Source organism: Mobula birostris, chromosome 29 (genome assembly GCF_030028105.1).
Source record: "Mobula birostris isolate sMobBir1 chromosome 29, sMobBir1.hap1, whole genome shotgun sequence".
Lineage (NCBI taxonomy): Eukaryota > Metazoa > Chordata > Chondrichthyes > Myliobatiformes > Myliobatidae > Mobula > Mobula birostris.
The window spans coordinates 1,330,268-1,455,217 of record NC_092398.1 but is presented as its reverse complement, the minus strand read 5'-3'; the positions used below and the strand labels follow the sequence as shown (position 1 = coordinate 1,455,217).

General features: G+C 44.9%; 1 protein-coding gene across 2 annotated transcripts; it reads left to right on the top strand.

Moving 5' to 3' along the window:
* The first annotated feature begins 7,887 nt into the window (after window positions 1-7,887).
* Window positions 7,888-111,061, top strand: LOC140190250 (proto-oncogene tyrosine-protein kinase LCK-like). Of its 2 annotated transcripts, none has more exons than XM_072246817.1 (13): window positions 7,888-8,001; window positions 47,340-47,452; window positions 52,809-52,878; window positions 55,091-55,184; window positions 56,046-56,144; window positions 58,574-58,677; window positions 61,316-61,465; window positions 62,608-62,760; window positions 69,967-70,146; window positions 88,503-88,579; window positions 93,771-93,924; window positions 104,909-105,040; window positions 109,977-111,061. In XM_072246817.1, exons 2-13 carry the CDS (start codon window positions 47,345-47,347, stop codon window positions 110,177-110,179), a joined length of 1,524 nt encoding a protein of 507 aa, XP_072102918.1. In that variant the 5' UTR covers window positions 7,888-8,001; window positions 47,340-47,344; the 3' UTR covers window positions 110,180-111,061. The 2 variants fall into 2 exon arrangements, with proteins under 2 accessions (XP_072102918.1, XP_072102917.1); XM_072246816.1 differs by lacking the exon at window positions 7,888-8,001 and adding an exon at window positions 8,237-8,443.
* Window positions 111,062-124,950: the final 13,889 nt, after the last annotated feature.

Here is a 124,950-nt window from a genome sequence, read left to right as displayed (position 1 = left end):
CCGCATTCAAATGGACGGTATTCAAGGACGTTGTTGAAAATTTTCTTGCCAACTACAGAGCCCCAAACTACGTACAGCTGGTTGACAACATGCTTCAAGCATACAAAAGCATGAAGTGCAACATGTCACTAAAGATTCATTTTCTGCATTCCCATTTAGACTTCTTCCCTGCAAATCTTGGTGTTCTCAGTGATGAGCACGGTGAAAGGTTTCACCAGGACATTGCGGTCATGGAGAAACAGTATCAGGGCAACTGGAATCCATCAATGCTGGCTGATTATTGTTGGACACTTAAGCGAGAAGCCTCAGACACTGAGTACAAATGAAAATCATCAACAAAATGTTTTTAGTTTAGTTGAACTATTGCAAAGCATCAGCACAGTTACATCATCATGCAACTGAACACGTTATATTCTCCAAGTTCCTAATGATACAAGTGGTCTGAATTATATTTGTGTTCAGTTTCAAGCAGTCCATCATAAACAAAAAAAATCAGAAGTGTAACTTTTGAAAAAATGCGTTGCCCAGTGTAATAAATTCTGTCTTTTGCTGCTCAGCCCATTAGAGTGAGTACCTTTCAGTCTACATGACTATGTGAACTGAAAGCTGATGGTGCAGGGGGTGATTCTTCCTCCAAAGAGAGTTTGATGTGGGAAGTTGGCTCTTTACAATTTTATAAATTAAAGCAGCTCAGGTTTGGTGGCTAATGAGAGGTGTGGTTTGGCGGCACATAGAGGGACAGGAAGGCACCATGGTGAAGAAAACACAACAAGGTGAAGCCGAACATGGAGATGAAGAAAGAAGATGAGGTTCTGAAAGGGTATTTCTGAATCTTCCCGTTTTGGGGTGGGGTTGGGGGGGCGGGGGGAAGAGTCCTGCAGAAACTAGCTGTCTGAACAGTGAAAGATTGACGAGCACCGAGTCACAGGAGGATCTGGGTGACCTTAGATTCCCGATTGTTTCATGTCATTTTCTGTACAGAAGTGCAAAGGAGAATGAAATAATTGTTTCTCCAGATGTGATGCAAGTACAAACAAAACCACAATTAGATAAAGAACACAATAACAATAAAAAACAATAAATATAAAGCCTTTATATTCATAGATTGATTGTATGTCTGTAAACTGACTCAAGGCTACACATAAAGTGACTGACAGGAAATAATAAAGTAGTGGTGGAGTTAGTGGGTGGAGATGTTGATCTGCCTCGCTGATTGGGGATAACAACCGCCTTTGTGTTCGGTGGTCCTGGTGTGGATGCTATGGAGCCTCTTCCCTGATGGGAGTGGGACAAACAGTCCGGGAGCAAGGGGGGGGGGGGGTGGGATTTACAATGTTACTGACCCTTTTCCGGCACCTTTCTGTGTATATGCCCTTGATGTTGGGAGACTGGTGCCAGTGATGCATTGGGCAGTTGTGACCTCCCATTGTAGGGCCTTCCTAGCCGCCCCAGTGCAGTTTCCGTACTAAGCAGCAACGCAGCCTGTAGGGACGCTCTCTACCACACATCTGTAGAATGACGTGAGTATGGATGTGCCGAGTTCAGCTCTCTTCACCCCCTCAGAAAGTAGAGGTGTTGGTGAGCTTTCCTGACTGTGTAGGATGTGTTTTGGCACCGTGAGAGGTTGAGTGTGACGTGCACTCCCAGGAGTTTGAAACTGCTGGCAGTTTCCACTGCTACACGGTGATGTGAGCTCTCCTGAAGTCGATAACCATCTCTCCTGTCTTGTTGACATTGAGAAAGAGGTTACGTATGCACCCACCGTGAGTAATCAGGAAAACTGACAGAATGTTGTTGCTTATTGTGAAAGGTTGAATAACATCGCTGCCTCCTCTGCGGAAGAGAGTTTGAAGGTTTGCAGCATGTTGAGAGAAAACATTTTCATTCCTCTCTGTTTTAAGTGGTTTTTAAACAGCTGCTGTCTTATTTTTAAGGAATAAAAATCTATAGCCTGTCTCATGAGGAACCATCCTCATTCCATCCCTCCGCAGGACCTGATGTTCCAGTCATCTGAATTCCAACAGATACATCCTAGCCTGAAGAGTCAACCCTCACGACAGCCTGCCTGTTCTGGGCAGCACACAAAGAGCGTCGGAGAACCGCAATGGGTCAGGCAGCACCGGCGGAGAGGAGTGGAGGGTCATCACTTTGGTCAAGACTTTTCATCGGGGCCTGAAAGATGGAATGGAGATGGAAGCTATTAACACATGAGGGAACGGCGTGGAGCGAGACTGTGGGGGGGGAAGGGGCAATCGGTGGATCCATCTGAAGGGGTGGGGAGGAGGGTAGTGTGAGGACAGAGTCAAAAGCTGGGAAGTGATTGATGAAAGAGGCAAAGGATTGAAGATGATGGAATCTGATAGAAGAGGAGGTAGGACCATGGGATCGAGGGAGGAATCTGAGTAAGAGGAGAGAGTGAGGGTGATAGGCAGGGTGATGGAATGGGGCTTCAAAATGGTTGAAAAAAGGAGACCTGTTCTGTACCATGCTGGTTGGTCTTTATATTCAACGTTGATCCCAACAGCAGCTGTAATCTGTGAAAGTACCTGCCCTCCAAAACATTTCAGAACTGCCGAAATGGCAATCTATAAACAGGGAGAAAATATCCTCCTCCTCACATCCTGCACGAGCTAAACCTCAAACATGCAAGTGCACAGTTGTCTAACTGCAACAGAACTCAGAGAGAAACCACAAGAATAGAAGTCTGGTGGAGCGCACTCTGTCTAGCTAGAAGGGGAACAATTAGAACAGGCGATGAAGTGGGGGCATATGTTTCAGTGCAGAACAGAATCTCGTGGTGGCATGTAAGGAATGTCTGAACTTCTTGTGTGCAGTTTTTGTCACCTACACACAGGAAAGATGTCATTAACTTTGAAAAGGTACAGAGAAAATTAACAAGGATGTTGCCAGGTCTGGAGGACCTGAGTTATAAGGAAAGATTGAATAGGTTAGGACTTTATTCCTTAGAAAGTAGAACATTGAGGGGAGATTTGATAGATGTATACAAAATTATGAGGGTTATAGATAGGGTAAATGCAAGCAGGCTTTTTCCACTGAGGTTGGGTGGGACTACATCAGGAGGTCATGGGCTAAGGGTGAAAGGTGAAAAGTTTGAGGGGAATATCAGGGGAAACCTTTTCACTCAGAGGGTGGCGAGAGTGTGGAACAAGCTGCCAGCACAAATGGTGCATACAAGCTCAATTTCAATGTTTAAGAGGGGTTTGGATAGGGACATGGATGGTAGGGGTATGGAGGGCTCTGGTCTTGGTGCGGGTTGATGTGAATAGGCAGTTTGCATGGTTCAGTATGGACTAGATGGGCCAAATGGCTTGTTTCTGTGCTGTACCTTTCTATGACTCTCTGATGCTAAATGTTTATTCTGAATTCTGTGCAGGTTATTGTCAGGGATCAGTCCGGGCTCTGAACACAAATGTCTTGTAGATAAATAATCCAGATATATGCGACACAAAATAATTAATACTGTACTGAATAATCATAGGCTCAAGTAGCACTGCACACCCTGGAAATCTAGAGCGATACATACAGTGTGGCTGGTGGAGATCAGAAGGCCAGGCAGCATCTGTGGGAAAGAGTAAACAGTCGACGTTTCAGGCTGAGACCTTTCACCGTGACTGGAGAGGAAGGGGAGGAAGAAATACGAAGGTGGGGGGGAGGAAGTATAAGGTAGTAGGTGATCGGTGGAATTGGGAGGGGGAGAGGGTCAAGTAAAGAACTGGGAACTTGATTGGTGACAGAGATAAAGGGCTGGAGAAGGGGGAATCCGATGGGAGAGGACAGAAAGCCATGGAAGAAAGGAAAGGAGGGGAGCACCAGAGGGAGGTGATAAGAAGGTAAGAGAGGGAAACAAGAATGGGTGATGGGGGGTGGGGCGGTCGACAATTACCGAAAGTTTGAAAAATTTATCTTCATGCCATCAGGTTGAGGGCTACCCAGAATGTAAGGTGTTGCTCTTCCATCCTAGTAGTAGAGGAGACCATGGATTGATATGTTGGAATGGGAATGGGTGGAAGTAGAATTGAAATGGGTGACCAGTGGAAATTCCTCCTTATTCTGGCAGACGGAGCATAGGTGCTCGGCAAAACGGTCTCCCACTCTGCATCAGGTCTCACCGATATACAGGAGGCCACACCAGGAGCTCCGGATACATTAGATGATCCCAACAGGCTTACAGGTGAAGTGTCATCTCACCTGGAAGGAGTGCTTGGGGCCCTGAGTGGTAGTGAGGGAAGAGGTGTAGGGGCAGGTGTAGCACCTGTTCCGCTTTCAAGGATAAGTGCCAGGAGGGAGATCAGTGGGGAGGTGCAAGTGGACAAGGGGGTCGGGTAGGGAGCAATCCCTGCGGAAAGCAGAAAGTGAGGTTAGGGAAAGACGTGCATGGTGATGGGATCCCGTTGGAGATTACGCATGTTAGGAAGAATTACGTGTTGGACGTGGAGGCTGGCGGTGTGGTAGGCAAGGACAAGAAGAACCCTATCCCTGGTGTGGCAGTGGGAAGAATGATCAGGAAAAGCTACGTCTCGTCAGCTCCTTAGTTCTTGAAACAACCTGCACAACCCTAATCACTATCTCAGAGTAGCATGTTCCTCACCGCCCTTGGTAGTATCTACAGAAGGCACTGCCTCAGGAGGGCACATCGATCCCCAAACACCCCAACCCTCTGGGCCTGCCTTCTTCTTGACGCTACCACTGGGCAGGAGGTACAGGCGCTCACACACCACCAGCTTCAAGAACGGCTCCCTTTCTTCAACCATTCAGTGACTGATTGTGACGTAATGCAGGAAAGGCTCTTCAGGCCACAGTGCCCAGCAATCACCCAATTTAACCCCTGCCTAATCACGGGACAGTTTACAATGACCAATTAACCTGCCCACCTGAATGTGGGAGAAAACCAGAGCACCCAGAGGAAACCACATGGTCATAGTCTGCTCACAGGCAGTGGTGGGAAATGAACCAGGGTCGCTGGTACCGTAAAGTGTTGTGCAGCTCCTGGACCAACTGGCAGATCCCCAATCACTACTGTTTAGCACGACGATGACCAGCTTAATACTTCTGCATTGAAATGGAGTTTGTTTATTTTCATATTAATTGTGTTCTTTCCTGTTCAAATTATTTTTGATTTATTTTTGTCATGTGATATTTGATGCTACTGAAAGTAGCGATTTCCATTGCACCTGTGCACACAAACACTTGTGCATATAATAAACTCCTCTTTGACTTTGATTTAATATTTTACAGAGTGACATATCGTCAACTTGCCCATTTTTATCCAAATACTTCTGGATAACGGAGTTAATTTAGGAAAGGAAGTAGGTTTCTGTATCAACGCAAAGCATTTGTTAACCCGTTGAAGACTGGAATCTTTATTTTCCAAGAACCAAAAGCATATTAGGATTGCTGTTTTTCTGGTAAAACACACGTAGGAGTCATTGTCATTATTCATCTGTAGATGTTCCCACTCTGTACTTTCGGCAACTTTGAAAGACTTGCCTCTCTGTACTTGAGAAAATTATCAGAATCAGGTCTATTATCAATGACGGATGTCATGAAATTTCTTGTCTTATAGCAGCAAAGTTCAAAATAAATTTAATATCAAAGTACATCTATGTCACCATATCAACCTGAGATTCATTTTCTTGCAGGCATACTCAATGGTTCCATAATAGAATCAATGAAAGAACCCAACAGCTTGGGAATTCACCCAGACTATGAAAGACAACAAACTGCACAAATACAAAAAGAAAGGAATAATAATTAATTAATTAATTAATTAATTAATTAATTAATTAATTAATTAATTAATTAATTAATTAATAGATAAATAAATAAATAAATAAATAAATAAATAACTACGCAATAAGTATTGAGAGCATGAGATGAAGAGTCCTTGAAAGTGAGTCCATAGGTTGTAGGAACATTTCATCGATGGGACAAGTGAAGTTGAGTGAAGTTATCCCCTTTGGTTCAAGAGCCTGATGCTTGAGGGGTAGTAACTATTTCTGAAACAGTGAGAAGAAAGCATCTGCTGGTGATGGATGCTGCTTTCCTGCAACTGCATTCCATGTAGATGTGCTCAGCGGTGGGGGGGTCTTTACCGTGATGAACTGGGCTGTATTCACTACTCTTTGCTGGAATTTCCAATCTAGGGCATTGGTGTTTCCACACCAGGACACGATGCAGCCAGTCCATACACTCCACACTACACATCTATAGGAGCTCATATCATGCAAAGTGTCTACTACCACTTTCCTTGGTAAAATTAATCATTCCAGCAGCAATATTAGATGTGAGTTTCTGCAATTTCCTTCACTCACCACACTTAAAATGGAATTGCAAGATGCTGATTTGATTGTATATGTTGATCATTTGAAGCAACTGCACACTGATATGGAATTTCTGTTCAGAGACCTACTGGAGAAGCATATTCCAGATTGGGTGGTGGATCCATTTGGGGTGAACTTGAAGGATGTTAACACCACATTGCAAGAATGTCTTATTGAGCTGCAGAGTTGACATAACAGCTCAAGCAAAATTCAAACACAGCAAGCAACATTTCAGGATAACTAGTGATATTTGCAGTAAGTTTCCACGGCTCTGGGAGAACGCAAAGTTGTTCCTAATTGGATTTCCCAACTAACTTATCCAGTTGAATGTGGTTTTACTCAAGCTCGTCACCTGTTATCAAAAACTCACAACTGTCTTGAGGCTGTGAAAAGAGGTGACTTTTGATTATCTTTAACCACGTGGCGACCAGATGTTTCCATCCAGGGGGTCAGTGTGGACATGGTGGAGGATTACAAATACCTGGGGATACGAATTGACAATAAACTGGACTGGTCTAAGAACACTGAGGCTGTCTACAAGAAGGGCCAGAGCTGTCTCTATTTCTTGAGGAGGCTGAGGTCCTTTATCATCTGCCGGACGATGCTGAGGATGTTCTACGAGTCTGTGGTGGCCAGTGCTATCATGTTTGCTGTTGTGTGCTGGGGCAGCAGGCTGAGCTTAGCAAACACCAACAGAATCAACAAACTCATTTGTAAGGCCAATGATGTTGTGGGGATGGAACTGGGCTCTCTGACGGTGGTGTCTGAAAAGAGGATGCTGTCTAAGTTGCATGCCATCTTGGTCAATGTCTCCCATCCACTACATAATGTACTGGGCCAATAGGCTGGTCCTGGACTTATTTCATAATTTACTGGCATAATTTACATATTACTATTTAACTATTTATGGTTTTATTACTATTTATTATTTATGGTGCAACTGTAATGAAAACCAATTCCCCCGGGATCAATAAAGTATGACTATGACTATGACTATGACTATTCAAAATCATTTGCTAGTTTGCATCAGTCGCAAGGATTTTACTGAATACCCAAAGTAACAGTACTAAGCACTTTGTCATTGCTGTTTGGATGAATATCATATGTTTTATAAATAAAGTTCCTTATTCAGAGCATTGAAATCATTTTATATTTCACATACATCTCTAACATTACATTTAAAATATAATAAAGTTCAAAGCTCAAAATACATTTATTATCAAAGCATGCATAGGTTATGCAACCTTAAGATTCATCTTCTTACAGGGAGCCACAAAACAAAGAAACACAAAATAACCCATCAAAAAAAGAACATCAAACACCCAATGCACAGAAAAAAGGAACAAATCATGCAATCAGTAAAAGCAAGCAAATAGCGTTCAGAACTGAGGCCCTCGAGAGTGTCCACCAAGAGTGACATGAGGCCACAGCTCCGGCTCAGTGCAGAGGCGTGTAGACGTCACAAGGCAGAGAGCCTATAGCCTGGTAAAGCGTAGATATTGACTGTATATTAGAATGATTAGTACAGTTCAGCAGCTAGCGGAGACGATGGAGAAGTGGGGGGCCGCAGAGGTACAGTAAATGAAGGTCACAAGTGGGTCAAGAGCAGAAAAAGATTGAGAAGCATTGTTCTACCAGGAACCCACTGGTGCTCCTGAACGTAAGTGAAGCTTTTTTTTTGGCACATTGCTACCTTTTAGATGGATCTCCTGTAGTTTTCTGGGGCCCTTTGTTGCGGGGTTGAGAAACACATGCACCTGCAAGAGAGAGAGAGAGAGAGACCCCGAATATCAGGCTTCACACAGCCTTCTCTAGCTGTCTGGTATTGTTCACTTCAACAGGATGTGGTTGGTCGCCACATGCTACTTGTACAGATCGGTTGATCTGTACCAGAAGACAAAGCATCTGAGGTAAATGTGATGCTCGGTGAGATCGTGGCGTGAGGTGAGGTGGCAGCAACTTGTGGGGAATTCAATGGAGTTCCTGCACTGAGACCGTAGTTGCTTAATTCAGAGCCCTTAAGGGAAAAGACAACCCAGCGTTTCACCACCTTGTGTGAACAATACCATGTAGAGGAGATATCGTTCACAAGAAAATAAAAGGTATGTTGAACGTTCTTGTGGAAACTGGGTTGTATCTTACACTGGGCTTAGTGAACACTGCTGTATGTTACAACCAAAGTCAGCTTACTTAGCTGGTAATCCACACAAAATGCTGGAGGAACTCGGCAGCTCGAGCAACTTCTATGGAAATGAGTAAGCAGCCGACACTTTGGGCCGAGACCCTTCTCTTTAACTTCCAGCATCAGCTGATTTTCTCGTTTGACATTTAGGTAATGTTCTTCGTGTTTCTGAACGAAGTGCAGTTGATACTATCATTGCAGTTACCTGATTCTCCCTGGGCTTTAGAATAATGATACTATTCGTATCAATTCATTGAAGGTGTCACAACCATTAGACATTTTTTTTAAAAATTGAGTTTTTTGATGTCAGCCAGTATGTGAACTGCATTTTCTCTTTTTCTTGGTGTCACCTCCTGGGTCTGCGTTGTCCTCGGATTAATTACCTTTTCCGTCTAATTGTTTGACTTTGCACCAGCTCTGGTTCTCCATTTAGTTTTGCAAGGATCACAGGGATTCTTAAACTCTTTGTATTTATCACTTTTATTTGATTTGGGATAATTTAATCAGCACGGGATTGTCAATGTCCAGAATTCTTATGCGCCCCGGGGTGTATTTCAGGGGGGGAATGCCAACCCCTGTTTGTTGGGTTGTCGTGGTTTCTTCTTGGGTGAAACTCGGACTTAGTTGGTGATTTCAGTCCGTCAAGATCCAGTCTTGTTTGCCTGAGCTCTTGATGATTTCTGTAATAAACCTTCAGTTTTATTTGAATTGCAAAAGTCTCTGTGGTTCCTGCTTGAGTTCGTTACTGATCCTCACAGAAGGGATCTACTGTCATTTATCATGGTGTTAACTCCGTGTGTGTCTCAGTGAAACTGGCAAATGTAGCCTCAAGCTGCTCACTGTCAGTGCGTTCAATTTGAACTCCTTTAACTCTGTCCTGTCTCGCCACTGTGTTACCGAAAGCACCCCCATCAATGGCGATGACACTCATATGTATTCTGAAAGCCAAATTGTTGCCTTTTATTTCACTTAATCTCATCCTGTTTTTATCTAACATTCCCCTCCTGCTGGAATCCAGAGGTTTAGACTCACTGAATTGGCCTTCACACTAACAGGGATCAGGGCAATTGTTACACATTTTGAAGAAAGTGGTGATCAGGGAGAATGATAATATATTCACTGATAATGTTATAACCACAGATGAAATTATACTACGATTTTTAATATTTCTTCCTTTAATACAAGTTTGTAAAATGATAAAAACGTTGACATTTGAAAGACTGCCGATAACTTCTAAACATTAAAATCGAAAAGTTACTCCTGTCATGCAAACAATCACCAAACAAAATGGTTCCCCAGAGAGACGGACATGGCGATTAATCTGAAGAGTAAAGGAAATGAAAATGGTATCGACTTTTAATCCACACTGATAATATTGAAGTTGCAATGTGGAGGACCATAAAAATATATAATCAATATTCTAATGCTGGTGTCCAACTCTTACTATAATCAAGCAGTTACATGTAACACAGTCCACAGATGTACTGTAAAATATAATGCATAGTTCTGATCTATGAAAACAAGAGGAAGCTATTCTCGTAGAGCAATAGGTGTTATTGACAAAATTCTTTTTGTTTGCCAAGACTTCAAATCTGATATCTGTTTGAGATTCCACTTTGCACAGCAGATCCAGACGTCTCTTGTCTTTGCTGGTTGAAAGGTGAAATGTTTAAGGGGAATGTGAGGGGAACCTTCTTCACTCAGAGGGTGGTGAGAGTGTGGAACGAGCTACCAGCATAAGTGGTGCATGCGAGCTCGATTTCAAAGTTTAGGAGAAGTTTGGATAGGTACATGGATGGTAGGAGTATGGAGAGCTATGGTCCTGGTGCAGGTCAATGGGAGTAGGCAGTTTAAATGGTTCGCTGTGGGCTAGATAGGCTGAAAGGCCTGTTTCTGAGCTGTACCTTTCAATTACTCTAAACTGTCTAGAGGGTTTCTGCTGCAATCTTAAACTGCCTTAGTGACCTTGACCTCTTAGACACTTCTCCATTCCATTTATTCACAGAGTTCATGGAAGACTATACTTTGTATTAAAAATTGACAAATACCTTTCATTATAGACTCTACAAGCGTACTTGATTTTAGAAACTCTATCAGAGTTCCCACCTGGGGTAAAAAAACTGAGAGATTTTAAATTCCCAGACTGGAGAGTTTTTTTAGGAATGGATTTTACCGTGAACTATTTTAACAATATTTCTTTACATAATGGCAGTCATGTTGATTGGTATTTCGTGGCCCTTCACAAAATCAATAAAAGAATTGATCCAGGACAAATCTAAAGACAGGAGGGAATACAAGAGATTCTGCAAATGCTGGAAATCTAGAGTTACACACACATAACATGCTGGAGAAACTCGGCAGGTCAGGCAGTACTTATTGTGCGTTATGTGCCATGTCGTATGACATGGGCGATCATGGTCTTTACATGAACATGATTGTTCTTGGCAAATTTTTCTACAGAAGTGGTTTGCCATTGCCTTCTTCTGGGCAGTGTCTTTACAAGACTGGTGACCCCAGCCATTATCAATACTCTTCAGAGATTGTCTGCCTGCTGTCAGTGGTTGCATAACCAAGACTTGTGATGTGCACCGGCTGCTCGTACGACCATCCACCACCTGCTCCCGTGGGTTCATGTGACGCCGATGGGACAGGGGATAGGATGCTAAGCAGGTGCTACATCTTGCCCAAGGGTGACATGCAGGCTAGCAGAGGGAAGGAGCACCTTACACCTCCTTTGGTAGAGACATACCTCCACCCCACCACCCAGCATCTATGGAGAGGAATAAACATAAGACACAGTAGCAGAACCAGGCCACTCAGTCCATCAAGTTGGTGCTGGACACCATCTATTCCAGCAGAGTCAGGAGGAAAGCAATCAGCATAACCAGAGACACCACACACCCCGGCCACTCCCTGTTTGACCCGCTGCCTTCCAGCAAAAGGTTCAGGACACTAAAAGCCAGAACAAATAGACTGAGGAACAGCTTCTATCCCAGAGCTGTGGCATCCATCACACCACTCCACAGAACAATGACTGAAATTGTCAGCACACACAAGGACTCAGATACTTGCACTAACGGCACTTTGTGCATTACTGTGATATTCTGGTGCTGCTACAAATTATTGTCTGCTACTTATCTATTTAATACTGTTTTTCTATTACTGTCTTGTTTTTATCTACTGCTTTATTTCATTGCCTGAGAGGAAGCCAAACAAAGTTTCATTGTACCTATGTATAATGACAATAAAGATCATTCAAATTCGAATCCAAAATTCAAATTCAAAGTTCATCCTGCCATTCAACAACAGCTGATCTATTATCCCTCTCAATCCCATTTTCCTGCCTTCTCACTGCATCCTTTGACATCCTGACTAATCAAAAACCCATCAACCTCTGCTTTAAAAGACCCAATGACTTGGCCTCCACAGCTGCCTGTGGCAGTGAATGCCAAAGATTCACCACCCTCTGGCTAAAGAAATTCCTCCTCATCTTTGTTCTAAAGGGTTGTCCTTCTTTTCAGAGCTGTTCCCTCTGGTCCTAGACTTCCTCACTATAGAAAAATCCTCTCCATGTCCACAGTATCTAGACCTCTTGAATATTTGGTAGGATTCAATGAGATCCCCCTCCCGTCATTCTTTTAAACTCCAGTGAGTACAGGCCCAGAGCCATCAAATGCTCTTCAGAAGTTAACCCTTCCATTCCTGGATTTGTTTCTCCTCTGGAGCCTCTCCAATGTCAGTGCTTCATTTCTTAGACTCACAAAGTTTTCAGGATTCAGTCTGGATGAAGGGTCTCGGCTAGAAATGCTGACTGCTTAATCCTCTTCATAGATGCTACCTGACCTGCTGAGCTTCTCCAGCACTTTGTGTGTAAAGTAGGAGGAAAATTGACTTGAAAGTTGGACAAGGCATTGGTTTGGGGAAGAGAGGAGAAGATGGAGAAATGGACAGAGGGAATTAGAATTAGGTCTAATATCACTGGCATATGCCATGAAATTTGTTAACTTTGTGACAGCAGTACAATGCAGTACATAATGATAGAGAAAAAACTGTGAATTAGAGTAAATATATACTGTATATTACAATAGTTAAATTAAATAAGTGCAAAAATAAAAAATATAAAAATGTAGTGAGGTGGTGTTCATGGGTTCAATGTCCATTCAGAAATCTGATGGCAGAGTGAAGAAGCTGTTCCTGAATTGTTGAGTGTGTGTCTTCAGGGTCCTGTACCTCCTCCCTGATGGTAGTAATGAGAAGAGGGGTCTTCGGACTCCTGTACCTCCTTCCTGATGGTAGCAATGAGAACAGGGCATGAGTGACAGGACTCCTTAATGATGGATGCTGCCTTTTTGAGGCATCGCTCCTTGACGATGTCCTGGATACTATGGAGGCCAGTGCCCATGATGGTGCTGACTGAGTTCACAACTCTCTGCAGCTTATTTCGATCCTGTGCAATGCCTCCCCCCAACCCATACCAGACAGTGATGCAGCCAGTCAGAATTCTCTCCATGGTACTTATGTAGAAACTTACAAGCGTGTTTGGTGACATAACAAACTTCCTCAAACTCCAAATGAAATATCGCCACTGTTGTGCCTTCTTTGTAGCTGCATCAATATGTTGGGCCCAGGTTAGATCCTCAGAGATGCTGACACCCAGGAAGTTGAAATTGCTCACTCTCTCCACTTCTGATCCCTCTATGAGGACTGGTGTGTCTTTCCTCGTCTTACCCTTTCTGAAGTCCACAGTCATTTCTTTGTTCTTGCTGACGTTAAGTGCGAGGCTGCTGCTGCGACATACCACTCAGCCAGCTGGTATATCTCGCTCCTGTACGCCCTCTTGTCACCATCAGAAATCACTGGGTTTGGAACCCAGCCAACGGACAGTATGCTTACCAAATGTTGGCTGATGGAATAGTGTGAGGAGGAAGTACTCAGACTTGAAAGAAAATGGTGTTACTGGTTAGAAAGGGAATGGACGGTTCCCTAGATGGATTACAACAGGTGAGTGAGATGTTAGTGGACCAGGGCGAAACATAGGTGAAGGAACACAGTGGTGATTTGTGAGAGGGACTCAGTGCTGTGAGAAAGTAGATGGCTATAAACTTAGGAAATTAACACAGTAGTTTGGAATATGACAAGGAAACCCGTGGGACTGTTGGATCTGGAGGTAGTCGAGCCTGGATGAGGATTAAATGTGACTGGTGTAGAGAAAGCAAAGTTCTGATAAGTTGTGTACGGTGAGGTCTGTGAGGAGGGACATGATGAGCAGGTAGACCCAGGTGTGGTGTGTTGGGGAGGGGGGAGGTAGGGGCAGAGGGTGAAAGGTGATGTTAAGACAACGCGAGGGCTGTGTTTTATATCTGAATATTTAGAAATTTAGGGTGGGCGGGGTGGAGATACCCACTCCTTCCCTCCACAAGCCTGCAGGTCGCCCTTGGGCAAGGTGTAGCACCTGCTTCGCCCCTCTATCAGTGTCACATAAAACCATGGGAGCAGATGGTGGACGGTTGTACGAGCAGCTGGTGCACATCACAAGTCCTGGTTATGCGACCACTGACACCAGGCAGACAGTCTCTGAAGAGTATTGATAATGGCTGGGGTCACCCGTCTTGTAAAGACACTGCCCAGGAGAAGGCAATGACAAACCACTTCTGTAGAAACATTTGCCAAGAAGGATCATGGCCAAGGAGAACACGATCGCCCACATCATACGAAACGGCACAAAATGAATGAATGAGTGACATCTAACAGTAGCACTGAACCCTTGAGTGCATTGCCCAGGTCTTTTTAAATAATCATGACATTTTTTTATTTGTGTAATGTCAAGATTACTTAACCCAAGTTATATAAAATGATGCAATTGAAATGATTGCTCAACTTGACATTTTCAGAAGACAGGAAGATAGTTCCCCTCAGTTACGCATATAGTAAAGTGCAATGATAATTTGGTGTAAATATTTGTGGGGCTTTTCTGAGAGCTTGATTTTCAGGGCCAGAGAGGGGACCATGTAACCAGGGGTCACTGTCACAAGGGAAGGGGCCGGGGGCTGCGACAATGCGTGAAGGCATTTCTGTACGCAGAGGATAAGTCTCTAGAGTTCCAGGACACAGAAGGGTACATCACAGGTACAGGCCTTTTGGCCTACAGTGTTGTGCTGAGCCAATTAAATTAGTAATCAAATGGTCAACTAAACTAATCCAATATTCTTCTGCCTTAGGGGTGGTGGAGGCTCAGTGCTGAGCATGTTTAAATCAGGAGCTGATTTTTAAACAATAAGGAGGTTGACGCATATGCAGGTTCTCTCTGAAGGACAGAACAAGCTCGGTGGGCCGATTGCCTTACACCTACTCCAGACTTTCTAAGCTGTTATTTAAATAGTCAACATTATTTTCACTTATAAAAGCAAAGTTGTTTAACGAGGAATTTACCCATCTGTGCAGTAAATTCAGGCAACTAATTATACATTCCTTAAGCTGTGCAACAACAGGCTGCGTTAACCACATAATTTCAACAACATGCGATTGATGTGACTTTGAGAATACATACCAGACCATGTTATTCACCTTTATTTAAATTCCTTCCTAAACTACTTTAGAAAGTGTAACCACCAATTATTCTGTGCAATCTCACATATCGTGCTGTACTTAAAAAGCATAAGACGTTGGAGCAGAATTAGGCCACTGGCCCATCAAGTGTGCTCCACCATTCTATTCCAGCTGATTTATTTTCCATCTCAACCTCATTCTCCTACCATCTTCCTACGACCCTTGACGCCTTGATTAATCACCCTTAACCTATGGCCTCTAGTTCTAGTCTTCCTCAACCTCAGTGGAAAAAACCTGCTTGCATTTACCTTATCTAATTTTGTACACCTTTACCAAGATCTACCTTAAATACATGGAATGACTAAGCCTCCGTCCATCGCAATGATTTACCACCCTCTGGCTAAAGAAATTCCTCCTCATCTCTGTTCTAAAAGGACGCCCCCTCTATTCTGAGGCTGTCCTAGTCTCTCCTGCTTTAAGAAATATCCTCTACACATCCATTTTATTTAGGCATTTAAGTATTCATTAGGTTTCAATGAGATCCCCCCTCATTCCTCTAAACTCCAATGAGTACAGGCCCAGAGCCGTCAGTGCTCCTCACGCATTAACCCTTTCACTCCCAGAATCGGTCTTGTGAATCTCCTTTGGACCCAAGTGGCCACTGGTGCGGCCATTCATTTGGAGCGTGCTGGTGTCTAGGGTGGCTTTGGCTCACCAGGCTCGGTATGGGTGAGGTACATTGTCTTGTAAGTTACCTTCTCTCTATGTTCATTTGTCCAGTCCTCACCTATTAGTGAAAATGGCTCCAGGGGCAGAGTCTGTACCGTGTGTGGGACGTCCCACCTCCCAGATAAACAACTCTGAACCAGGTGCACCGAGTCGCAGCTCCTGAGAGAACGTATCAAGGAGCTGTAGCTACAGCTCCATGACCTTTGACACATCCGGGAGAATGAGGAGGTGATGGACAGGTGCTGTAGGGAGGTAGTCATCCCTAGGATGCAGGAGACAGGTCGGGAGAAGGAGGCCAAATACGCAACCTGTGGCTGTTCCCCTCAATAATAAGTATTCAACCTTAGACACTATTGAGGGGGATGACCTACCGGGGGTGAGCCACCGTGCCCAGTCAGAAGAGCAGAGAGGGGAACAGTGTTGATAGAAGATACCTTTGTCAGAGGGACAGAGGTGAAGCTCTGTGGGCCTGTTAGAGACATCCGGATGGTATGTTGCCTCCCTGGTGCCAGGATCAGGGATTGGGTCCAAGGCACTCTAAAGAGCAAGGGTGAGCGGTCAGACATCCTGGTGCATGTTGGCACCAAAGACATAGGTAGACAGGGTGAGGAGGTTCTGAAGAGAGATTTTAGGGCACTAGGTAGAAAGATGAGAAACAGGACCTCCAGGGAAGTAACCTCTGGGTTGCTGCCTGTGCCTCATGCCAGTGAGGTCAAGGATAGAATGATTTGGCAGGTGAATGAGTGGCTGAGGATCTGATGCAGGGGACAGAGGTTCAGATTTCTGGATATTGGGATCTCTTCTGGGGAAGGTATGACCTGTACAAAAGGGATGGGTTACACCTGAACCAGAGGGGTCCAATATCCTTGTGGGCAGGTTGGCTAGAATTGTTTGGGTGGGTTTAAACCAATTTGACAAGGGTGTGGGAACTGGAGTGATACTGCAGAAGCTGAGGCAGTTGGTTTACAAGCAGAAGCAATGTGCAGTGAGACTCCAAACAAAGAGATTCTGAAAACAGGGCAAAATTGCAGTCAACAGGATGAGTTGCAATGTAAGACATAGAGACATAGAAAACCTACAGCACAATACAAACCCTTCAGCCCACAAAGCTGTGCTGAACATGTCCTTACCTTAGAAATTACCTAGGGTTACCCATAGCCCTTTATTTTTCTGAGCTCCATGTGCCTGTCCAGGAGTCTCTTAAAAGACCCAATCGTATCCACCTCCACCACCGTCGCCGGCAGCCCATTCCACACACTCACCACTCTCTGCGTAAAAAACTTACCCAGAAAAAAGGCCAACAAGATCAAAAAGGGTGAATACTGGACTGAAGGTGTTGTATTTGAATCTGCACAGTATACGGAATAAGGTAGATGAAGTTGTAGCACAGTTACAGATTGGCAGGTATGATGTTGTAGGTATCACAGAGTTGTGGCTGAAAGAAGATTATAGCTGGGAGCTGAATGTCCAAGGATACACATTGTATCAAAAGGACGGACAGGAAGGCAGAGGGGGTGGTGTTGCTCTGTTGGTAAAAAATGAAATTAAATCATTAGGAGGAGGTGACATAGGGTTAGAAGATGTTGAATCATTGTGGATGGAGCTAAGGAACTACAAGGATGAAAAGACCCTGACTGAAATTATATACAGATCCCCAAACAGTAGTAAGGATGTGGTCTGCAAATTACAACAGGAGATAGAAATTGCATGCCAAAAGAGCAATATTACAACAGTTGTGGAGGATTTCTACATGCAGATAGATTAGGAAAATCAGGTTAGTGCTGGATTCCAACAGGGGGATTTTTGAGAATACGTACAAGATGGCTTTTTAGACCAGCTCATGGTTAAGCCCTCTAGAGGATCAGCTATTCCGGACTGGGTGTTATGCATGAACCAGAATTGATTAGAGTGTTTAAGGCAAAAGAAGCCTTCAGGGCAACTGATCACAATATGACCGAATTCACCCTGACATTTGAGGAGAAGCTAAAGTCAGATGTATCAGTATTACAGTAGAGTAAAAGGAATTACAGAGGTAGGACTGAGGAGTTGGCCTGAAATAATTGGAAAAGAACACTGGCAGGGATGACGGCAGAGCAGCAATAGCTGGAATTTCTGGAAACAATTTGGAAGGCACAGGATTTATACATCCCAAAGAGGAAGACATATTCTAAAAGCAAGATGACACAACCATGGCTAACAAGAGAAGTCAAAGCCAACATAAAAGCCAAAGAGAGGGCATATAATAGAGCAAAAATTAGTGGGAATTTAGAGGATTAGGAAACTTTGAAACATTAACAAAAGACAACTAAAAAAGTCATTAACAAGGTAAAGATGGAATATGAAAGTAAGCTAGCTAATAATATTAAAGAGGATACCAAAAGTTTCTTCAGATGCACAAAGTGTAAAAGAGAGGTGAGAGTAGAAAACAATGCTGAGGAAGTAGTAATGGTGGACAAACTGAATAAGTATTTTGCATCAATCTTCTCTGTGGGAGACACTAGTAGTATGGTGGAAGTTCCAGGTGTCAGGGGGCATGAAGTGGGTGAAGATCCCATAACTAGAGAGAAGGTGCTTGGGAAACTGAAGTTAGATAAATCACGTGGATCAGATAGTCGACACCCCAAGGTTCTAAAAGAGGTGGCTGAAGAGATTGTGGAGACTTTAGTAATGATCCTTCAAGAATCACTAGATTCTGGAATGGTTCCGGAAGAATGGAAAATTGCGAATGTCACTCTACTCATCAAGAAGGGAGGGAGGCGGAAGAAGGAAAATTATAGGCCAGTTAGTCTGACCTCACTGGTTGGGAAGATGTTGGAGCTGATTGCTAAGGATGTGATTTTGGGGTACTTGGAGGCCCATGATAAAATAGGCTCTAGTCAGCACCGTCCCCTGACAAATCTGTTGGAATTCTTTGAAGAAATAACAAGCAGGAGAATTGGTTGATGTTGTATATTTGGATTTTCAGAAGGCCTTTGACAAGGTGCCACACCTGAGGCTGCTTAACAAGCTATGAGCCCCTGGTATTACAGGGAAGATTCTAGCATGGATATAACAGTGCACGCAACGAGTGGGAATAAAGGGAGGCTTTTCTGTATGGCCGCTGGTGACAAGTGTTCCACAAGGGTCTGTGTTGGGACTGATTCTTTTTATGTTATATATTAATGATTTGGATGATGGAATTGATGGCTTTATTGCAAAGTTTGCAGATGATACAAAGATAGGTGGAGGGGCAGATAGTTTTGAGGAAGTAGAAAGGCTAAATGGAGAGAAAACACAAAAAAACTGAGGCATAGAGGGACTTGAATCCTTGTGCAGGATACCCTAAAGGTTAATTTGCAGGTTGAATCTGTGGTGAGGAAGGCAAATGCAATGTTTGCATGTTTGCAAATACGATGTGCGTGGAATGAGCTGCCGGCGGCGGTGGTGGAGGCGGGAACGATAGGGTCTTTTAAAAGACTCCTGGATGGCTACATGGAGCTTAGAAAAATGGAGGGCTATGTGTAAAGGCTAGGTAGTTCTGAGGTAGGGACATCTTTGGCACAGCTTTGTGGGCCGAAGGGCCTGGATTGTGCTGCAGGTTTTTTTTATGTTTCTATGATGTTAGAAGGCTCCCAACATATCGATGTAGTTATAAAGAAGGCAAGGCAGCGGCTATACTTCATTAGGAGTTTGAAGAGATTTGGCATTTCAACAAATAAACTCAAAAACTTCTATAGATGTACTGTGGAGAACATTCTGACAGGCTGCGCCACTGTCTAGTGTTGGGGTTGGGTGGCTACTGCACAGGACCAAAGAAGTTGCAGAGGGTTGTAAATTCAGTTGGTTCCTTCTTGGGTACTAGCCTTCAAAGTACCCAGGACATCTTCAAGGAGCGGTGTCTCAGGAAGGCAGTGTCCATTATTAAAGACCTCCAGCACCCAGGGCATGCCCTTTTCTCACTGTTACCATCAGGGAGGAGGTACAGGAGCCTGAAGACACACACTCAGCGATTCAGGAGCAGCTTCTTCCCCTCTGCCATCCGATTCCTAAATGGACATTGAACCCTTGGACACTACCTCACTTTTTTAATATACAGTATTTCTGTTTTTGCATGATTTTTAGTCTATTCAATATATGTGCACTATAATTGATTTATTTATTTATTATTATTTTTATTTTATTTTCTATATTATGTATTGCAGTGAACTGCTGCTGCTAAGTTGACAAATTTCATGTCATATGCCAGTGATAATAAACCTGATTCTGATTCTGATAGAATATAAAAGCAAGGATCTTTTTACCAGCCACCAGCTGTATATTCATTAAATATTTGTCTCTTTTCAACCATTCTTGAGGTGTATACCCAAAAAATATGGTCTTACTCTCTAAGGGTATTTCACATTTAAAGATGTCTTGTAGGACATTATGTATCCCACTCCAATAGTCTTTGATAACGGGGCATTCCCAGAAAATATGATAATGGTTTGCATTTTGATTTCCACAATTTCTCCAGCAAACAGGGGGGTTACTATCATAATGGGATTTCTGAGAGGGTGTAATAAAATGTCTTATCAAGTTTTTCCACCCAAACTCCCTCCATTTCTGTGACCCTTACCAGGAAATGGTTATCACAGGAGACTTTAAATGTATGGATGGAAATTACAATGGACATTTACAAAATGGAGAAGATAACAGCATCTGTTAATCATAAGTTGGAACGATTTGATTCATACTGGGAGAAAAGGTTTAACTACATAACACCTTATAGGCCTGATTTTATTCTCACAAGTCAATGAATATGTTGTAAAAAAAATCACTCCCTACTTTGTACATAATTTTCTTCTTTCGATTGTTCTTTCTTTCCTCTCCTTTCTATAAGTGTATACCTCAGATAAATATTACATGGGGATTTGTGACAAATATGATTATATGATATATATGTACAGTATCTGAAATACATCTCATGGAAATGTTTGTTTGATGATGAACTTCAATAAAAATAAATTACAAAAAAAAAGGATATAAAAGCAAGGATGTAATGTTAGGACTTTATACAGCCCTGGTGAGGTCTGACTTGGAGTATTGTGAGCAGTTTTGGGCCCCTTTTCATAGAAAGGATGTGCTGACACTGGAGAGGGTTTAAAGGTGGTTCACAAAAATGATTTCAGGTTTGAACAGCTTATCATATGAAGAGTGTTCGAGGATCTGGGCCTTTATTCACTGGAATTCAGAAGAATGAGTGGTGATCTCATAGAGATCTATCGAGTAGTGAAAGGCCTTGACAAGATGGATGTGGAGAGGATTTTTCCTGTGGTGGGAGAGTCTAAGACCAGAGGACACAGCCTCAGAGTAGAGGGGTGTCCTTTTAGAAGGGAAATGAGGAGGAATTTCTTTAGCTAGAGATTGGTGAATCTGTGGAATTTGTTGCCACAGGCAGCTGTGGAAGCCAAGTCTTTATATATATTTAAGGCAGAAGTTGATAGGTAGTTGATTGATCAGGGCATGAAGGGATACGGGGAGAAGGCAGGAGATTGGGGGCTGAGAGGAAAAATGGATCAGCCATGATGAAGTAGCAGAGTAGACACGATGGGCCGAATGGCCTCATTCCGCTCCTATATCTTATGGTGTTATGCACCCTTTCCAATGCCAGCAGGTTTTTAGACCATAACACCAGAAGACATGAGAGCAGAATTAGGCAACAGTCAACGTTCAGGCCAAGACCCCTCAGCAAAAGGAAACCGCTGGGGTTGTGTGTCAGGAGGTAGCCATGCCCGGACACGGCACATAATGAATGAATGAGTGCAAAGAATGTCCAGCTGATAGAAATCAAAGCATTTATAGGCACCAAGATGTGGACACAGATCGTTTTTCAAATCCAAACGGAGCAGGGGTGGAATTCTTTAGTTATGAAAGAGATTGGAATTGTTCTAGTGTCATCTCCTGTATCAAGGCTCCAGGAAAAGTGTGTCTTGAGTACTATTCATACAGATCAGATCCTTATACAGTGTGTTGTGGTAGTACAATGCAGGACACAGAGCATAAATAAATACTTCACACTACAGGCCCTTCAGCCCACACTGACTGCCAGCGTTATTTATTTATTGAGATACAGCACAGAATAGGCCCTCCCGGCCCTGCGAGTGCGTTGCCTAGCAACTCCCCAATTTAACCCTAGCCTAATCACAGGACTATTTACAATAACCAATTAACCTACCATCTTTGGACTGTGCGAGGAAACCGGAGCACCCGGAAGAAAGCCACGTGGTCACGGGGAGAACGTACAAACTCCCTATGGGCAATGTCGGCAATTGAACTCTGGTCACTGGAACTGTAAAGCGTTATGTTAACCACTACGCTACTTTGCTGCCAATATCAATCTAACCCTTCCTTTCCACATAGCCCTCCATTTTTCTTTCATCCATCTGCCTGAGTTTCTTAATGTCCCTAGTGTATCTGCCACTACCACCTCTGGCAGGCTGTTCCACACACCCACCACTCTCTGTGTGAAACACCTGTCTCTGACATGCCCCCTATACTTTCCTCCATGGCCTAATTCTGCTCCCTATGTTTTATGATCTTAAAATTGTGACCTGTCATATTGGCCATTTCTGCTCTACTCTGCTCTGTCTGTCCACTCTGTCTCTGCCTTCATCATCTTGTACACCTCTGTCAAGTCACCTCTCATCCTCCTCCACGCCAAAGAGAAAAGCCCTAGCTCGTTCAACCTATCCTCATAAGACAGTCTCTCCAATCGAGGTAGAATCCTGGTAAATCTCTGCACCCTCTCTAAAGCTTCACGTCCTTCCTATAATGAAGTGACCAGAACTGAACACAGTACTCCAAGTGTGATCTGACCAGGGTTTCATAGAGCTGCAACATCACTCTGTGGCTCTTGAACTCAATCCCCGAACTAATGAAGGCCAACACACCCTACACTTTAAGGTCAACACACCCTATACCTTAAGAGGAAGTGAAGTTCAGGTCGACAATAAGCTGCAAGGTCATTATTAATCTTTATGTTAATTGGAAAATGTTCCACATCATTTGAAACATTCTAAAGATAGAACTTTTGCTTAATCACTGAAAACTGTAGACTGCATCTATGGTATCTCAGCTCGTAGTTTTTATTTAGACTGAGCAAGGTTGTCCACATTATGGAAATTAAATTAGACCTTAAGATAGGAGCAATATTAGCCCATTCAAACCATCAAGTCTGCTCCACCATTCCATCATGGCAGATTTATTATCTCTCTCAAACCCTTTCTCCCCATAACCTTTGACACCCTTACTAATCAAGATCCTAGCAACCTTCACGTTAAATATTTGAACAAAATGATAGTGTCGTGGTTAGCACAAGCCTTCACAGTACCAGTAACCAGGGTTCAATTCCCAGCGCTGCCTGTAAGGAGTTTGTACGTTCTCCCCTTGACTGTGTGAGTTTCCTCCGGGTGCTCTGGTTTCCTCCCACAGCCCAAAGATGTACCGGTTGTTCATTATAAATTGTCCCATGATTAGGCGAGTGTTAAATCGGGGGATTGCTGAGTGGCACGGCTCAGACAGCTGTGCTGTATCTAGATAGTTTGGAAAGAAAAGGTTAGTTTGATTTAGAAAGAAGTTGGGCAGTTTTGAAACATATCTTTGCACATTCTATAGATTCCGGACATTTGTTAACCACACTGAATGCCAGGGGCAATTTTATTGCACGGCAGTGGTGATCGGAATATCAGAAATTGATTTAGCATTGGTTCTAGATCATGTCGTGTCCAATCATTCTGATACTGAAACCAAAGGATTTCCTCAGTGGATAGTGAGATCAGAAGCTCTCCTGGCTTTGCTTAAAGTGAGTAATGATTTCTCAAAATGTCCTCTGACGAGTTTTAAACGCTCAATCCTTCTCAGCCCGCAGTGTTTCCAAATGTAGACTTGCTGAATTTATCTCGTTTTGAGTTAAAGATCGAAGCAGGAAGTGGTTTGAGATCATCCATACTTACTTCTACATTAGACATTATCTTGGAATGTTATACCTTTATTAACATTTGATTTAATCACATTGGCTTCTTTTTCTCAATTTCTTACCAAAGTGCCATATTTAACCAACAGCAAAAATTCAGCCGTCAGCTTTTGTTTTGACTCACTCATTTCAAGTCGGCAGCAAAGAATTTCTCTCATGAGAGCCAGAAGGATCCCAGGTAACACACTCAAAATGCTGGAGGAACTCAGCAGGCCAGGCAGCATCTATGGAAATAAACAGTCAACGTTTCAGGCCAGATCCTCGAATGAAGCCTAACACACACCCAGACAATGTTCAGAAACATAACACATTTAAAGTTCTAATGAATGGACTAAACACAAAATGTCAAGATTCAGGATTCAAGTTTATCTGTCATGTGTACAGAGTTTGCATTCACAAGCACCACATCTGTCGACTGTTTATTCCGCTCTCAGACGCTGCCTCACCTGCTGAGTCCTCCGGCAACCTGGATGTTACACATTTAAAGCCTGTTCCATTCAACCGGGGTTAGGTACAAGTAACATCGACACGAATGGTGTCCTTGTGCCTCAGTGCTTCACAAACACAACTATCGTATCTGCGTCCACTGCTACCCCTGGTGACCTGTTCCAAGCACCACAACCATGTATGAGAAAACTTCTTAGTGAATCTCCTTTAAATGTTCCTCTAGTATTTAACATATCCACGCTAGAAAAAAGACACTGACTATCAGCTTTATCTAGGCCTCTCAATATCTTATAAGCCACAAACAGATCTCTGCTCAGCCTCTCACGCTCCAGAGAAAACAATCCAGGCTTCTCCATCCTCTCCTTAAAGCTAATACTCTCTAATCCAGGCAACATCCTGATAGTTCTCTTCTGCACCCTCTCCTAAGCCTCCATGTCCTTCTTGTAATGAAATGACGACAGCTGCACACAATACTCCACGTGTGGCCTAAACAAAGTTTTCACTAACTCTTCTATTCAATGCCCTGATCAACAAAGGCAAGCAATCTGTACATCTTCTTTACCACCACATCTACTCATATCTTCTCTTCCAGAGAACTAACGCATTAGACCCCAAGGTCCTCCTAGCTGCTGGAGCAGATGTGAAGGACCGAGGACACTAGACACTAGACACTAGAATACTACAGCATAGTACAGGTCCTTCGGCCCTCAATGTTGTGCCGACCCATATATTCCTTTAAAAAAAAGTACTAAACCCACACTAACCCGTAACCCTTTATTTTTCATCTGATGCTAGCTTTTATGTTGATATTTTCTCCGTATTGTTGACAAATGGGACTGTTCCCATCTCTGCAATTTGAAGAGCCTAGATTGCTCCTCAAAATGCAGCCTGGTATTTTTTAAGATTGAGATATTTTACTGACTGGAGTTGGACCATATTAACATTGGCATTCTCTAGAACTGGTCACATTAGCTTGGTTCAACCTCTTTATGTGAGCTACAGGGGTATCAACAATACAAAACACAAGAGGTTGCTACGTGTACAAATGGTAGACCTCTCCCCTCCTCACCCCACCCCGTTCCAAAACTGTAATTATAATGATATGACTGAGCCAGTCTAACAAGATGGGCACTGGGCGGAGATTGGTCTCTATCATAGGAGATGTAAGGCACACCTTCCCTCCACTAGCCTGCAGGTCACCCTTGGGCAAGGTGTAGCACCTGCTTAGCACCCCCCCACCCCCCCCAAATCAGGGTCACGTGAAGCCATGGGAGCAGGTGATGGATGGTGGTACGAGCAGCTGGTGCACATCACAAGTCCTGGTTATGCAACCACTGACTCCAGGCAGACAATCTCTGAAGAGTATTGATAATGGCTGGGGTCACCCATCTTGTAAAGACACTGCCCAGAAGAAGGCAATGGCAAACCACTTCTGCAGAAAAATTTGTCGAGAACAATCATGGTCATGGAAAGGCCACAATCATCAACACCTTTTGATAAAGCGCCTAACAAATGAGTCGAACAAGATTTTAAAAACTCGATCGCCTTAGTCAATGGACACAACATCTTACAAGTTGAAAGAATGAGAGTCGACTTGTTAGAGGTGTAGATGATGATAGGAGTCGATAAAGTGGTCAGCCAGAGACTTTTTTCCAGGGTTGCAATGGACAAAACATGTGGACTTTTTAAGGTGATGGGGGAACGTTGGAGTAGGTTTTTTGCATAAAGAATGGTGGGTGCATGCAACGCACTGCTAGGGGTGACAGTTCAGGCAGATGCATTCGGGGCATTTACGAGACTCTTCGATAGACACATGGATGGAGGACAAGTGGAGAGCTATGTTGGAGGGAGGGGTAGACTGATCCTGAACTTGGTTGTAAGGCCGGTATAACATTGTGGGACAAAGGACCTGTGCTCTGTTGTAATGTTTTACAATATCCTTCATATGTTCTTTCCATCGGATGTACACATAAAATGTCAGCAATCACCCCAGCTAGAATCAACTACTGATTGAATTTAACATTCTATTGGTTGTAACTGAGTTCTCTTCAAGACAATAGACGTTGTTCCACAAAGTAAAGATTAACACTGAAGTAATTAGCTTCAAAGATGAGCTATAACATGTAATGATTAGCAGATATTAAACGGAAACTTGTTGAAATGTCATACTGGTGGTACCGGCTCAGCCCCCGAACGATACATATAAATCAAAGGGATTCTCATCTACTACTGAATTTAATTTCTATTTCTAGCCCTGTTTTAAGCAATGATATTTACATAGAAACACAGAAAACCTACAGCACAATACAGGCCTTTTGGCCCACAAAGCTGTGCTGAATATGTCCTTACCTTAGAAATTACCAGGGTTACCCATAGCCCTCTATTTTTCTAAGGTCCATGTATTATTACTGTAGAACCAGAATCAGGCTTATTGTCACTGATGTATGGCGTGAAATTTGTTTTATGTCAACCGTACAGTGCAATACATTAAAAATGCTGTAAGCAACAATGAGAATAAATATAAAAAACAAGTAATGCAAAAAGAGAGCAAAATATGAGGCAGTGTTCATGGGTTTATGAACTGTTCAGAAATCTGATGGCAGAGGGGAAGACGCTGCTCCTAATATGTTGAGTGTGTGTCTCAGTAATCCAGACTTAAATTCTGTGGTTTTTCATAATAATAGCTGACAGTATATCTGTAATACAAAGTTGTTAAATCTCTGTAGATTTTACTGAACTGAGGATGATTCAGATCCTAGGCACAAGGAGGATGATGGCACACTACAGAAACAGGCCCTTCAGTCCATCTAGTCTGTGCTGAAGTAAAACATATACACTTTGTGATAAATTTATCAACTCCTCAGTAGCTCACATTTAATTGAAATTGACAGGGCCTCTGATCTTGAGTGTCCCTCTCTCAAGTCCCTCTTCACAAGCAGTGTTGGATCTCTCATTCAGTACAGCCACAACAAGTGATCACTGCATACGCACAAGAGGTTCTACAGATGCTGGAAATCCACGGCAACACACACAAAATGCTGGAGGAACACTGCAGGTCAGGCAGCACCTATAGAAGAGAATAAATAGTCGATGTTTCAGTCTGAGATCTTTCATCAGGACTGCAAATGTTTTAACGACATAAGGATACTGTTGGTAAGCTGTAAGATTGGAAATAATTTTATTAAGCGGCAGGGCTTGTGCAAAAGGCTTGTTCCTGCTTCTGTCTCCTGTGTCCTTCGGGTTGGGTAACATCCTGCGTTGAGATGTTTTTGACTTGGGTGACTCATCCACAACTAGAACCATCTTTCTTCATGCAGGCTCTGACTCTAACCACTAAAGTGTTTGATATCCCATGACCCCAGTTTGACCAGATGCCAACTTAGTCAAATGCTGCCTCGATAATCAGGCTATCACTCTCACCTCTCCTCTGGAACAGCTCTTTGGGCAACAATCAGGTCTGGAAGTTAACAGTCCTGGTGAAGCCCAAACTGAGCTTTGGTGAGCAGATTAGATTTGAGTTATTGTCACTCAGCAACAACGTGTGGATATTAACTTCTGATCTGCTCCCTATACTCATTAAATTTACTCTTAAGAGAATAAATTGTGTTGTTTTGTACCAGTTTATTTGTCAGTTCCCATCACATTTTATTGAACAGCAGAGCAACGTGTCCTTGTGATTATTTGTGGGGTGGCTCGGTAGGTAAAAAAATAAAATCTATTTCTGACAAAGAGCTCACATGGGATCAGAAGATGTAGAATCCTTGTGGGTAGAGTTAAGGAACTGCAATAAGACCCTGATGGGAGTTATATACAGGCTTTTGAACAGTAAACAGGATGTGGGCTACAAATTACAATGGGAGAGAGAAAAGGGAATGTTATGAGAGTCATGGGGATTTCAATATGCAGGTAGATTGGAAAAATCAGGTTGCTGCTGGATCCCAAGAGGGGGAATTTGTAGAATATTAAATTACTTTTTAGAGAAGCTCGTGGTCGAGCCCACTCGGTGAAAGGTAATCATAGATTGGGTGTTATGTAATCATAACACCCATAGGGAGCTTAAGGTCAGGGAACCTTTAGGAGACACAATATGATAGATGTCAGCCTGCAGTTTGAGAGGTAGAAGCTAAAGTCAGATTTATCAGTGTTACGGTGGAGTAAAGGGAATTACAGAGGCTTGAGAGGGGAGCTGGTCAATGTTGATTGGAAGGTGGTACTGTCAGGGATAATGGCAGAACAACAATGGCTGAAGTTTCTGGGGGAAATTCAGAAGGCGCAGTATAGATACATCCCAAAGATGAAGAAGTATTCTAAAGGGAGGAGGAAGCAACCTTGGCTGACAGGGGAAGTCAAAGACTGACTAAAAGGAAACAAGCGGGCGTATAATAGGGCAGATATTAATGGGAAGTTGGAGGATTGGGAAGGCTTTTAAAGACAATCAAAAGGCAACTAAAAAGCCGTCAGGAAAGAAAAGATGAAAAATGGAGGTAAGCTATCCAATAACATCAAAGAGGATACCAGAAGCTTTTTCAGATATATAAAAGGGAAAGAGGAGGCAAAATTGGATATTGAACTGTTGGAAAATGATGCTGAAGAGTTAGTAATGGAGTCAAGTAAATGACAGACAAAATTAGTAAGCATTTTGAACTAGCAGTATGCCAGAAATTCAAGAGGACTAGGGGCAGAAGTGAGTGTCATTGCTATTACTAAGGAGAAGGTGCTTGGAAAACTGAAAGGTCTGAGGGTAGGTAATCAGCTGGACCAGATGGACTACACACTAGGATTCTCAAAGAGGGAGCTGAAGTGATTGTTGAGGCATTAGTTACGATCTTTCAAGAATCACTAGATTCCGGAATGATTCCAGAGGACTGGAAAATTGCAAATGTCACTCCACTGTATAAGAAGGGAGGGAGGCAGAAGAAAGGAAATTATAGGCCATTTGGCTTGACTTCAATGGTTAGGAAGATGTTGAAGAACATTATTAACAATAATGTTTCAGGATACTTGGAGGCACATGATAAAGTAGACCAAAATTAGCATGGTTTCCATCAGGGAAAATTTTGCTTGACAATTGGCAGATGGAGTTCAACCCAGATAAGTGTGAGGTGGTTCATTTTGGTAGGTCAAATATGATGACAGAATATAGTATTAATGGTTAGATTCTTGTCAGTGTGGAGGATCAGAGGGATTTTCGCGTCGGAGTCCATAGGACACTCAGAGCTGCTATGCAGGTTGACTCTGTGGTTAAGAAGGCATACGGTGCATTGGCCTTCATCAATCGTGGGATTGAGTTTAGGAGCTGAGAGGTAATGTTGCAGCTATATAGGACCCTGGTCAGACCAACACTGTGCTCAGTTCCCACTACAGGAAGGATGTAGAAACCATAGAAAGGGTGCAGAGGAGATTTACAAGGATGTTGCTTGGATTGGGGAGTGTACCTTATGAGAATAGGTTGAGTGAACTCGGCCTTTTTTCCTTGGAGCGACGGAGGATGAGAGGTGACCTGATAGAGGTGTACAAGATGATGAGAGACATTGATTTTGTGGATAATCAGAGGCTTTTTCCCAGGGCTGAAATGGCTAACACAAGAGGGCACAGTTTTAAGGTGCTTGGAAGTAGGTACAGAGATGTCAGGGCTAAGTTTTTCACACAGCGTGGTGAGTGCGTGGAATGGGCTGCCAGCGATGGTGGTGGAGGCTGATACAATAGGGTCTTTTAAGTGACTCCTGGACAGGTACATGGAGCTCAGAATAATAGAGGGCTATGGGTAACTCTAGGTAATTTCTAAGGTAAGGACATGTTTGGCACAGCTTTGTGGGTCGAAGGGCCCGTATTGTGCTGTAGGTTTTCCATATTTCTATGTTTCCTAATTATATTGCAATTCTTTGAAGAAATAACATGCAGGATAGACAAAGGAGAGTCGGTGGATGTTGTGTACTTGGATTTTCAGAAGGCCTTTGACAAAGTGCCACACATGAGGCTGCTTAACAAGATAAGAGTTCGTGGTATTATGGGAAAGATTCTGGCATAGATAGAAGATTGGCTGACTGACAAGAGGCAAAGGGTGGGAACAAATGGGGCCTATTCTGGTCGGCTGCCAGTGACTAGAGTTCTGCAGAGTTCACTTCTGGCACCATCAACAATTCAGATAATGGAATTGATGGCTTTGGGACCAAGTTTGAAAATGATACAAAGATCGGTGGAGGGGCAGGCAGTGTTGAGGATCCGGAGGGTGTGCAGAAGGGCTTGGACAATTTGGGAGAAGCGGCAGATGGAATATAGTGCAGTGAAGAGTATGATCTTGCACTTTAGTAGAGGAATAAAGGAGCAGATTATTTTCTAAATGAAGAGGTAATTCAAAAATCAGAGGTAGAAAGGGACTTGGGAGTCCTCATGTAGGATTCCCTGAAGGTTAATTTGCAGGCTGAGTCAGTGGTGCGGAAGGCAAATGCAATGTTAGCATTCATTTCGAAAGGACTAGAATATAAAAGCCAGGGTGTAATGCTGAGGCTTGCTGAGGCTTGATAAGGCACTGGTCAGACCGCACTTAGAGTATTGTGAGCATTTTTGGGCCCCTTATCTGAAAAAAGATGTGCTGGCAGTGGAGAGGGTTTGGAGGATGTTCATGAGAATGATTCTCAGAATGAAAGTGTTAACATATCAGGAGCATTTCTCTAGGGTTGTACTCGCTTCAGTTAGAAGAATAGGAGGGGGGGGATCTCATTGAAACCTATCGAATATCAAAAGGTTAGATAGAGTGGATGTGGAGAGGATGTTTCCTATAGTGCTTGAGTCCAGAACCAGAGGGTGCACCCTCAGAATTTGACTGTTGGATTTGCAGAACTGTGGCTCCTGTGGTGAATTCCAGCTTCCCAGGATACTTATTTATTTATAAATACTGTGTAGAGTAGGCCCTTCCGGACCAGCGAGCCACAGCACCCAGTATCCCATCGATCTAACCCTAGCCCAATCAGGGGACAATCTACAATGTCCATTTAACCTACTAACCAGTACGTACATTTTTGGAATGTGGGAGGAAACTGGAGCACCTGGAAAAAACACATGCACACATGAGAAAGGATATAGAAACCTTCTTACAGAAGATGCCGGAATTGAAATTGAAACTCAAATGCCCTGAGCTATAATAGCATCATGCTAACCACTGTGCTACCATTGCATAAAGCTGTTTTCACGATTCTGCAGTTTTTTAAAAGTTCAAAGCAAATTCATTATCAAAGTATGTATCGTTCTTTCGTTATGTGCAGTCTTTCCATGACCATGATTGTTCTTGGCAAATATTTCTACAGAAGTGGTTTGCCATTTCCTTCTTCAGGGCAGTGTCTTTACAAGACGGGTGACCCAGCCATTATCAATACTCTTCAGAGATTGTCTGCCTGGCGTCAGTGGTCGCATAACCAGGACTTGTGATGTGCACCAGCTGCTTATACGACCATCCACCACCTGCCCCCATGACTTCACGTGACCCTTAAACCAGGGGGAGGGTGGGTCTAAGCAGATGCCACACCTTGCCCAAGGATAGAAGGAGCACCTTACACTTCCTTTGGTAGAGAATCATCTCCACCCCGCCACCTGAAAGTACGAGTATGTTAGCATATACTTCTTTGAGATTTGAACCCCCGTGTCCCAGGATAGTTGAAGTCAGTGGCTCTGTTATCTCTGTGTGGGAGAGAAAAAGTGACAGTCCCTGCTGTAAAGTGCCATGGACAGCCTGTGTTCTGGTCCACCCTGACTCAGATCTGGTCACCTGATCACTGGCGTCTATTAACACACGTACAGAGTTATAGCAGAAAGTTTTGTTTCAGTGCCATCCAGACACATCATTCCATATCTGAGTGCCAAAAGGCCATGAAGAGGGAAAACAAAGACTGATCATACTGAAAATGGATCAGCCATGATGAAATGATGGAGCAGACTCGATGGGCCAAATGGCCTAATTCTGCTCCTATATCTTATGGTCTTATGGAATTATAGTTACAGTTATAGAGAAAGTGCAGCATCGGTGGATAAATAAAGTGCAAAGGACCATGACAATGTAGATTGAGAATTAACGATTCATCTTTTAGCATGTGAGAATTCATTTCAGAATTTGGACAGAAGCTGTCCCTGAACCTGATGGTTCATGCACTGAAGCTTTTGCACCTTCCGCCAATGTTCGAAGGTTCAAAGGCTCATTTTAATATCAGAGAATGTGTGCATCGTACAACCTGCAATTCATACTCTTCACAGACATCCACCAAACAAGAACCCCACAGAACGAGTGATAGAAACATCAAAGCCCCAAAGCTCCCCCCCACACATAAGCAGTAGCTAAAGCTTCCACTCCCCTATCTATGCCAGCAGAAGCTGCCCCCCACCATGCAACAGCAGAAGCCCCAAATCTACCCACCACACAACCACCCCCCCAGTCCCAAAGAGTCCTTGATCCAGACTCCATCAGAACTACAGTCCGCAAACCAGCATGTCAGTATCTCAAATCAGGTTTAATGCCACTGGCATATGTCATGAAATGTGTTATTATGCACCAGCAGTACAGTGCAATACATACTAATAAAATCAGTGAATTACAGTAAGAAGTATATATCTATACAAATTTAAAAGGTTAAATTAAATAAGCACTGCAAAAAAAAAGAAGTGAGGTAGGGTTCATGGGTTCAATGTCCATTCAGAAATTGGATGGCAGAGGGGAAGAAGCTGTTCCTGAATCGTTGAGAAGAGGAGCAACTGCCTAGGGCTGGAGATATCTTCAGTTATTCTGTCTGCTTTACTGAGGTGATGAGAAGAGTAGACAGAGTCCACAGAGCAGAGGTAGATTCTGCTGAGGTGCAGGACTGTGTTCACAACACTCTGCAGTTTCTTAAAAGTTCAAAGTAAATTTGTGATCAAAGTACGTATATGTTGCAACATATTTCCTTGAGATTCATTTTCTTGCATTCACAAAGAAAAACAGAAGTGCAAAAGAATTTGTGCAATTTTATGGGAGGGAGGGTTTGATGTTTGATATTCTCCTTTGAACAGGTTGGCTCAATGGTTCTTCATTGTTTCAGGGCTGTCTGTGAAGAAGATGAATCTCAGGGTTGTATACTGCGTACAGACTTTGATAATAAATATACTTTAAATCTTGAACAGACAGAGGCTCACAAACACCAACGTGCATTCAGAGACAACCTACGCAAGTAGACGATACCGGGAGCAGGAGTTGTCGAGCCCACAGGTTGTGGATTCCGTTCAGTGTCGGGCTGATTGACATTATCCACACTGGTTCAGGAGCCTGATTGAGGGGTAGTAACTGCTCTGGAACTTGGTGGTGTGGGACCTAAGGCTCCTGTACCTCCTGCCCGATGGTAGTAATGAAGAGAGGGTATGGTCTGGATGCCGTGGGTCTTGTGGTCCCAGACAGAGCAGTTGTCACACTGAGCCGTGATGCATCCAGATAAGTGAAGGGAAGGGGTGAAAGGGGTCAGCAGTGGAAAGGGTGAGCAGTTTCAAGTTCCTGGATGTCAACGTCTCTGAGGATCTATTTGCGATCCGACATACTGATACAATTACAAAGAAAGCACGGCAGAAGCTATATTTCATTAGGGATGTGAGGAGATTTGATGTTTCACCAAAGAGCCTCGCAAATTTCTACAGATGTACCGTGGAGAGCATTGTAACCAGTTGTGTAACTGTCTGGTATGGAAGGGCCACTGCCCAGGATCAGAAAAAGCTGCAGTCTCAGCCACCTCCATCGTGGACATTAGGACATCTTCAAAAGGTGATGCCTCAAAAAGGCAGCATCCACCACGAAGGACCCCCATCACCCATGACATGTCATCTTCTCGTTGCTGCTAATGGGGAGGAGGTACAGGAGGCTGAAGGTCAGGAACAGCTTCTTCCCCTCCACCATCAGACTGGACAATGAACCCATGTACAATACCTCACTATCTTTTTTCTATTTTTGCTCTCCTTTGCTCTACTTATTTAATTTAATTTTTATATACACCTCTTACTGCAATTTGTAGTTTTTTAAATGATGCATTGCAATGTACTGCTGCCATAACACAATAAATTTCACGACATGCAGTATGCCAGAGATATCAAATGCGATTCTGATTCTGGGAATGCCATATTTCCTTGGCTTTCTTGGCCAGCTCACAAAGACCAGGATGAATTGTTGATGACGTTTATGCCCAGAACCTTGAAGCTGTCAACCAGCTCCAGCTCAGCAGCCCTGATACAGACAAGGGCATGAATTGCACTCTGTTTCCAGAAGTCCGTGATGAACTCATTTGTTTACTGACATTGAGGAAAAGGTTGCTGTCATGATAACATGCCACTAGGCTCTCCGTCTCCTTCCTGCAGGAAGGAGATAGATGCTGTTTGAGTGTTCAATATAGTCTGACATCCAACCCATCACGCTGGAGTTATCTGCAAACACATGGCTGCAGTTTGGCCACACAGGGAGTGAATTGTCCCATCAAGTCCATGATAGCTGTACATGCTCTCTGGCCTCTGTCCATTACATTGAAAAACTTTTTTTCTGTTCCAGGCTTAATCCAGCTCCCTTTCTGAATGCCACAACTGATTCTGCCCATCGCTGGAATTAACTCCAGATCCCACCCTCTCATCCTCAGGTCACGTGTGAACCTTTCTGAACCATTTCTTCCAATGGGAACAGGCTCCCTCCTGCTCTGGCGATATCATTCCCCATTTTAAATCCTGTTCTGGACTGCACCTCCTGATCCAGGCAGCAGTTTGCCAGCCACTCCACACAGGCCAAGTTCCTCATCCCGGGAATCTGCCGAGTAAATCCCTGCTACGCTCCGTATCTTTCTGGAAGCAAAATGCCCGGAATTGGACTGTTCAAATTACAGCTGTTGCCAAACCAATGCTTTGGGTATCCCCATTATAATTTCCTTGTTCACGGAGCTTCTGCCTCCGTTTATGAATCCTGGGACCCCATGTGGCTTTTTATTGGTCTGTGTGTACCAGGTCAACATTTCTTTTACTATTTGCACAGCTTGTTGTTTTTTGCACACTGGTTGTTTATCTGAATTGTGTGTGGTTTTTCATTGATTCTGTTCTGTTTCTTTGTGTTTACTGTGAATGCCTGCAGGACATAGAAGATCTGATAGAGGTATACAAAAGTATGAGGGTATAGGTAGGGTAAGTGCAAACAGGCTTTGTCCACTGAGGTTGGGTGGGACTACAGGTCATGGGTTAAGGGTGAAAGGTGAAAAGTTTAAGGGGAACATGAGGGGAAACTTCTTCACTCAGAGGGTGGTGAGGGTGTGGAATGAACAGCCAGCACAAGTGAGCCTGAAGAGAAGTTTGTATAGATACATGGATGGTAGGGATATGGAGGTGCAGGTCAGTGGGACTAGGCAGTTTAAATGGTTCATCACAGACTAGATGGGCCAAAGGGCCTGTTTCTGTGCTGTACTTTTCTGTGACTCAATGACTCTAATTTGTTTTCTGTTCTTGTAACCACTGCCTTTCAACAATCCACTGTTGCCCAATGATACAAAGCCCAGAGAAGTATTGTCACCTTCACAAAAAAATTTCAGCAAAGAATTCTGATTTTAACTCATTGTCAAGGGTTATTGAGATATAGAGGGCTACAGCACAAAACCCCACCCTTCAGCCCATCGAGTCCTTACTTGCCTACTCTTCTGCTTAGTCCCATCTACCATCACCAGGACTATAGCCTTCTAAGCCTCTCCCGTCCATGCACAGGACTGTGCAAAAGTCTCAGGTACATATATTATATAGCGAGGGCGCCTTAGACTTTTCCACAGTACTGTAGCAATTTTATGTATTACACTGTACTGCTGCCACAAAAAAAAAACAAATTTCATGACACATGTGAGTGATGATAAACCTGATTCTGATATGGGTCTGTATCGTGGACTGAGAGTGGGAGGGGTGTAGGATGAGGGAATCATTGTTGGGAAAGGGAGAAGGGAGAGAAGAGGGAGCAGGAAGCACCAGAGAGACTTTCTGTAATGATCAATAAACCAACCGTTTGGAATCAAATGACCTTGCCTGGAGTCTCAGGACTGGGTGTGTCTGCACCCACGCCACCCCACCCCGCGCACCACTGACACACCTTCTCTGCCACCTGTCCCACAGCACTTCACCCTCGCCATCGCCAATATCCATCGCTCCTGCCAGATTTTCAAACTCCCTCTCCGCCCCACGGTGACAAATACAGTACTGCGCAAAAGTCTTAGACACCCTTGCTATACATATGTGCCTTGAATTTTTGCTCAGTGCTTTATCTATCCGACTACTCTCAAAAGTTGCAATTAAACTTGCCTCTACCACGCCTGCTGGTAGCTCACTCCACACGCACCACCCTCAGATGAAGATGTTCTTCCTCAGATTCCTGTTAAATATTTCACCCTAACCCTATGGCCTGTAGTTCTAGGCTCACCCAATCCCTGAGGGGACGAAGCCTGTCTGCATTCAATTTATCTATTTTCAGTACCTCTGTGGATCTTGACTCATTCTCCTCTGGTCCAGGGAATAAAATCCTAAACTATACCTCAGGTCCTGAACAGCAACATCCTTGCAAGTTGTGTCCGTACTCTTTCAAGCGAAATGTTTGAATTTTTGAGAGACTGTTTGTGAATTCCAACTGAGAAGAAAAAGAATTTTAGGATGTATATTGTATACATTTCTCTGACGTTAAATGTATCCTTGAAACCTTTGAACAAACTAGGGTCAGAGCAACACACACAAAACACTGGAGGAGATCACAAGTCAGGCAGCATCTGTGGAGGTGAACAAACAGTCAAGTTTTCCGGTCGAGACCCTTCAGCAGGACTGGAAAGGAAGGGAGCAGAAGGCAGAATAAGAAAATGGGGGCGGGGAAGGAGTACAAGCTGGCAGGTGATAGGTGAGACCAGGTGGGGAGGGAAGAGGGTCGATGTGGGAAGGGTAGGTGAAGTAAGAAGCTGGGAAGTGATAGGTTGAAGAGATAAAGGACTGAGGAAAAAGGAATTTGACAGCAGAGGACAGTGAGCCATGGAAAAACATAGAAACATAAAAAATAGGTGCAGGAGTAGGCCATTCGGCCCTTCGAGCCTGCACCGCCATTCAGTATGATCATGGCTGATCATCCAACTCAGAACCCTGTACCTGCCTTCTCTCCATACCCCCTGATCTCTTTAGCCACAAAGGCCATATCTAACTCCCTCTTAAATATAGCCAATGAACTGGCCTCAACTGTTTCTTGTGGCAGAGAATTCCACAGATTCACCACTCTCTGTGTGAAGAAGTTTTTCCTCATCTCGGTCGTAAAAGGCTTCCCCTTTATCCTCAAACCATGACCCTTCATTTTATCCTTAAACTGTGACCCTTGTAGGAAGAAAGGGAAGGAGGAGGGGGAGAAAGAGGAAGGTACAACTTGGGCCCCGAACGTCAGTGGTTGAATCTGTTCCATAGATGCTGCCTGAATGCTGAGTTCCTCCAGCATTTTGTGTGTGTTGAATTTGATTTCCAGCCTCCAGATTTGTGACTACTGCAGCGAGAGACCTCTCTTTGGAAGGCAACTGCCAACACCAGCAGTCTCTGTACTGAAACAAACTTTTCTGAGTTCAGGGTGAGTCTGAGATTGGCTCTACCTTCTTAACGTTAAAGTGTTCAACAGCCTTTGTGTCTCACTGAGCGGTGGACTTCATAAATCTTCACCATAGGCTATGTGTAGTGACACCAGCAATGTTAAACCGATTCTCCCTTTGCTAAGTTTGCACAGCCATCAACACTGCAGTGAACCATTGCCATGAACAGTTTATGCAATACCTTCTGGGGCTTTTAAAAAATCAGAGAAAGAGCAAGCATGGAAAATATTACAACATGCGCTGACCACACCACCCGGACATAAGCTTCTGATGAAATCAGACTGATTGCATTGCTCTTCACTGTGGAAGGCACCAGAGGTTCGAGAGTATCAGCGGGCAGAAGCAAGTGAAATTGCCATTACTAGGGAGAAGGAGCTTGGAAACTGAAAGGTCTGAAGGTAGATAAGTCACCTGGACCAGATGGTCTACAGTCCATGTTTCTGAAGAGATTGTGGAGGCATTAGTAGCAATCTTCCAAGAATCAATAGATTCTGGCATGGTTCTGGGGGACTGGAAATTTCAAATGTTACGTCACTTTTCCAGAAGGGAGGAAGGCAGAAGAAATGAAATTATAGGTCAGTTAGCCTGACTTCAGTGGTTGGGGAAGATGTTGGAACTGATTTTTAAGGATGTGGTTCCGACGTACTTGGACGCAAATCATAAAATAGGCCAAAGTCAGCATGGTTCCCTTGAAAGGAAATCTCTTCCGACAAATCTGTTGGACATTTTTTGAGGAAATAGCAAGCAGGATTGATAAAGGAGAATCAGTAGATGTTGTGTACTTGGTTTTTCAGAAGGCTTTTGACAAGGTGCTGAACATGATGCTGCTGAACAAGTTATGAGCCCATGGTAATACAGGACAGATTCTAGCATGGATGGAGCTTTGGCTAATTGGCGGGAGAAAGAGTGGGAATAATGGGAGCCTTTTCTGATTGGCTGCCGGTGACTGATGGCGTTCTGCAGTGGTCAGCGTTGAGACTGCTTCTTTTTACGTTGTATGTCAGTGATTTGGATGGCAGAATTGATGGATTTATGGCCAGTTTTGAGGGAGGTACAAAGATAGGCGGAGGTGCAAGTAATGCTGAGGAAGCAAAGAGTCTGCAGAAGGACTTGGACAGATTAGGAGAATGGGCAAAGAAGTGACAGATGGAATACTGTGTTGGAAAGTGTATAGTCATGCATTTTGGTAGAGGAAATAAAAGCATATTCTATCTGATAAATGGAGAGAAAATTCATAAATCAGAGGTGCAAAGGGATTTGGGAGTCCTTGTGCAGGATTCTGTAAAGATTAATTTGCAGGTTGAATCAGTGAGGAAGGCAAATGCAATGCTCACATTCATTTCAAGAGGACTATAATATTAAAGCAAGGATGTAATGTTGAGGCGTTATAAAGCATTGGTGAGGCCTCACTTGCAGTATTGTGAGCAGTTTAGGACCCCTTGTATTAATGGAAACAGCAGACAGAGATCCAATTAAGTCGCAGTCAGGAACGGAAGTGAGCATCAACAAAATTGCAATGTCTAAACAGAAAATGTGTTACTGTCGTAACAGGGGCTCGCTTATATCAGACCAATGCAGGTTTAATGAAACTTGCAGAAAATGCAACAAAGTAGGACAGATACAAAGAGCATGTTTGACAGACAAAAATAAATGGACTCACAGGGAAGAGAAAAAGATAAAAAGTCAAGTTGTAGTTTCAAAAAGAGCACTAAACTGCACGCTGTTGATGGAAAATCTAATAATGATGAGAGTGACACAGGGCTGAGCAGCCTAAAGATTTACAATGTGAAAACTAACAATAGATAAGCAATTTACACCAGAAGTGAACAGCAAATTAATTAAAATGGAACTCGATATGGGCTTGGCTGTTTCAGTCCTTCCACAAAAAAAGTTTGATTAGCATTTCAAAGATACTGAACTGAAGCCTGCTGATAACCAACTACGAACTTATACTGGAGAAAAGATAACTCCTGTGGGAATGACATTCATAACAGTGCAATACAACAACCAACAAACTACATTGGGCGTGTATGTGGTAAAAGTGGGAAGGCCAGAGTTGTGGGGCCATGATTGTCTGAAACAACTACAACTTGATTGGAGATCCATCCGCCATTTGCATGTCACATCCCCAGCAACAGAGTCAACTGAAAGCAAATTAAGAAAGATACTGGGTGATGCCACAGCAGTTCAAGGATGGCATCAGAAAACTTAAACATATCAAGGGTAAAATATTGTTAAATGAAAATGCCACTCTCAAGCTTTACAAAGCCTGTCCATTTCCTTATACCATCCATGATAAAGTAACCAGTGAGCTCGATCACCCGGAGGCTGAAGGAATTCCTTTCAAGGTTGAGTGCAGCCCATGGGTAATGCCAGTGTTTCCAGATACCACAAAGAATGGATCTGAGATAATTTTAAGGTCACTGTCAACCCAGTACTGAAAGCAGAGCAGTGATCTCTGCCCAAAAAAGAGGACATCCTTGCAAACCTTTCTGAAGGAAAACATTCCAGCAAAGTGGACTTAGCAGAGGCCTATCTACAGATGGAGATGGAAGAAGAGTCCAAAGCGTTTCTCACCATAAATGCTCATGAAGGGCTTTATCACTATAATAGACTTATTTTGGAGTAGTATCTGCACCTGCACTGGACCAGATGCTGCAACGCTCCCCAGGTACTCAGTGTTACCTGGATGACTAAGTGTTCTGCAACACCAGCCCTTGAGAAGGGGCTTTTCAACACCCCATCAGTGTGCGTGGCATTGGGAACACTTCAGGACATTTGGTAGATGCATCCACAATTACAAAGAAATTCCTGACGAGAGCAGAGTCAATTGTTGGAGAAGAAAGGTGCCCAGAGGCGTCAGAGCCACTTCCTGCAGTCCCAGAGTCAACTCCTACAATCACCACCAAGGAGGTCCAAGAACCTTCCATCACCATGGTAGTTCTTGACAAATTTTTCTACAGAAGTGGTTTTCCATTGCCTTCATCTGGGCACTGTCTTTACAAGACATGTGACAGGGAGGAGTGTTTTGTATTTAATATTTCAGTAATGTTTGAGTAATCTTGTAAATATATTGTTTGATTAAATATTCATTGTTGTTTACATAATTCATTATGCGTTATATGTAAAAGTACGTGAATGGCGTACGTTATTACGGCATCACATCATGTGTGAGTGCCTAACTAAAAGAAAAACTAAATACACGAGTATCTCTCACTCCCATGTTTTTCTTTCGATTAGTTTATGGGGTTACAAAATGTAACAACCATTTAATTACCAACAATATCCTGGGGACGTGGGGGAAAACTGGGGATGTAGCCGGAGAAATTTGAGCAATCACAGGAAGACTGTGCAGCAGCAGAAGTCAGTACTGAGCACAGGTCACTGGAGCTCTGAGTCAGTAGTTCCATTTTAGCTTCCAGCGTCACTCCTTTCCGAGCATAGCTCAAATCAATCTGTGTTGTAGAACAGTACAGCACAGGAACAGGCCCTTCGGCCCAAAATATTGTGCTGAACCAATAAATACCAAAGAAAATTGCCAAGGTGATTGTGCAGCTGTTTGAAGGAGCCCATGACACCCACCCAAACATCACCTGGGCATGGGCATGCTCCACCTGGGTTTACAGTAAACTTGGGGAGTTTTGAGAGTTAATATCACATGGGGAGAGGTACGTCCCTACCAAAGGAGGAGTAACGCGCTCCTCCTCTCTGTTTGATTTCCGGTCACCCCCCGGCAAGGCGTAGCACCTGCTTAGAGCCTCCCCCCCCCCCCCCCGGGGCATTCAGGGTCATGTGACCATGGGAGCAGGTGGTGGATGGTCATATGAGCAGCCGGTGCACATCACAAATCCTGGTTATGCGATCACTGACACCAGGCAGCCAATCTCTAAAAAGTATTGATAATGTCTGGGGTCACCCATCTTATAAAGACACTGCCCAGAAGAAGGCAATGGTAAACCACTTCTATAGGAAAATTTGCCAAGAACAATCATGGTCATGGAACGACCATGATCGCCCACATCACACAACATGGCGCATATTGATGATGTCATACAACACGGCACATCATGATGATGATGAACGTCAGGCAGCTTAACTGAGCACATTCCAGACATCCAAAATGGAGACTGTTCCGAGTTCTGTGGTGGGAGATTTCCAGGCAGACAGTAAAATGGAATCACGAGGTTCTGAAAGCTTCCTTGAAAGGTGGTATCCTCACCAAGTCCTGGGAACCCCTCGGCACAAATGGACCAAGTGAAGAAGGGTCAGGTTGATGCATCAGAAGCACACAGAAGGTCAATGGTTGTGGTGAGAGGATTTCACAGGACCAGCACGGAGCCGCCATGAGAACCATATCCTGTCCTGTCTGTGGAGGAGGCTCTGTTTCCATAAAGGTCTCAAGAGTCACAGACCCAGAGTGGAAGGAAGTCACCTTTCATCCTGAGGGAATGGCAAATGGGAAGTAAATACCAACGCCATCACATAGCGTTATTGTAGACTGCGCTAAAAGCATTCATCGTAGAATAGTGGTCAGTGCAATGCTTTACAACTCCTGTGATCCAGGTTCAATTCCCACCACCATCTGCAAGGAGTTTGTACGTTCCCTCTGTGACCACATGGGTTTCCTCCAGGTGCTCCGGTTTCCTCCCACAGTCCAAAGGCATATGAGTGAGGGTTTGTGAGTAATTCCAGTGCTGGAATTGAACTCTGAACTCTGACACCCCGGGCGTTATGCTAACCACTACACTACCCTGGCGCCCCACCACTTCGTGTAGGCTATGACTTTGTGAGTTTATGACAAGGACATTTTTTTTTGTTCTAATTATATTCTTTCTTGTAAAAATTAAGTAAGATCATAACATTGTAGATACGAGGCCAAGAGACCAGGGAACCGTTCAATAGCCTTACATCTGCGGGGCAGACGCTGTCCCTGAGCCTGGTGGGACGTGCTTTCAGGCTTTTGTATCTTCCGGAAGAGAGAATGTCTGAGATGGGTGGGGTGTTTGATTATGCTGTCTACTTATCGAGGCAGTGAGAAGTGTAGACAGAGTCCACAGAGGGGAGAAGAGAGATTGTCTGTGGTGGGTGGGCTCCTTGATTAGGCTGGCAGTGCTGGTGAGTTTTCATGCCTTGACGTCTTTGTGGTAGGACCAGGACAGGATACTGACAATGTTGGCTCTCAGGAACTCGGGGCTCTCCTCCATCTCACCCTCCACACCAATGATGTAGGCAGGAGCGTGTGACCTCCCTCCTCTCTGAAGTCAATGATCAGCTCTTTAGTTTTGCTGACATTAACGGAAATGCTGCTGCCATGACACCACGTCACCAGGCTCTCTAACTCCTTCCTGTACTCCAACTCATCACTATGTGAGAGACAGCCCACTACACTTTGTAGACAGAGTTCTCACGGCTCAGAGCATTCTGAGTTTAAGCTGAATTATGAAACCTTGAGCCCTACATCCAGAGAGGAATTTGTACTCAGTGACGAGGGAGTGCTGCACTGTACGAGGTACGGCATTTCAGACATTGCACTAAACACCAGCCTACCCTCCTGGGTGACGTACCCAACTGTTACTCCCTGACTGAATGAGACTGAGTACCGGACAAGTGTGTAACGGTGCCAAGTGACCAAGTTGGACTTCTCCTGGTCTCCCCCTTCACTGCTGGAAAGAGAACTTTCCTTTGGTAACTAGGAACACTAGTTGGCTCTCTGACAGAGTGTAACGCCATTTCTTTGTTACAGATATTTGTCAGTGTTTCCAAGTCCCGGGGAAAGCAGTAAAGGCATTCCATTCCCAAGTGGATCAGCAGGAAATAGTGGAAACGGTAACTGCTGGCAGTAACTTAGCTCTGAAATAAATGTATTTCTGAAAAGCTGAGGTTAAAAATATTAGAGGAAGATTTTGCACCCAGAAGAGCATTTTGAAAAAATATTTGGGATTTCATTAGGAGGGCTCGAGAACAGGTCATCATAACTGGCCAACACTTCGTCAGCACTAGCCTACCCACCACCGTCAGGGACGTATTTACAGAAAAGGTGCTGGAAAAGGGCCAGTAACATCATGAAGGATCCCACCCACCCTGCTCATGGACTGTTTGTCCCACTCCCATCAGGGAGGGAGGCTATGTAGCATCCACACCAGGACCAGCAGACCCAAAAACAGTTACTCTCCTCAAGCAGTAAGGCTGATCAACACCTCCGGCCACTAATCCTCTGGACCACAGTGCATCCACAAAAGGAATATCAAAATAATATACACTGCACATAAAGCAAAATATTACTTACCATCAATATGTTAATAAATTATAATTCAAAGGGCATGTCGTGCACAGCACAGGTAAACAGTAAACAGCTTGCTGTCCTAGTGACAAGGCCTCAGTGGTGGCAGGGTATTCATTAGTCTCACAGTCTGAGGGAAGAAGCTGTTACCCAGTCTGACAGTCCTAGTCCTGATGCTCCTGTACCTCCTTCCTGATTGTAGTGGGTCAAAGAGATTGCGGGATGGGTGGTAGGGATTCTCAGCAATAATTCAGGTCCTTGGTATACAAACCTCCTGGTTAATGTTGCAAGAACAAAATAGCTGGAAAAAACCTCCTGCCTTTGTGTTGTTGAGTTCATCGCACGTCACTAAGTTGGTTTTGTGTTGCGAAAGTTATCTCAGGTTGCCTGCACACCTTCTGAAAAGCTTCTTTCTCTGCTGAACCTTTTTATGATTCGGTTTTTAAAATGGTGAAATAAAAGGCCGAGGTGTGGAGAGGATGTGTCCAACGTTGGGGGAGTCTAGGACCAGAGGTCAAAGCCTCAGAGCAGAGCAAGAGTTCTCAGCCGAGGATCCGTGGTTAGTGGTAAGGGTCCATGGCATGAAACAAGGTTGGGAACCCCTCAGACAGAAGGATGGCCACTTAGAACAAAGATAAGGCAGAATTTCGTTAGCCAGAGAGTGGCGAAAAACCACGCTTCCAGGGGGTAGGACAGACAGAATCCTTACAGAGGACGTCGGAATTGAACTCTGAACTCTGACCTCCCCCCCCGAATTGTAATAGCGCAGCGCTAACCCATATGCTACCATGGCAACCCTTCTTCCCTCTCAATGCGGCTTGGAACTCCAACTGTCCTTTACTGCGAAGTTTAGTCACAGTTTTAAACTATCGGATCAAAGGAGATCAAAGGACTTAAATTTAAAACTTCCTGGAAATGCCTGCACCAACGGAAAAGTGTATGCATAACAGTGAGCCTTAATTTTCTCTAAATAATACCAGCCTTACGGATGCTCATCTTATCTCAGTGATGTAACAATATAAATATTTCAATAAAATTCGTCAAGTGGCATTGCATACCTGGAAAGATTCTGCGTTGGATGTGGACAGGATAAATAGCACTGTTGGTATAAACAGGGGAACCGTTCTGCTCGTGAAAGGTGCTTGTGAATGAAACTTTTATTCTCCAAATTATTGATCCTTTAAAATGTATTAAAATTCATATTGTCCTCTACTCAAATCATGAATTCCCCGACTGTGGTTAAACAGGAAAGTGAAGGAGAAGTGAGACTGAGAGGAGAAGGGAGTGCAGACTGATCACAACTGAGAAGTTTGGGAATCAGGGGTTGGGGGTAGAAGTTCGACACTGCACCAACATCACAGATCTACACTCTGCAAGTTACAGGAAGTTGAACCCCATGTCAGTCTCATCATTCTTAAATGTTTCAGCTTTAATTGACCAAAAGTGTAATGTCAAATGAATAAAATAGCTATTTTTTTATCAACAAAATTGTTTTCACACTTCTACGTAGAACGTAGAACAGTACAGCACAGGAACAGTTCCTTGGGCCCAAAATGTTGTGCTAAGTCAGCTAAAAAGTAAATCATACCCCCTCCCAAAGAAACTCAACCCTCCTACCCATACAATGTCCATATCCCACCATCTCACCATCTTCCTCACATTCATGTGTCTATCTAAACGTCTCTTACAAGCTTCTAATGCCTTTGCCTCTACCACCAGACCAGGCAGCACATTCCAGACATCCACCACTCCCTGAGTGAAAAACTTACCCCTCACATCCCCTTTGAACCCAACCCCTCTCACTTTCAATGCATGCCCTCTGGTATTAGACATTTCAACCCTGGGAAGCAGTCTCTCTCTACTCTATCTCTGCCTCTCATAACCTTGTAAACCTCTATCAGATCTCCCCTCAGCCTCTGGCACTCCACAGAAAACAGCCCAAGTTTATCCAGCCTCTCACGATAGCACATGCCCGCTAGACCAGGCAGCATCCTGGTGACCCACTTCTGCACCCTCTCCAAAGCCTCAACGTCCCTCCTATAATGAGGCGACCAGAACTCGAGGCACTGTATGGCTTGCTTGCCCTGATTGTGAGTTGATGGATGGGCCACACAGTGTGTGTTATTTGCTTATTCAACTATGTCAGCACACAGGGCACCCTAGCACGCTCCTGTAATAATCCTTAAAATAAAAAATATTCAGCCTCCGGAGCAAATGGGCCTGTTGTGAATGATGAAACCACAGGTAATGACTGGAGCCTTGGCGTCTTCAGTTCCTGGTGAGGTGGAACTCCAAGCCTGGGGAAAGGAAGGAAACAAATAACGACCGTGAATGGGCGTTTGGAGCAAGTCCTTTACGGCACCAGTCATCACTGATAGGGTTCAATTCCCACTGTTAGGAGTCTGTACATTATTTTGAGGTATAAAAATTCTGAGGGTTACAGATATGTGACAAGAGACCTGGCGAGGGTGGTAAGGACCCAGCTGCTGGAGTGTCCGAGACTAGAATCGAGACATGGTGCAAAGACGGGGTTCTAAACTAGATGCTCGATGAGAATCTGAAGTTGAACTGACGATAGAGCACTGAACCGCGAACCACGGTTCAGGAGCACTTCAAGTATTAAAATCCTGGTGCCGAAACATGGCTGCCAATCAGCAGAGTAGGCCTGAATCTTTGAAAGGGCCGTGCCAGCGAGCCTCGTTCCGCAGAGTCAGAGTGTCTGAACCCCAGAAGTTGGCACGTGCCACAGCGATACAGGGTAAAGCAAGCAGGCTTTGCCCACTGAGGTTGGGTCACGGGTTAAGGGTGAAAGTTGAAGCATTTAAGGGGAACCTGAGGGAGATCTTCTTCAGTGAGAGGGTGGTGCAACTGTGGAACGAGCTGCCAGTGGAGGTGGTGGATTTAGGTTCGATTTCAACATCTAAGATAAATTTGCAGAGGTACGTGGATGGGAGGGGTATGGAGGTCTATAGTTCATCTTCAGGTCAATGGGAGGGGGAGATTAAGAGTTTGGCACAGACTAGATGGGCCAAAGGGCCTGTTTCTGTGCTGTAGTGTTCAATTTACTCTCTGTGTTTAGATGCATCGAGAAGTGGGTGAAAAGAACACTCAGTGTGCACCTGCAGAGCGAGGCGTCTATCTGCATAACCCCAAGGCAGACGTTGGTCTCTGTGGTTTAAGGTGAATGCTCTTTGTTTTCCAGTGACAATGGGCTGTAACTGCAGCACAGACTACGATGACGACAACTGGATCGAGGACATGTGTGAGCAGTGCCGAATGGAATATGAACGAGAGCAGAAGCAGTACCTGCAACAAGTGAGTCGCTTTGTCAGTGAACGCGGGTTTAAGTAGAATAAATTATTATTTTCAGTTAAATATGTGGTTGACAAAGTAGTTAAAGTAACTTTCATAGTAATTCTAATTACCAAAGTACAGATATGTCACCATATACAACCCTGAGATTCATTTTCCTGTGGCATAATCAATAAATCTATAGAATGATAACCATAACAGAATCAATGGAAGATCATCCAACAGGGTGCAGAAGGTAGCAGACTATGCAAACACAAATATCAATAAATAACAAGAACATGAGATGAAGAGCCTGTGAAAATGAGGCCATAGGTTGTGGGAACGGTTCAGTGATGGGGCGAGTGAGGTCGAGTGAAGTTATCCCCTCTGATTCAAGAGTCTGATGGTTGAGGGGTGGTAACTGTTCCTGAACCTGGTGCTGTGGGTCCTGAGGCTCCTGTACCTTCACCCTGATGGTTGAGGGGTGGTAACTGTTCCTGAACCTGGTGCTGTGGGTCCTGAGGCTCCTGTACCTTCACCCTGAGAAGATGGCATGTTCTGGGTGGTGGGGTGTCCCTGATGATGGACGGTGCTTTCCTGCGACAGGGTTTCATGTAGATGCACTCAGTGGTTGGGAGGGCTTTACCTGTAATGGACTGGGCTGTATCCTCTACTTTTTGTAGGAATTTCCGTTCAAAGGTGTTGGTGTTTCCATACATCAGTAATGGGAGGAAAAAACAATGTTCCAATCCAGCATCAAATGACACCTCTCAGTAGCCAGGTCTCCGCCCAAGACTTGTCCTCTTCTCATCACTACCATCAGGGAGGAGGGACAGGAGCCTGAAGACCCCTCTTCTCATCACTACCATCAGGGAGGAGGGACAGGAGCCTGAAGACCCCTCTTCTCATCACTACCATCAGGGAGGAGGGACAGGAGCCTGAAGACACATGACTCAATGTTTTACAAACAACTTCTTCCCCTTCACCACCTGATTTCTGAATGGACAGTGAACCATGAGCACCCCCTCACTGTTTATGTGATGTTGTAACTCATAGTGATTTTTATGCCTCACGCTGTACCGCTACCATAAAAAAACAACAAATTTCACAACATATATCAGTGAATACAAATCTAACTCTCATTCTGAAGTTGGTCTTAGTGAGGGGTCTGAGACTAGTCAATGGTCTATCGTAGCAATACAATCTGAACAGTTACTGACGTTTACATTCCTTTCGTTAATCAATGTACTTTGAGCTATAGACTCACAAGTGACCTCCACCCTTTCCGCTTCCTGCCCCAGTTCAGTTACATAGCTGGGTTTAGCATCTTGTGCATGTGGAAAGTTAAACAGAATTCGAGAGACACACTTCAGCTTCCTGAAGCAGCTTGAGTGAGTCATTTTCTGGAAATGGATCGATTTGGAACTCTTGTCTTCACAGCTTGCTGAGATGCTCAGAGCTGAGAATGAGGACCTAGCTTCCAGACACAAAACACGTTCTTCTCAGACCCCAGGTGACTGGGTCCTGGAATGCAGGGCATCAGCAGCAGCCCATCGAGGTTCTATGTGCTGCTGAACACATGGAACAAGGACCAGAAAGCACTCTACAGCAAAGCGACCCAGTGAGGGCGGAGCTCAATCAAAGGGGAAAGAGATGTCGAAATGAGAAACCGAAAGCAAAATGTGTTGGGGAGTCAGTAGGTGGAAGCAGTTTGTCAGAGTCAGAATCAGAATAAGAGTCGAAAATGGAATCAGCGTCAGTCAGAATGAGAATGAGAATGAGAATGAGAATCAGAATCAGAATCAGAGTCAGAATCAGAATCAGAATCAGAGTCAGAATCAGAATCAGAATCAGAATCAGAATCAGAGTCAGAATCAGAATCAGAATCAGAATCAGAATCAGAGTCAGAATCAGAATCAGAATCAGAATCAGAATCAGAATCAGAATCAGATTCAGAGTCAGAATCAGAATCAGAATTAGAGTCGGAGTCAGAATGGGAATGGGAATCGGAATCGAAATCAGAATAAGGTTTATTATCACTGACATATGCTGTGATATTTGTTGTTTTGTGGCAGCAGTACAGAGGAAAAGCATACAATTATTATAATTTATAAAATAAATAAATAGTACCGAAAGAAAAGGAACAATGAGTTAGTGTTCAAGGACTGTTCAGAAATCTGATGGCGGAGGGGAAAAAAGCTGTTCCTGAAACATTGAGTGTGTGTCTTCAGGCTCCTGTACCTCCTCCCTGATGGTAGTGATGAGAAGAGGGGTCTTCAGGCTCCTGTACCTCCTCCCTGATGGTAGTGATGAGAAGAGGGGTCTTCAGGCTCCTGTACCTCCTCCCTGATGGTAGTGATGAGAAGAGGGGTCTTCAGGCTCCTGTACCTCCTCCCTGATGGTAGTAATGAGAAGAGGGGTCTTCAGGCTCCTGTACCTCCTCCCTGATGGTAGTAATGAGAAGAGGGGTCTTCAGGCTCCTGTACCTCCTCCCTGATGGTAGGAATGAGAAGAGGGCATGTCCCAAATGATGAGTGTTCTTAAAGATAAATGTCAGCTTCTTGAAGCACCACCTCGTGAAGGTACCCTCGATGGTGGGGGAGTTGTACCTCTGATGGATTTGGCTGAGACTACAGCCCTCTGTAGCTTCTTGCAGTCTTGTGTGTTGGAGCCTCCACACCAGACGGTGATGCAACTGGTCAAAATGCACCTGTAGAAGTTTGCACAAGTCTTTGGTGACATGCCAAGTCTCCACAAACTCCTAACGAAGTTGATTGAATCAAAGCATTAGGCTTATGACAGATCCTCTGAGATGTTGACATCCAGGAACTTGAAGCTTTCCCTTTGATGAAGACTGATGTGTGTTTTCCTGACTTCCCCTTTTGAAGTCCACAATCAATTCCTTGGTCTTGCTGACTGGAGAAAATGGGCAACAATTGATTCCTGTTTGGGGTGGGGGAGAAGTTACCCACATCAGTTTCCAATTACTGCATTCGGTTCAGTAATAATTGAACAAAATTTCCAGTCTGGGGACGCACGATGTTGTCGCTGCATCTGACATAGGTGGGCTTTTCCAATTGTTCATGAGCCTCCACAAAGAGTGTAATTCTGAAATAGGAAAATTGATGTCTTAATGTGCATCAAGAAGTCATCAGCTCCTTCTCAATCTAGAAGGCCAAATGCTCCCACTGTTCAAATGGTCCCCATTGTACCAACGAATTTGTAACTAATACCAGTAAATGATTACGTTATTGATCAACATCTGCTTTAAATATTCATCAAGACTTGGCCTCCACAGCTGTCCATGGCAACAAATTCCACAGATTCACCACTCTCTGGTTAAAGAAATTCATCCTCATCTCCGTTCAAAAAGGATGCCCCCTACCCTGAGGCTGTGTCCTCCACTCCTAGACTCCCCCACCATCAGGAACATCCTCTCCACATCCACTCTATCAAGGCCTCTCACCATTCGATAGGTTTCAATGAGGTCACCCCTCATTCTTCTGAATTTGAGTGAATACAGGCTCAGAACCTCAAACACTCTTCATATGACAAGCCATTCGATCCCGGAATCGTTTCCGTGAACTCCTTTGAACCCTCTCCAGTGTCAGCACATCCTTTCGTAGATAAGGGGCCTAAAACTGCTCACAATTGTCCAAAATACCTGATACTGAGAATGAAAATCTAATATTGCCTTTGATAACATTCAATGGAACTAAATAATAATCCCATATGCGGTGATATGCGATAATCAACTGCATCTGATCTTTATGTCTATTGGACCTGTGCTGTCTTCAGTTAACCTTTAACTTTCTTTTTTACCAGAACCAAAAGCACAATATTTACTCAAGCTAAACCTCTGTTTACCAAAGACACACTCTTTACCAGTGTTACTCAAGTGTTTGACTGTGTACGTGGAGAGTGGTGACCTGCAGAGCTGTGTTATTGATGCTCAGAGCTGGGATAAAAATTGGCCTGCCCTCTTGTAGGCAGTAAGAGATACTAAGATACATCCCAGGATGCACTGGGACATATCATCAGTGATGTAACCTGGGGTCATCGGGTGTTTCAGACCTTTCAAACATCAGCCACTCTCACCCATGTGGCTGGTTTCCCAGCAGCACTGGTCCATGGGTCACACCTCTTGATCCATAGCCATCTGGAGGCTTGCTCAGCAGCCTCTGTAACAGTCCACATGGCTCTTTTCTTTGCAGCCCCTGTAATGCCAAGGAGCGAGTAGGGTCTGCATAGTGAGCAGCCTCTACATCCCACTTCTGTCGGCTCACATTGTGTCTTCCACCCCTGACTTTGGCACTGCTCTACCAAGTCCTGATATTTGGCTTTCTTATGCTCAAACACCTCCACAATCCGGTCTTCCCAAGGCACTGTCAGTTCTACCATGGCCACCTGCTTGGAGGTTTCTGACAAAATGACCATGTCAGGCCTCAGGGATGGAGATGCGATGAAATCAGTACCAGAGACAGCACGCGGTTGAAGATAAGTCCCTTAACAGTGTTGATGCACAGAGGGATCTTGGAACCCAACTTCATATCTCATTGAAAGTAACTACATGGGTTGATAGAGTGGTTAAGAAGGCATATGGCTTACTTGGCTTTATTAGTCAAGATATTAAGTTCAAAAGTCAGGAAGTTATATTGCAGCTTTGTAAAACACTAGTTCGACCACATCTGGAGTATTACATACAGTTCTAGTTGCCTCATTATAGGAAGGATGTTGAGCTTTGGAGAGGGTGCAGAAGAGATTTACCAGGATGCTCCCTGGACTAGAGGGCATGTACTATAACGAGAAGCTGGATAAACTTGGGTTGTTTTCTCTGGAGTGGCAGAAGCTGAGGGAAGATCTGATAGACGTTTATAAGATTATGAGGAACGTTGATAAGAGTAGACAGACAATATCATTTTCCCGACATTGAAATGTCTAATACCAGTGGGCATGCATTTAAGGTGAGAGGGGATCATTCCAAAGGAGGTGTGAGGGGCAAGTATTTTACATATAGAGTGGCGGGTGCCTGGGGTGGTGGTAGAGGTAAGAGACATTACAGACTTTTGAGGGATATTTAGGTAGGAACATGGATGTGAAGAAAATGGAAGGATTGTGTAGGCAGAGGGAAGAGTCTGTTCCTGTGCTGTATTGTTCTATGATACCTGCTCTAGAAGATTATACCTTCATGAAACAGCAGGAATGGCAGATCTGAGGGGGGGGGGGTGCTCAGCAGAAGGGCTGGAAAGCGAGGAGATTGAAAAGATGTTTCTTCTCACCGGGAGAAACCGAACCTGGAGGATGGAACATCACATCTTGTTTATGGTTGAAGACAACTTAACCAGACTGACATTGCCATTGTTTTCCATTCATTCTATAGAATTTCCCAGAAATACGAGATCCTTTGGTGTCCTATATTCCGCAATCTCCACCAACTTCACCCTTTCTGGGTAAGTTCTCACCAATACAAGGCTAGTTGTTGTTCTTAGTCATGGGAGATCTGGATGTGAACGATTAACCTTATGTATGATGTCAGAAATTTCCTCCCACTCAAACTCTGAAATATTTAGACCAGAAGATGTAGGAGCTGAATTAGGCCATTTGGCCCATCAAGTCTTCGCCACCATTTCATCATGCTGATCCATTTCCCTCTCAGCCCCAATCTCCTTCCTTTTCTCCATAACCCTTCATGCCTTGACCAATCAAGAATCTATCAACCTCTGCCTTACATACCTGCCCATCCCACCTTAGAAATAAAGATTTAACTCCAATTATCCTCAATTCCAGAAGGTACAGAAACTTCTGTATTTTAATTTACAGAATATGTAGTAGACATGGCCTGACTTCAAATCTGTAAAAACATGTTTCAATATAAGTAAATTAAAACAATAAGACTACAAATTATCTGGGAGAACAAATTTGTCCGTCTTCCTTCGCCTTCCTTGAAAAGACCTAAAGTCTCCACATCACCATAACTGGTCTTTCCTTAAACCTCTCTGTAGTTGAGTGGGATCCAGGATCAGCCATGGTGGAACAGCAGAGCAGACTCAATGGGCTGAAAGACCTAATTCTTCTTCTGTGTCTTGTGGTCTTATGGATTGCACCCTCATCTCTCTAGCAAGAAGCTCATCCTAAACTCCTTAGGAAGAAGAATGTTTCGCCACTAAGTTATTTTATTTATGTTTGATCATCGAAGCACACATTATTCAACATAGTACTCTGGATGAAACCTGTTCTGTACCATCTTGAATATAGTAAGGGGTCTCCCACCCAAATGTCTCTTTTCCCAGTTGAACAGTTCCATACTCTGGTCCTTGATACATGAGCTGAGCCTTATCCGTCACTGGCTTCTCAGTGACCAGAGCTGGTTGGTCACTGTACAGCTTACTCACTTCTTCCAGGGCATCCTTCTTGGTGAAGTTGTCCAGCATTCTACTGGCCTCACTGGTTGTTGCTGGTGCAAAGATTGAATTTCCCTATACCGAGTTTCTTCACTAATCCCCCCTTTTTATCAACCCCCTTCTGATGCTTCTCAGAGAGCGTGAAATATTTGGTGTTCCTTTCAGAAACTGCTGAGATGCATCAGAGTGTTGAATTGCAGAGTCAGGCCACTCACTATACAACGGGAAGGCATAGGAGCAGAATTAGGTCATTCACCTCATTGAGTCAACTCCATGGCTGACTTATCATCCTTCTCAACCCCATCCTCCTGCCTTCTACCTATAACCTTTGACACCCTGACTAATCAACCTCCACGTTAAATACACCCAGTGACCTGGCCTCCACCACTGTCTGTGGCAATGAGTTCCATAGATTCACCATCATCTGGATAAAGAAATTCCTCCTCACCTCCGTTCTAAAGAGTCATCCTTATATTCCTAGTCTGTACCCTCGGGTTCTAGACTCCCCACTGGAGGAGACATCCTCTCCATGTCCACGTTACTCCAGACCAGTCCGCCAGGCTCCTAGTAGGACAATTCCATCATCTTCTCCATGTCCACATTACTCCAGGCCAGTCCGCCAGGCTCCTAGTAGGATAATTCCATCAGCCCCATTGCTTCACCACCTTCCCGCCACCTGCAAAATACTCTTCCTAAAGTCCGTCTCCAGCTCCCTTTGGAGGCCAGGTTAATCCTGATTAAAGCAACACACATCAACGTTGCTGGTTCCATCATCATCAGAGTTGATGTGTGTTGCTTGAATTTCCAGCATCTGCAGAATTCCTCGTGTTTACGTTTTTAATCCTGATTGGCTGAGTTTTATGTGTCTCTCGTACCTTGAGAGATCAGAGCATCCAGTGAAGGGTGCTGTGTACGTCAGTGACCAACACAGTCCGCAAGTGTCACCGTGCTTCCGGCACCCACACGGCTTACTAACCCTCAGCTGTACGCCTTTGGAATGTGAGAGGAAATCGGAGCCCCTGGAGGAAACTCGCACGGTCACGGGGGAGTGTACAAACTCCTTACGGACAGCGGTGGGAATCAAACCTGGGTTGCTGGTGCTGTAAAGTGTCAGACTGACTGTTACGCGATTGTGCTGTCTAGCTACATAGACCGGCAGAGGGACGGCAAACATTTGCCTGGACAGTACATTGCAATAAATGAACATCCTTGTTCATCCTCCAAACTGATTGTTAAAATCCAATGGTCTGATTCTTTTCAGGTGATGATATATTTGTCGCCTTGTACAATTATGAGAAAACTCATCACGATGACCTGGAATTCAAGAAAGGAGACCAGATGAGGGTGATTCAACGGTGAGTGGTGGGAGAGACTGGGGAGAGAGCAGCTAGCAGACCAGGTACAAAGGGTGCAGACAGAGTATTTCAATAAAGTAGGAGATATATAACAGAAAATTGTAAACACTTCTACAGTTTGTGTAAACAGGAAAAGAGGAGTGAAAGTAACAGATCTATGTACACAAACACACACACTCACACAGACTCACACACACTCAGACACACAGAGACACACACACTCACACACACTCACTCACACACACTCACACATGCACAAACACACACACTCACACACACACTCACACACACATACTCACACACACACACAGATACACACACACACTCACACACACACACACACAGACACACACACACTCACACAAACAGACACACACGCACACACACACACACACACACACATACTCACACACACACACACACACACACACACACTCACACAAACAGACACACACGCACACACACACACACACATACTCACACACAGACACTCACATACACATACTCACACTGAAACACAAGCATACATATACACACACACTGACACCCACATAGACCTACACAAACACACACACAGACACAAACAGAAATACCAACACACACTCTCTCACACACACACACCAACACACACTCTCTCACTCTCTCTCTCTCTCTCTCTCACACACACACACACACACACACACACACACACACACACACACACACACACACACACACACACACACACAGCTAATTCTGCTCCTCTGTCTTATGGTCTGAATCTGCCACTCCCACTGCCCTGGTAGCACATTCCACATACTTACCTCTGACATGTGTCTGATCTGAGGCAGAGTAACTAACATCGCTCTCGCCATTTTGCAGGGAGGGGGAGTGGTGGAAAGCCCAGTCGCTGGAAACTGGAGAAGAAGGATATATCCCGTACAACTTTGTGGCTCAAGCACACACGCTGGAGATTGAATCGTAAGGCTTCTCTCTCTTTTCCTCTTTATTTAACGAGGTGATCTTTCTCCATATCTATTTCCCTGGTGAAGATTGATTGCTGAGTCCCTCCAACATTTTGTGTGTTTTGCTCAAGATTTCAGATATCTGCAGAATCTCTTGTGTTTATGATAAACTGGATCAGATAGCCATCCACGATATGCTGCCTTGCCCACGGACCTTGGTACCCGCGAGGCATCTGTCTGGAAAACCAATCTGTCTGCCCAGGACATTGGCTCACTTTCTGGTGCTCTACCATCTGTCTATCACAGGTTCATCTGCCTATCAGGGGATCATCTGACTACCACAGGTTCATCTGTCTATCACGAGTTCATCTGTCTATCACAGGTTCATCTGTCTATCAGGGGTTGGTCTGTCTATCACTACCATCTGTCTATCAAGGGTTCATCTGTCTATCAGGGTTTGGTCTGTCTATCATGGGTTCATTCCCTTCGTATCAGTTTCAACATAGTGTCACAGAGCCTTCATTTCCCAATGCTTGACTCTCACACCTCTGTCTCCACGACCCGTATCCTTCTCGCCCAACCCACTAGTCAGCTGTTTCTTATTATTTCAAAGTTCAAAAGTCAAAGTAAATTTATTATCAAAGTACTTATATGTCACCATATTCAACTCAGATTCATTTTCCAGCTGGCATACTCTGCAAATCCATCAAATCACCTCTCAGGCAAGAGCTGTTACGTTTCACTTCTAACCTCTCGAAACACTTCATCACTGTGCAACTGGGCGATAGTCATTTAGACACATTACCAAGCTGTTCTTGGGCACCGGTATAATTGAAGCAGAAGGGTGTCACACACTGCAGAGGCAAGAGGTTAAAGATTTCAGTGGTCACTCCGGTCAGTTGACCAGCACAAGAACCCCGAGGTGGGGATTGAAGCTGTGTCACTGGAGCTGAGGGAATCTGTGGCAGGTTCGACACCAAGGGCAACACAATGGTGCTTGGAGTCTCTGGGCCCTTTGTTAACTAGTACTCTACTGAAAGTTCCTCAGCATTTTAAACTGCTTGATTGTCCATTTTATCCAACAATGACAGCACAAAAGGACCTGTGCAGACACGAGGAAATCTACAGATGCTGGAAGTTCAAGCAACACACATAAAAATTGCTGGTGCCTGCTGCGTTCACCAGCAATTTTTATGTGTGGGACCTGTGTGGGAGAGTTTTTAAAGTGGAAAAACTGTTGCACTGGACAGTTCCACTCTCTTGACCTCAGCAGTTTGTGCCCAGTAATACGAGCGATCGTCACAACTGGGGTCTTCCCTAGTTGCAGTGGATGACCGTGATGTCTCTGTGCTTTGACCCGCCCTTCGCTCTCCACGGAGCGTTGCAAAACCACCTTCCTGACCGTTGGATCTCACTGTAGATCTCATCTGACTGGTCTGCTGGAGCTGACTTTTAACACTAGGGCAGCCATCGCCCTATCCCACCAGGAAATGAGGCCTGCCAGCTCCCCTCACCTGGTCCAGCCCGCCTGTCGGAGCGGAGTACCGGGGTGTGGCAGCCCTCGCACGCAGAGGCGAGAGCTGAGTGTCCGGTGGGGACCAAAGGTGAGTGACCTGCCCGGGAATGGAGATGGCCAGCCCCCTCAGCAGAGGTACTGCCCCTCCCTGGACACCCCATACACTCCATACCGCTTGTGTTTCTGCAGTTTAAAAAATATTGGGCTGTACTTTAAACTACACAAACACGAGATGTTCTGCAGCTGCTGGAAAATCAGATCAACACACAAAATGCTGGAGGTTCTCAGCAGGTCAGGCAACATCTATGGTGAGGAATAAAGAGCTGACGTTTCGAGCCGACATTCTTTATCAGGAGCAAACACTTAAATCCAATGAATGGACATCGCTGCTCAGGGACCTGGGTTTTCAGGATGCAGTCATTTTTATACTGGGGACACAAGGGGAAATAAGAGGGCTTCAAGCCGAAATGTTGACAGGTCCTTCTCCCCCACGGATGCTGCCTGACCCGCTGAGATTCTCCACTAGATTCCTTGCTCTTACATTGCACTGCTTGGGCTCCCCCGATGGGTGATGGCATGATTTACAATCAGAACAAAACTGTGTAAAACCTGTGCAAAGCCAGTCGCCTCCCCTGGACAATTCTGACTTCTGGTGGTGTCTAGCTGAGTCCCTGTTTTTAATGTGCTCTCTTGCGGTGTGTGTGTTCCCATGTGCTGAATCAGATTCCCTGCTTGTTCCTCCTGCTTCTACACCCCTTCCCACCAGGAATTCAGTGCATTGGGGATTGGTCCTTCCGCTTCCACACTTCACGTCCCACTCCCAGAAATGTGAGCTCACCACCCTGCTCCCCACGGGGATTCAGTGTGTCTGAGCTCGCCCGACCTCACCCACACCTCACCTCTGACCCTCAGCATTCTCCTCTTTCCAGGTGGTTTTTCCAGGGTCTGAGCCGGAAGGAAGCTGAGCGCCAGCTCCTGGCCGCTGGCAACACGCAGGGCTCGTACCTGATCAGAGAGAGCGAGACCACGAAGGGTAGGTCACACGCCGGCTGAGGGGTGGCCGGCGAGGGCTGAGATCTGCGCGACTCCTTCGGCAGCCCGACCAAAGAGTGCAGCCAAGGACCCACTGTAACTAGAGTGACATGAGTGAGCTCGGCTGTGCTGCCTCGGCCACAGATTAACGCTGATATGTCTCAGTGATTAACCACAGCTTGCCCCAGCAGCGACAGTTGACTAGTAAGTAGGTTTATTTAGAAACACAGCCAGGGAACAGGATCTTTCGACTGAACTAGCCCACATCATTCAATTACACAAATGTGACCAACTAGCCTACCAACCCTTACATCTTTGGAGTGTGGGAGGAAACCAGAGCACCCGGAGGAAACCCACGCGGTCACGCGGAGAACGTACAAACTCCTTACAGACAGCAGCGGGAGTTGAACCCGGGTCGCTGCCACTGTAATAATCTTATGCGAGCCGTGTCACCTCATCTATTTCAATAGACTCATACCAGATTGGATAGGTCAACGGAGGGGAAGTGTTTAGATGGTTATGGGACAACGGAGACTAGCTGGATGGGCACTGGGGTTAGCATGGACTAGTTGGGCTGAAGGGCCTGTTTCTGTGCTGTCGTACTCTATGACGATGATAGAGAGACAAGCCTCTTTTCCCACCAACCTTGTTGGTCAAAACTCAGTTATCGATTCCAGTCCCACTAGATATAACACACCGGTGATGAGGCACAACTGACCAGAAGGAATAACTCCGTCCTCACTTGTTTTAAACACTGATGTAACATACTCTCCACTGACCCTTTACCCTGTGTTGTATCTGATTTACCAGGCAAATGCCTGGATCAGAGAGCATGTCTTATGAGGACTGGTTTCGTCACTTCAAAATATTAAATTAATTCAAAGGAGTCTGAACGGATGTAACTTCATCTTTACTTTAAATGAGGTGCGCACGTATCATGTAGTAGTGTAATCATGTATGCACTTTGTTTTACCTATAACCTGTATATATAGGTTGATTAAGCATTCTTGTTTGCTTAAATAATTAATTACAGGTTATATGTAAAAATAAGTTAATTGCATACATGATTACACTAGCACCTCACACATATATAAGATCACTCAACTATTATTGAAATATTAAACACACAACACTAGGGCTTTTCTCTTTGGAGTGAAGGAGGGTGAGAGGTGACTGATAGAGGTGTACAAGATGATAAGAGACATAGACGGAGTGAACAGCCAGAGACTTTTCCCCAGGACAGAGATAGTTAATACAAGGAGATATAATTTTAAGATGATTGGGGAAAGTATAGGAGTGGAAGTGAAAGGCAGGTTTTTCAGGTAGAGAGTGGTGTGGAACACTCTGCCAAGGGTGGTGGTAGAGGTGGATACACGAGGGACATTGAAGCAACCTTTAGGTAGGCACATACTGGAGATGATAGAAAAATGGAGGGTTATGCAGGAGGGAAGGGTTAGATTGATCTTAGAGTAGGTTAAAAAGTCAACACAGCATGGTGGACCAAAGGACCAAAGGGCCTGTACTGTGCTGGACTGTTTCATGTTCTACGTATGTTATCAGATACGCGCCAACATCCATTCTTAAGGAGCCTTGAAGACAAGTCAAGCAGAGTCAACATGGAAGGAAAATTATGTTTAAGAAATTTACTGGAGTTGCTTGACTTTGTGACAAACGTGAGTGACAAAGGGGAACAGGAGCACCCAAGGGAAATGCACAGGCTCACAGGGTGAGCATGCAAACTCCACACAGACATCCCCTGAGGTCAGAACCGAACCTGGCTCACTGGAGCTACAGGTATCAGCGTGGCAGGTTCAACACCGAGGGGAACACAACAGTATTCGGGGTCCGTGGCAGTCTCTGCTAGTATTCTGCTGACAATTAAACTACGTTAAGCCGGTGAATAGACATAAACTGGTCAGGCACCTGGGGTTAGCCAGATGAAGATGACATTATGAAACATTAGCTCCTCTGATGGGTAGTCACACAACTTACAATGAGAACAACTTTGCACCCACGTCTACCGACTGACTTCTATATCTGGACTTGAAGAACCAGCCAGTATTGTGGCCCATAAAGGGTTACAGCACATTCAAGGGTGCAAGAGGCTGAAATATAATAAATATCAGTTTATTATATGAAGGGAACTAACTGACCGGAAACAGTGCACTGGGTAAATGGATTACCTTGAGATCGGCAGCTAGTGAGAAGAGCCGGTGATCAGTGATGGGGTCCTTGCTGCTAACGACCTGTCTCAGAGCGCTGGGTGAAGGGGCTGACTGCACTGCCGGCAACTTTGCTGCTGATACTAGGACAGGTGGACAGGATATGCAAGGGGACATAATTTTGGGGTGATCGGAGGGAAGTATAGGGGGGAATGTCAAAGATAACATTTTTACACAGAGTGGTGGGACCTGGAATGCCCTGCCAGGGGTGATGGTGGACACAGATACAGCAGGGACATTTAAGAAACACTTAGATGGGTACGTGGATGATAGAAAAATGGAGAGTTATGTAGGAGTGGAGGATTGGGTTGACCTTGGAGCAGGTTATAAGTTCAGTATAACATTATGGGTCAAAGGGCCTGTGTGTGCTGCACTATTCTTTGTTCTATGTTCTAAATTAGATTTGTCTTGGCACAGGCTCTTATTCGCTGTCTGTGAGGGACTTCGACTCACAACAAGGCGACGTGGTGAAACACTATAAGATCCGCTCTCTGGATAAAGGAGGATATTATATTTCCCCACGGATAACCTTTAATACTCTGCATGAGCTGGTCGATCATTACTCCTGTAAGTCTGTGCTCACAATAACAATATACCATTGCTCTTCTAAACACCTCTGAAAGTTTTGCACTTGATGCATCAAGTCCTGTTTTTGGTAATGGAGTCACCGATGGTCTCAAGTCCATGGGAAAAGTGCTCCCGGGTTATTCCCCACCCCCCTGGAGAGATGGAAAAGTTCATGAGGTTTATCAACCTTGAGAAAGCCCAGGAATAACAAGGTGCTAATCTGGGTCAACACAACATCCATCCCACCCCACTATTGGCGAGCGGCAGCAATTGTCCAAGGCTGATGTTTGGTATGGTTAATCTTCATCAGCCAGGCACTGGACGGGGCAATGTCGCACCCACACTGGCAACACTGTGTAAAGGCTGTGGGCGTATACATAGAGAGCGTGAGGGGAACAAGAAGCAAGCTCCGTCTCTCACCGTACAGAGCAGCAGTGAGGATGCTTCTCTGTGGAGCTAAACTGGCGGACATTGCAGATCGGGTGGCACAAGGGAGCCCAATCTGAATCTAAAATTCACGTCCCGGGCCCCTTTCTGAGAGCGTGACACTGGCAGATCCGGGAGGCTCACGGGAGTCAACCCCCACTGCCCCAGGAAGAATCTCTGCTCATTTTTTGATCTGGAATCCTTGCCAACATGTCCTGAGGTGGCCTCTTGTGACTATTTACTGCTCTTAGCCCTCCCCACCCCTCCCCACCCCTCCAACACAGTGCAGCCCAGCCAAACCCTGTTCACTTGGTTTATCCTGATGTCCAGTGCAGGGCTGGCTCACTCTCTGCATCAGGACCCAGCTGGAGATGGACGTAAAACTGTAAGACCATAGACATGGAAGCAGAATTAGTCTATTCTATCCATCGAGTCTGCCTCCGCCATTCCATCGTGGCTGATTTATTATCCCTCTCAACCCCATTCCCTGCCTTTCCCCATAACCCTCGATGCTCTGACTAATCAAGAACTTATCAACCTCTACTTTAAATATCTAAATATGTAAATATAAACATGAGGGACTGAGGTCAGAGGGGATATTAGGGTTGTTCGATGCCGCCCCATCGTCCCTGACACCAGACACTGTGCCCAGAAGCAGTGTGAGAGTGGAATGTTGGTGCCTTGCTCTCCACTTACTGAGTTCACTCTGTCTGCAGATAACATCGATGGGTTATGTCAGCTCCTGAAGAAGCCCTGTCAGACTCACAAGCCGCAGAAGCCGTGGTGGCATGATGAGTGGGAGGTGTCTCGAGAGTCCCTGAAGCTGGTGCAGAAGCTGGGAGCCGGGCAGTTCGGGGAGGTGTGGATGGGTAAGTGAAGACCCCAGAGGATGATTGCTCCCCTTACTGATCGCTCTTGCCCCTCCGGTGGCAATCAAACATACCGGAGTGTGTCGCTAGCATGGAATCAACTCTAGTAACTCAGGTACAGGATGTAGCTTCGCTACTGCAGTCCTGAGTGGAGTTAGGATGTGAACAACTATGCAATGTATGCATTAGTGCTCTCCAGAGCAGCAGTTGGTGCCCCCATCACCCACTCACCCACCTTCCCAAAGGCAAACTGTATGGAAATAAATGCCGGCTTTGTCATTGATATACACACCCCTACAGAGGCATTGGAACCATTGGACAAGTTCTGTAGGTGGTGTCCACACATCTACAGAGGCATTAGACCCATTGAACAAGTTCTGTAGGTGGTGTCCACACATCTACAGAGGCATTAGACCCATTGAACAAGTTCTGTAGGTGGTGTCCACACATCTACAGAGGCATTGGAACCATTAGACAAGTTCTGTAGGTGGTGTACACACATCTACAGAGGCATTAGACCCATTGGACAAGTTCTGTAGGTGGTGTACACACCCCTATAGTGGAATTAGAACCATTGGACAAGTTGTGTAGGGTGCTGGTGACTACTGAGTGTCGCCTGTGCGAAGGGACTCTTTGTCAGACTGCTTCTGTCTCAGATCAGCTTCTACTGTTCTCTGTTCTGGTGTGAAATTCCTTTAAGTACAGAACAAAGCTGAGATTCCATGAAGTGCAAACACCAGATAACACCCTGTATCACAGGAGTCTGGCTTCTGTTTGAACTGCTGGTCCTAGGGTCATGATGAGTACAGAAACAGGCCCTTCAGCCCATCACATCCATACTATCAAAAGTGTTTACCTGAGCCGGCATTTGGCCATGTCTTTCTAAACGTTTCTTATCCATGTACCTGTCCAAATGTCTTTTAAATGTTGTAATCATAGCTGCCTCTCCAACCTCATCTTGTTCCATATACCCACCACCCTCTGGGTGAAAAAGTAGCCCCTCGGGGAACATTTAATGCCCCTTTAAATCATTCCCTTCTCACCTGAAACCTATGCCTTCCAGTTTTAGACTTTGATCATCAACCCTAACTCCACCCCTCATGATTTTATTAACCTCCATAAGCCTAGCCCTTGGTCTCCTTCAATCCAGGGAAAGCAATCTCAGCCCGTCCAGTCTCTCCTCATAGCTCAAGCTCTGCTGTCCCTGCAACATCCTTGTGAAACGTTTCTACACCCTCTCTCACCCTGATCACATCCTTCCTGGAGCATAGTGACCAGAACTGCCCACAGTGTTCCAGTATTCTTGTACTCAGTGTCCTGACCAATGACGACGGGCATGTTGGATGTCTTCTTCACCACATGTCTACCTGTGTCTCCACTATCAGGAAACAATGTATTCATACCCCTGGGTCTTTCTGTTCTGCAGCACTCACCAGAGCCCTGTCATTCACTGTGTTAGCCCTGCCCTGCCCTGCCCTGGTTTAACTTCCCGAACTGCATCATTTTGCACTTTTTGAAGTTAAACTCCATCTGCCATTCCTTGGCCTACTTTTTGAATTGATCTAGATTCTGTTGGAACCTTGGACAACCTTCTTCACTGCTCACTAACATGCACCTAATTCCCTCCCATGTCACTGGTGTAGGTGACAAACACACGTGGTAAATTAGGTTACTGTGGTGAAGCATGATGGCCTAGAAGAGAACCACCTGGCTGCAGAGCAGATGTGCGTTTCGTCATGGTAACAGATGCCTGATTGTTATCTCATACATCCTGCTTCACTCTTCACAACCCGAAGGTGGTGAGAAATCAAGGTGATCCTCCTCTCTTCTGCTATTTCCTCTAAGGATGTTGGCCAGGATTCACTCACTTCCAGTCTTCTCATGGACACAATCATCAATTGACTCGAACTGGAAGATGCTGTGTGAGGACAACCCTCACACAAAGTAATCTCAAAGCTCTGCTCTCTTTCTGTGTCTGTCTTCATAAGACCATAAGTCATAGGAGAAGAATTAGGCCATTCAGCTCAGCCATTTAATCATGGCTGATTTACTTTCCCTCTCAACCCTCCTCTCCTGCCTTCTTGAACCTTTGATGTCCTTACTAATAATGAATCTATCAACCTCTGATTTGACCCAGTGACTTGGCCTCCACAGCCATCTGTGGCAACAAATTCCACAGATTTACCACCGTCTGGCTAAAGAAATTCCTCCTCACCTAAACGGATGCCCCTCTATCCTGAGTCTGTGCGCTCTGATCCTAGACTCCCCCATTATAGGAAACTTCCTCTCCACAGCCACTTTCTTGAGACCTTTAAATATTCAATAGGTTTCAATGCAGCCCCTTCTTTCTTCTAAACTCCAGCGAGTGCAGACCCAGAGCCATCAAACGCTCCTCAGGCGTCATTCCCAGTATCATTGTCATAATCCTTCTCTGAACCCTCTCCAATGCCAGCACGCCTAAAACTGCTCCAACTGCGGTCTGACCGATGCCTTATAAAGCCTCAGCGTTACATCCTTGCTTTGATATTCTAGTCCTTTTGAAATGAATGCTAACATTGTATTTGCTTTGCTTATTACTGACTCAATCTCAAGTTAAAATTTAGGATTTCCAATTCCTTTCCACCTCTACTTACTAAATTCATTCCCCATTTAGAAAGTAGACTATGCCTTAATTCCTTCTGTTAAAGTGCATGACTTCCCTACGTCATATTCCATCTGCCATTTCTTTGCCCTTTCTTCTAACCTGCAGACTCTCTGCTTTCACAGCACTAGTGGCCCCACCACCTTTCTTCGTAACATCCAAAATTTGGCCACAAATCCATCAATTCCGACATCCAAAATCATTGATATAACCATATAACAATAACAGCATGAAAACAGGCCACCTCGGCCCTTCTAGTCCATGCCAAACTCTTACTCTCACCTAGTCCCACCGACCTGCACTCAGCCCATAACCCTCCATTCCGTTCCTGTCCATATAGATGTCCAATTTAACTTTAAACGACAACATCGATCCTGCTCAACCACTTCTGCTGGAAACTCATTCCACACAGCTACCACTCTCTGAGTAAAGAAGTTCTCCCTTATGTTACCCCTAAACTTTTGCCCCTTAACTCTCAACTCATGTCCTCTTGTTTGATATATAAAGTGAACAGAATAGGTCCCAACTCTGACCCCTACAGAATTCCACTGGTCACTGGCAGCCAACCAGAAAAGGCCCCTCTATTCCCACTCTCTGCCTCCTGCCAGTCAGCTTGTCTTCTATCCACGTTAGTAGCTTTCCTGTAATTCCAGGGACTCTTATCTTGTTAAATAGCCTCATGTGCAGCACCTTGACGAAGGCCACTTTAAGATCCAAGTAAAACACTCATTCTCCTTCGTCCATCTGCCTGTTACTTCCTCAGAGGCTTTGCAGATGCTCTGTGCTTCTCACCCCAAGAGAAGAAAACATGTTGGAGACAGTTCTCAGGATTAGATATCCTGACATTCATAACAGAAATAAAAGGTGTTTTATTTAAATAAAAGGTAATCCCCCTGCTGTCCGCAGGGGTCGTTCCCTCTGCAACTCCCTTGTCTATTCACCCCTCCCCACTAATCTCCCTCCTGGCACTTATCCTTGCAAGTGGTCTAAGAGATACACCTGCTCATACACCTCAATTATGAGCCCCAGGCTGTCCTTCCAGGTGAGGCAACACTTCACCTGTGAATCTGCTGGGGTGGCTTATTGTGTCTGGTGCTGCTGATGCAGCCTCATCTACCTTGGTGAGACCCGTTATAAATTAGGGCACCGTTTCATCAAGCACCTCCGCTCCATCTGCCAAAAGTGGAACTTGCCGGCGGCCAAACATTTTAATTCCAATTTCCATTTCTGTTCCATGGAGGAACAACACCCTATATTTCATCTGGGTACCCTCCAACCTGACAGCATGAATATTGATTTCCCCGTCCCACCTTTCTCTGTTCCCCATTATGACCCTTCACTTCTTCACGCCTGCCTATCACCTCTCCCTGAGTCCCTCCTCCTTCCCTTTCTCATATGGTCCACTCTCCTCTCCTCTCCTGTCCTATCAGGTTCTTTGTTCTCCAACCCTTGACCTTTCCCACCCACCTACCTCGATTCAGTGACCACCTCCCAGCTCGCCTCTTTCCCCTCTCCCACCTTTTAATTCAGGCATCCGCCCTCTTTCTTCTGAGCCCTGAAGAAGTGCCTCGGCCCAAAATGCCGACTGCCCACTCATTTCCACAGATGCTGCCTGACCCGCTGAGTTCCTCCAGCATTTTGTCTGTGTTGCTTCGGATTTCCAGCATCTGCAGACTTTCTCGTGTTTTTAAAGACCAGTTATAGATAAAGTCCTGTGGGGAAATCCCAGTGCATTTCAAACGCACCAGACTTGGTGTTCTGCAAAACGGAGGGGTTGCTGTTCTGTTGTTGAATGTAATAGATTGGAAAAGTGTAAAGGAACTCATGGGACAGTGGGTATCCCCTTCCTGTACAGACAGTGCAAAGATAATTACACAAGTGAAAACTTTGACTTCCCTTATCACACAATATTGGCAAATATTCTGTTATTAACCAGGTGCCAACAGGTTCACCAAAGTTCATAGAGCAATGTGATCTTTGATCTCTTCAGGACTAGAGTGGATTATAATGTTTAGATTACTTCACTGCAGAATGGCATTGTTGAACTGCACTTTCTGTTGCACCTAAGAATAGCTGAGGTGCTAAAGGCCAGATCTGTGGTTGATACAGTAAGGCAGAAAATCAACTGCTGCTATATTTTATTTTCAAGGTGTTAGAAAGATGTGTCTGTCTGGCCTGAAGTGGACCAATGAGGTGTGAGGTAGGGAAGTTGGTCAAAACTTGGTGGGATTCCAAATCTGTGCATGGTTGAAATTTAAAACAGACCTGGTAAATTGATAATGGTGTCAATGATTAACTTGTCACTGAGAAATGCTCGCTCGTATGTGCCGTGCCATATGACATGGGCGATCATGGTCTTGACCATGATTATTCTTGGCATTTTTTTCTGCAGAAGTGGTTTGCCATTGCTTCCTTCTGGGCAGTGTCTTTACAAGAATCAGAGTCAGAATCAGGTTTATTACCACCGGCATGGGATGTCAAATTTGTTAACTTAGCAGCAACAGTTCAATGCAGTCTATAATATAGAAGAAAAAAACAAAATAAAAAATAATAATAATAATAATAACAAATAAAGAAATAAGTAAATCAATTACGGTATATATATATATATATATTGAATAGATTAAAAATCATGCAAAAAACAGAAATAATATATATTAGAAAAGTGAGGTAGTGTCCAAGGTTTCAATGTCTATTTAGGAATCAGATGGCAGAGGGGAAGAAGCTGTTCCTGAATCGCTGAGTGTGTGTTTTCAGGCTTCTGTCCTGACGGTAACATTGAGAAAAGGGCATGTCTTGAGTGCTGGATGTCCTTAATAATGGACACTGCCTTTCTGAGATGCTGCTCCCAAAAGATGTCCTGGGTACTTTGTAGGCTAGTGCCCAAGATGCAGCTGACTAAATTTACAAACACCTGCAGCTTCTTTCGATCCTGTGCAGTAGCCCCTCCATACCAGACAGTGATGCGGCCTGTCAGAATGCTTTCCACCGTACAGCTATAGAAGTTTTTGAGTGTATTTGTTGACATACCAAATCTCTTCAAACTCCTAATAAAGTATAGCCGCTGTCTTGCCTTCTTTATAACTACATCAATTTGTTGGGACCAGGTTAGATTCTCAGAGATTTTGACACCCAGGGATTTGAAACTGCTCACCCTCTCTACTTCTGATCCCTCTATGAGGATTGGTATGTGTTCCTTCATCTTACCCTTCCAGAAGTCCACAATCAGCTCTTTCGTCTTACTGAAGTTGAGTGCCAGATTGTTGCTGCGACACCAGTCCACTAGTTAGTATATCTCACTCCTGTATGCCTTCTCGTCACTCCCTGAGATTCTACCAACAATGGTTGTATCGTCAGCAAATTTATAGATGGTATTTGAGTTATGCCTAGCCACACAGTCATGGGTATATAGCGAGTAGAGCAGTGGGCTAAGCACACACCCCTGAGATGCATCAGTGTTGATCGTCAACGAGGAGGAGATGTTATCACCAATCCACACAGACTGTGGTCTTCCGGTTAGGAAGTCAAGGATCCAATGCAGAGGGAGGTACAGAGGCCCAGGTTCTGCAAATTCTTAATCAATTTTGTGGGAATGATGGTATTAATTGCTGAGCTATAGTCAATTAACAGAATCCTGACGTAGGTGTCTGTGTTGTCTAGGTGGTCTAAAGCCGTGTGAAGAGCCATTGAGATTGCATCTGCCATTGACCTATTGTGGTGATAAGCAAATTGCAGTGGGTGACCCCGGCCATTATCAACACCCTGGGTCCCCTGCTCCTTCCCTTTCTCCTATGGTCCACTCTCCTCTCCTATCAGATTCCTTCCTCTCAAGCCCTTGACTTTTCCCACCTACCTGGCTTCACAGATTGCCTTCCAGCAATCCTCTTTTCCCTCCTCCCACCTTTTTATTCTGGTATCTTCACCCTTCCTTCTCGATCCTGAAGAAATGTCTCAGCCCAAAACATCGACTGTTTACTCCTTTCCATAGATGCTGCCTGAGCTCCTCCAGCATTTTGTGGGTTACTTAGATTTCCAGCATCTGCAGATTTGCCCGTGCTTGTGATTATCAATACTCTTCAGACATTTTCTGCCTGACGTCAGTGGTGGCATAACCAGGTCTTGTGATGTGCACCAGCTGCTCATACGACCATCCACCACCTGCTCCCACGGCTTCATGTGACCCTGATCAAGGGGCCAAGCAGGTACTACACCTTGCCCAAGGGTGACCTGCAGGCTAGCGTTGGGGAGGAGTGCCTTAAACCTCCTTTGGTAGAGACGTATCTCCACCCCACCACTCAGCTACTGACAATGACGTTGTTTATTTTCATTCCTAATCGTTCCTACAGAGGTAATTAAGAGTGAAACACTTTTCAGATCTGGAGTCACAGACTGGACAAATTTTAAGAGTAGGTTAAAAGGTTGGCACTTCATCATGGACAGAAGGGCCCGTACTGTGCTGTACTGTTCTATGTTCTATGAACCTCATTTGTCCAACACAAGAATGTGAGATCGAGTGAACATTCTGCAAATGGAATATTTATTGCTCCCTATGTCTCTATTTGCAGGTTACTATAATGACTACACCAAAGTCGCCATTAAATGTCTGAAGACTGGCAGCATGTCAGCTGACTCATTCCTTGCTGAAGCCAATTTGATGAAGACTTTACAACATTACAGACTGGTGAAGCTCAACGCCGTGGTCACCGAGGAGCCAATCTACATCATCACAGAGTACATGGCGAATGGTAAAGTGGCCTAACCCTCCTGGTTGATTATTATTGTCCACATATTAAAGAAGGCAAAACTGTGACCGTATTTCATTAAAAGTTTGAGGATGTCACCAAAAACACTCACAAGTTTCTACAGGTGTACCATGGAGAGCATTCTAGCTGTCTGGTACGGGGGTGGGAGGGGTGCCACAGTTCAGGATTGTTGTAAACTTAGTCAGCTCCATCATTGCCACTAGCCTCTCCAGCATTCAGGAAAAAGGTGGCATCCATTATTAAGGATGCCCATCACCCAGGAAATAGGTTGCAATAGGTACATTAAATGTCAGAGAAATGTATACAATACACATCCTGAAATTCTTCTTCTTCGCAAACATCCACAAAAACAGAGGAGTGCCCCAAAGAATGAATGACAGTCAAATGTTAGATCCCCAAAACCCCCCCCCGGCTCCCCCCATAAGCAGCAGTAAAGCGACGACCCCCTCCCCCCGACCAGCAAAAAAACATCGGCTCCCCCCACCGAGCACTCAAGCGTGCAGCAAAGCATCAATAAAGACACAGACTTGCAGTACCCCAAAGACTACTCATTCACCTGGTATTCAACATACCACAGGCTCTCTTTCTCCCTAATAAGGGAAAAAGAGGTGTCCCCATTTCACAGTGAGAGGGGAGACATAACAAAACAACTCACTGATTTACGATGTTAAAAGTCTGTTGTGTCTCTTCTTCTGAGCTTTGTGCCCAAAGAACTCGGGTCTCTGGGCACACAGCCAGCAGCCAGCTCATTGCTTTCAATTATCCGTCTCCCACAACGCATCAGACAACACCAACACTGGCCTTGAATCTACCCGCCTCCAGAGCCATGAAAATCCGGCACACGGAAGGTGCATTAGTCTTCCAGGCCGCATCGAAAAGCGGCCGGTCGTGAGGCCCTGAAGGCAGATCCCGTCTTCTTCTCACGCCCTCTTCTCATTACTACCATCAGGGAGGAGGTACCGGAGCCTGAAGACACACACTCAATGATTCAGGAACAGCTTCTTCCCCTCTGCCATCCGATTTCTAAATGGACATTGAACCGATGAACACTACTTCATTATTTTTTCTCTCTCTTTTTGCACTAATTACTTAATTTAACTTTTTAAATATATACTGTGTAATTCACAGTTTCTATTACTATGCATTGCAATGTACTGCTGATGCAGGTGAACAAATTTCACGGCATATGCCGGTGATATTAAACTTGATTCTGATTACATCATGGGATTTCTTTTATGTACACTGTACGGAACCATCTAAGCAGTACCTTGGGTCCATTTTCCTTTGTTTTGTTAATATCTCTGTAATATTTTCTTCCCTCTTCTTTGCCCCTCGTCCCCACCCCCATTTCTCTCCCATGTTCGTGGATTACACTATTATTGCAAAGACTCATGGAGAACCTGCCTCCAGATCTGGATTAGCTTTGGCAAGATACCCAAAGGCCTTTGTGCATTTTCTCACCCCCCGTTTAAGACTAGTAAATTATTTTATTAGATTTTTTGAAAGTTTCCAGCTCCCAGCGCCACTACCGCCTGCCATTATCCGAGGGGTCCGTGGACCCCTGCTCCATCGTGTCACGGTGAGGTCAGCATGTATCCCTGAGAAAATCGGAGAATGGGGCCTTGAGGTAAAGACGGGCTGCAGTCCACGGCCTGAAGAAGCAGGTTCACTCTGCAGGCTTGCTGTTAATACTGTGGCCGCTGCTGATAACAGCAGCACCTCTCACGGGTTTCAGCATCAAATGTACTTCATGGCGCTTGCAATTTTGTATGTGCTGTGTGTGCTTTGTGCTGTGTGTGACTGTTGGTACTGCGTTTTGTACCTTGACCCTGTAGTAATGCTGTCACGTTTGAATGTATTCATGTATGGTTAAATGACAATGAAACTCAAACTGAAATGCCTGCATTCCACTGGGTTCCAGTAGAAGAACCACCTCTGAGGCTGCTTTCAGCAGAATCAAAATCAGAATCAGGTTTACCATGTTTGATGTACTCTATGTTGTGGAATTAGATGCTTTGCAGCAACAGCACAGTTCAATACACAATATATACAAAAAAAGTCTAGAGTATAGAGTCAGAGAAAACTACAGCTCAAAAGCAGGCCGTTCCGGCCATCTAGTCTGTGCTGATCCATTTAAACTGCAAAGAAAAGATAGATTCGTAGGTCAAAGGGAGAAGAAAAATAGTGAGGTAGTGTTCACGGGTTCATTTGCAAACACTAGAGAAAATCTGCAGTTGCTGGGAATCCGAGTAATGCACACAAAACGCTGGAGGAACTCAGCAGGCCAGGCAGCGTCGATGGAAAAGAGTAAACAGGTCCTGATGAAGGGTCTCGGCACGAAACATTGACTGTTTGCTCTTTTCCATAGATGCTGCCCAACCTGTTGAGCTCCTCCAGCATTTTTTGTGTGTTCACGGGTTCATTGCCCATTTATAAATCTGACGTCGGTGAGGAAGAAGCTGTTCCTGAACCACTGAGTATAACACCTGCATTGTTGTAGCTTCATTAACAAGGGTAATGGACCATTTCAACCTTCGATCCACCCTCATTCTCCTAAACTCCCGCAGAGCCATCAAATACTTCTCATGCATTAACCCTTCCATTGCCCTGATCATCTCATTAACCTCATCTGGGACTTCTCCGACGCCAGCACATCCTTCCCTGGATATGGGGGCCCAAAATGGATTACGATATTCCAAAAGTAGTCTGTCCGATGTCTGAGAAAGCCACGGCATTGCATCCTTGATTTTAGATCTAACTGCTACTCATACGTTAACCCTTTCATTCCTGGGAGCATTCTTGTGAACCTCCTCAGGACCCTCTCCAATGCCAGCATGGTCTTTCTTAGATAAGGAGCCCAAAATTGCTCGCAATACTCAAAGTGTGGTCTGACCAGTGCCTCATAAAGCCTCAGCATTACATCTTTGCTTTTATATTCTAGTCCTCTCGAAATGAATGCTAATATTGCATTTGCTTTCCTTACCACCAACTCAACCTACAAGATAACATTTAGGGAATCCTGCACAAGTGCTCCCAAGTCCTTTTGGTCTTGGATTTTTTGAATTTTCTCCCTGTCAGGAAAATAGTCTACACCTTTATTCCTTTTACCAAAGTGCAATGACCATACACTTCCCAACACTGTATTCCATTGGCCACTTCTGTGCCCGTTCTCCTAATCTGTCCAAGTCCTTCTGCAGCCTCTCTGATTCCTGCCCCTCTTTTTGGATCACCTGCAAACCAACTTACCAGCGTCTCACTGATCTCATCTGAAGCGTTTGTGATACAGTTTCTGCAGAATGAAAACCAATGAGAAAACGATCCCACGTTGCAGGGAAACAATGACATTATGAGGTGCGAGCAGTTCTGCCTGTGTCTGCAGTAAATTAGGTCATTTTGTTGCTGGAGCTCTCGTTTCCGACTTCACTAGGCGAAGCGGTACTTGAACGCACTAAACCAAGAGCAGCTCTATAATGTCAGAGTCGATAACTCTGCAGACAAAGGCTTTGAGTGATTGGGCACTAAGTGTTTGTTCATGTTGCATAATCGCCAGATTAGTTTATGGCTCTGCACGCCGATTTTCTTTGAGAAACATGACTGACATTTCTTTTCCATGGGAAACAGAAATCCCTGGAGAAGTGTGTTTGTGTTCAAACTCGCTTTTGGCAGAAACTATAAATATTGCAGCAATACAATTGCCAAAAGGGAAACATAAATTTTCCTCAGAGTTAATTAATGATTTTATCAACAATCAGGTAGATGACGGCTCTCAGACTGTGGACAAGGTCCTAGTAGCGAAAATTCCATTCTGTAAAAGCAGTCCAGTGAGATTATAGGACCATAAGATACAGGAGCAGAATTAGGCCATTTGGCCCATCACGTCTGCTCCGTTCTGCCATTTCATCATGGCTGATCCATTTTCCCTCTCAGTCCCAATCTCCTGCCTTGTCCCTGTATCCCTTCATGCCCTGACCGATCAATAATCGATCAGCCTCTGCCTTATGGACGGCACGGTAGCGTAGTGGTTAGCACAATGCCTTACGGTACGGGCGACCCGGGTTCTGTTCTCACCACGGCCTGTTCCGAGTTTGTGTGTTCTCCCCGTGACCACATGAGGCTCCTCTGGGTGCTCTGTGTTTCCTCCCACAGTTTAAAGGTTGGTAGATAAATTGTCCCGCGATTAGGCTAGGACTAAGTCGGGGGATTGCTGGGCGGCGAGGCTCAAAGAGCTGAAAGGCCTATTCCACACTGCCCCTACAGCCGCCTCTCGCAATGAATTCAACCAGTTCACCACTCTCTGCCTAAAGAAATTTCTCGTCATTTCTGTTTTGAAAGGACATCCCTCTATTCTGAGGCTGTGCCCTCTGGTCCAGACTCTCCCACCATGGGAAACATCCTTTCCACATCCACTCTGTCAAGGCCTTTCAACCTTCGATAGGTTTCAATGAGGTCTCCCCTCACTGAATTCATACAATGTTACATAGAACATATGATAGTACATACAACATAGAACAGGAAAAGACTCTTTGGCCCATCATGTCTGCATTGACCAGGATGCCCATCTAACTAATCCACTCTGCCTACACATGGTCTACAGTACTGTGTAAAGGTCCTAGGCCTATATCTATAGCCCAGGGTGCCTAAGACTTTTCCACGGTACTGTGTTTGTCAACGTGGAGCGGAGAGCGAGTATGTAAATCTGGCGGGAGCAAAGGATGTTGGAAATGACGAGGGTGGAGCGCCACAGGAGGGGTGTGGGACAAGGAGGTGGCAAAGAAGGAGTGCCAGGGGTGCCAGGGGTGGGGTGGGGGGGTAGAAGGAATGCCAAGGACTGGATGGAGGGTGGCGTGGGTGCAGACACACCCAGCCCTGAGACACCAGGCAAGGTCATTTGATTCCGAACAATCGGTTTATTGATCATTACAGAATGTCTCTTTGGTGCTTCCTGCTCCCTCCCCTCTCCCTTCCCCCTTTCCCTAACCATGATTCCCTTTTACCTGACCCCTTCCCACTCTCAGTTCACAATAGAGACCCATATAAGAATTAGGTTTATTATCACTCTCGTGTCATGAATTTTTTTTTGTGGCCGCAGTACAGTGCAATACATAAAATTACTACAGTACTGAGCAAAAGTCTTATGCACCATAGCTATACATATGTACCTGAGACCTTTGCCCCGTACTGTGTCTCTCTGTAATTCCTGTCTGTTTATGCATCTGTCTAAACACCTTTTTAGCATTTCTATTGTATTTGTTTATACTACTTCTCTGTTCCAGGCACCTACCAAACGCTGTGTGAAAGAAAACTTGATCTGCAATCTCCGTCAAACTTTTTCCCCTCTTGACTGCACTCTCTATTATTTATCATTTCTATCCTGAAAACAAAAACACCGACTATCTGCTCTATCCATGCCTCTCATAATTTTATGAATCTCTCTCAGCTCACCCCTCAGACTCCAAAGTTTCAGAGAAAATCCAATCTTTCCTTATTGCTAATACTGTCTAATCCAGACCACATCTTGATGAACCTTTTTCACAGCCCTGCAAAGCTTCCACGTTGTTCCTGCACACAATATATACCAAATGTGACCTAACCAAAGCTTGATGCATCTGTAACTTGACTTCCTGACTTGAACTCAATGCTGCAACCAACGACAGCAAGCGTATCAAATGCAGCTCTTTGAGACCTCAAAGTAGTCTGTGCAGGTTTGCGAAGAGAATACGTGCAACAATACAGTTCTAACTCAGTGTTTCCCTCCCTGGGTCCATGGATTCCTTGCTTCATGGCATAAGGAAGGTTGGGAAACCCATACTCTAATTGATTTGCCTGTCTCATGTCAGGAAATGTAGGGAAAGCCTGACCCAAAAACAGAGAGGCGGAGATAATTTAGCAGTAAACAATGGGAGGGTGGAGAGGGAAGAGATGGCTTCGGGGCTCTGATGTTTCTATCATTCATTCTCTAGGGTTTCTTGTTTTATAGATGTCTGTGAAGAGTAAGAATTTCAGGTTGTATACTGTGTACATTCTCTGATATTAAATTGAACAATTTGATTTGAAATGATAACTTTATTAATAGACAGCAGAATTACAGGCCAGGAGGGGCCACAAAACTAGAGAGAACAGAAGCCAAACACAACAGGCAACAAGGTCAACTTCAGGCAGGAAGAGTGAAAGAGGAGCAACTGGTTGAGCCCAGCTGGCTCAATGAATGAACAAGGACCGTGGCTGATGACTGGGTTTAAATAGGCTGCAGGTGGTGAACCTGGAATGAGCAGCAGGTGAATCCCATTAACTGGGTGGAGACTGGGAAGTTCCTGCACGTGTAGGCTGAGAGGTGTTAGTAGGAGCAGGCCTGACAGTCATGTACTTTGGTGAATGTGACTCTCAGAAAGTTTCAAGATACAAGGCTCTAATGAAGGCATTCTGCCTACTGTATGTGGCTTACAGAGAGGATTTACTAAGATGTTGCCAGGTCTTCAGGAGTTGAGTTACAGGGAAAGATTGAGCAGGTTAGGACTTTATTCCTTGGAGCATAGAAGAATGAGAGGGGATTTGATAGAGGTTTACAAAGTTATGAGGGGTATAGACAGAGTAATTGTGAGTAGGCTCTTTCTACTTAGATTAGGAGAGATAAATACGAGAGGACATGGCTTTAGGGTGAAAGGGGAAAGGTTTAAGGGGAATTTCTTCACAGAGAGTGGTGGGAGTGTGGAATGAGCTGGCATGGTAAATGCGGGCTCACTCTTAAGTTTTAAGAATAAATTGGATAGCTACATGGATGGGAGAGGTTTGGAGGGTTATGGACTGGGTGCAGGTCAATCGGACTAGCAGAATAAAGTTTCGGCACAGACTAAAAGGGCCAAATGGCCTGTTTTCTGTGCTGTAGTGTTCTATGGTTCTACAGTACGTACCCCACCACACTGAGAAAACAATGAACAAATGCTTACAGTGTACATTCAGAATGTTTCTGCTGTTTCTACTGGGATTAATTTATGAGAAACACTCCTTCTGAATTTGCACTTGAAATATTTAGAGGGGCTATTTTCAGACACACCATATATAAATATCTGATTCAGTACCCAGTGCTGCCTTGCGTTAATGAGAACCAGGGGATATTGGTATAACACTACCATTTCCTGTGTAAGGGCTGATGTTGTTAGGCAATTCGCTGGCTGTGTGAGAAGATTTTCATCTCCCTTCTTTGGTCTGAGTGTTGAACTCAGCCCTGGTGTTAAAAGATAGAGTGCAGTAGACTGTGCTGGCGCTGATGGCTTGGGGAAGCAAATCTTTAAGATTCAAAATTGCTTAATGCCACTTCCAGTACACAAGCGTAAAGGAAAACAAAATAATTGTTACTCTGGATCCAATGCTACAGGATAAAAACACAATAAGATAAAGAACATAATAATTAAAAAAACAATAAATCTGTGAATATAAGCTAATCTTGTGTATGTTCATAAAATGTTGTTGGGGGTGTGGAGGGGTGGGTTAGCGGGTGGAGGTGTCGATCAGCCTCACTGTTTGGAGAAAGTAACTGTTTTTGAGTCCGGTGGTCCTGGTGTGGATGCTACACCATGATGGGAGTGGGACAAACAGTCCATGAACAGGATGAGTGGGATCCTTCTCGATGTTACTGGCCCATTTCCGGCACATTTCTGTATCTACCTCCTCGGCAGCGGGTAGCTGGTGCTGGTGATGCGTTGGGCAGTTTTCACTCCCGGTTGTCGAGCCGTCATGTCCGCCCCAGTGTGGTGATGCAGCTTGTTAGGATGCTCCATACCTCTCGTCTGTAGAATGAGGTGAGAGTGGATGAGCCAAATCCCGCTCTCTCCAGCCTCCTCAGAAGGTCAAGGTGCCGGCGAGCTTTCCTGACGGTGTAGGATGTGTGCTGGGACCGTGACAGGTTGTGTGAGATGTGCACTCCCAGGAGTTTCAAACTGCTCACCGTTTCCACTGCTGCACCAAAGCAAGGGTCAGGAAAAGCTGCCAGGTTTCGGTTCCCATCGATGAATAATAGAACATAGAACAGGCCCTTCGGGCTACGATGCTGTGCTGACATTTTAATCTCCTCTAACATCAACCTAACCCTTCCCGCTAACATAGCCCTTCATTTTTCTATCATCCATGTGTCTAAGAGTTTCGTAAATGTCCCTAATGTATCTGCCTCTACCACCATCTCTGGCAGTACGTTCCATGCACCCGCCCCTCTGTGTAAAAACCCTGCCTCTGACATCCCCCACTATACTTTCCTCCAATCCCCTTAAAAATATGCCCCCTCGTATTAGCCATTTCCACCCTGGGGAAAAGTCTCTGGCTGTCCACTCGATCTATGCCTCTTATCATCTTGTTTACAGCTATCGAGTCACCTCTCATCCTCCTTCATCCCAAAGAGAAAGTTTCAGAATAATTTCAAAGTTCAAAGCGTATCTGTTATCAAAGTTTGTCTACTTTATACAACTTGAGATTCATCTCCTTACAGGCAGCCACAAAATAATGAACCCCAACAGAGCCCATTAAAAACAAAAGAAGGCCATCAAGCACCCAGTGTGCAGGAAAAAAAAATCAAATTGTGCAAACAGTAAAAACAAGTAGGCAGCATCCTGAAGTGAAGTTGACAATGCCAGGCGTCACCGCAGCCGATGCAGAAGTCCGCTAGTCGCAGGCTACAGCCTCGATCATATCTCGTTCAGTCCTCATACAACAGAGTTTATTATCCTCTCCACCTTCAATTAATTTTTGGTGTTCTCAAGATGAAAGACTGCCTGGAAATTCAGCTATTGAATTCTATTTATAAAAGAAAGACACAGCCAACCCGACAAAAGAATGAAAAGGGAGCCAAGTTAGCTCAGGAAGCTCCACCCCACAGTCAGTGGTTGTTTTTCAAGCAAGAACCTTTGTCCATATCCAGCATGTGTCACAGACCATCAAATGTATCTTCAGTAACAATTCCTATTTGTTCTAAGGCTGCAAACATTACAATTCATCCCAAAATATTTTTTTAATAAGAGTGTATGAACAATAGCATTATCCAGTGAACTCAGAGCAGAAAAGGTGGTTCGAAGTCCAGACGATAGTCAGATTCACACATCAAAGTTGCTGGTGAACGCAGCAGGCCAGGCAGCATCTAAAGGAAGAGGAACAGTCGATGTTTCGAGCCGAGACCCTTCATCTTTCAGTTAGTCCTGACGAAGGGTCTCAGCCCAAAACGTCGACTGTACCTCTTCCTATAGATGCTGCCTGGCCTGCTGTGTTCACCAGCAATTTTTATGTGTGTTGCTTGAAATTACAGCATCTGCAGATTTCCTCGTGGATAGTCAGATACAGATGGATTTTTATAAATCTTTCACTGCTCCTCCTCTGTGATCTCTGCTGCCCTCCAACCCTTCCAGTAAACAAATTCCATCCCCCCTCCATTCCCCACTTTTATCTCTTCTCACCTCCTATCGCCTCCCCTGGGTCCCCTCCTCCTCCCCTTTCTCCAATGGCTCACTCTCCTCTCCTATCAGATTCCTTCCTCTCCAGCCCTTGACCTTTCCCACCCACCCGGCTTCACCTCTCACCTTCCAGCTAACCTCCTTCTCCACCCCCCCACCCCCCGCCGCCGCCACCTTTTTATTTTGGCGTCTTTCCACATCCTTCTCAGTCCTGAAGAAGGGTCTCATTTATTCGTTCCCACAGACACTGCCTGACCAGCCGAGTATCTCCAGCATTCTGTGCGTGTTGCTTTTTATAAATCGTGTTGTTCAGTGGTTGATTTGAGGATTGAATTGAGCCTCATGGTTTCTGGTTTCACTGTGGGGAGACATGACCATGTGATCCAACCCCACCCATTGCAAATCATCTGAACTGAGAACCCTCTGCAAGTCCAAACGTCTCTCCAAAACACCTGAGGAATTTGGGTTTACTAAATCTAGAATGAAGAGCTAGTGCAGAGTGGAAGCCTGCTGGGCCCAGAACCCAGAGGCTGCTGGATCGAAACCACCCTCTGCAATATTTAGTACGGTAGTGTGGTGGTTAATATAACACTTTATAGGGCCAGCTGTAAGATCAGGGTATAATTCCTGGCGCTGTGTGTAAGGAGTTTGTACATTCTCCCCATGACCATGTACTTTCCGTCGGGTGTTCTGGTTTCCTCCCACATTGCAAAGACGGACCGGTTAGGGTTAGTAAGTTGAGGGCATTTTACATTGGTGCCATAAGCATGGTGACATTTGTGGACTACACCCCCCCCCCCCAGCACAATCCTCTCTGATTTGATTTGACACAAACAATGCATTTCATTGTATGTTTCAATGTACACATGACAGATAAAGCTAAGCTTTTTTTCTTTAAAAAAATCTTTTTTTAGCATCAGTAACAGCAACCATGAAACCACCAGCCCGTCACAGTAACCTGTCCAGTTCACTAACACCCCTCAGGAAATGGCACCTGCTGCTGTTACCTGGCCTGGTCTCTTTGTGCTCACAGACCCACCAGGATGCGGCTTCTGTCCACGCAGTGCTTCCTCAGCGGAAATATTCACTTCAGGTACATGCGGCATAGGGAATGAATGCTTTTTTTCAAGCACACACACCCTGTGAGTGTGTACAATAACCACACTTCTACTGCAGATCAGTTCATTCCCTGAGCTACTACTGGTCAGTTACAAGTCATTGTACCCCACTTCCTGGTTGTGTAGATCACTGTCTTTTCCCTACATTGACCGAATGACCCTCTGGCTAATTTGTAGGATGAATCTCCACCAAGGGTCAGTTAGAGTCTGTCAGGAGAAGGGCACAGTATAATACCATTCGGCCCATCTAGTCTGCTCCACCTTTCCATTATGGCTGATTTATTTTCCCTCTCAACCCCTGCCTTTGCCCCATAAACTTCGACACCAATCAAGAAACTATCAACCTCCACTTTAACTGTACCCAATGACTTAGCCTCCACAGGCATTTGTGGCGATGAATTCCACAGACTTGTCACTCCCTAGCTGAAGAAATCCCTCCACATCTCTGATCTAAAGGGACGCTCTTCTATTCTGAGGCTGTGTCCTCTGGTCCTAGACTCCACCTCTATCAGTAAACTGATTAGGAAGGCTGGCTCTGATACGGGAGTCAAACTGGACACACTGGGGCTGTGGTAGAACAGAGGACCATACGGAAAATCCTGGCAATTCTCACCCTCTGCATCCCACCTTGGCTGAACAGAGGAGCACTTTCAGTAATAGACTAAGACAACTGTATTGCTCCAAAGAGCGCTACATAAGGTCATTCTTACCCTCGGCCTTTAGGCCCTATAATGTCAGCCTATAGCCAGGGAAGTGATGACCCCCCCCCCCCGTTAGACTGTTTGAGGTAAGTTATTTTTTATTCTTTCTTATTGCTCTTCTATTATTTGTATATCTGTGCACCTGCAATGCTACTGTGACACTGTGATTTCCTTTGGGATCTGTAAAGTATCTGTCTATCTATAGGAAACTGCTTGGTATGAAACTGTAGACAGGAAGGCTCTACAAAGGGTGGTCAAAACTGCCCAGCACAACACTGGCACCAGCCTACCAGCTGTCGAGGACATACATACAGAAAGGTGCCGGGAAAAGGCCAGTAACATCATAGTCAGGCTTAATATCGCAGGCATATGTCATGATATTATGTACGTTGCCTTAGACAACAATAAAAACTATAAACTACAATAAATATATACAAAGAAAGAAAATTAAATTAAATAAATAGTGCAAAGAGGGAGGAAGATAGTGAGGTAGTGTTCGTGGGTTCATTGCCCATTCAGAAATCTGAAGGTGGTGGGGAAGAAGCTTCCTGAATCGTTGAGTGTGTGCCTTCAGGCTTCTATATCTCCTCCCTGATGGCCTTGACCCAACAGACGGTGGTCCTTAATGATGGATGTAGTCTTTTTGAGCCATTGCCTTCTGAATGTGTCCATGAGGCTAGTGCCCATGAGGCTAGTGCCCATGAGGCTAGTGCCCATGGTGGAGCTGGTTGAGCTTACAACTTTCTGCAGCTTTTCCTGATCCTGTGCAGTGCCCCTCCACACTGGATGGAATATGACCAGTTGGAATGGTCTCCACAAAACGTCTGTAGAAATTTACCAGTGTCTTTGGTGACATACCAAATATCCTCAAACTCCTAATGAAATATAGCCACTGTCATGCCTTCTTTGTAATTACATCAATATACTGGGCTCAGGGTAGATCTTCAGAGATGTTGACACCGAGGAAGTTGAAACTGCTCACACTTTTCACGTCTGATCCCTCGATGACGACTGGTGAGTGTTCCCTTTGTTTTCCCCTTCCTGAAGTCCACAATCAATTCCTTGGTCTTACTGCTGTTGAACGCAAGGATGTTGCTGTGACACCACTCAACCAGCTGATCTGTATGCCTCTCCATCACCACCTGAAATTCTGCTAACAATAATTGTGGCATCAGCAAATTTATGGATGGCGTTTGAACTGTGCCCAGTCACACTGTTGTGGGTGTAGAGAGAGTAGAGCAGTGGGCTAAGCACACATCCCTGAGATGTGCCAGTGTTGATCGTCAGTGAGGAGGAGATGTTATTTCCAACCTGTACAGACAGTGGTCTTCCGGTGAGGATCCAGTTGCAGAGGGAGGTACAGAGGCCCAGGTTTTGGAACTTGTTGATTAGAAATGAGGGTATGATGGTGGTATGAACGCTGAGCTGTAATCAATAAACAGCAGCCTGACTTGGGTATGCTGTTGTCCAGGTGATCGAAGGCCGAGTGGAGAGCCGGTGAGATCACATCCACTGTAGATCTATTGTGGTGTCAGGCAAATTGCAGTAGGTCCAGGTCCTTGCGTAGGTAAGGATTGATTCTGGCCATGACCAACCTCTCTAAACACTTCATCAGAGTAGATGTGAGTGCCGCTGGACGATAGTCATCGAGGCAGCTCACCCTGCTCTTCTTGGGTACTGGTATGATTGTGAAGAAAGTGGGAACCTCCAACTGCAGAAGTGTAAGATTGAAAATGTCCTCAAACACTGGTTAGCCAAGGTGTTCAGAGCCCTACCAGGTACCCCACTGGGGCCTGATGCCTTGCGAGGGTTCGTCCTTTTGAAAGATGTAGGAGTGTTCTGTGGGGATTAGATTGTATTTCTTCTCCTTCTTTATCTTCCTGGGCCCTCAGCTCCCAGCGGAGCACAAACTATCGGTGACCTTCCATCTCCATCATCCTCTGTTCTGAGCCGGTTTCTCGAGGGTGGGCCAGGAGTGCCCCCATCGTCTAATGTCAGTATCGACGTCTCTCCTCCATTTGTTTTTTGGACGTCCCTTTTCCCTCTTTCCTTGGGGATTCCATTGCAATGCCTGCCCAGTGATGTTGTTGGTTGGATTTCTTGAGGTGTGGCCAACCCACCTCCATTTCCAATTGTGTATTTGTATCTCTGTGGACTCCTGGTTGGTGTTTTCCCAGTGTCTGGTCAGTTACTTTGTCAGTCCATCTGATGATTAGAATTCTTCTCAGGCACAGGTTGATGAAAGCCTGCAGCTTTTGTAATGTCTTCTTTGTTGTTCTCCAGGTCTCAGGGTCGTTTAGGAACATAGTCATAGTCATAGTCATACTTTATTGATCCCGGGGGAAATTGGTTTTCATTACAGTTGCACCATAAATAATTAAATAGTAATATGTAAATTATGCCAGGAAATAAGTCCAGGACCAGCCTATTGGCTCAGGGTGTCTGACCCTCCAAGGGAGGAGTTGTAAAGTTTGATGGCCACAGGCAGGAATGACTTCCTATGACGCTCTGTGTTGCATCTCGGTAGAATGAGTCTATGGCTGAATGTACTCCTGTGCCCAACCAGTCCATTATGCAGTGGATGGGAGACATTGTCCAAGATGGCATGCAACTTGGACAGCATCCTCTTTTCAGACACCACCATGAGAGAGTCCAGTTCCATCCCCACAACATCACTGGCCTTACGAATGAGTTTGTTGATTCTGTTGGTGTCTGCTACCCTCAGCCTGCTGCCCAGCACACAACAGCAAACATGATCGCACTGGCCACCACAGACTCGTAGAACATCCTCAGCATCGTCCGGCAGATGTTAAAGGACCTCAGTCTCCTCAGGGAATAGCACTGTTTTGACACTTGAGATGAAGATTCTGATGTTGGTTTTGCTTGATATGACTCTGGTTGTCCACACTTTCTTCAAGATGTTGAAAACAATTTTGGCCTTGTTGATCCTGGCTTTGGCATCCTCCTCCTTTCAACAATATCTCTCTGTTGGTGGACTTTCCTGCCTGGTACATGGTTCTCACGTTCAGGTACCCAAGGTAGATAGTGACTTTAGCAACAAAAGACTCGTCGGCTGCACAGGATCTTGATGACTTACCCTGCGCTGGATCTGCTCACTCCATTATGAGCCTCTTCTCACAAAGTCGATGGTCTGGTGGGAGTACATCACTGTTTCTGCAATCCATTATATCCCCTGTACTGCCTCACCAGAGCCCTGTTGACCAGCTGTACCCCTTTCCATCTCTCATGACGGGGATGTAGGGTCAGATTTTAAGAGGTGGGCTGTACAGGGGCTTTGAACTACCAGTTCATCTTTAGAACTTCTCCTCTTTTCCTGAGAAACAAGAGATCAAAGAACTCTCCACTAATTGCTAAAATCCTAACTGGGTCTAAGTTGGCCTGTCTCACCAGTTGCTGCTGCGTTCTGAATACACAGCAAGGAAGTGTCACATTTTGACGTTAATTTGTGTTAATTGGTAAACTCATGTGAAGAAGCCATATTGCTGATTGAGGTGTTTTTGGAGCAGATTAGGTGCACTCTGATTCTAGCCCACGATGGTGTCTAAAGCCAAATTTAAACGGTGAAGGATTCGACACTGAGTTTGGGGAGAGGTACACTCTCTCTGGTGAGAATCAATCTAAATTGAATGTACTTCAGCTGGATAAATTCAGACCCCTGTGGACGTGAGTTTGAGTGAAGAAAACTGACCTTGAATCTGTTAAACAACTGCATTTTGGCACTGTCTCTGGCTGGGAGTATTGTGGAGGAAGGCTGCATGGTTAATGAAGGAAGGGTGAATCCGCGGGTTGGAACTGAAAACATTGTCAGTACCGGACTGTGAGCACACTGCCAGAACACACACTGATGTCGTTAGGTGCAGTTCAGCTTGTAAGGTGAACCATTCCCCACTATATCTCTTAAGCAGCAAAGCAATAATAATAAAAAAAAGTCACCACTTCTATTTAATTGAACAAGACTGCAGTAAATTTGAAATAATAAATGCCCCGGCTATGCATAGAGTGTGGAGGCCAGCAGGAACAGCTGGCAGACCTTGGGTTCAGGAGCCTGATATCTGAGGGATATTCCCACTAAAGTAGTGTACTTGGCCCAGTCTGTCATGGGTAAAGCCCTCCCCTCCATTGAGCACATCTACATGAACTGCTGTCACAGGAAAGCAGCGTCCAACGTCAGGGACCCTCACCACCCAGGCCATGCGCTCTTCTCGCTGCTGCCTTCAGGAAGGAGGTACAGGAGCCTCAAGGCTCACATCAGCAGGTTCAGGAACAGTTATTAACCCTCAACCATCAGTCTTTTGAACCAAAAGGGGTAACTTCTCTCAACTTCACTTACCCCATCTTAGAAATGTTCCCACACCTATTGTTTCACTTTCAAGGACTCTTCATCTCATGTTTTTGATATTTATTGCTTATTTATTTATTTTTATTATTATATCTTTCTTTTTATATTTGCGTAGTTTGTCATCTTTTGCGCTCTGGTTCAACTCCCAGATTAGTGTGGTCTTTCATTGATTCAGTTATGTTATGGTTCTATGGGTTTATTGAGTATGCCCACAAGGAAATGAAGCTCAGGGGTGTATATGGTGACATTTATATACTTTGATCATATTGAACTTTGAACTTTGAACTTTGAACCTGGGGGTGGGAGTCCTGGGGCTCCTGCACCCTCTCCAAAGCCTCAACGTTCTCTCTGTAATGGGGCGACCAGAACTGAAAGCAATACTGTACTCCAGATGCGACCCAACTAGAGTCTTCTAAAGCTGCAGCATAACTTCCCGGTTCTTGAACTCAAGCCTCAACTAATAAAAGCAAGCAGGCGTATGCCTTCTTTGCCATTCTATCAATCTATGCAGTCACTTTCGGGGAGCTAGAGGTTTAGACCCCAAGATCCCTCAGTACATCAATGCTGTTAAGGGTGTTGCTATTCAGAATGTATTCCCTCTTTACATTGGAATCAGAGTGCTTCATGGAACTCAAGATAATGCAGTGAACACGCTTCCCCCCCCCCCGCTCACCCATTTCAACCAATCACAACCTTTGACAAAGTGACCACACTATCCTCCCCTTCAGAGTAACTGACTGGTGTTTCCTTCAGTTGCTTCTGATCTGGCCAGAGAGTGAGTGACAGTGAAGTCCCTGGCCCTCCCCATTCCGTTTGGTGACCAGGGACCTCTCACCCCTACAAGATTGCTCTCAGCTGAGGGCAGGCTGACCAGACCCATCTCTGACTCAGCACCTCTCCAGATCCACCCTCCCCTAATTGTTTTCTTCGGAGCGGCGGAGGCTGAGGGGAGATCTGTTGGAGGTTTACAAGATTATGAGAGACACAGACAGAGTAGACAGGGAGTATCTGTTTCCCAGGGTTGAAATGTCTAGTACCAGAGGGCTTGCATTGAAGGTGAGAGGGGTTGGGTTCAAAGGGGATGTAAGGGATAAGTTTTTTACTCAGAAACTGGTGGATGTCTGGAATGCGCTGCCTGGTCTGGTGGTAGAGGCAAATACATTCGAGGCTTTTAAGACACATGAATGTGAGGAAGATGAAGTGATACGGGCATTGCGTAGGTAGGGGGGATTAGTTTTGGGGGATTTTTCATTTCCTTTTTAGCTGGACAGCATAACATTGTGGGCCGAAGGGCCCGTTCCTGTGTGGTACTATTTTATGTTCTATGTTATGGTGTGCAGGACTGGATGGACAGAATGTAACTTCAGATAAACTTTGGGAACTTTCTTGGATTAGAACAGAAGTGGGTGGGAGTGGGTCACTCCACCCGACAGGCTACCAAACCAGTCAGTAACCTCACAGCAGATCCGACCTTGGTTCCCCTCTCTCCCCCACACCCCTTGACTCTGGTGCAGTTGCAATATCCACATATCCTCACCTTCAATGGCTGCCTCTGTGAGCTCCACCTTCTGCAGAGAGCTCCACCTTCATCATTCCTGTTTACAGTTACTGTTCTATACACTTGCTGAGCAAACCCACAGAAATGAATCTCAGGGTTGTATGTGGTGACATGTATGTACTCCGATAATAAATCTTACTTTGAACTTTGAACTTCTGAGAGAGGAAAGTCCTCTTCACGCCCCTGTGATTCCTGACTCGGTCACTGGAGCACCACGGTCGTGTAGTGGTTAGCACGACTCTATTACAGCTCAGAGTGTCGGAATCAGTAGGGACAGCATGGTAGTGTAGTGGTTAGCACCAACACATTCTCCCAAATCCCCTCATGCCCTGGCTAATCAAAAATCTGTCAACCTCTGCCTTAAGTATATCCAATGACTCGGCCTCCACAGCCGCTTGTGGCAAAGAATCCCACAGATTCACCGCTCTCTGACTAAAGAAATTCCTCTTCATCTCTGTTCTAAAAGGATGTCCCTCTATCCTAGACTCTCCAATCATAGGAAATATCCTTTCCACAACCACTCTATCGAGGCCTTTCAACATTCAATACATTTCAATGAGGTTACCCTTCATTCTTCTAAATTCCAGTGAGTAGAGGCCCAGGAACATCAAACGTTCCTCATGTGACAAGCCTTTCAATCCCAGAATCATATTCGTGAACCTCCTTTGAACCCTCTCCAGTGTCAGCACATTCTTTCTCAGATAAGGGGCCCAAAACTGCTCACAGTACTCCAGGTGAGGCCTCACCCGTGCTTTATAAAGCCTCAGCATCACATCCCTGCTTTTTTATTCTAGTCCTCTCGAAATGAACGCCAACATTGCATTGGCCTTCCTCACCGCGGACTTTATCCTGAGGTCCGGCCTGCAATTGCTCGACTCTCAGTCTGAGGAAGAGCCGCCACCTCTCTGTCCAAGCTAATTTTCCCCAGACTTTAAGCAAATGAGAATCACTGTCAACAATTGTGTCCATTGTGTGATAAAAGACACATTGCTGACAACACAGGATATGGTCAAGGCAAAGGGTATTACATCTTCTCACTAAGTATGGATAACACTTAATTTATTACAGTGTACAGAAAATAATTGTGCATTGTTTGAAATGTGATGTAGCTGACTGTCTAATAAATCAGACGTGGTTATGGTATTTACCTTTCTACTTATCTCCCTTTAGGTAATCTGGTTGACTTTCTGAAGTCACCTGTTGGATCAAAGCTCAACATATATAAGCTGATCGATATGGCAGCACAGGTGAGTGTTTGTACCTGGGGCAGAGACAGAACCAGATCAGAAATGCTGGAATTGGATGGCGGTTCAGTAAATAGTTGAGCTGTTCTGATGAAACATTCCACTCATATCAACTCAGCTGAGTGTTCCTGGCCAAAATGGTCCTCGGCAAGTGTGGATCGATCGGTAATTGAACTGAAACAATAACTGGGGATCTTGGGGTCCATGCCCATTGATCCCACAAATTGACACGTAAGCTGCTATGCTGTTTAAGAAGGTATCTGGTGTGTTGGCTTTCTTTAGTCAAGGGATCGAGGTCAAGAGCCACAGGGTAATGTTGCAGCTCTATAAACCCCTGGTTAGACCACCCTTGGAATATTGTGGTCAGTTCTGGTCACCTCATTATAGGATGTGGAAGCTTTAGAGAGGAGTTTTATCATGTCTTTTGAGGAATGTTTGAATGAGCTTGGGCTTTTCTCTCTGGAACGGAGGAGGATGCAAGGTGATTTGTCGAGGCATGTGAGATTATAGGAGAGATTATAGATCGAGTGGACAGCCAGCTCCTTTTTCCCAGGGTGGAAACGGTTAATACAAGGGGGCATAATTGTAAGGTGATTGGAGGAAAGCATGGGGGGGGGGATGTTAGAAGTCGGCTTTAAAGAGTGGTGGGTACATGGAATGCCCTGTCGGGCTGCGGGTAGAGACAGATTCATCAGGGACATTTAAGAGACTCTTAGTTGATAGAAAAATGGAGGGCTCTGTGGAAGGGAAGGGTTAGGTTCATTCTGGAGCAGTTTATCTTGGGGGACAAAGGACCTACTGCGTTCTCTGTTCTATTTCTCTCTGTCCAGGCGCTGCCAGACCTACTGAAGACATTTTGTTTTTGTTTCACCTTTCCAACATCTGCAGCTTTACTGTCCCAGGTGTCGAAGCAGCCGCTGTGTGTTTCTGACACACTTTGTTCTGATTCAGACTGGCAATTCCAGCTCATTCTTCTCTCCCCATAAATACGCATTTAGTGTCACAAGAGTTTCTGCTGAATCCGGAAAAAGGGTCTGGGTCTTCAACAACAACTGTTTATTAGTTTCCATAGTTGCAGCCTGACCTGCTGAGTTCCTCCAGCATTTTGTATGTGTTGTTCACAGTTAAACCCTGTTGCACCAGGAATGCCAGAATTTCATTCGTTGGTGTATCTCTTAAAGGTATTTTGATAACACTTGGTTCAAAGGGGCTTGGGCCGAGGCATCCAGTGTCTGAAATGATGAGGGGTATAGACAGGGTGAAGGCACTCGGACTTTTTCCACAGGGAGGATCTAGAAATTCAAGCGTATAGGTTTAAGGTGACAGGCAAAAGATTTAAAAGGAACCTGAAGGGGCAGCTTCTTCATGCAGAGGGTGGTGTGTACGTGAAATATACTGAAGGTACTGTAGGGTGCAAAAATCTTAGACACATATATATATATATAGCTAGGGTGCCTCAGACTTTTGCATAGTACTGTAGTAATTTCATGTATTACACTGTACAGCTGCCGCAAAAAACAAATTTCATGGCATATGTGAGTGATGATAAATCTCATTGAAACATATAAGATTATTAAGGGATTGGACATGCTAGAGGCAGGAAACATGTTCCCAATGTTGGGGGGGTGGGGTGTCCAGAACCAGAGGCCACAGTTTAAGAATAGGGGGTAGACAATTTAGAACAGAGTTGAGGAAAAACTTTTTTCACACAGAGGGTTGTGGTTCTGTGGAATGCTCTGCCTCAGAGGGCAGTGGAGGCCAATTCTCTGGATTCTTTCAAGAAAGAGTTAGATAGAGCTCTTAAAGATAGCGGAGTGAAGGGATAGGGGGAGAAGGCAGGAAAAGGGTACTGATTGTGGATGATCAGCCATGATCACAGTGAATGGTGGTGCTGGCTCGAAGGGCTGAATGGCCTACTCCTGCACCTATTGTCTATTGTCTATTGTTTCTGATATGGGTCTCTATTGTGGACTGAGAGTGGGAAGGGGGCAGGGAGAGGGGAATCATGGCTGGGAAAAGGGGAAGGGAGAGGGGAGGGAGCAGGAAGCACCAGAGAGACATCCTGTAATGATCAATAAACCAATTGTTTGGAATCAAATGACCTTGCCCGGTGTCTCAGAGCTGGGTGTGTCTGCACCAATGCCAACACTTTCCCCCACCCCAGCACTCCTCTGTCACCCCTCCCACGGCGCTCCACCCACACAATTCCCTACATCCTTTGCTCCCGCCAGATTTACAAACTCGCTCTCCGCTGCACGTTGACAAATATTGCACCGTGCAAAAGTCTTAGTCACTCTAGCTATATGTATGTGCTCAAGACTTTACCACAGTACTGTTGTTGAGGCAAGTATAAAAGCAACATGAAAAGACATTTGGATAGGTCCATGGATAGGAAAGGTCTGGGGGAGGAGTCCCCAACCTTTTTGATGTCAGGGAGCCTTACCATTAACCGAGGCGTCTGTGGACCACAGGCTGGGAAGCTCTGGTTTAGAAGGAAGTGGGCCAATCACAGGGACTACTTGGTAGGCATCATGGTCAGCATGAAAAAGTAGGGCTGAAGGGCCTTTTTCGATGCTGTATTGTTCTATGACTCTTTGGTGTCAATAAAAAGCTGAACAATGGGTGTCATCAAGCACGGCAACCACATCCCGTTGCTACAGAAACCCTGACAAAAGGTGAGCTGGTGATAACAATGCTCTCACCGCACCCCAATGCTGCTCAAGCATTGGAAAATGCTTTTGCAGAGGAGCCTGCAGCATGCTCGAGGCGAGGCGAGGACTCTTTATGTGGTGTGCTGGGCTTCAAGCAGGAACCAAACGTGCAAAAGAAGCAGAAGCATTGAGTAGGTGCAGAGATACACAGCTGAGCTCAACATCGAACTCCGGCTGGTGGATGCTTTACTCACAGTGAAGAGCGAGGGCCAACTCTGAAGTCAAGTACACAATCATCACAGCCTGTGACATGGCACAGGAAAGGGAAGAGATGATAAAAACACTCTGCAGGAGTAATGGCTCGGTCGATCCATCATATCATTGGAATGCAGAAATATTATTCCATGTCCAACCAGGACGTGTAAGGGTGGGGACTGAGCACACAGTCAGAGGCCAGTGTCCATAATGGGGGAATGTATGGTCTGTGTTCTGAAGAAGGAATCATGACTTAATAAAACCCTTTCACACTTCATAATCCACTCATACAACCTGAGAATACTTGGTAGAGTCAATGAATGACCCCACCAACTTGGGCGTTCAATCAGTGTACAAAAGACAACAATCTGTGCAAATACATAGAAACATGGGAAATAGAACAGTCAATAGCTAAAAAGTAAGAAATTATAATTATTACTACAAATAAAGAAGCAACAAATGTTGAGAACATGTGCTGAAGTGTCCTTGAAAGTGAATCCATAGGTTGTGGGAACATTTCAATGATGGGGCAAGTGAAGTTGAGTGAAGTTATCCCCTTCACTGATGGGTAATAACTGCTCCTGGACCTGGTGGTGTGAGTCCTAAGGCTCCTGTACCCTCTTGCAGTAGCAAGAAGAGAGCACGTCCCGAGCCGTGGAGGTCCCTGATGACGGACGTTGATTTCCTGCGACAGCGCTTCGCGTAGATGAGCTAACTGTGAGGAGGGTTTTATCCGTGATAAACTGGGCCATATCCACTACTTTTTATAGTCATACTTCATTGATCCCAGGGGAAATTGGAAATTGGATTTTCCATACAAGGGTTTTTCCATACCAGGCTGTGGTGCACCCAGTCAATATTCTCCCCACCACGTACCTATTAAAGTTCATCAAAAGTTTAGATGCCATGCCAAATCTTTGCAAACTCTTAAGGAAGCTGTGCTTTCTTCGTGACTGTACGTACGTGCTGGGCCCTGGTCCGCTGAAATTATAACGCCAAGGAATTTCGAGTTGCTGACCCTCTCCTCCTTTGATCCTCCGATTTGGACTGGCTCACGGACCTCCAGTTTCCTCCTCCTGAAGTCAGTAATCAGCTGACACTGACGAGAGGTTGTTGTTGTGGCACCAGTCAGCCAGATTTTCAATCCCTCTCCTATATGTCGATTCATTGCCACCTTTCCCATCCTTCCTAGAATGTTTTAATTCGTTTAAAACTTTTTTTAAATTATGGGGATAAGTTAGAGTTAATTAGTGTGTAATTTTTAGAGATTATAAAGGGATCTGTCTGCATTGTATTCAGTGGATGGTGCCTTGTCTCCTGGGCTATAAATGGGGCTTGCTTCAGCTGGTACTGACTGAAACAAGACAGAGTGACCGTAGAGAATGGGGAGGCACGGAATGAAGTGGGGGGGGTGAATTACAGGTTCAGGGTCGCAGAACCTCAAGGGGAGAGCAATCAGAATACTAGGAGCAAGCAAGCTAATTAAACAACTGCGGGCAGTGAAGCTTTTGATGAAGAATCAAAAAAGATCTGGCTGAGGAAATACGACTTTTATTCATCAAATTTCCTTTCAGTATCAGTGACTTGTCAGGTTGTTTGAAACATGACTGAAACCTTGCAGTGGATTTAAACATTTAAAAACTCAGTTACCCCAGACATCCATTTAAAATAAAGAGAATAAATGCAAGAGATTGAGCAGATGCTGGAAATCCAGAGGAAGGTGCACACAAAGTGCCGGAGGAACTCAGCAGATCAGGGAGCATCTGTGGAGGGGAATAAACAGTCGATGTTTCAGGCTGAGACCCTTCTTCAGGACGGGAAAGGAGGGAGAAGAAGCCAGAATAAAATAATCGGGGAGGGGAAGGAGTAAAATCTGGCAGGCAATAGGTGAAACCAGGTGAGGGGAAGATGGGTGGGAGGATGAAGTAAGAAGCTGGGAGGTGATAGGTGGAAAAGGTAAAGGGCTGAAGAAGAAGGAATCTGATTGGAGAGGACAGTGGACCATGGGAGAAAGGGAAGGAGGAAGGGACCAGAGGGAGGTGAGGAGAACCAGAATGGGGAATGGAAAATGAGAGAAGGGGGAGGGATGAGAAAAAAGTTCAAGCTGAGAACAAAATCAGTATTGTCAATTTAAGACAGAGCAGCTTAAGGTGACTCACAGCTGAACTATAAGATCATAAGACATAGGAGCAGAATTAGGCCATTCAGCCCATCAAGTCTGTTCTGCCATTCCATCATGGCCAATCCCAGATCCCACTCAACCCCATACACCTGACTCTCATCCACAGATCGCAGAGGGAATGGCTTTCATCGAACGGAAAAACTACATCCATAGGGACCTCCGTGCAGCCAATATCCTGGTCTCGGAGGAGATTTCCTGCAAGATCGCAGACTTTGGACTTGCTCGACTCATTGAGGACAACGAGTACACCGCAAGAGAGGGTAAGGCTCTCATCTCCTCCTTGGTGTGAGAGACTGAGAAATGCACTGTCGAGAATGTTATCATTCATGGAGAATAGGCACGTGGGCAGGATGCAGAGGCAGGTTACACCATCCCTTCCCCAGCAATTGTGCCTATTCTGGATATCAGGGCAAAGGGCACGGACTGGGAGCAAGTTATCGTCCCAAATCTTGGTCAGTTCTACTTCATATTCAGATTCAGATTAATTTATCACACGACTATCAAAAAATACTATAAACTGTGTCATTTGTATTAACAACCAACACATCCGCAGGATGTGCTGGGAGCAGCCCACGAGAGTTGACACACATTCTGGCTCTAAGGTGCCCATGGTGTCATACACAGAAAATCAATCTTCATCCTTCAGCTGATTTATAAATACTGTAGCATACTACGCTAACCACTACATTACCGCTTCCAGGTAACAACCACATATATGTTCCCAAGGTGACACCCACCAAAAACACAGCTGAACATTACAAGCAAGACCGAAATCTATCTCGGACTTGCCTGTGTTTTGTATTTGTGGAACCAAAAGAAATCAAAAACTCTGAAAGTGGATTTTATTTTCTGGCCTAGTAGGGAAATGCTGCTACAGGGTTGTATTGGTGACGCATTTGATCAATACTGGAGAAGACGTAGGAGTCATTTGTAACCAAATGTCTCACTTTAGTCGAGATCTGCCTTTACCTTCTCTTTCATGTTGGGGCTCAGGGAATAGCAGTACACCACCACCAGTGCATTCCCCACCTGCTCCCATGACCACCTTACACACAGGGGCTGATGATGGCCGCTAAGCACACCCAAATAAATTAGGCGTTTAATGTCGTCAGAGAACTGTGCTGTTGACCAGAATATAAAAGCAGTGGTGTAATGCTGAGGCTTTATGAAGCGCTGGCCAGACTGTATTTAGGGTATTGTGAGCAGTTTGATTGATTGATTTGTCTGTCTATCTATCTGTCCATCTATCTACCTATCAATCTATCTATCTATCAATCAATCAATCTATCTGTCCTTCCATCTATCTATCAATCTATCTATCTGTCTGTCTATCTATCTATCTGTCTATCAGTCTATATGTCTGTCTATCTATCTGTCTATCAATCTGTTTATCTATCTACTTGTTTGTTTGTTTATTTACTTATTGAGATACAGGGTGGAATTGGCCCTTCCAGCACCTCAAGCTGCGTCGCTCAGCAACCCCCTGTTTAGCCCTAACCTAATCACAGGACAATGTACAATGACCAACTAACCGGCTAACCAGTACGTCTTTAGACTGTGGGAGGAAAGCAGAGCACCCAAAGAAAACTCACGCATTGCACAGGAAGGATATACAGATTCATTACAGGTGACATCAGAATTGAACACTGAGCTCTGATGACCATCGTGCTCGCCAAGATGCTACTGTGAACCCCTTGTCTAAGGAAAGATGACCTGGCATTGGTGAGGGTCCAGACAGGCTCAGGAGAATGACCCTAGGAATGGAAGGGTTAATGCATGAGAAGTGTTTGATGGCCTTGCTGCAGTTTAGAATAACGAGGGAGATCTTATTGCAGCAAGGCCCAGATAGAGTTGGCAGGGAGAGGATGTTTCCTGTAGTGGGGGAGTCTCGGACCAAAGGAAAAAGCCTCGGAATAGAAGGACGCCCTTTAGAACAGAGATGTAGAGGAATTTCTTTGGGCAGAAGGTGGTGACTCTGTGGAATTCATTGCTACAGATGGCTGTGGAGGCCAAGTCACTGAGTATATTTAAAGTGGAGGTCAATAGGTTCTTGACTAATCAGGGTGTCAAAGACTACAGGGAGAAGGCAGGAGAATGGAGTTGAGAGAGAAAATAAATCAGCCACATTGGAAAGGCAGAGCAGAGTTGATGGGTCAAAAGGCCTAATTCTGCTCCTATGTCTTATGGCCTTAATGCGGTAGAAATTCCTACCAATATTCTAAAAATAGTCTTTGCAGAATGTCATCTCTGAAGATTATTTGTGTGGGACATTTTGTCTCTTGTCTTCAGCCCCTAGTGATTCAAACGTCACTCACTGTCACAACGCATTGTTTCTGTGCTGTAGTGAGTGACAGATGTTTCTGTAAGACAATGAACAGGAAATCAGTCACGGTCATGCTGACTCCAGGCCGGAAGCCACAGAACATGGCTTTCGGATCCAAACGTGCTATTCCAGTAAACGTCTGAACTGCAAGTGCCATTCGGGCCAGCAGCTCTGTGCAAGTACAGCGCAAAACAAAGACTCGTTGTCTAATACAGAGCACCATTATTGTGAGCTACAGCTTTCTACAGGAAACCGCATCGGAGAAACAACCTCATGGAGTGGAGTCACAGGAAATCAGCGTCCATCACCACCCAGGACACGCTCTCTTCTCACTGCTGCCATCAGGAAGGAGGTACAGGAGCCTCAGTACCCACACCACCAGGCCCACAAACAGTTATTACCCCTCAACTATCAGGCTCTTGAACAAAGGGGATAACTTCACTTGCCCCATCATTGAAATGCTCCCACAACCTGTAACTCACTTTCAAGGACTCCTCATCTTATGTAAAACCTTCCCCACCGTTGAACACCTCTACACGAAGCGCTGTCGCAGGAAAGCAGCCTCCACCATCAGGGATGCCCACCACCTCTCTTCTCATTGCTGCCATACCACCAGGCTCAAGAACCAGAGGGGATAACTCCACTCACCCCAGCTATGAACAGTTCCCACAACCTACGAACTTTGTCATGGTCAGAGATCCTTCCACCACAGAAACTGGTCCTCTGACCCATATCCCTAGCATTTCCTACCCATGAACCTGTCCGAAAGTCCCTTCAACGTTGTTAATGCCCCTGCCTCAACCACTTCCTCTGTCAGCTGATTCCATATACAGACCACCCTCTGGGTGAAAAAGATGCCCCTCAGGCTCCTATTAACCCTTTCCCTTCTCGCCTTAAACCTCCGCCCTCTTGCTCTTGATTCCTTAGTCCTGGGGAAAAATACTGGGTGCATTCACCCTGTCTACAGAATGTCCCTCATGGTATTATACACCTCTATAAGGTCACCCTACAGTCTCCTAAACTGCAAGGAGTGAAGTCCTAGACTTGCCAACTCCTCCCTAGAGCCCAGTCCCTGGAAGTTTGGTACCGTCCATGTAAACCACCGGAATCAGAATCAGGTTTAATATCACTGACTTATGCCGTGGAATGTGTTGTTTGTGGCAGCGGAACATTGCAATGCACAATAATTTTTTTAAACTTTAAGATTCAAGGTAAATGTTTATGAAGTACATATGCGGTATACAACCCTCAGATTCATCTTCCCCACAGACAGCCTCAATACAAAGAAAAACTTTCAAAGAAAAAGACTAAACCCCCAACATACAAAAAAAAGAACAGATCGTGCAAATGGCAAAAAAACGATTGAAAAATGCAGAATATAAAACATCAAACCAGAGTCCTGTTGTTCGTTGACTGCAGCCTGTGCAGAACCAAACCCCCAATCAAAATCGCACAAAATAGCAATAAAAAAATGAGGAACCAGAAAGCAGAAACACATCATAACATCAGTGTCCAATCCACAAAGCACGAAGACCCAGGACTCTGGCCCCATCCTCCGGCAGCATCAAGAGAGAGAGAGAGACCAGTCACACACGAGTGCCTTTCTCCTAAAGCAGCAAGCAAGGACGAGGGAGAGAGACCGGTCACACGTGGGCAGACGGTGCTGAACACCTACTCGCCTTCCGCTCTCATCCCCGTTGATTTCAATCTTGTTCGACGCTTCGATCGATGAGAAATGGAGTCGATCACCCCTTGCCCTATCTCCAGGCCTCACACTGCACACAAAGCCTCACAGAACTACTTTGGAGACAGCAAAGCGCCCAGTCACTGAGTTAGCCCAAAACTCGCCATCAAAATGTAAATCACAGGTTCCAATAGTAACAGAATCGTATTGGAAAGAAGAAGCAAAGGAAGTCGTTTTGTGAACTGTTTGGAGGACGTCGTCTTTGGTCGCGTTGTTTGATGGCATCATCTTCTTCTTTCCAATAAGAATTACATTAAGAAATACATAAATAAAATATTAAATTAAATAAATAGTGCAAAAAGAAAGCAAAAAAAAGTAGAAAACTAATAGTGAGGTAGTGTCCATGGGTTGGTGGCAGGGGAGAAGAAGCTGTTCCTGAAATATTGAGGTGTCCAAGTTGGAGTAGGTGCTGCCCCCAAGTGTTCACTCAGAGGGAGACGGGCTCTATTGGACTCTTTCATTGTGTGATTGTGATACCATCTGTGCTTGCTATCTTGTGTGTCCTTCGTGCTGTGTATGACTGTTGGTACTGTGTTTTGTATCTTGACCCTGGAGTATCGCTGTTTTGTTTGGCTGTATTCATGGGTATTCATGCATGGTTGATGGACAATTAAACTTGAATTGAATTGAGTGAGAGTCTTTCGGCGAGGTTTCTATGTTCTTTCCAGTTTGATCATTTTTCGATAAGTTTGGGAGGTGCCAGGGTGTGTGACTACACAGCATCTTGTGGTACGCTCTGTCGTTGTTGTTCGTCCATCGTTGACGTCGATGAAGACCTCGACACCATAGTGACGGTGTCAAGATTAGCGCTTGATCTGGATTTAAGTGAGGGAGAGTTGCGCAGCGTCAGCCTCACTCTCTCTTCCCAATTCCCATCTGGATCCAGTGGCAAGACAAGAGTCGAGATGGCTGGAGATGGGACTAGGCGCAGTGGATGACCAGGATGTCTTCTGTGTCTTGTCCTGTTCTACACGTTCCACGACGCTTGCAGAGACCGCCTTCTTGACCGTTGGACCTTCCATAGGTCTCGTCCGCTCAATCCGCCGGAGTCTGTCTTCACATGCTGGGATGGACAACTCCCTATCTCACCGAGGGTTTGAGACCCGTCGGCTACCCTCACCTGGTTTAGCCGGCTTGTCGAAGCCGTTGCCCGGGGTGTGGCCGCTGTCGCATGCAAACAGCTACGGGGAGCCACAGGTGAGAGCTGAGTGCCAGGTGGGGACCAAAGGTGGACAAACCACCCTGGAAAGGACGCGACATGCTCTGCTCTGTACCACTGCATACGGGTGGCAAAGGGAATGGGCCCTCAGTGTGACTGGAGCACTGCCAGTCAAACAGACTCCACTGGCCTGACGCTGGCAAGCTGCTTGTGACTTTCTGAAGATGCCCCAATCTGTTCAGGATGAGAGAATTCCATCATGCTCCTGACTTCTACCTTGAGGTCTGACAGGTAAGACACTCACTGTGAGACCCCCAGCCTTTGACCTGCTCATAGGACCATAAGTCATAGGAGCAGAATTAGGCCATTCAGCCCATCGAGTCTGCTCCACCATTCCATCATGGCTGATTTTTCATCCCTCTCAACCTCATTCTCCTGCCTTCTCCCCGTGACCTTTCATACCCTGACTAATCAACAATCTATCAACCTCCACTTTAAATACACCCAATAACTTGACCTCCACAGCTGCCTGTGGCAACAAATTCCACAGATTCACCATCCTCTAGCTAAAGAAATTCCTCCTCATCTCCGCTCTAAAGGGACATCTCTCTATTCTGAAGCTGTGTGCCCTCTGGTCCTAGACTCTCCCAACAACAGATGGTGCAATCCGGGGTATATTACGATCGAGGAACGTGTTTGCAGACTGGATATAGAACTCTTTACTGTTGGACTTCGGCCACATTCCACCGTGATACAACACTTGGCAGCACGGGAGGTCGTTCCTGCCTGTGGCCATCGAACGTGAGCTCCTCCTGTGGAGGGTCAGATACTCTGAGCCAACAGACTGGTCCTGGACTTATTTTCCATCTGGCATAGTTTGCATTTTGTTGTTTGATTGTTGGGGCTTTTTGTATTGCTATATTTACGCTCTATTCTTGGTTGGTTAATAAAGTATATCTATCTATCTATCTATAGAAATTATCCTCTGCACATCCACTCTGTCCTGGGCTTTCAATATTCAATACTCAGTAAGATCCCCCACCCCTATATCTTGTAACCATGGTATCTACATGGATGGTCCAGTTAAATGTTACTCACTGGTGACCTCTGGGGAACTATCATTACTGAAGTTATTGAAAGTCAACCTAAATACATGGCTGATAGAAAAGTGGAAGGCTATGTGGGAGGTATTGCTGAGTCTCCATATGGGACTCGTATGACTGACGGTAGTGAAAACCAAGAGGAAGCTACTGACACAATGAAGAAAGCTCTGAACACCACCAGAGATGGAGGACCTTCATTGCTGCCCTAAATGCCAGCAGCATAATGGGCAACAAGAAAGATGTGAGAGGGGAGGGTTACATTGATCTTAGAGTAGGTTAAAAGTTGGCACAACATCATGGGCCAAATGGCCGGTCTTGTTCTATGTTCTAAACTTGTAAAGAAAATATCAGCAAAAGACTATGGGTCCCTTCTTACAGAAACAGAAGTTATACTGAGGAATATAGAAAGGGCAGAGATTATTTTACATATTTTACCTGAACAGCAGAAAATATCAAACACCTTTGAGAACTGGAGAAGAGTGAATGAGGAACTGAAAGGGTATCTGGGGAAGTGAATGACATTGAAAGGCCGTCAATGTCTCAGACAAGGTTAGAAATGTTTGTGGAGGCAGAGGATGTACTGGCTGCCGACTTTCAATATTCCACAGGCTGAAGGAAAACAGACAAGAGGACAATGTCAGAGATGGTGGTGGAAAATTCTATTACACATCGAAGAAGTGTCTCGGCCCGAAACGGCAACTGTTTATTCATTTCCATAGATGCTGCCTGACCTGCTGAGTTCCTCCAGCATTTTGTGTGTGTTTTGCTTTACCACCTCGAGTTGAGCATTGTCTATAGAAATATTCTGTAGGGTTGGCTCTTAGAAATCTTCATGTTGGGTCCTTCAACCATGCTCCAAATACCTGGGTTGAAGGCACATTCTGCAGCCGGTGTAGCTTTGCAGATACTACTCCCGCTCCTCAGGAACATGTACACAGAGCCACACTGTCTTTGGAGGGCTGCAGGTGTGGCAATAGGAGTGATGGGATTGTTCTGCTACGAGCTGAATGGTCTCCTCCAGGGCAGCATGGTAGTGTAGGGGTTAGCACAGCGCGTTACAGTACCAGTGACACAGGTTCAATCCCCACAGCTGCCTGTAAAGAGCTTGTATATTCTTCCCGTGTCTGTGTGGGTTTCCTCCGGATGCTCTGGTTTCCTCCCACAGTCCAGTTGGCGAGTTAATTGGTCTTTGTGAAATGTCCTGCAATTAGGCTAGAGTTAAATTGGGGTAACACACACAAAATGCTGGAGGAACTCAGCAGGCCAGGCAGCATCTATGGAAAAAAGTACAGTCGATGTTTTGGGCCGAAACCCTTCGGCAGTTAAATTGGAGGATTGCTGGGTAGCACAGCTCGATGGGCTAGAAGGGCCAATTCCACACTGCAGCTCAATAAATAAATAAATAATTTCATAAATAACCATCCTCTGTGCTTGACCAGAGATGAACGATCTGGTGATTAATGGATGAGCACAGTAATCTGTCAGTCGTGAGATCGCACACGTGCGCAGACAGTACATGCCTGTGTACGCACTGCCATCTTGTGGTTGGCTTGAAACACTGCAAGAGGCAGAGACATCTCTTGGTTTCTGAAGGAACTCCATCCAACACTGGAGAATTTTAGTAGCATTCCCAGTGGTTATTTCCATTAAAGGTGAAGAACTTTGGGATAAAACTACAACAAAGGCAATTCTCCCGCTATTAGAAGCAACCTCTCCATGTATGTTCTTTCATGAACCTCTTTCGTGAAGCAAATTATGCTGAACTGTCACTGCAGTGAGGAGCCAGGCGGAGGGGAGGCTGGTTTGGTGAATGGGCTGTGCTGGGGCATCACAAGACGCAATGTGTTCGAGCCGCCAGGGTCACAGACACTGCTGGAGGTGGAGTGAGCATTTTGGAGAGGAGTCGATGTGGAAGAGTTTCGATGCCCGTGCACCTAACCCGGATGCAAGATTGGATCGCTCCGAGCTGAGAGTCGATTTGGTGAGATTGAGAAAAGCTCCAGGGTTATCAGGGTGTCTGGATCCGGCCCCTAGAACGTGGCATTACCTGGTGCTTGGACAACTTAACCACCGGCACAGATAGACTGGAAGACTGAGTATCAGGTACAGAGACAAGGGTCGGGCTGATTTTGCTCGCTCTCCCGCAAATGTTTATCCCTTTCTCCGCAGCACCGAGACTGTGAACTGATCGGGCTACTGTGCATTTCTACCCCACTGGTGTGAAAACGGGGGACTGAGGCTTGCTTGGGCCTACTCCGCCTGCACCAGGAGCGGACCTGGGACTCGCCTGGTTTACGATGCTGCTGGCTTGCTTCTGTGGTTTGCACAAAGTGTGTTTTTCCCTCTCATTTTCTGCAATGTGGTTTTCGGTCTTTTTAAAATAGGGTTATTCGAGTTTCTTGCTTTGTGGCTACCTGTAAGCAGACTCATTTCAAGGTGTATAATTTATGCATTCTTCGATAATAAATGTGCTTTGAGTCTATCCTGGCTTTTCAAATCCAACAACCTTAACTGTAAAAAACTTTCAAACATATTCCTCTACAATGATAATCTTAAAATTACACTATGAGCTGTCGATCGGTGCAAATACTTTAACTTAATGAACCTGAGCTAAAGTTTTGTCATCTAAGTGTAACTTTGAGCATTTCTTTCAGATTTCATCTTAGCCTTCCCGGTTGCAGTGAAAACTATCTTTATGGTAAGGACTCCAAGTAAACCCAGAATGATCAGCCCACATCGGCACTAAATTACCCAGGCATGCATTTGAATACATTGCTTTTGTCACTAAATTCCAAGAAAACTGAGTACTTAAGAACATAAAACCATAAAGCATAGCAGCAAAATTAGGCTGTTCATCCTTTCAGGTCTGCTCTGCTATTCCATCATGGCTGATTTATTATCCCTCTCAGCCCCATTCTCCTGCCTGCTCCCTGTTACCTTTGACACCCTAACTAGTCAAGAACCTATGAACCTCTGCTTTAAATATACCCAATGACTTGGCCTCCACAACTAAGAACTTCCGTCAACTCAATAACAATTTTCTGACTTGGTAACTGTTTTGAACTTATAGATCCCTTGATTTTGAAAACACCTTCCAGGTTCTCAAACACCTTCATAACTTTCAGCACAGCCAACAGGTACCCTTCGGCGAAGGGTTTCGGCCGGAAACGTCGACTGTACTTTTTTCCATAGGTACTGCCTGGCCTGCTGAGTTCCTCCAGCATTTTGTGTGTGTTATTCTGTAAAGCGAAGATGCTTTCAAAATAATAAAGTGAAAAGTTTCTAAATACCAAAATATTTGGTATAACGAGCAGTAAACAGTAAAAATCTAAATCAAATCAGTCTTTGGTGTGACCACTCTTTGCCTTTAAACCTACAGTAATTCTCTTAAATACACTGTAATGCAGTTTTATAAGAAAATCAGCTGGTCAGTTGTTCCTCAACATCTTGGAGAACTCTCCACAGTTCTTCAGCACACTTTGGTTGTCTTGCTTGCTTCTGTCTCTCCAGGTAATCCCAAACAGCCTCGATGATGTTGAGATCAGAATTCTACCATCTGAAACCAGATAAAAAATCTTGAATGCCTAAGACTTCTGCACAGTATTTTACATAATTTGTTACTCAGTGGAACAGTAGTTTGTCTTTTTTTTATTCCATTTTAACTATTTCCATGAAACTTTGGCTATTTGGGGCAGCCACTTAATTGGGCCAAAATATGCTGTTCCCGATATGTCCCAATCAGCTGGAATTTACTTTATTAATATTAATAACTTTACGAGAAGAGGTTTTGAAGAATTCAATGTTTCACTTGACCAAATGACGTTAGGATCATCCAGCAACAATCAATGCTGCTGATTAGACTCCCAATACGATGTTTTACAATACAATCAATCTTTTCCTTGTACCTGCATCATCGCCTTAAAGCAGGGGTTCCCATATTTTTTATGCCATGGACCAATACCATATAAAAGGAGTCTGTGGACTCCAAGTTGGAAAACCTGCCTCAAACTGAGCATTTAACATTTCAACTAAATGCTCGACAGGTCAGGCAGCATCCGTGGAGAAGAATAAACAATATAGGGGACTGGCCTGGGAGTTGGAGGACTGTGTGGGTGGGAGGAAAGGGGCTTGTTTAGTTGTGTTGATGTTGTAGTTGTTATGCTGAACATTGTAGGTATCCCGTGTTGGAGTTGCAATGTGTGACGATACTTGTTGGTTGTTAACGTAAATGACACATTTCACTGTGTGTGTCGATGTATATGTGATAAATAAATGAATCTGAATCTGATGTTTCGGGCCAAGATCCTCCACCAGTTCACAACAGGTGTTCCCAACCTTTTTTATGCCATGGACCCCTACCGTTAACTGAGGGGTCCGTGGAACCCAGATTGGGAACCCCCGTTTTCCGGCCACCACATTGAAACTGCTTCGGGTCTGTGGCTGTAGTTAGCATTTCACATTTTGTAAAAAATAAATTCAGTTTTGTAACTCAGCCATGGAATGCTCATTGTCTAATGGGATGGGTGGAGATTTTGTGGAATTGGTTGCTATTAAATTTGTCGGATCAATAAATCTAATCATTTACTTTTAGTCAAAATTTCACCTGAAGCTTAAAATGCAGTTATTATTGTTTCATCTAATGTCAGATGCTGAGTTCCTCCAGCATTTTGTGTGTATTACTCTGGATTTCCAGTATCTGCAGAATCTCTTGTATTTATGTTATATTGTGTGTGATTTCGGCAGTCCCCACAGTTCTGGGCGGATCTCGGTCTGAAATGTCGACTATGTATTCCTCTCCAGAGATGATGCCTGAACTGCCGAGTTCCTCCAGCATTTTCTGCGTGCTTATCTGGATTTCCAATCTGTGCAGAATATTCTTGCATTTAATTAACACCTATTGCTTTTTTTTGTGTAGGTGCTAAATTCCCCATCAAGTGGACAGCACCGGAAGCCATCAACTACGGCACATTCACCATCAAGTCTGATGTCTGGAGCTTTGGAATTCTCCTTACAGAGATCGTAACGTACGGACGGATACCATATCCAGGTACAAATCCAGCAATGACTGACGTATAAACTCTTCGAATCAGAATGTTCCGAATCAGGTTTATTATCACCGGCACGTGTCATGAAGTTTGTTAACTTAGTAGCAGCAGCATAATGCAATATATAATATAGAAGAAAGAAAATAAAATCATAATAATTAATAAATAAGTAAATCAATTACAGTATGTGTATATTTAATAGATTAAAAATCATGCAAAAACAGAAATAATATATATTTAAAAAGTGAGGTGGTGTTCAAGGGTTCAATGACCATTTTGGAATCGGATGGCAGAGGGGAAGAAGCTGTTCCTGAATCTCTGAGTGTGTGCCTTCAGGCTCCTGTACCTCCTCCCTGATGGTAACAGTGAGAAAAGGACATGCCCTGGGTGCTGGAGGTCCTTAATAATGGACGCTGCCTTAGCTTGTATTGACAACATATCAACAAAGTTCAAAGTAAATTTTATTATCAGAGTACATACATGTCACCACATCAAACCCTAAGGTTCATTTTCCTGCTGGCATACTCAGTAAATCTATAGAATAGTAAGTAAAATTGAATCAAAGAAAGATCAACCAGAGGGCAGAAGACAATTCAAAAGAGATATATTTAAAAGAATGTTTGGGAAAAATTTCTGCAGCTCACAGAACGCCTGCGATGGTCACTGGCCCCATCTTGCTATAAACAGATATAGTTCGTTTGAAATGAAAGAGAAAACGGATCAATTGAGAGTTGCTTCTGCCGAGTTATCAAGGAACCAACGCGCACAACAACCGATAAGCAGGGATACGGGCCAGCAGAGAAAACTCAGCTATCCAGTTGGCTGGGGCCCAGCGGAAACTAGCGGCCAGGGTGAGAGGCAATCAATCAGAATGAGGAGCCGGACCAATAAACGCCAGCGCTCAGCAGAAACGACACTCGTTCGTGCACTGATGGTGTCACCTCGATTGGTGACGAAATGTTTGTGACGGAATCTCCAACAACCCTACGAACAAGTACATAGCTGGTGATCTGGTGGGGGTGGCGGGGGCAACATCTGTCCACTGGCAAATTCCAAGATTAGTTTATTCGTAACTTACAAGAGTGGTATACACTTCTAGTGGGAAGGGCCAGACTGGAAATCTAGAAGAATAGTTTTATTTGCCACATGTCAGTCGAAAGATGAAATAGACATCAGCGTTTGTGTCAACGACCAACACAGTCTGAGGACGTGCTGGGGGCAGCCTGCAAGTGTTGTCACACTTCTGACGCCAACATAGTGTGCCCACAATCCACCAACCCTCACCCGTACGTCTTTGGAATTTGAATCTGAGGGTTACAAGTCTAGGTGTTTCTCAAAGGTTCTCTCTGCCCTCGTTCTGATCACTGGGATCCCGGTGGGGACCATAAACAGGTTCTACTCTGGGAGACCTTTTACAGACAGCTGTGGAGGCCAAGTCATTGGGTATAGTTAAGGCAGAGGTTGATTAGCCAGGGGGTCAAGGGTTACACAGAGAAGGCAGGAGATTTGTGTTGAGAGGGATAATGAATACAGTCAGAATAGGCAACAACTTCTTCCCTCCGGCCATTAGGCCTCTGAACTCCCTGTCACATCGCATTCCAAGTGTCACCGGATAATCTGTACTGTACCTGACAATATTTAATTTATGCACTTTACTTTGTTTAATCATGCGTAATTCATTATAGATTTAATTACTTTCCTTGGTTATTGTGTGTTATGTGTACTATTGTGCCTTGCACCTTGGTCCAGAGAAACATTGTCTCATTTGGCGCTATTCATAATCACATTTCAATGACAATAATCTTGACTTGAAATCAACCTTGACAGAATGGTCGAGTAGACTCGATGAGCTGAATGGCCTAATTCTGCTGCTATGTCTATACAAAGCTCCAGAGTAGTTTTACATCTTTCACATCCTTCAGAATAAATTAATTCCCTATTTATTTCATCGTTCAAAGATTTAAAATACAATTATCATCAAAGTTTTATGCAGTAGACAACCCTGAAATTCGTCTTCCCCACAAACAGCCACAAAACAAAGAAAACCATGGAACCTGTTCAAAGAAAAACATCAAGTCACACCCCCACCCCAGCTAAAACAAATCCCACAAATTACAACAAAGAATATGACCTCAAGCACAGAATAGAAAACACAAAATCAAAGGACGTATTTCAGTTCAGCTCAATATTCAAGTGTTTTCTAAGACTTCATTTATTTTTAATATCTTCTGAAATATTTAAATGATGTTTTTTAATTGTATGTTTCTTTGAACAGTGTGGGTATTTTTCAGTATTTTCTATGGCCTTTGGGAGCTTGCCTCCGCTGTGGTTGGAGCATTCCTGTTGTGAGAGTGAGCCTGCTGGGAGCCATTGATCCTCCTCTGTCTCTCCGGGGACAGCGTGCCTTTGTAATATCCACCCAGGGATGTCCCTGCACCGGCCTCTTGGCTGTAAACTTAAACACAGGGCCCTGGGGATTTCCTCGGCTTGGTTTTCCACAGGACTTTCAGATCCCAGTGAGGTTGGGGGGGATAGCAGGGAGCTGAGAATGGTCTCCCACTAAAAACGGGCAGGCAGAGGCAAACCTGACACCCGGTGTTTGATAATACTCACTACTTCACCACAAGTTGACCAAACGACATTGGGATAATAGACAATAGGCAACAGGTGCAGGAGTAGGCCATTCGGCCCTTCGAGCCAGCACCACCATTCACTGTGATCATGGCTGATCATCCACAATCAGTACCCCCGTTCCTGCCTTCTCCCCATATCCCTTCACTCCGCTATCTTTAAGAGCTCTATCTAACTCTTTCTTGAAAGAATCCAGAGAATTAGCCTCCACTGCCTTCTGAGGCAGAGCATTCCACAGATCCACAACCCTCTGTGTGAAAAAGCTTTTCCTCAACTCCGTTCTAAATTGTCTACCCCTTATTCTTAAACTGTGGCCTCCGGTTCTGGACTCCCCCAACATCGGGAACATGTTTCCTGCTTCTAGTGTGTCCAATCCCTTATCCAGCATTAAACTTCTTTTCTCGGGGCAGAAATGACTAATATGAGGGGGCATAATTTTAGGCTGATTGGAGGAAAGAGGTTGGTTTTTCACACAGAGAGTGGTGAATGTGTGAAATGACCTGCCAGGAATGGAGGTAGAGACAGATACATGAGGGACATTTAGGAGATTCTTAGACAGGTATGTGGATGACAGAGAAATGGCAGGCCATGTGGGAGGGAAGTGATAGACTGATCTCAGAGTAAGTTAAAAGGTCGGCTTATCAGAATCAGAATCGGGTTTAATATCACCAGCATGTGTCGTGAAATTTGTTGTGCTTGCCGCAGCAGTACAATGTGATGCACAATAATAAAAAACGTGAATTGCAGCAAGTATAAATATATAATAAATAGCTAAATTAACTAAGTACTGTCGTGCAAAAATAGAAATAAAAAAGTAGTGAGGTAGTGTTCATGGGTTCAATGTCCATTCAGAAATCAGATGGCAGACAGGAAGAGGCTGTTCCTGAATCACTGAGAGAGTGTCTTCAGGCTCCTGTACCTCTTTCCTGATGGTAGCAGTGAGAAGAGGGCATGTCCTGGGTGATGGGGGTCCTTAATGATGGATGCCACCTTTTTGAGGCATCACTCCTCGAAGATGTCTTGGATACTACGGAGGCTGGTGCCCATGATGGAGCTGACTGAGTTTACAACTCTCTGAAGTTTATTTCGATCCTATGCAGTAATCACATCACCCCTCCATTCCAGACGGTGAAGCAGCCAGTTAGAACGCTCTCCGCAGTACATCCATAGAAATTTCTGAGTGTTCTTGGTGACGTACCTAATCTCCTCAAACTCCTAATGAAATATAGCAGAATAAATTCTGGATGAAGAGTCTGTATTATGCTGTAAAGCTCTAAATTCTATGTTCCATGTTCTACGTTTAATTAACCATTGCTGATCAGACTCCCAATACAATGTTCTTGTACCTGTCCTACCTTGTACCCTGAACTTAAAGGCAAGTGAGCCATTAATACTTGCGGCGCATCTTCTCCGCTACCCGGCATTGGTTGTCGGAGAGCCACAAGCTGTTAATAAACACTTGAACTGGGAGCTCAGTTCGGCTCTGAATTATTGGCCTCATTCATGTGTAGTGGGGAGTTGCCACAGAATCTGTTGCCACTGCAACCCCCACCCCCCCACCGCCCCCAAAGTTTGGATTCCATCAGTAGCTGCGGATCTGTGGCTGAGGAGGTTTCCAAGCTGGGCTTCTGTGGCATGTGGGCCGCACTCCCATTCCTGGAGCACTTCAGCGGTGTTTCATTTTCTGAGCTCTCCCCCATCGTTGGCAGGACCAAGAGTCACAGCCCTCAGCCGCTCTAGATCCAGATGATCCACCTCCCTTTGGAACCTGAGACAATAAGACTGGCTGACCAATAAAATTATTGAACTGAGATGAGAGTTTTAATTCCCTTTTATATCCGGACTGTTCAATTTCAGTAGGTGGTGTTCTGATTTTAGCTGGAATGCTTGGTTTTTGCTATTGCTTGCTTGGTGGGAGAGAGTCAATGCTCTTGCTGGTGCAAGTGGGGGGGGGAAGGGTTAATGTTGCTGCTGTTGTTTGTACACGAGAGGGGGGCTTTGGGGTTCTGATATTAATATCATTCATTCTTTGAGGTTTCTTGTTTCCTGGATGTCTGTGAAGAGTAAGAATTTCAGGTTGTATACTGTATACATTCTCTGATATTAAATTGAACCATTTGATTTAAATCGCTTCTCTGCTTGTCAGATCTTTGGGAGTGGGGTCGAATTCAATTGTTATTTTAATCAAGTCCAACTTTTCCCAAGCCAATGGGCTGTTATATATATTTTAAAGGCGGCTCTCTCTTTACGACAATCACGTGTCTTCTTTCTCTCTAAGTCTTCACCTCTCCTTATCATTGCACACAGGAATGACCAATCCGGAGGTGATTCAGAATTTGGAGCGGGGCTATCGGATGCCAGCGCCTGAAAACTGCACGGAGGAACTTTACGAAGTGATGATGCGGTGCTGGAGAGAAAAGCCCGACGATCGGCCGACGTTTGAGTATCTCCAAAGTGTGCTGGAGGACTTTTTTACAGCCACTGAGGCTCAGTACCAGCAGCAGCCGTAAGGAGGAACACCTGTCCACGACTGGACTGGAGGACTTGGATTTACCTTCTGCACGCTTTACCAATATTGTACAACCAAAAAAATACGTTTGAAATTTTGTAAGATAGGAACCATGGCAGCCAATTAGTGCAGAGCAAGGCTCACAAAAAGCAATGCGATAACGACCAGGTAATCTGTTTAGTGAGGTTCCGCAATGTATGAGTGGCTTTCTGGAAAACTCTGCTCTTCAAAATAGTGTCTTGGCAAAGCTGTCTCCCATATGTCAGCCTAGCAATTCCTGCTCTGGGAATTACGTAGAGCGTTACAGCACAGTACAGACCCTGCGGCCCACAATGTCGTACCGACCCGTTAACCTACCCTATGATCAACCTAACGCTTCCCTCCTACATAGCCCTCCATTTTTCTGTCCTCCATGTTCCTATCCAAGAGTTTCTTAAGTGCCCCTGATGTATCTGCCTCTTTCTCCACCCCTCTCAGCATGTTCCAGGCACCCGCCACTCTCTGTGTAAAAAATACTTACCCCCTGACAACCCCTTCTAATGTCCTCCAATCACCATAAGAATCTTCCGGATGCTCATTTTCACTCCCTGATCATCCTCCCACCTCCTTTCCATGCACTAGAGGGGATACAACACATGTCTTCTCACCTGGTGACCCACAAGAACTAGAGAGATACTTAAAATCCCAGTTCTGCAGGAGGCAACACACACAAAATGCTGGAGGAACTCAGCAGGTCGGGCAGCATCTATGGAGAAGAATAACGAGCCAATGTTTCAGGACGAGACCCTTTATCAGCACCTGAAAGAAGGGGGCAGAAGCCAGGATAAGAAGGTGGGGGAGTGGAAGGAGGTCAAGCTGACAGGTGAAAGGTGAGACCAGGTGAGGGGGAAGGTGGGTTGGGGGGGAGAGAGGGGGATGAAGTGAGAAGCTGGGAGGTGATAGATGAGACCAGGTGAGGAGGAAGGTGGGTGGGTGGGGGAGAGGGGGGATGAAGTGAGAAGCTGGGAGGTGATAGGTGAGACCAGGTGAGGGAGAAGGTGGGTTGGGTGGGGGAGAGGGGGATGAAGTGAGAAGCCGGGAGGTGATAGGTGAGACCAGGTGAGGGGGAAGGTGGGTTGGGTGGGGGAGAGGGGGATGAAGTGAGAAGCCGGGAGGTGATAGGTGAGACCAGGTGAGGTGGAAGGTGGGTTGGGTGGGGAGAGGGGGGATGAAGTGAGAAGCTGGGAGGTGATAGGTGAGACCAGGTGAGGTGGAAGGTGGGTTGGGTGGGGGAGAGGGGGATGAAGTGAGAAGCCGGGAGGTGATAGGTGAGACCAGGTGAGGTGGAAGATGGGTTGGGTGGGGAGGGGGGGGGCTGAAGTGAGAAGCTGGGAGGTGATAGGTGAGACCAGGTGAGGTGGAAGGTGGGTTGGGTGGGGGAGAGGAGGATGAAGTGAGAAGCTGGGAGGTGATAGGTGAGACCAGGTGAGGCAGAAAGTGGGTTGGGTGGGGGAGAGGGGGATGAAGTGAGAAGCTGGGAAGTGATAGGTGAGATCAGGTGAGGGGGAAGGTGGGTTGGGTGGGGAGAGGGGGATGAAGTGAGAAGCTGAGTGGTGATAGGTGAGACCAGGTGAGGCAGAAGGTGGGTTGGGGGTGGGGAGAGGGGGAATAAAGTGAGAAACTGGGAGGTGATAGGTAGAAGAGGTAGAGGCCTGAAGAAGCCTCTATAGGGGGAGAATGAAATGAGAAGCAGGCAGGTAGAAGAGATGATTTGCAGATTGTGTTCAGGTCTAGCTTGGTGAAACCTAGCACTGAATGGGTGATCAGAGAATATCTGAAGAATATTTTTAGATTTGCAATGCTACAGCATGGGGGCTGGTTGCTATTCCTTCCAACTTCCCACACACACACTTGAAAAAATGTACAATTCCCTCACAGAGATATGAGTTACTTCAATGGATAACCCCTGGGAGGTTTGATACATTTCTGCCACAATTCTTGCAATATATGCTCTACTGAAAGCACTGGCCGGGCTCTCATCAAATCACAACAACTTTCATCTTTTTTTTCCTTTTTAGTTTCCTTAGTGATCCACTGAATATCTTTAACATGACAAAATCCATCCCAAAATTCAAACTGCTCGATAAGTGAGATGAATCTCCTCCCTGGCGTTATGCTTGGTTTGCTTCAGGATGTGTGGTGCCAAGTGTTTGGCTTTTTGGTCAGCAGAGTCGAATAGTTTCTGGGTCCATGCTCCTTGATTTCCCCTTTCACTGCCACAGTAATTAGAAACAAAACTCTGAGGGTCTTCCCACTTCCTGACTCTCAGCCAGAATCCTCATAAATCCATCAAATCTGGGTACTTCTTCAACATAAAAGAGCTTTCTGCATCCATGGCACCTTCAGGTAGTGAGATCCAGATCTCAACATTCAACAGCAGAATATTGTTCCTCTCCAGTTCCCCTCTAATTCTTTTAACTATGGATCATTGAAAAGCCTAGATAGAGTTGGCATGCAGAGAATATTTTCTATAGTGGGGGAGTCTGGGACCAGAGGGCACAGCCTCAGAATAGAAAGACGTCCATTTAGAACAGAGAAGAGGAGGAATTTCTTTAGCCAGAGGATGGTGAATCTGTGAAATTCATTGCCACTGATTGCTGTGGAGGCCAAGTCATTGGGTATATTTAAAGTGGAGGTTGATAGGTGGTTGATTTGTAAGGATGAGAAAGGTTAGTAAGGAATAGAATGCAGGAGAATGGGGTTGAGGTGGAAAATAAACAGCCATGATCAAACAGTGAGGTAGACTCAATGGAGCTGAATAGCCTAATTCTGCTCCCATGTCTTATGAAAAGTTAACACACAGATTAGGTGGACAAACATGCAGGCAAATGGCCTTTGCTAAAAGAAGATTTGAGTACAACAGGCGAGTCATCTTGTAGCAACTTTATAGGGCATGGTAGGAAAGCATCTGTACACGTGGAAAGGATCTCTCAAAGGAGACAACCCTATGAATCTACAGCAGTGAGGTTTCACAGTTTGGTTCTTGAGATGGACATTTTGTCATTTAAGAAGAAAAATAAGCAAATTTGAACTATACTGTCTGAAGCTAAGAATGAGAAATGGTCTTACTGGACTGTGTAAAATTCTTAAAGGACCTGATAGAGATTCTGTGTATCAGCTGCTTTTAAAAAGACTCAGTACCTTAAACATTCCCAGCTTTACAACCTGACACATTGCTCTGATTCGCTCCCCACAGATGCTGCCAGATCTGATGAATATTTCCAGCACTTTGCTTTTATACTTTTCAACAGATCTCCACTAGATTATAAAATCTAGTGATTTCTCATCTCTCAGATCTCTCAATATAGATTACAAAGTCATTACTATTAAGGTCTAGAGGTTAGACCAGATTGGAGCATATTCTTTTATCAAAACTATTACTGTTCCACATCTTCATACTAGAATCATAGAGTCATAGAAAAGTACACACAAAAACAGACCCTTCAGCCCATCTAGCCCATGCCGAGCCATTTAAACCACCTACTCCCATTGTCCTGCACCAGGACCATAGCATGCCATACCACTACCATCCATGTACCTATCTAAACTGGGCTTAAACATTGAAATCGAGCTTGCATGTACCACTTGCAATGGCAGCTCATTCCCCACTCTCACAACCTTCTGAGTGAAGACGTTTCCCCTTATGTTCCCCTTAAACTTTTCACCTTTCACCCTTAACCCATGACATCTGGTTGTAATCCCACCCAACATCAGTAGAAAAAGTCTGCCTGCATTTACCCTACCTATACCCCTCATAATTGTGTATACCCCTATCAAATCTCCTCTAAATCTTCCGTGTTCCAAGGAATAAAGTCCTGACCTATTCAATCTTTCCATATAACTCAGGTCCTCCAGACCCAGCAACATCCTTGTAAAGTTTCTCTGTACTCTTTCAACCTTATTTACATCTTTCCTGTAGGTAGATGAGGAAAACTGCACACAATACTCGTAATTAGGCCTCAATAACATCTTATACAACTGCAACAATGCTCAGTACTGGGCTTTATGAAGGCCAATGTGCCAAAAGCTTTCTTTACGACCCTATCTACCAGTGATACCACCTTCAATGAATTATGGACCTGTATTCCCAGATCCCTTTGATCTACCACACTCCCCAGTGCCCCACCGTTCACTGTGTAAGACCTACCCTGGATGGTCCTATCGAAGTGCAATACCTCGCACTTGTCTGCGTTAAATTCTATCTGCTATTTTTCTGCCCATTTTTTCAGCTGGTCCAGATCCTGCTGCTGCAAGCCATGATAGATTTCCTTGCTGTCCAATCATAGCTAAGATCATAGCTTTCAGGTAACATCTCTGAATGGGGGAGGGGTTCATTGAAACCTATTGAATATTGAAAGACCTAGATAGAGTGGATGTGGAGAGAGAAATTCTAGGACCAGAGGGAAAAGCCGCGGGGTAAAAGGACTTCCATTTGGAACAGAGATGAAGAGGAATTTCTTTAGCCAGAGGGTGGTGAATATGTGGAATTTCTTGCCACAGGCACCTGTGGAGGTCAAGTTATTGAGTATACTGAAAACAGAGGTTGATTGGATCTTGGTCGGTAAGGGCTCAAAGATGATGGGGAGAAGGCAGGAGAATGGGGTTGAGGTAATAAATCAGCCATGGTAAAATGACAGAAAAGGCTCAATGGGCCGAATGGCCCAAGTCTGCTCCAGTGTCTTGTGGTCTGAACAGTATATTTCCTTTTGCTCTTTGGTTGACAATGACGTCGGTGATCGTTGTGTTTCCATGACCATAATTGTTCTTGGCAAGTTCTCCTACAGAAGTGGTTTTGCCATTGCCTTCTTCTGGGCAGTGTCTTTACAAGATGGGTGACCCCAGCCATTATCAATACTCTTCAGAGATTGTCTGCCTGGTGTCAGTGGTCGCATAACCAGGACTTGTGATGTGCACCGGCTGCTCGTACAACCATCCATCACCTCCTCCCATGGCTTCATGTGACCCTGATCGGGGGGGGGAGGGGGGGAGGTTAAGCAGGTGCTTCACCTTGTCCAACGGTGAGCCGCAGGCTAGTGGAGGGAAGGAGCACCTTACACCTCCTTTGGTGGAGATGTACCTTCACCCCACCGCCTGATCATCTTGTACATCTTCCTAAAAAATGAATATTTGCAAGTTGTGTTTCAATTCTGCACGAATATCAGTGGGAGGATCCATTTGCTACCTGGCAGAGAGGTTTCCATGCTTGTGTGATGTGAGCTGAAAGCGAGTGCTCTTTCCACCCTGAAAGCCTTCTGTTACAAGCTGCCACTCCGATTGATATCCATACGTTCAGACACCGTGCTAGTTCATAGATTAGATGTCTTCATTTTTTTTTCTTCTGTTGCATTGATTCCTTTTAAACAGAACAACATATTCGATTTCTCAATCCATCAAATTAATTGAAATTTCTGCTGGAATTTCCTTCTGAATCTCACATTTTGCACAGATATAAATGTTAAATAGTAATTAGAGATTTTGTAGATTTTTAACTCCTCCTTAAATCTTTTGTACTTTTGAGTTCTTTTTAAAAAGATGAATAAAAGAGGTGAAATAAGAATTCTGTTTTGTACGTGTTTATTCATTCCTTTTGCAATAGGATCAAAAAGAATCTTGCAATCATAGTTCAAAGAATATCTGTTATCTGTCAAGTAGGGGACCATGCACAAACCTGATTTGATGGAGACAGACGCGAGAGCACAGCGGAACATCTGGAAAACTTCTGAAATGCCCGCTTCACTGCCGCTGCTACTGTGTGCTAACTGGAATCTCCGGAGCCAAAGGCCCCGAAATCCTCGGCTTTGCATGTTTCAGAGGCTGGAGAGAGGTCGAAGGCGCTTGGCAGAGGATGGCGCTGGGAGGCTGTATCGGGGAGGCTGCTCGGAAGCTCAGAGTTTTCGGACGGATGGACTCGGGATCGGCTGTGGTCGGCTGCTTCCAAGGCATCGGCAAGTTGACGGTGCCTGGAGGTTTATGGCAGGGAGTTTCTCCCTTTTGCCACCTGCTATCGGGGACTTGGGAGTCGATCGACTTGGGGCTTTGAGAGCTTTTTTTTACTGTGCCTGTGGTCTGTTCTTTATCAAATTATGGTATTGCTTTGCACTGCTGTAACTATATGTTACAATTATGTGGTTTTGTTAGTGTTAGTCTTTGGTCTGTCTTGTTTTCTGTGATATCACTCTGGAGAAACATTGTATCATTTCTTAATGCATGTATACATTTCTAAATGACAATAAAAGAGGACTGAGTGTTCTCATAATCTAATCTAAAAAAAAGTTCAAACTAAATTTATTATCAAAGTATGTTCTGTATATGTCAACATATACCCTCCTCGCGGGCATTCAAAGTACGTGTATTGTTGAAGTATGTGTACATTATACAACCTCGAGATCCATCTCTTTACAGGCAACTACAAAACAAAGAAACCCCAAATGACCCATTAAAAAAAATCAAACTCCCAATGCGCAGAGAGAGAAAAAACACGAATCCTGCAAACAATAAAAGTAAGCAAATGGCTTCAGAACCCAAGTTTTATGAAAGACATGAAGCCAGGCATCACTGTGGCTAGAGCAGACCACAGCCTCGGTTCAGCGCAGAGCTGGGTAAAGGTCACTGAGCAGCAAACAAAACCAGCCGTCCCTCATCTCCAGTCCCAACGCACTGACCTTCTCAATCTGATTTAAGTCATCCAGACATCCTCACTCTCGGACTGTTCCCACCACCATCACTCAGCCGGTACTCGACTTTTTCAGCTTGGCCCGGTGCTTAAATCGATCAGACATTGGGACTTCCCTCACTCCCGCTTCAGCCTCCGCTTCCCTCCGCCGTGCCTTGCCTGCACCTCCACCTCCGCTCGTCTGGCCTGGCCTCCTCCCACCTCTGCTCCCCTAGCCTAGTCTCTGCACGCCTCTCCATTGTTAGCAGTGATCGTTATTAATAAGGTGCTATCAACCAGGCATTTAGTTGTTTCCATTGCTTTGCTTGCTGCCGATAAGTAGTCGCTGTCATCACCAGTGCCATCTTAAACCAGAAGCATTCAGGGTAAATACAAAGGAATCAATGAAAAACTACAAAGATTTAAGTAAAAACCAAAATGCAAAAGAAGACGAGCTGCAAATACAAAAAATGAATAACAAATAATAAATAACATTGAGAAGGTAAGTTGTAGAGTCCTTGAAAGTGAATCCATAGGTTGTGGAATCAGAGCAGAGTTGAGGTGAGTGGAGTTCTCCACACTGGTTCAGGAGCCTGATGACTGTTCCTGAAGCTGGTGGTGTGGGACCTAAGGCTCCTGAGGGAGAAGACAGCATGGCCTGGATAGTAGAGGTCAACATTCTCCGCACTCTGACTGTCTCAACTCCTCAGGTGCCTTGCTGCCCTTCTGGAACTTATTATCCTTGCTTTTGGAAACACCTCCCAAGTTCTCAAACATCTACATAACTTCCAGCACACCCAACAGGCACACAGGGACACTGACACGTCACGTCCTCTCCGAGCCACGTGACATCCTGATTGGTTACTGGGTCTGAATTTTGGAATTCTTCCCCGACAATATTTTGGAATATTTTCATCAGGCTAACTGCAGTGGCTGAAGACAGCGATTGAAATGGGTTTGCTCAGCACAGAGCAGAGCTTGGCAGCTGAAACGTATCAGTGGCTATAAACAGTCTGTGGCTGTGAAGTGTTCTGTTTTCTCGTACGTTTTGCAAGGTATTCTGAAAGAAACTCTTCAATGTCTTGATACAATATCACTTCCTATATCCTTTGTGACTTATGAAGTGTTTATTAACAGGATAAAATGTATTAATCATCTTTGAATCCATCCAAAGTTACATCTCTGTCAAAAGGCAGGAATTTCCAGTGGCTATCCATTTTAATTCCACCCCCATTCCCATTTTGACATATCCCTGGCCTCCTCTACTGTCACAATGAGGCCACACAGAGGTTGAAGGAGCAACTTCTCATTTTCTGGCTATGTAGCCTCCAACTTGATGGCACGAGCATCAATTTCTCTATAATTTCCAGTAATTTCTCCCCCTTCTTGTCTTTCTTTTTCCATTCCTCATTCTGGCTCCCCTCACCCCTTCCCTTCTCCTCAAATGCCTATCACCTCCCTTGGTTCTTCTCCTTCTCTTCCTCACTTGGTCCACTCTCCTCTCCTGTCAGATTCCTCCTTCTCCAGCTTCTCACTTCAGCCCCTCCCCCCAGCCCACCCAACTTCCCCTTCAGCTGGTCTCACCTATCTCCTGCCTCATTCTTACTCTGGCTTCTGGCCCCTTCCTTTCCAGTCTCGATGAAGGGTCTTGGCTCAAACTCTGTGGGTTTCCCCCCACATTCCAAAGACGTGTGGGCTAGCAGGCTAATTGGTCGCAAGGGTGTAATTGGTGGGCGCAGGCTCATTGGGCCAGAAGGGTCTGTTACTGAGCTTTAACTCCAAATAAAACAAAAATCTTCATGATTTAAGTGGTTTAAGGTTGCTTAGTTTTTGAGCTTGGTGCTTAAGCATTCGGAAGGTCTCTCTGCCCTTCATTTGTGACAGTTACCAGGAGTGTTGTACACAAAGGGCCTGAAACATTGTTAAGGATCCCTACCACCCATTCCACGATCTCTTTGACCCACTGCCGTCAGAAAGGAGGTAGAGGAGCATCAGGACCAGGACTAACAGACTGGGTAACAGCTTCTTCCCTCAGACTGTGAGACTGATGAATACCCTGCCACCACCGAGGTCTCATCACTAGGACAGTGAGCTGTTTACTTGTGCTGCGCACTATGTGCATTCCGAATTACTAACATTTGTATATTTTAAGTTATTTGCAGTGTGTGTGATATATGTATTGTTGGTGTAGTCATAGTCATAGTCAAAGTCATACTTTATTGATCCCAGGGGAAATTGGTTTTCGTTACAGTTGCACCATAAATAATTAGATAGTAATAAAACCATAAATAATTAAATAGTAATATGTAAATTATGCCAGGAAATAAGTCCAGGACCAGCCTATTGGCTCAGGGTGTCTGACCCTCCAAGGGAGGAGTTGTAAAGTTTGATGGCCACAGGCAAGAATGACTTCCTATGATGCTCTGTGCTGCATCTCGGTGGAATGAGTCTCTGGCTGAATGTACTCCTGTGCCCACCCAGTACATTATGTAGTGGATGGGAGACATTGTCCAAGATGGCATGCAACTTGGACAGCATCCTCTTTTCAGACACCACCGTCAGAGAGTCCAGTTCCATCCCCACGACATCACTGGCCTTACCGCGGTCTGAAGGAATGTTGTTTTGTTTAGTTGTATATATGTACAGTCAGATGAGAGGAGACCTTACAGAAACATGAAAAGATTATGAAAGGGATAGGTAAGCTAGAGGCAGGAAAGCTGTTTCCACTGGTAGGTGAGACAAGAACTAGGGAACATAGCCTAGGGGGAGTAGATTTGGGATGGATATGAGGAGGAACTGCTTTTCCCAGAAAGTGATGAATCTGTAGAATTCTCTGCCCGGTGAAGCAGTGAAGGCTACCTCAGTAAATATATTTAAGACAAGGTTGAGTAGATTTCTGAATAGTAGTGGAATTAAGGGTTATGGTGAAGAGGCAGGTTGGTCAGATCAGCCATGATCTTACCGAATGGTGGAGCATGCTCAACGGGCCAGATAGCAACTCATCTCCTATTTCTTATGTTCTTCCAACAATAAATTTGATCATGGTCCGGAGGAGTGTTGTTTTGTTTGGTTGTACATATGTACAGTCAGACACTTCAACTTGACCTTGAAGTTGAAGTGAAGTTGCCTGTGGAAGAGTAAGGAAAATCTACTGCAGTATTGAGTGATGTTACCTCAGATGAGCTTTGATTATGAACCTTTGCCTGCTCCTTTCTAAGCTAAACATGGTGAACAAGAACATGGAATTGTCTTTGCTAACCAGGCTAAAAATTATTCCTCAACATCCATCTTTGTTTAAAAGGGGCTTGCAGAGCAAAAAATGGCCACTACTTTGACTACAGCAGTAAGAATGAAAGGGTTGCCGTATGAAGAGTTTTCGATGGTCTGGGCCTGTACTCACTGGAGTTTAGAAGAATGAGGGAAATGTTGTTGAAGCCTATCGGATATTGAAAGATCTAGATAGAGTGGTTGTGGAGAGGATGTTTCCTATACTGGGGGAGTCTAGGACCAGAGGCACAGTTTCCAATTAGAGGAATGTCCCTTTAGAACAGAGTTGAGGAGTAATTTTTTTTAGCCAGAGGGTAGTGAATTTGTGGAATTTATTGCCATGGATGGCTATGCTGTCCGTGTCATTGGGTATATTTAAGACAGGGACTGACAGGCTCTTATTAGTAAGGGTGTCAAAGGTTACTTATACTTTATTGTCGCCAAACAATTGGTACTAGAACGTACAATCATCACAGCGATATTTGATTCTGCGCTTCCCGCTCCCTGGATTACAAATATTAAATATTAAAAATACATTTGTATTAAAAATAGTAAAAAATTAGTAAATATTAAAAATTTAAATTATAAATCATAAATAGAAAATAGAAAAATGGAAAGTAAGGTAGTACAAAAAAAAACCGAGAGGCAGGTCCGGATATTTGGAGGGTACAGCTCAGGATCTGTTCAGCAGTCTTATCACAGTTGGAAAGAAGCTGTTCCCAAATCTGGCCTTACGAGTCTTCAAGCTCCTGAGCCTTCTCCCGGAGGAGGAAAGAGGGACAAAAAGTGTGTTGGGTGGGTGGGTCGTGTCCTTGATTATCCTGGCAGCACTGCTCCAACAGCGTGCGATGTAAAGTGAGTCCAAGGATGGAAGATTGGTTTGTGTGATGTGCTGCACCGTGTTCATGATCTTCTGCAGCTTGTTTCGGTCTTGGACAGGACAACTTCCATACCAGGTTGTGATGCATCCGAGAAGAATGCTTTCTACGGTGCATCTATAAAAATTAGTGAGGGTTTTAGGGGACAGGCCAAATTTCTTTAGTTTTCTCAGGAAGTAAAGGCACTGGTGGGCCTTCTTGGCAGTGAACTCTGCTTGGTTGGACCAAGTCAGGTCATTTGTGATATTTGTGATATTGTGATATTGTGATATAAGCCCTGAACATACTCTGCTTTCTTTCAGCAGGACCTTCTCACCTTCTAGAAACCCGTTTATTTCCTCCTCCATGGATTCTGTCTACACTTCTCACTGCCTGGGTAAAGCAGCCAGCACAAGGACCCCGCCCAACCCATTCTCTCTTCTCCCAACGGGCAGAAGATACAAAAGCCTGAAAGCACGTCCCACCAGGCTCAAGGACAGCTTCTCCCCCACTGTTATAAGACTATTGAACGGTCCCCTAATATGGTGTGATACACGCTTGATCTCACAGTCTATCTCATCATGGCCTTGCATCTTATTGTCCAACTGGCAAATTCTCCACAAGACTATATTCATAGTCATAGTCATAGTCATACTTTATTGATCCCGGGGGAAATTGGTTTTCATTACAGTTGCACCATAAATAATAAATAGTAATAGAACCATAAATAGTTAAATACTAATATGTAAATTATGCCAGTAAGTTATGAAATAAGTCCAGGACCAGCCTATTGGCTCAGGGTGTCTGACCCTCCAAGAGTTGTAAAGTTTGATGACCACAGGCAGGAACGACTTCCTATGACGCTCTGTGTTGCATCTCGGTGGAATGAGTCTCTGGCTGAATGTACTCCTGTGCCCACCCAGTACATTATGTAGTGGATGGGAAACATTGTCCAAGATGGCATGCAACTTGGACAGCATCCTCTTTTCAAACACCACCCTGAGAGAGTTCAGTTCCATCCCCACAACATCATTGGCCTTACGGATGAGTTTGTTGATTCTGTTGGTCTCTGCTACCCTCAGCCTGCTACCCCAGCACACAACAGCAAACATGATAGCACTGGCCACCACAGACTCGTAGAACATCCTCAGCATCGTCCGGCAGATGTTAAAGGACCTCAGTCTCCTCAGGAAATAGAGACGGCTCTGACCCTTCTTGTAGACAGCCTCAGTGTTCTTTGACTAGTCCAGTTTATTATCAATTCATATCCCCAGGTATTTGTAATCCTCCACCATGTCCACACTGACCCCCGGATGGAAACAGGGGTCTCTGGTACCTTAGCTCTTCTCAGGTCTACCACCAGCTCCTTAGTCTTTTTCACATTAAGCTGCAGATAATTCTGCTCACACCATGTGACAAAGTTTCCTACAGTAGCCCTGTACTCAGCCTCATCTCCCTTGCTGATGCATCCAACTATGGCAGAGTCATCCGAAAACTTCTGAAGATGACAAGACTCTGTGCAGTAGTTGAGGTCCGAGGTGTAAATGGTGAAGAGAAAGGGAAACAAGACAGTCCCCTGTGGAGCCCCAGTGCTGCTGATCACTCTGTCGGACACACAGTGTTGCAAGCACATGTACTGTGGTCTGCCAGTCAGGTAATCAAGAATCCATGACACCAGGGACGCATCCACCTGCATCGCTGTCAGCTTCTCCCCCAGCAGAGCAGGGCGAATGGTGTTGAACGCACTGGAGAAGTCAAAAAACATGACCCTCACAGTGCTCTCTGGCTTGTCCAGGTGGGCGTAGACACGGTTCAACAGGTAGACGATGGCATCCTCAACTCCTAGTCGGGGCTGGTAGGCGAACTGGTGGGGATCTAAGTGTGGCCTGACCATAGGCCGGAGCAGCTCCAGAACAAGTCTCTGCATATTCTGCATTCTATTACTTTTTCCTCTTGCTTTCCCTCGATGTAAAACAAGATTGTGGACTTCAGGAAGGGCAAGATGAGGGAACACACACCCTCCGTCATAGAGGGATCAGAAGCGGAAAGAGTGAGCAATTTCAAGTTCCTGGGTGTCAATATCTCTGTGGATCTATCCATGGCCCAAAAGACAAACAAAACAAAAATAAAGAAATAAGCAATAAATATCGAGAACATGAGATGAAGAGTCTTTGGAATTGAGTCCATATGTTGTGGGAACATTTCAATGTCAGGGTCGGTGAAGTCATCCCCTCTGGTTCAAGAGACTGATGGTCAGGGGCGGTAACTGTTCCTCTACCTGGTGCTGTGGGTCCTTGTATCACATTCCTGATGGCAGCAGTGAGAAGAGAGCATGTCTTGGTTGATGGTGGTGGAAAAAGAATGGGATTATTAAGGTGCAGAAGGCATCAGGCTGGGTTCAGTCCTTTGTTGTCTTTTAGCATTGTTATATTTACGAATTCATTTACAACTTAATGAATTTACTAGGTCTGAACCCACTGTCCCTATATGGGGGAATGAGCCTGGATAAGTGACGGACCTTTTAGAGGGGCAACATTTAGGAAAGAGTGAACAGTTTGTTTTAAGACAGCCATGAACAAAGACGGTACAGCAGAGAAACAGATCCTTCAGCCTACAATGTTGTGCCTCACTCATTAAATTGGTGATCAAATGCCCAACTAATTCTATTAACACAATGTTCATAACTTTCCATTTCTAAGAGCCTGTCGAATTCCTCAGTAGAATCTGCCTCCACCACCACCACCCGAGCCGTGCATTCCAGACACCCTTCACTCGTTATGTAAAAGCATTCAAGGACTCTCCATCTCAAGCTCTCGCTATTTACTGCTTATTTATTTATCATTATTATTTCTTTCCTTTTTTATCTGCACAGTTTGTTGTCTTTTGTATACTAGTTGAATGCTCAGGTTGGTGTGGTCTTTCTTTGATTCTGTTATGGTTATTTTTCTATGGATTGATTGAGTATGCCCACAAGAAAATGAATCTCGAGGTTGTATATGGTGACATATCTGTACTCGGTGATAGTAAATTTACTTTGCACTTACCCCTCCACAACTTAAATGCATACCTTCTGGTAATAGACATTTCAAGCCTGGTAAAAAGACACTGGCTATCTACCTGATCTACGGCTCTCATAATCTTATAAAGCTCTATCAGATCTTCCTTCTTCCCGTGCAACTCCAGACAACCCAACTCTGTCCAACCTCTCCTTATAGCACCATGCATCCTGGCAGCATCCTGGTAAACCTCTTCTGCACCCTCTCCAAAGCCTCCAGATCTTTACTATAATGGGGTGACTAGAATTGAATGCAATACTCCAGATGTGGCCTGACCATAGTTTTATAAAGCTAACTGTTCAACTTCTGAACACAATGCCTCGACTAATAAAGGCTAGTACGGCATATGCCTTCTTACCACTCTATCGACCCATGCAGCTATTTTCAGAGAACTTCCGCGATTCCTACTGCTCATCAGGGTCTTATCATTACCGGCACACTGCTCTTTTTACATTTGATCTCCGAAAGTGCAACGTTACACATAGAAAGTCATTGACCACAGAAATAGGCCCTCCGGCCCATCCAGTCCATGCCGAATTTCACCATGTTAAACTCCATCTGCCATCTGTCTGCCCAGATCTACAACTGATCTATATCCCACTGGATCCTTTGCCTGTCTTCCTCGCTACCCATAATATCAGCAATCTTTGCATCGTCTGCTAACCTACCAATGCACCCGTAAACATTTTAATCCAGGTTATTTGAATAAATCACAAACAAAAGAGGTCTCAGTATGGATCCCTCGGAAAACCACTAGTCAAAGATCTCCCGCGAAAATATATCTCATTGGCCACTACTCTCTGTACTCTATGAGCAAGCCATTCTGAATCTAAGTGGCAATCCACCATCGATCCCATGCATGTTTTGGATGAGTCTCCAATGAGGGCCTTATCAAACGCCT

Bases quoted from the DNA above. Each gene is read 5' to 3' on its own strand.
- LOC140190250 (XM_072246817.1), top strand. From the start codon at position 47,345: ATGGGCTGTAACTGCAGCACAGACTACGATGACGACAACTGGATCGAG. The intron at 62,761-69,966 runs GTAAGTGAAGAC...CTCTATTTGCAG, and splicing joins GTTCGGGGAGGTGTGGATGG to GTTACTATAATGACTACACC. The intron at 88,580-93,770 runs GTGAGTGTTTGT...TCTCATCCACAG, and splicing joins TGATCGATATGGCAGCACAG to ATCGCAGAGGGAATGGCTTT.